At 42.1% G+C, this 144,179-nt stretch overlaps 1 protein-coding gene across 4 annotated transcripts; it reads left to right on the top strand.

Moving 5' to 3' along the window:
- The first annotated feature begins 28,011 nt into the window (after positions 1 to 28,011).
- On the top strand, positions 28,012 to 140,750 carry FLNB (filamin B). Of its 4 annotated transcripts, XM_048857360.2 has the most exons (47): positions 28,012 to 28,560; positions 71,908 to 72,156; positions 73,342 to 73,439; positions 74,969 to 75,116; positions 78,407 to 78,525; positions 79,868 to 79,945; positions 82,201 to 82,363; positions 84,468 to 84,665; positions 86,558 to 86,695; positions 88,178 to 88,304; positions 88,831 to 88,967; positions 89,317 to 89,510; positions 89,966 to 90,079; positions 90,659 to 90,802; positions 91,168 to 91,291; positions 91,596 to 91,756; positions 92,619 to 92,709; positions 93,018 to 93,187; positions 96,916 to 97,033; positions 98,960 to 99,222; positions 99,905 to 100,502; positions 100,746 to 100,919; positions 101,300 to 101,462; positions 101,940 to 102,100; positions 105,059 to 105,226; positions 106,844 to 106,936; positions 107,784 to 107,907; positions 108,464 to 108,620; positions 110,820 to 111,009; positions 113,015 to 113,262; positions 115,062 to 115,136; positions 115,880 to 115,982; positions 117,010 to 117,150; positions 118,088 to 118,216; positions 118,863 to 119,036; positions 119,754 to 119,912; positions 120,369 to 120,572; positions 121,411 to 121,563; positions 122,594 to 122,716; positions 124,825 to 125,091; positions 126,120 to 126,257; positions 126,354 to 126,469; positions 128,552 to 128,684; positions 130,123 to 130,299; positions 134,502 to 134,720; positions 136,212 to 136,415; positions 138,954 to 140,750. In XM_048857360.2, exons 1-47 carry the CDS (start codon positions 28,116 to 28,118, stop codon positions 139,139 to 139,141), a joined length of 8,058 nt encoding a protein of 2,685 aa, XP_048713317.1. In that variant the 5' UTR covers positions 28,012 to 28,115; the 3' UTR covers positions 139,142 to 140,750. The 4 variants fall into 4 exon arrangements, with proteins under 4 accessions (XP_048713317.1, XP_048713319.1, XP_048713318.1 ...); XM_048857362.2 differs by lacking the exon at positions 106,844 to 106,936; XM_048857361.2 differs by lacking the exon at positions 115,062 to 115,136.
- Positions 140,751 to 144,179: the final 3,429 nt, after the last annotated feature.

Below are 144,179 nucleotides of genomic sequence, written 5' to 3'. Positions count from 1 at the left end.
CTGCCCTCCCCAGAAACCTTTTGCAAAGGCTTTGGGAGTACATCCAGGAGAGCCGCGAATGCCAGGGCAAAGTAATCCTTTCACATGCTTGCTTTTAAACCATGTATAGTATTTTAAAAGGTACACTCACCGGAGGTCCCTTCTCCACCTGCCGGGTCCAGGAGGCAGCCTTGGGTGGGTTCAGGGGGTACTGGCTCCAGGTCCAGGGTGAGAAACAGTTCCTGGCTGTCGGGAAAACCGGTTTCTCCACTTGCTTGCTGTGAGCTATCTACAACCTCCTACTCATCATCATCATCTTCTTCATCCCCAAAACCTGCTTCCGTGTTGCCTCCATCTCCATTGAAGGAGTCAAACAACACGGCTGGGGTAGTGGTGGCTGAACGCCCTAAAATGGCATGCAGCTCATCATAGAAGCGGCATGTTTGGGGCTCTGACCCGGAGCCTCCGTTCGCCTCTCTGGTTTTCTGGTAGGCTTGCCTCAGCTCTTTAAGTTTCACGCGGCACTGCTTCGGATCCCTGTTATGGCCTCTGCCCTTCATGCCCTGGGAGATTTTGACAAAGGTTTTGGCATTTCGAAAACTGGAACGGAGTTCTGATAGCATGGATTCCTCTCCCCATACAGTGATCAGATCCCGTACCTCCCGTTCGGTCCATGCTGGAGCTCTTTTGTGATTCTGGAACTCCATCATGGTCACCTCTGCTGATGAGCTCTGCGTGGTCACCTGTAGCTTGCCACGCTGGCCAAACAGGAAATGAGATTCAAAAGTTCGTGGTTCTTTTCCTGTCTACCTGGCCAGTGCATCTGAGTTGAGAGTGCTGTCCAGAGCGGTCACAATGGAGCACTCTGGGATAGCTCCCAGAGGCCAATACCGTCGAATTGTGTCCACAGTACCCCAAATTCAACCCGGCAAGGACGATTTAAGCGCTAATCCACTTGTCAGGGGTGGAGTAAGAAAATCGATTTTAAGAGCCCTTTAAGTCGAAATAAAGGGCTTCATCGTGTGGACGGGTGCAGGTTTACATCGATTTAACGCTGCTAAATTTGACCTAAAGTCCTAGTGTAGACCAGGGCTCAGTCAGATTGGAGCAGAACTAGGATGAGATGGTGGGTTTTGTTCATTAAGAGTTTGATCCTATACCACTCAACTTAGTGGGAATTTTTCCATTGATTTGAATGGGAGCAGGATCAAGCCCTAATGGTCTTTATGGTACATGCTGCTTTTCCTGACTTTTCATAAAAGTTTAAAACATACACACATACACACTGTTTGTGTGTGTGTGTGTGGTATTACAGTACAGAGCAGTCTGCTGTTTCCTGTTTTTGTAAAGATCTTTTCCTTTTAGAAGTAGTAGTGAAAACAAACACAGTGGAAAACAATTGGAAAATTTTGTCTGCTTCCTGGAAGATTTTTTTTAAAACTACAGTCAAAAAGGAGCTACAAAAAAAAAAGTTAACGAAAGGGAATAGCTAATAAATTAATTAGGAAAATAAATGAAACCATAGAAACATGCAAGAGCATGCACAAAAAATTTGCCTTCCTGATTTCAGTCTTTGAATTTGTAGTTGAAAGCCTCTACATATAGTGAAGTCTGAAAACAGCATTGATAAAAGCCTATGCTGTAAATCTGTTATCAGTAATGAAAGGAGAGCCAACTTCACACTACAGAGAAACCCAAGAGCTGCAGCTGGGGGATCATGCAGCCGTCCTCAGTCATCACCTCGGTCTGAAACAATTCTTATACTGTAATAAAAAAGCTTTCTTTTTTGTATGGCTGAATGGTTCTTTCTCTAACTAGGCTATTTTTAAACATTCTAAAACATTTACAACAGATATACATTTTTGATTTAGGAAAGTGAAAAGAATTACTCTAATTGCAGTGATGAAAAAAATAGAAGAGGTAACAAAATAAGAATTCCTAAAAGGGGTAAAACTCACAACCACTGCAATAGGTAGCACAGATATATTATCCACTAGGATTCATAGATTAACAGTCCAGAAAGGACCACTGTGCTTATCTAGTTTGAACTCCTGTATAACACAGGCCATAGAACTTCCCTGAATTAATTCCTGTTGGAAGTAGAGCAGATCTTTTAGAAAAACATCCAACCTTGATTTAAACAGTTCCAGTGATGAAGAATCCACCACAGCCCGTGATATGTTGTTCCACAGGGTAATTACCCTCACTGTTAAAAACATGTACCTTATGTCACATCTGAATTTGTCTAGCTTCAGCTTCCAGCCACTGGATGTTGTTATACCTGTCTGCTAGATTGAAGCGCCCTCTATTATCTAATTTCTGTTCCCCATTTAGGTACTTACAGACTGTAATCCAGCCACTCCTGAACTTTCTCGTTGGTAAACTAAACAGATTGAGCTCCTTAAGTCTTTCATTATAAGGCATGTATTTAAATCTTTTAATCATACACGTGGCTCTTTTCTGAGCCCTGTTCAATTTTTGAACATCCTTTTTGAATTGTGAACACCAGAACAGGACATAGTATTCCAGTAGCAGTCTCACCAGTGACAAGTCTTTGAACACATATTTACACATGGAATTATTTTTGCCACTGGAAGGCTCCATATTCTTCTGTTAATAAAAGAAACTTACAGTAGAATCTGTATGAAAATCCATCCTCTTTAGGAAACTTCTCTTAAGAAAGACCACTTCCAAATCTCCCCAAACGAACAGAGCAAAAACTTTAATAAAAGACCATCTCTGTTAAGCAGCCAAATTTTGACACTGTCTTCTTGAGTAATCACTTAATCCAGTTCTCTGTATTTACATGTCTACAAAACTCACTTTTAATGCACCGTAGAGCTATTATGTGACTAAACCATGATTAATAAGTACAGTTGTTCAGAGAAACTTCAGTGGAACAATATTGCATCAGAATATGTGGTTCCATTGAAATCAAAATGCTTTGCAAAATTGGGTCAATTTCACTGTAATTTCATTTGAAGAAAATAGAAAATGTTCTGACAATGTCAACACAGAATTTCTGACATTTTCAAAACAAATCTTTTGATGTTTTTGTTTTGAAATTACTTTTCTTTGAATTTTTTTATTTTGTACCAGATGTAAAACTTAAAAAGTCAAAATCAAAATGAAATGTTTCAAACTACCCAAAACAAAACATGTTTTGGAATTTTCTTTCAGAGAGCTTTAAAACTTTCAATTTTTTGCTCTGATTTGGAACAAAGCCAAATTTTGAAATCACAAAATCCTTTGAAATAGAACTTCCATCCCTTGCACAGGTCTATTAATAAGAAAGCTAAACAAGGTACATTCCCTGGTTTATATTCAGTCCGATGATGTAGCCTTACATTCATGAGTATTATTGGTGACACTTTATAAGAACAGCATTGATTATTTCCCTGTAACATATACAAACAAATCAAATGTATGTTATAGGGCAGTTGTACTTGTCCTTAGTCAAGAGACCCAACTGCTCTAAGCAAACATGTTCTGGGTATTTGAATCTGGCAACAAACAGATCAATAAAGGGTGATTTAAACTTTCACAATTAAATTCTGAAACATAATTCTAATTCATAATTCTAAACTAGGGAATCCACTTTGTATGTGAAACTTCAGGAAAAATGTGTGTTATGCGGCATAATATTTTGCTTCTTTAACAGAAGAAATTTGATGTTTTTCATTAAATGTGGTGTTTTGGGATGATTAAAAATAATTATATATTGGAAAATGTAGTGCTTCATTTGATTTGGAGAGAATAAGACAGAAAGAACGTTATAAGGAAACTAATACAGCCCTTCTACAGGTTTTTAACTCTGTACTTTTGCAGAGCTTTTATCCACTAGGTTTCGGACTTTTGTTAACAAGTCAAGGTAGTTTACTGGTGTTAAATTAGAATGCATTCTGCTATGGTTTCCTGGAGGCAACTGATACACAGGATCTGAGCTGGCAAAGCTGTCAGAGCAAACGCAGAGTTATGAGCAGATCAGTACCATGCTGAGTTACATCAAAAGTGGCAATATGTCTGGACTGGTGCTCCCCTGTTTCAAATAGATAAGGGTTTAAAGAACAGTTTGTTCCCTAGTGCAAACTATGACATGTGTGAGGAATTCCCACAGATGCTGAGGGCTGCACAATATCTTCCACACCAGTTATGAGTGTGCCCAGTGAGGGAAGCAGGCCCATAGCTAGGGGAACAAAAGTAGGAAGGCTGTCAGGAGGCTTAAAAATTGAAGTGGGGTCTAGGAGGCATCCTGCACTTTCTGGCATTTTAAAATAATTTAGACAAAAACAAAAAAAATTGAGGGGTGAGGGTGGACCCAAACTGCTGTTATCTGGGATTCAAAAACAAATGGCAAATTAAATACTGACAAATGTGCACCAAAACCCTGGGCTCCAAAGCTCCAGCTGCCCGCCTCATTAGACACAAAAGCAATGTTTTCAAAATAGGGTTGATGTTGGGTCGATAGGGCTGGGATTTTTTTTCACACAGAGCAGGTGATCCCCTTCTTAGGTACTCAAGGGACCGACTCTGGACTGCTGCTCCTTGAAGCAACATCCCCACTTATCCCAGCTCCCTGGATGGCTCCTGTCCCCTCATTGCTTGGATGTCTATGTAATTGAGAGGGGAGCCCTTCTGACCCGGGGTGTCCCCTTCTGGAGGCTCAGCTAATCTATAGACTAGCCTATCATGTTCCCTGAGGCTCTCTCTGCCCTATGGGAGCAGGATGGGCAATCCAGTAATCTGCCTCAGTGAGCCTAGGTTGCTCAGCCAGGGCTCCCCTCCCCCTCACAGAGCTAGATGTGGAGGAGGCAGTGCTTCCTCTTGGTGCTGGGCTTACATGAAGGCAGGTGGAGTGGCTCATTATATAGAAGTGTCTCTATCCAGCAGTTCTCAAACGGTGGGTCGGGACCCCAAAGTGGATCGTGACCCTGTTTTAATGGGGTCGCCAGGGCTGGCATTAGACTTGCTGGGGTTCAGGGCCAAAGACTGAACCCCACTGCCCGGGACCAAAGCCCCAGGGCTTCAGCTTCAGCCCTGGGTAGTGGGGCTCAGATTACAGCCCCCCACGCCCTGGGCTGAAGCTGTTGAGGTTCGGTTTTGGTCTCCCCACCGGGGCGCCGGCAGGGCTCAGGCAGACTCAGGCTTCGGTTCCCCCTCCTGGGGTCTTGTAGTAATTTTTGTTGTCAGAAGGGGGTCACAGTGCTATGAAGTTTGAGAACCCCCTGCTCTATACCTACCCATGCCTACGGCCCCAGCTTCTGGAGTCATGGAATTACAGCAGAACCTCAACTTTCATGTTAACAACAGTAACTCTCTTGTCTCATGACTGTGAAGAAAATCCTGAAAATGTGACCTGAGAGTAACTGATGGGTGAATGTCTTCCTGAATCTGCAGGGATCCTGAAACAATAGTTAAGAGCAGTGAACTGCCCCAGGCATTTCAATGGGTGTTAATTCCAACAACCACTGCTTTGGAGGGCCCTGCCATTGCCACCTCAGCAAAGACCTCTGTGTGTGGCAAAAGAAGAGTGCAGCAGGTCTAGTCCACACCTGGGAGGAGAAGGTGACGTCATTAAGTTACCCTGCCTTTCTGGAAGAGAAGTGGGAGGTCCCCTGCTACTACCACTGTAAATGGCAGGGAGGGGTATTGAATGGAGCCATGGATACCCCTTATGTTGTATGCACAGGGTCCCAGATTGCCTTAATCCAGCTCTGCCTATGCATGCTGCTGTAGGAGTCTCCATGTGCACTACAAATGGTACCAAGGAGGCTAAGTGGATGGACAAGGAGAGAGGCCATATGATCCATGCTTATGTGACTTTAGTTATGTAGAACTGCATAGGGACGTAGAGGTACTATAGCGGCTCTGGAGGGGGCCGCACTATAACCCCACAGCCTGCCTGCCCCGAGTTTGGGAGAATGGGGTCTGGTCCCCCAACCCCAGTGAGTTCTCTGCAGTCAGATTTCTCAGTCAGGCAGGGTGTGAATTCATTCTGGTAAATGCAAGTTTTCTGGCAACTCTGGCTTTTGTATGTGTGTGTTTTGATTCTTCTTCCTTTTACTGAAAGTAACTTTTCTACATTTAATATATAAACATCCCCATAAGGAGGATACTGATATCTGCCAACATTTTGCTAGGATAGTCCCAAGGGAGCTGGTATCCTGGGACTGCTGGCTGGTCTGGAAACTTCCTGTTCCCTGAGAAATGATGCCGCTTGATCTCCTTCTCTTTCAGTACAAAAGCTCAGCGACCTGGCTTACTTAGGGGAGCCGTTAGTTGTTTCAATGGCAGTGAGGAGGAGCATAGCTTGGGTCGCTAGTTGTTACACTGAAGAACAGAGGGTTGCTGCTACAGACCCGAATCAGCGATTCTCACCGCACCTCAAACCAATCCCACCAACCCCATTTGGCCCTCCAAACCTAAAATAGCCCTTCCCCCAACTTCCCCAGACCATTTCCATCCACAGCAGGTGGCTGAGCTATGGCTATTTCACAAAATAGTCCCAGGAACATATTTTCAAGTGCTGGCAAATATGGATGCCTGTATGACTATAATTTTCTGTGCAATGCTAGGACATTTAAATGAGTACAACCCTTCCCTAAGGACTAATATATGAGTTGGGGTAAAGGTTGTACAGCATTTGAACATGTAAAGCACCATCAATTGGAAACAATAGTTGCAGCAGCAAGTTAAAAAAATAAATCAATCGGCCACTTCCTCCTCCCCAGGACATGAATCCATTCCTGGTGAAGTGTATCCTGTTTTTGCCTGTATAAAAGAATCCACTTCCTCTGATGGTCTAAAGATAAATGTCTAGCCTGCATAATTAACCAATAAATAGGCAGGATAAGAGGCCGCTGGGGGAATTCCCATTTCCTAAAGATTTTTACAAGTGGCAAAATATTTTTCTTCTTCAGAATCAGGGTGGTTTTAGCTGAGTAAATCCTCTTGGAAACCTGACTTCCTAGCTTCTTTAAATACAGTGGGCTTGAAACACTCATGTGAACAAAGGTACATCTACATGTACAGGAGGAGGGACTTGTACCCGAGGGGGTCTGACAGTGGTACTATTAGTGCTACCTTGTGCCAGAGGACAAGAGCTTTAAACTTTCAGAAAGGGCTCCCAAGGAACCTCACTGGCCACTCCCTTGCCCTGTCCAACATGACATGAGGTCCTATTGACTCGCATAGAGTATCCCTGGAATTTGTCATAATGAGTTTGCAAAATGCTGCCTTTCGTGTATTTCTTTCTCACCAATCAGGTATATTTCAGAATCATAAGCTGATATTGGGTGTGAACCTATAAGGTGCTGAGTAGCTTTACCTCTCATTGACTTCATAGTCAAGAGTAGTGATGTTGATGGTGAATAATGCCTTCTACAACTCATTGCTGTCAAGATTTTTTGATGATAGTACTATTTGAAATTGTTATTAAAATACTTTGCAACACCGATCCTGGATACTTGTAATAGTAATTATATGAGCTACCAAACCCCCAAATGCTTTTGTAAGTACTGCTGGAGAGTAAAGGAATGACACTCCCAAAATGCTGGTTATCTGGGTACTCTAACTGCTTATTAACATTAAAGACTGCAGTTAACTTTGAGACCCAATAACAGGCCATGAGAGCAAATGATACCCCTGTAACATTGTCAACAGCTGGAGATACTAGTCTGTAGTAGGAAGACAAGAGATGAGAACTGCTTCCAAGTGGCTGTCTCAGACAAGGGGACCAGTAGATGAATTAGACTAATTGAAGAGGTTGTGGGGTTAGGATAATATTTTGGTAATTACAAATAGACATCTGCAGTGGTTTCTCATGTGTGACCATTAGCCCCACCCAGTGTTATAAGAAACCTCAGTAGAATTGCAATCCAAAATTCATTAGCTAAAGGCTGAATGGTGATGGTATCACATTCGCTTTTCATTTTTGTGTGAGTGCATTGCCCTTGTTCTTAAACATGGTTGGCCACAGCTGATTCTGATTTTCCAATTTTAATATATTTTATTGTTTACTTATGGTTTACTGTAAAGTTTAGTTTGTCTTATTTATGAGTGACCATGAAGATATGGGATTTCATCCACTGGGTGATGACTCATTCATTGGGTTGGAATCTAACTCTTAATGCATGACATATTTTAGACTATCAGATGAAAAATGTGTATTTTAAAGCTCTAAATGAAACGCATGGAAATGGTTAGTTATTTGTTTTTCAAATCAGGTTTATAGCTGGGTTTTTCTGGCTTTGTGCTAGTTCCCTTCTATTCTATAGTTGTGCCCATGTACAGTATGCACCGTTATACACAAGATATGGGGTGTTAAAGAGAAATGTTTACCCAGCCCTGTCAAGAGTAACTTGGCCTCATTTCTCTCTTTTCAAGAGTACATATGGATCTCAGTAACATGCAATACTTTCTGTGAACTATAATGAAAGCAGCATTCTTCTGCTCTGAGCCAGGAAAGCAATGTTTTTTAAAAATCCGTAAGAAAAGAAGTAGCACTAATAAAAGATACTTCATCTTCTTTCTGCTGATGACAAAACTCCCCTGTTGGTAAGAGAAATTAAAATGGCGGGAAGCAGCAGTTTATAACAGTCTCCATAAATGCTATGGAGTCAGGGCAGTTTTTACTTTTGAATACAGGTGCACGACTGCCAGCGAAGTCAGTGGCAACTGTGCATGTAGACCTGACGATATTTGGCCTGTGTTCCTGACAGAGCTTAAGTACTGAACCCAGACTTGTTAAAACTTTAACCTAAACTTGACAACAGCTCCTGCCAGTGTAGCAGGTTCCCACGCCCTTCATTGTCATGTGAAAGGTCTCAATAGTCTATTGTTATGGGTTGCAGGTTTTCCCGGTAATGAGTCCTATCAGCAGTATTTTGCGCCTTAACTTCAGCTGTAACAATACTTCCCACTATTTATTGAGAACAGTGTTGTGCTTTCTCATGTCAGAATGGCAATGAGGCAATTACAGGGTGTGTGGGTTACTTACTGTGACACAACTGCATTCCTATAGCATTAGACAATATTCCCCAATCTGGAACAGCACCACATTCCCTTTCCTGCCTTCGTACCGCAGATTAAAGCAGATTATGCTGGTCAGCACTAAGAGAAGAAGTAAGCTCTTTCTTGCAGCAGGTTTAAGAGATGTTTTATTTTTCTGAAATTGCTGTTGGTTTGTGAGGGCTTGCGCCTAGTTACACTTCAGGGGATTTTACATTATGGTAATTCCATTATCTTCAGTGGAGTGACTCCTAGTGACGCAAAGGTAAGCATGATCAGAATCAGGTGTTGAGTTTGCCAGGGGCTGAGTATTTTTAAACTAGCATGAAGACACCCCAAATCACAATTTTTGCACTCTGTATTGCTAAACCCTCCCCTGTATATGCAGAATTTTAATCAGACTAAGTGGGTAGAGAAATAGGCACCAATTCGCCATTGCAAACCTCTGTAAACTGAGTAAGAGCAAATGAATAGCAGGCACGCTCTGTACAGGTGCAAATAAGTACATAGGCACAAAGCACTGGAGAAGCAGATCAGGAGTTTAATCTCAGGATTTTACAATTTAATGGTGCCCATGTTGGTCTTATTTATTGGCAGTAGGTGGCAGCATTGTAAAATACTTGTGCCTCTGCTTTTAGCTTCTTATCTTGGATTAATACAGATATTTGTTAGCATAAATTCAATACGGTTCTTGTATACAGTTTAAGAGCCTGCTCCTTTTTCCATTGAAGTCCGTGGCAGAATAGTGGAAATAGAATCAGGGCCTGTCTGCACAGTCAGGTTTCTTGTTTGTTTACGCAAGTATGAGTGGGTAGGTTTTTTCTCCTCTTGAAGTTTGGTGGGAGAGGCTTGGTGCTTCCTGATAACCATCAGCCCTGCTAGTACAGTTATTAATAGCAAAGAAATCCCATTATTTTGTCCCTACAGATATTTTGTTATTGCTTTTAGCCATTCTGATTGGCAGTGTATGCCCTATATGAACGGTAAAGAAGCAAACTGTGCACTCAATCAAGCTGTTATTGGAAGTGCTTAATTTGAATATCCCTTTATTCGCTAAGCTAGTAACTAACATATTTGTGTACAAACCGTTGTTTCTAGGAGTTGGCAGATGGCAAGGAATGTGCCTCTGGGGCAGGTGGGAGCTACCTCACCTGCCATGCAAACCTGCTCCACCTGCCATGAAACCTTTAATTTAGAGCACCAATGTTGGAATTTGATGTGTTTCACAGTTGCATTTCAGCAGTTTGTAGACATCTATACACCACATTCTGCTGCTGGAAACTTGCCACTGCCATTCGGTCCCTAGTCTGTAGCGGTGCATGGGATAATAATGGCTGGAGTAATTAGCTTGAGGATTCTGCCAGAGGAGGATAGCTTTAAGCTGCTGCCCAGGGTGTCCCAATAGTAGAGATTGCCCAGGAAATGTACTGGGCCAGTACATTCCCGCCCAGAGCACACTCTTTTCCCGGCCAGCATCCCACTCTTTTGGAGCTGAGTTGGCCAGCCACAGACTCCTAGAAGAAGAGGCTACAATCACCTCTGAGTAGTTCTCTTGTAGCCAGGCTCTCTGTGCCTTGGTGTCATGTCAGTAGTGGGCCAACTAGCCAGAGTTGAAGCCACAAAGGACCCATCCCCAAGTGACGTTGGGAAAACACTCTTACTTAAAAGTAAAAAGCAAGAGACTCAACAGAAACATTGCCTCAGCTGGGTATGGGCTCTCTGAAAATGGGAGTAAGAGAAGGAGAATCATCTAGTCCTCCCCATCCTTCAGGGAGGCCTGGACAGAGACTCACATTCACAGAGTGAGGCTTCCCTTTTTCCATAGAAATCCATTGTCCCACCAGCCAGCTGTAGTCTTAACCCTGTTTGCCCAGCTTCCTCCAGGGATATATACTGTATATCCCTGTGGTTAGGGCAGCTGTTCCTGAGGCCTGCCCTGTTTTTCTTCTGTTCACTCCTGATGATTAACTACAGTTGGAGGGCCTTGTCTTTAGACTTGACACTTCTGGTTGGGGCTGGTTTTTGTTCCTGTTCCAAAAGACTGACCATTTCCCCCTTTCTTGTACACAGGACATACCTGGTGTAATTTCAGGTTAAATGTAGTCCTTTGTCTATGTCCCTGGCGCTCACTAGTGCTTATCAAATTGTAACTGATATCCTGATGTGTCCTGTGCAACTGCACATGACATAATGTGGCCTAAACTCACCTGGCAATCTTGTGGATGTCAGACCACACTTATCCTGGCAGTCTGGGAGGTGTGTGCTCTATCAGCATGTCTTCTGTGGTGCCACATGAGTAAGGGTAAGGAGGATATGGTTGGGAAGGAAATTAGCATGTTATTCTGGAGGGAGCCCTTGAGCTGCTTCTACAAGCGGAGCCACAGAGTATTATTTTGCTGCATGGGAACTGTGTCTGTAACTTGAGTGTGACAGAGTCCATGGCACTTCCTCAAGTGGCTTCCAGACATCCCCAACTACAGGTGCCTGCAGCCCAGAATTTCAGCACACCCTTCCGCCTAGATCTCAGCAGAGCACAGTGCTGGTTCCTTACTTCACCATACTAATTTTAAAAAAATCTGATGCAGCTGCCTGTGTGTGAATAAAAGCAGAATTTGTCCCTTTATCAAATGTTTTGTCTACTCAATGCTGTTTTAAGAGTGGGTCCCAAACTTCTAGGGCATTTTACTAGGTTAAGGGCCAGGCAGACCCAGCTTCACCACTTCCATTCAGTGGTGTGCAAGGCTCCAGCCAGCAGTGGAGCATGGGCTGCTCCAAACTCCTGTCCTTACTGCACAACTGAACAGGAGGTGGAGAGCTGTGGGGCGGGGACCCATCATTAAGACAGGGAGGGGAAGCACAGTGAAATGCACCCTATGGACCACTGCTGACACATGAACCAGAGGTTGAGCGAACCACTGGTCTAATGAGATCGAAAACTTCCCTACTTGTGAATAGAGAAGAGAATATAAATTATTATCTGCATTATCGCCACGCAGACAGGCCCCACTTGAGATCAGAGCTGACAAATACATAGTAAGAGACAGTCCTTACCCTGAAGAGTTTACAATCTAACTAGACAAGAGATACAAAGAAAGTATGACTAGTCGCCCCGTTTTACAGATTGAGAACGGAGACTGAGCAGTTGAGAGCCAGGTTTTTGAAAGCTCTGCACTCAGCAGCTCCCATTGTTTGAGTTGAGGGGGGTGTCATCCTTACCAGGCTACCTGTGCTACTATCTCTTCTTGGGGTCTCAGAATGCACTTCTCTAGGTGTCAGGCCTCGGGCCTTTACCGCTCCTGGGGTGGAATTCTGCAATTCACTCGTGCTCAGACCAGACCTGGTTAAATGCCGGGCACCAGCCATGACTACTTCAGCAGGTCCAATTGTGGTTTGGACTCTCCAGGAGTTTCCCTTTGGGAGCCGGTGACAGTATACGTTTGCAATGCAACAGAGCCAGGTTCTTCAAAACAAAGCATAATTTATTCATTCCTCACATGTACAAAGCATAACAGTAAAAGGCCTACTAGGGTTGCCAACTTTCTAATCACACAAAACCGAACACCCTTGTCCCGCCCCTTCTGTAAAACCCCACTTCTGCCCTACCACTTCTCCAAGTCCCTGCCCTCGCTCACTCCATCCCTCTCCCTCTGTTGCTTGGTCTTCCCCACCCTCAGTCACTTTCACTGGACTTGGACAGGGGGTTGGAGTGCGGGAGGGGGTGAGAGCTCTAGCTGGGGGTGAGGGCTCTAGAGTGGGGCCAGAGATGAAGGGTTTGGGGTGCACAAGGGGACTCTGGGCTGGGGCTGAGGGGTTGGGGTGTGGGACAGGGTGCGGGCTTCAGCTGGGTGTGCGAGCTCTAGGGTTGGGCTGGGAATGAGGGGTTTGGGGTTCAGGAGGGAGCTCAGGGCAGGGACGGGGGTTGGGGTGTGGGAGTGGGTGAGGTGTGTGGGCTCTGGGAGGCAGTTAGGCTGTGGGAGGGGGTTCCAGCCTGCGGTGGGGGGTGAGGGCATGGGCTCAGGCTGGGCAGTACTTACTTCAGGTGGCTCCTGGAAGGGGCTGGCCTGTCTGGCTCCTAGGAGGAGGGTCCAGGGGGTTCTGCGTGTTGCCCTCATCGGCAGGCGCTGCCCCTGTACAGTCATCTAGTCCAACCCTCTGCTCAAAGCAGGACCAATCCCCAACTAAATCATCCCAGCCATGTCTTTGTCAAGCCTGACCTTAACAACCTCAAAGGAAGGAGATTCCACCACCTCTCTAGGTAACTCATTCCAGTGCTTCACCACCCTCCGGGTGAAAAAGTTTTTCCTAATATCCAACCTAAACCTCCCCCATTGCAACTTGAGACCATTACTCCTTGTTCTGTCATCTGCTTCTACTGAGAACAGTCTAGATCCAGCCTCTTCGGATCATTCCTCCAGCTGCTCACTGTTCGCTCTGGCCACTGTTGTTCATTGTGCCACCGTTTACTCCATCGCTCTGTTGCCAATGGCCCTGCACCACCTTCTGCTGCCACCTGCCACTGTGACCTCCGCAAGTTGGTCTCTTGAGGTTCCCCCCAGCTCTCAGTGATTTCAGCTGAGCTCTTAGTGGGGGAACCTCACTGCCAGTGCAGACTGGGTCGTCTCTTCCACAGATACACTGTCCCACAGCAGGCCTAAGCACTTAGATCTGATTATCAGTGACTTCAGCTGTAGTGGTCACTTAACAAAACAAAAGACTCTCTATGGAGCCTAATCAACTCTGTCTTTAAACAGTGGAGAGGGGCAGGTCAAATAGTACTTGTGACTCAGGCAGACCATCAAGCAAAACACCCGTCCCCACCCTCTCTCTTGATGCCCTCAATCAGCACAGGCTAAGTACAGTTCTACTGCCCTTTACTCAGACAATAAGAATAACAACATTTCATTACCTCCCTGCATTCAAGTGATTTGTAACCTAACCCCAGACAAAATCTATCATTTGGGCAAGACACCTCTGTTTGCTGGATACCTAGGTAGATTAGGTGTGAATGTAAATACGATCTGGTCCTGAAGCCTTTTCCCCCAGTCCCCAGCTCATCAGTAGCTGTCAGGGAGAGCTCATTTAGACTTCGCTTACAAATCATAATTTGAAATTATTAGGTTGGCTAACGTCACCAAAATGAATGCACTGACATTGTCATAAAAAACAACAGCTGTATAAGGAAGCTAGTCTATGTTCATACTTTTCAAATCTATTATACTTTTTCAGATACGCGTATTTTATCATACACTTAATATGCTTTTAAAGTGTGCACTAATGTTTCGGTTTCAATTCAAATTTCCAAACAATGACTAAATTGGCAACACTGCATGTAACTAGTTCACAAAACTGGGGGGGGAGGGGTGTTGGGGAAATTCAGGGGGGGTGTAGGGAAATCCCTGGTCTCCCTTACATTCATCACAATAATACAGATAGCTCCCAGTTCATCAATGGGGAATTCTCTATTGTTCTGAATGACAGCTGCTGGGTGCTGAGCTCTTTTGAAAATCTGGCCACAGCAAGAGAGATCAGAATCAAGCCCAATCAGTCTAGTCAGGTGTGCCAAGTCACACACTAGTCCTGACCTGTTTGTGGAAGGCGAGGTATAGGGAGGGGATAACCCCGAGTGCACTCCTCTAAGGCTCTCCAAGGCTGGCCACGTGATTGCCATCCATCAGCTTTAAAGGTATATACACATTATGAGGATTCTTTGTATTTCTAGTTTGTACTTCTGGCTGTGCATTCAGAGTGAACTTAATTCACCCCTGTACAAAGGGCCAGTCTAAGATTTAAGTCTTACTGAAGCCCTCAAAATAGGGTATTAAGTGACACACAGACTTTGTGCTGGAGTTGAATTTTGCTCTTAATGACTCTAAATTATAAGAGTTGGGCATTTTTCTTCTCTTCACAGCATGACTCCACATGCTTTTACCCGCAGGAAATATATAGTACATATTATTTATGAAGACAGTGTTCCTAATGGGGAGCAAGGTACCAGATGGTGAATGTGAAACTCTCTGCCAATCAATCCACACTGCTGAGCTGAATTCACTTTGGATCCAATTGAAATGGGACTATTTTTTATTTTTTGCTTGTGTAAATCAGATGAAATGTGACATGGGTTATTCTCTGGATTATCCTACATTGTTTCAGCTCTATGGGAGGCACACATTGAAATGGACAAATCTAGCATCTGCTTCCCATAACACCTGTATTCGCTTCTTCATTGCCTGATAGTATAACTTATATAGACCCATAGAACCTCACAATGGTAGGTAAGCATTATTATCCCCATTTCATAGATTGGTAAACAGAGGCACAAGGAGGTTGAGTCACTTTCCCAGTGTCACATTGTAAGACAATGGCTGAGCCAAGAACAGAACCAAGATCTCCTGATTCCCAATCTGGTGCCTAATTCACTAGACCAGCGTAACTCCTCTCTTATTATGTGTGCCCTCTCTCTGGGAAACACACAGAGAGGAAAATGAATCCCTTTACGGCCTTGTGACGGGGTAGCCTGCCCCTAATGGGCAGTACTGCCTACTGGTCAGTCCATCCCACCACCTGGCATAGCTCTGTCAGAGTTGAAAAGTTCGATTATACATTCAAGGACCTGGATCATATTGGGAGAGAGGAAGTAGTCCCGGGAGTAGAAACTGGTAGAAACTAATAGAGGTAAGGAGAGGGATAATGACTGCTTGAACTACCCAGCTCCAGGAGGAGGGCTAGGGCTCCTACCATCAGGACAGACAAAGACGGAGACCTAACCCTTAGGGGACCAGAAACTGAGCTTAGCGGGCAGGCTTCAGAGGAACCTTGAAAGCCTGAAGCAATGTTTGTTTGGGACTTTTTATCATGGATGAGGTTTTGTCATAAACAAGCCCCAAGGAGGGTATTACTAAGTCAAGCATCAAGAGTACCTGAAGTAGAGTTACTGGCTTCTTGAGAAGGAAAAGTGAGGCAGGGAGTACATACTGAGCCACACTAACTACCTACCCTACAGGGCAGGAACACCCTACGACAGGCCTACCCAGCAGTCCATGTGCAACCAAATCTCATTGACTTCACACAGACTGTAGCACTGGGGATGACCATTGATCCTCCACCATTCGAGGAAGTACAAAAGGTCATCCAAAAGTTATGGAATGGACAAGCTGCTGGACCTGACGGCATTCCACCTGAGCTGCTCAAGGGTGCTTTGAAACCAGTGAGCATCGGCCAACATCAGCTGTTCTTAAAAGTGTGGCAAAGTACCAGCAGAATGGAAAGATGGTATCACGTTGTCCCTGAACAAGGGCAAGGACCTCGCACTGACTGTGGCAACTATTGACCAATCTTATTGTTATCAGTCCCTGGAAGGTCTACATTCACATTCTGCTTGGTAGGATGCAGCCACTCCTTAACAGCCATTGTCATCCAGAGCAATGACACCAACTTGCTTGTAGAGAAGTCAGAGAATTCCAGCCCTGCCCTCCAAGGTATCCAAGATGCGGCCAGCACTATGGGCTGACTATCTCATGGCAGAAGTCCAAGGTCCAGAACTGCGGAGCTGGGTCACCAGAACCCCGCACAGGTGGAATCGAGTACCATGGAGAGCTTTTACAAGTTTATCTACCTAGGCTGCAGACAGAGTTCAAATGATTGTACCAAAATGGATGTTCTTCAGCAAATAGGTTTTGCTGCCTCCTGCGTGAAGTCCACATCTCACTTATGGATGCAAAAATGTTGTTGTGCTGAGACTAAGTTCAGGATCTAGCAAACCTGTGTACTACCTGTATTGCTATATGGGTCAGAAACCTGGACCCTCCCACCGGCAGACCAGGAGCAGCTAGAGGTATTCCATGTACACTGTCAGGACCAAATCCTGAGGATAAAGTGATTTGATTTTGTGCAAAATGTCACAGTCTCACAAAGATCTGGCTTCCCTTCAGTCACGCATCATATCCGAAAGCACCGTTAATGCTGTTAATGCTCTTTGCCAACGTCATCAGGATGGATAGAACAACACAGCATGCCACGCTCTCAAACTTTCCATCAACTTGCAAAGGAGTTCATGCCCTGACCCTACCTGGTGCCACGCACAGGGTCACCCCAGAAACTCATGGATTCATAGGACTGAGACAGACTTGGGAACTTTGCTAAGTGATGCCATCACCTGCGTTCATTCTGTTGGGCAAAACTGCCCTTAGCAGACTATGCGTATGTGTGTATTGGACCCTGAGTGTTTGATACTACAAGGTGCTGAGCACTCTGGACCCAGTCCAGCAAAGCATTTAAGTATGTGCTTAACTGTAAGCATTGAGTAATCCCATTGACTTCAGCGGGACTGGAGAGTCACTGCACATGTCATTGTTTCTGTAGGCCAAACATGTTGCAGATACCAGGGACTCCTTGCATTCTTCAGTGCCCCCACTCCCCAGCTTCATGTATGCCACTCTTCTATGTCCCTCTATTTCAGGGACTCCCTCCATCTCCCCCCCCCCCAAGCCAGGAACTTTGTGTCCCTCACCCCATTATCCCCTTTTCCCCTGTGTCAAATACTCCATGTGCCCCCCTATTATCCCCTTCTCCCCCATGCCAGCAGCTTTGCATATTCCCTCTTTCCCCTTTTGTCCCATCCCACGGTCATCTATTCTCACCACCTCATTCCAGGGGCTGTATGCAACCCCAAGATCACCTTCCCCGTTTCCCTGTTCCATTCTAGACTAGGGTCCCCTCTTTCCCCCCCTTTCCCCACACATGATCATGCACTGTTCTCTCCCCTTCCGCCAGGGGCTCTGCGTGTGAATCCCTATTCTCCCATCTCCCAGTTTTCTTTCTCATGATGTCAGCATTTTTAAGCTGTGTGGGGAGGAAGAGTGGGGCTGGGATGAGGGGCAGTGTTATGCTGGAATGTGTTAATGGCTATCATCAACCAACAATACCAAACAGAGAAATGCCACCAAATTGACTGTAAGACCTCCCAAGCTGGGCCAACTACTTGTGTACCTAAAGTTGCATATTTTTAAGTGGCTGGTGGAGTCAAGAGCAGAGGGCTCAACACATTTCAGGACTGAGCCCTAGAACCGTATTTTAGAATTGTGTTTTTGATGCTACAGCCAAGGTTTATCAGCTGTCCTGGAGGTCCATACAATGTCTTTAAAAATGAGCTATAAGACTTTGACTTCTCGTGCAAGTTTTCCATCTGGGAAAAATTTGTTTTGTGAGAAAGCTAAAAAATAAAAGATTTGGCTCCTTTTGAGTTACAAGATTGCAAATGCATTTCAAATGATCGTTTTTATTTATTCAACCACCATGAGAGCAATACAATGGAAGTGATAGTTATGAACAGTCAGCTGTGTCATGCCTTTCTGACTAAATAGCATGAATATGCTTACATGCAATCATTCCATCCATCTGCATTCTCCTCAAAACAGAAATCTGCATTCTAAAGCATGAGCTGCCAAGATAGCCTAATATTCTTTCCCTGTTGTTGCAGACTATTTATTTCACATAGAAGTCCTCTGGTTTTTGTTTTAAAAATGTATGATCTGTTCCACTGGAAGACATTCTCTTGTAAGGTTCATCCAGCTGTCCAGAGGAGGGGCTTGGCCAGCCCTCTGTACTCTAACACTATTCATTTCTGTCTCAGAGATTCACATGGCCCAGCAGAAATAATATATTTTGTTCTGAAAATATCACTTAAACACAGACAGACACCTCTCAGGGACTGAATTTCAAAACCTAGAAAAGCCCAAGGTCGCAGGCAAAAATGGATGAGCAATTGTATTCCTAAACTACCAGCAGTTATTGTGACTGCACATGCAAGCTGGTGGTGCGTGTGCAACTAGCCACTGCGATGTCGAATGAAAACGGCACACACAAATAACTGATTTGAATATGCAGTCACGAGTAGGTGTACAATGTGCTGCTTTCCTGCATGGCCCTGGCTTCTCAAAGCTTGATGTTTGACCCTGAATTAAGTTCTTCAAATCAATGTATTTATTTTAATTATATTTAAATTAATATTTTAAAGTTTTTATTTTATGAAATTAAATTTCATTTAAACCCCCATGGCCATACCCACAGTGGCAGTTGTTGCAGTCAGTTCTCAATGGGATTTTTTCCTGAGAACCGACTGCAGGCTCAGGGCCTATATGTCTGAACTACCAAATACCCTCTATGCATGGAAAAGAGCATTTACTTATTTATTTTGATTTCTGAAACAAAAAGGTGTCTACTTTAAGTTATGAGTCCTCTGCCATCACTTAAAAGCACATATAAAATTATGCAATGTAATGGAGCACCCCAATGAGCTGTACCCCAGTAAACCCCATTCCTCTTGAGACCCTCCCCAATTCCCTCTATACTGCTGTGCGCCCCAAAAGCCCAGGAAAACAGATGGGTCTTGCAGCACGTTCTGAACAGCAACAAATTCATGCTGTTTTGGATCAAGAAGTGGAGTGAATTCTGAAATTGAGAGGATCTCATGGTGAATGCCGTGCCAGCAGCTCCTCTCACAATGCTAGTGCCTCCACTGATCCCAACTATGGTGAGATGGCAGAGGGAGGGAGTTGTCTCAGAAGTAGGCAGGTCCCTCCCATGACATTTACAGCTTTTCAGGTAAACAAACCCCTTAAATTCCATCTGAAAGACTATCCGGAACCAGTGCAGATACCAGAGCAATAACAGCAACACAGGTTCACAGCAAAACATTCTGCTCTGCAAATGGGCAGCTACATTCTTTGCTAATTTCAGCTCCTGGATACATGTAAGATGTAGATCCACATTGCAGTAGGCTAATCTTGAAGTGACAAAGGCAAGGATGGAGAGAGCAAGACCTCTGCATATGAAAGGAAAGGCTGTACTCTTCTGACCAAGAATAGATGAAAAAAACCACACTGGCCACAGTTGCTACTTGATCATCTGAAAACAGATGTTGGTCTAACTGGGCTGCTCCCAAATTATGAATGTAAGTACCAAGGGCCACCACAATCTCCACAATAGCTTCTGGTTGTTTCTTCCAAACTACACATATCACCTCCATCTTATCTGGATTGCCTGTCTCAACCACATCACTCCCACCCATGCTGCTGTCTCAGCCTGACACTGGGTAATGGTCACAGAAGGCAAAGAAGTTGGATTAACCAGACTGTCTGCAACTCAAAACAAATCTGCTCAAAGTTTTGCAGCAGCTCTTGCAGAGGCTAGAGGCAAAGAACTCCTTTGCCTTCTGTCTAGCCACTGCATAAAATATCTCAAAAATTCTTTATGATGCAATCAATCAGATTCAATGCCAATTAGCTGTCTTTCCTTTTGCTTCAGTTGGTGCAGGGCACAGGTGAATCATAGTGACCTGTGAGTGCAAAGTTGTGGTAGGTTTCAGAGTAACAGCCGTGTTAGTCTGTATTTGCAAAAAGAAAAGGAGTACTTGTGGCACCTTAGAGACTAACCAATTTATTTGAGCATAAGCTACAGCTCACTTCATTGGAAGTTGTGGTAGTGGATGCTTAAGGGCCACTTCATCACAGTTTATGTAGTGCTTTGACTGTGTTAAATACTAAATTTTATTTTGTGGCATTTGTTGTACATGTATTTTGGTTGTATCATACAACACAGTACTGTGTTTGTATAAGCCTAGTACATGCTGAAGTCTTATAAATATTTTAAATCCACTGCTAATTTTCCAAAGAGAGCTGGGTCCCACAATCCTTGTCCCTTTTCGCTTTGTTTCAGAATCATTGTCCTGACAATTCCCAAGCCTCTACAATAGTGGTTCTCAACCAGGTGTACGTGTACCCCGGGGGTACGCAGAGGTCTTCCAGGGGGGTACATCAACTCATCAAGATATTGGCCTTGTTTTATAACAGGTTACACAAAAAGCACTAGTGAAGTCAGTACAAACTAAAATTTCATACAGACAAAATGAGAATGTAAGCAATTTCTCAGTAACTGTGCTGTGGCACGTTTGTATTGTTATGTCTGATTTTATAAGCAAATAATTTTTAAGTGAGGTTAGACTTGGGGTACGCAAGACAAATCAGACTCCTGAAAGGGGTACACTAGTCTGGAAAGGTTGAGATCCACAGCTCTACTACACGGAGGTATGAAACCCTCATGGTATGTTGTGTTTGAAAGAATATTGTTGGCTTTTCACAGCATATTGCTACTGAGAGGAGATACACCCTAGTTAAAGAAAGTATGTACCTAGCCATATCACATGTACTCCTATTCAGACTAGTTAATCACTCCCTATATGAGTTAATACTAGAGAGATCTTTTACATTTACATTTTCTGCCTGTGATGTGATATACAAAGAATAGCGGGCAAGTGGTATTGCAACCGTGTCAAAAAACAGAGAGCAATCTTTCCACCAATTGAAACAAAGTCCACTATATTTAGCTATAGTGACACCCACTTTCCCAAAACTCTGCATATGATCAATTAACGTTTGATATTTTCATTCTTTCCTCTCCTAAAATCAAGGCAATCAGTTACTATTGAATGCAAAAAAGTTTTGTAATGAAAGTATGCACTGTATCCAAGATGTCTGGGATCTATTTCATAAGCAATATATGATTCTGAGTGATCCAAGAACACAATCACATGAAACTATGATAAAGTTGGTTATTATGAAGCAAAACTTAGACTGCATTAGTCACCCACAATCATGTGCTTTCAGTTTAATAATATCAATGAATGCTAGCAACAGTGTCTTTTCCACACCCTCCCTCTGATGGAAATGAAGTTTAAAAAGACCACTCCTTAAAGAAACAAGGAGAGTTGAGAGCTGCTTTCCCTATCCCTAACACGAGTCTTCAGAAAAAACAAGCACAAGTATGTAACATAAAGTCCTTTTGCTGAGTTCTAGTTGGACAATTCTTTCTAGAAGGCATATGCCTTGTAATTTGGCGGTAATTTAAGGGATTCTGTGGGGAATGGAAGACTATATACAGCAATCTTTGCATGATACCTCAATCCCTAATTTGACCCCAATACTAATCAACACATATCTCCAAGATGTAATTTTCAGCTAGAACTCTTAAGTAGCACTTCATTTTAGTAGCTTAATGCTTTTGTCATGAGTGAGAACTAGGGATTCAGAAGCAAGTTGTACTCCTGTAGTTTGGGGTGTGAAGCATTATTTCCATTTTGTCTGATTTGGATTTGAAAGAGGATTTTCTAAAGGATAAAGTAGAATATCATTGGCTTTTCCCAGCATATTGCTACTGAGAGGAGATACATTCTTACACTAGAGAGTTCTTTTATATTTACATTTTCTTTCTGTGATGAGATATACAAAGAAATAGCAGAAATACGTTCCTCTACATATACACAGAAAAGAAATACGTTCCTCTACATATACACAGAGCTCCAGCAGGAGAGACAGAACTCAGATCCTCCTGCTCCAAGAATCCATCCTCTTCCAAAGGAGCCAAGAGAAAATGTCAGTTAATGAATAGCAGTACAGGTTCTCTGACATACATTTCAGCACTTCTGATTCCATCAACCAGATGGCAATGGCATAGGTATTAGCCAGTTCAGTACAGTATTAACATTTAAGGACACTTTGTTTCTGTGACATGTTTAGCACCAAGCTATGTATATCATATATAATTTGTGATGAGGCTATTTTCTGTCAGTGGAACTTTAGGCAAAACTCCCACAAAGGTCACGGGGGGTCAGACCCATTGTCAAGACTGGCAGACCCAAAGTTTCTTGTACCTTTTTGGTTTTGTAATTCCTAGTTGCAAAGTAATTCCATGTCAGTCTGAAAACTGGTATGTCACATTTTATTTCAAAACATAATTCAGTGTTGTTTTTTTACACATAAATTAAATGTCAGTAGCCCAGAATTATAATACATTACATTTCATGTGTTGTTATAGCACCTCTGATCCAAAATACTCTGAGCAGTCCCATAATAACAAACCAATGTGTATACTGCAACAGAAGAACACTGTTTTTAAAATAAAGGAGCACATTTTATTTTCAGGCTTTCATTGAACTATTATAAACAAACAGTGATAAAAAACTATGGAAGAAAACTACTGAAGGAGAAAATAATAGTGATGAAGTTCTCCCCTCTACATAGATGTGTAATTGTGCAATAGAAGGGCTGGTGAGGAAACATTGTAACTCAATAATTGCCAAGTAGAACAAATAAAAGAAACAGGATCTACTCTTGACTATTGTGTTGCAATATTTATGTGTATATGTATATAGTCATATAAACACACATTTACTAGTACAAATATATAGGTAAGGTATTTCTTCAATGCAAACATTAATATACTTGCAATAATATAGAGGATAGAGGATAGAGAAGTAAGGGAAAGATGTATAAAATGCAAAACAGTTTTAATTAAAATCCCCTGTTTGCACATGCTCAAAATGTTATGAAACACTCATCTTTTGGGTTGACATTTTCTGTGCTAAAGGTGAACTTTTTTGGAAAGTGTGAGCAAAATGCCTTTCACAATTTTTAAGTTACAGAAGAATGAAAAATATAACATTTTTTTCCATTGTAACTTTTGACACCATACTTTTTTGAGCAGGACTACAGCAAAAACTGCTGAAGTTAAAATGTTATAAACAATTGATAAATCCTGCTGTTGAAAGGGTTGCTATATGGCAAAGGGAAAACCTCCCCCAACCTGTGCTAAGGTCGATACACAATTAGGAATACAAATCATACGATGAAGTGCAGAGTAGCCTTTGAAACAGGCCCACCTCATAGCTTCTATCACATATTGTTCTGTGCTATATCAACTTGTGCCCATGGCACATGGGTAACATGGGCATGCAAACTACCGTTTGGCATAGTTCTCCCACTGTTTAGTTTTTCACTTAAAACACGAAGGCCCAGAGCCTCAAAGGCATTTAGGTGTTTAACTCCCATTGATTTCAGTGGGAATTAGGCATCTGAATAGCTCAGAGGAGCTGGGCCTAAGTAAATATTAGGCTAGAGCTGAACATTCTTACTCAGTGCTTAGTCAGTGTTTGAGCCAATCATATTTTTTAAAAAAAGGAAATAGGTGGTAGACCATAAAATATGACTCATTGAGCTCAGTTCATTTTAATTTTTGTTACATATTGATTACCTGTTATCTAGATCTGTTTTAAACTGTTTGCTACTCTCTTACCAAAAAGAATTGGGTTCAAATATTAGTTAATATCACTTTTATCTTTGCTTTGGGTGGTCTAATTCTATTTCCTAGCAGATATGTTTACATCAGAGAAATGATATTGTTTGAAAAAAACCTTTAGATTTCTCTATAGATAATCCAGAATACCCTTGCACTTCATTATAATAAAGGTCTTGTCATTAAAAAACTTTTAAAGAAATAATTGAGAATTGGTAAATAATTTAATAATTGGTATTTAATTGGTATTTAATTTTATGTCCAGAAGGCAGGACAGTTTTATAAAATTATATTTATGATGTTTTAATAGATTTGTTTCCTATGACACATTCTAGCATCTTCAAAGTCAGAGTCATGTAACAGGTATGAGTTTGTGTTTTAAAGAAAATAGTGTGTTGATATACTTATAAAACATATTAACAATGGGCCCGATGCTGCAAACACGTACAGATGTACTCAATTTGAAATCAGTGGAACTACTACTGTTAGTAAAGTTGAGTACATGTGTATATATTTGCAGGATCAGGGCTGTTCTTATCAAACTACTATACTTGGTAGATAAGGGTTTTTAATTAGGGGAGAAGGCTTATATAGAAAGCTGACTATACCCTTTAATGTCACATATTTGCAGTGAAAAATACCACTAAACTGGGGGAAATTATGATGTGACAACTCCAAATAAGGTAGTCCTATTGATTCTTTATTGTCATCAAATGAGTCAGAAACAAATCACAAGTTGTACTTTTGTGGAAGGGAGTGGTACGCCAATACATTAGTCAGAATAAATGGGTGAGAGCTCAAGCCCTGTTTGGTGTTTCTAAAAACACAGTGTTATCGTAGATGTCCTTTTAACAATTATTAATATTAGTAGTTGTCTGGTAGCACCTAGAAGTAACAAATGAAGATCAGGCCTCCATAGTGCTAAGCACTGTATAATCACATAGTAGGACACAGTCCCTCTTGTAAAGAGTTTACAGTCCAAATAGATAAGATAGACCAAGAGGCTAGGGAGGAAGAAAGTACCATCAATTATCATCATATCCATTTTACATATGGAGAAACTGAGATACAAGGAAAGGAGTACTTGTGGCACCTTAGAGACTAACAAATTTATTTGAGCATAAGCTTTCGTGAGCTACAGCTCACTTCATCGGATGCATTCAGGGGATCCCCTGAATGCATCTGATGAAGTGAGCTGTAGCTCACGAAAGCTTATGCTCAAATAAATTTGTTAGTCTCTAAGGTGATCCCCTGAATGCATCTGATGAAGTGAGCTGTAGCTCACGAAAGCTTATGCTCAAATAAATTGGTTAGTCTCTAAGGTGCCACAAGTACTCCTTTTCTTTTTGCAAATACAGACTAACACGTCCGCTACTCTGAAACCTGAGATATAAGGGTATGTCTACCCTGCAGTTGAACACCTGTGACTGACCCATGTCAGCTAACTCAGGCTTGGGCTGTGGGACTATAAAACTGCAGTGTAGACATCCAGGGTCAACAGACTCAGACGTCTACACTGCAGGTTTATAGCCCCATAGCCCAAGCCCCATGAGTCTGAGTCAGCTGACACAAGGCAGCCACGTGTGTTTAAGTGTTGTGTAGACATACCCCTTGTGACATTAAGGCCCCGAGCCTGCTTAGCTTTAACTAAACTACATGAACAGTCTCATTGACGTAAACACCAGTGCGTGTTTGCGAGATTAGGGCCTACATGACTCGTCCATGATCACACAGGAAGTCTGTGGCAGATGCAGGAATTGAAAGTTGGTCTTTTGAGTCCCACCCTTGTGTATTAACCACAAAACCATCTGCCCTGTCTGCCAGGCTTTTAATATGCCACTTAAAAATGTATGGTATTTACACATTTTTTTCTTTATGGGGATTAGATTTGGTTTTATCCAGTTTGAATATTTATATTAAGGTTCAGAGTTTGTTTATTAGGGTTTGAAATTTGCCTATTGGGGAAGGAATTCATGATCTGATTCAGGATTAGTTATAGGGATTTCACAAATTAAGGTTTCAATCATTATTTCTGAATGTACTGAGTATTACTGACACTGGAGGTGTAAAGTTATTTATTAATGATTATTTTTATTACAGTAGCTCTGGGAGGTCCCAGCTGAGATCGGGACCCCACTATGCTACACGGTGTAAAAACATAATAAAGGAGCCGGTCCCTGCCCCAAGTTAGAACTCCTATTCTTTAAATAGCACCATTGGGGTACATAGCATTTTACAGACATATAAGAAAACAAATCTCAGCTCCAAAGAGTTTAAAGTTGGAGGCCTTGTCTGCATTGGGGATTTGCCTAGATGACCACCAGTGGCGGCCAGCCCTAGTATGGCTGCAATGCTACAAAACGCTATTGTGGACAGCTAAAGCCTCTATTTTGACCTGCGGAGCTTACCCATGCTTGAAACTGGAGTAAACCGCATTATTGCAAATGATGGTTTGCAGCACTTAAACCTGTCTACACTAGGGGTTTTGCAAAGGCACAGCTATATGAGGGATGGCCGCCAAAGGCTGAAATTGTGGCAAATCCTCAGTGTGCATGATTTGGAATCCGCATCCTGCATCTTGTTCTGTGCAGCTGGACATGTGCACTCACATGCACGGAGCTCATTGCAGAATCAGTTCTATAAGCTATTGTTGCTGTTATGAGCACTGACACTCCCTTAAAAATAATGAAACAGCAATTGGGATGTACACAAAGGTATTGTACTCCTTACATTACATCTACTGGATTTTAATGGCGAGGTTATTTTACCACGTTTTATAACAAAGAATGTCACTGTTTTTAAGAATATAAGACAAGTAATCAAAACTTGCACCTATATGCTACTTTGTTTTTATTTACTGCTTCTCATGCAAAGATCACCAAGCACTTTACAAACATCAAAAGCTCATCTACACACTGTGCTTGTACCAATTTAACAGTCTTTATTTGGTTTACACCAGCATAAGTGCATCCACACTATTGGACGGTTACACTGAAAAAATCTGGTACAAAAACCACATGTAGACCAGCCCTAACGAATGAAGGCCAACAACACTCCCGGGATGTACAGCACTGTTATCCTCATTTAATGCATGGGGAAACTGAGGAACAGAATGGGTAAGTCCCCAGGGGTCTTAACCACATGGGCCTCCATGCCAATCTTGGCCCTGTATAACCGTATATCAAAGTTTCAGAGTAACAGCCCTGTTAGTCTGTATTCGCAAAAACAAAAGGAGGACTTGTGGCACCTTAGAGACTAACCAATGTATTTGAGCATAAGCTTTCCTGAGCTACAGCTCGCTTCATCGGATTAGTCTCTAAGGTGCCACAAGTACTCCTTTTCTTTTTGCGTATATCAAAGTGTTTGCAAGCTATCCCCACTAGTTAGCTACACACCCAACCTTTTCCCACGCCTCTTTAGATCACAAAATCCTGCACCACCCCTGGAGGGGCTGAGTTTATAGAACAATGCAGTAAAGTAATAATGCAAAGTGAGGGCGTTTCCCTCCTCGCTAGTTAGGAGAGTTGGCACCAGAAGGTCTCTCATCTCAGTGCTAGATGGTAACGAAGCAGCAGACGTTCTTCACGCAGCTGAAGGGGACAAAGATCCTGCTCCGGCGAGGGCGAGGTAGGAGGCGTTGACGACCCCGATTCCTAATGATATGATAAGGGGCTGCAATCACAGCTTGGGTTCTCTGACCTCGGCACAGCTGTGCTCACCTCTGGCCGCCTGCTGCTCCTCCCTCCGGGGCCCAAGCCCCGGACAGTATTTAAAGCCCGGGGAGCAGGCAGGTGCCTCACCCAGCTCGGAGTACGTACAGGTGGGGCCTCGGTATAGGGGAGGGGGAGCCCGGACCTTTCCTGCGGGGGATTGCTAACGCCGCTGCCCCTTTGCCCGCAGGTTTGTTGGCTGGCACTGAGCTCGCCGCCGCCTAGGAGGAGGGAGCGCGCCCGGGCGGAGCCTGCTCGCTCATCCCCCGGAGAGGGCGGGGCGGCCGCCCCAGCATGAGCAGCACGCAGGCGCGGGGCCAGGGCGCTCGCGGCAGAGGCTGGAGCAGCGGCGGCAGCCCGCGGAGCCAGACCCTGCAGTTTCGGCGGCTCGAGCAGCAGCAGCAGCCGCCGCCCGCGGGCCGCAGCGAGGCGGAGCAGCAGGCAGACATGCCGGTGACCGAGAAGGACCTGGCGGAGGACGCGCCCTGGAAGCGCATCCAGCAGAACACGTTCACCCGCTGGTGCAACGAGCACCTCCGCTGCGTGAACAAGCGCATCGGCAACCTGCAGAGCGACCTGAGCGACGGGCTGCGGCTCATCGCGCTGCTGGAGGTGCTGAGCCAGAAGCGCATGTACCGCAAGTACCACCAGCGCCCCACCTTCCGCCAGATGCAGCTGGAGAACGTCTCGGTGGCGCTCGAGTTCCTGGAGCGGGAGAGCATCAAGCTGGTCTCCATCGGTGAGTCCGGCCGGCCGGGGGAGGGAGCCCTCCCCCGGGACAGGCGCGCGCGCCCCGGCGTGGCGAGGGAGCAAGCCGGGCGACCGCGGGCTGGGACGGCGGGTCGGCCAGGGGGCTCGCCCCCCCCGGGCGTGGGGTGTGTCGCTCGCCCTAGCCGGGCGGCCCGCACCTCTGCGGCGGCTGGCGCGGCTCTCGGGCCGCTCGCTGGCTCCTGCTGCGGGCTAGGGCCGTGCGCTCACGGCCAGCAGAGGCCAGGGCGGTCGTGTGGCCGCCGGGCTGTGTCCGCCCCCTCGACCAGGCTCCCGCTGCCCGCAGGAGCCTGCACTGCTCCCCGGCGCTGCACTGCTCCCTCCTTCCTGGGCTGCCCGGTGTTGGAGGTGACCCTGGGCAGGGGAAGGGCTCCCTCTGGGTCGGGAGCCCGCGCTGGGGTGTGGTGGAGCCTGTCCCCGGTGGCTGGGCGGGCCCCCAAGGAGGAGCCGAGCTGACACTCGCAAGGCAGGTGTGTGGGGCTCGGCTGGTGGCTGCCAAACCAGCTCATCTGGCTGCTTTTTCCTAGTGCTGACTAGAGGCAGCTACCAAGGCAGGGGGCCTTTACCAGGGTCTCTAACAAATCTGTGCTGTGGCTCTCGGTGTGGGGGGAGTTCTGGCTAAATCCCAGGGTGCTCTGGCACAGTTGTGCTGCCTTATGTGACTCCATGAGACTTAAACCCCAACTTTGCCTACCCTAAGGGCTCCGGCCTGGCCAGAGGATGGCTAGGCCTATTCCTACCCATAGGGAAAGTGAAGACTGTCTGCCTTCTTCAGGAAGACAGGATTTGCTGTGCTGCATCTGTCCCTGCAGGTAGAGGCACTCTCTCAGCTGCTGTGATTTGAGTGCTTTGCAGGGGTTATGCTGTTAATGAAGGTCCCACTGCTGATTCCATTGAAAACAAGCTAAGGCCATCACTGATCTTTCATTTGCTTGCTATAGACAGTATTAACTGGCAAAACTACAGAGCAGACCTCTGGCCCTTTTGAAGTGAAGGCAAATGCTAGCAAAGGAACAGCTAGCTGCTCTTGGGTTGTGACTATAGTTTGGATGTTATGCTCACCCCTATAACAAAGGGTGCCTGGATAGGCAGTGTTGCTCAAGACTTGGAGTTGTGTGGCCTTAACACTAAGGTGTTATATTGAACAGCCTCGGACATACTCCCCCCTCGTCTCAAGGACTTGATGGATGCTCCAGATGCCAAAGTTGATTAGGCCTTAGCCAGTGGTCACTCTCCAGATGACATGGTTGTGGGCATGGAGTGCCTAATGGTTTCCTTGCAGCTCAACCCAAGAGTGGCCATATGGGGTCAGACCAGTGGTCCATCTAGCCCAGTGTGCCGTCTTCCATCAGTGGCCAATATCGGGTGCTTCAGAGGGAATGGGGGGGGGGAAGCAATCAAGTGATCCATCCCCTGTCATCCACTATCTGCTTCTGGCAATCTGAGGCTAGGGACTCCCAGAGCATGGGGTTGCATCCCTGATCGTCTTGGCTAATAGCCATTGATGGACCTATCCTTCATGAAATTATCTGATTTGTTTTGAATGGTTATAGTGTTTGGTCTTCACAACATCCCCTGGCAAGGAGTTCCAAAAGTTGACTATGTGGAGAAGTACTTCCTTTTGTGTTAAACTTTCTGCCTATTTATTTAATTGGGTGACTCCTGGTTCTTATGTGAAGGCGTAAATAACACTGCCTTATTCAAGTTTTCCACACCGTTCATGGTTTAATAGACCTCTTCCTATCCCCTCTCTCTTTCTCCAAACTGAAGTCCAATTTTTTAAAATTTTTCCTGTTATGGAATCTGTTCCGTTCCCTAAAGCATTTTTACTGCCCTTCTCTGTACTACTTCCAATTCTAATCTTTTTTGAGGTGGGGTGACCAGAACATGGGATATGTAGTATTCAGGATGTGAACATAAATAGGTTTATGTGGTGGCACTATTTTCTCTGTCCCTTTCCTAACATTGTTAGCTTTTTTGACTACACATTGAGCATACATTTTCAGAGACCTATCCACAGTGACGCCAAGATCTTTTCCGGGTGGTAACAGGTAACTTGGATCCAGATCATTTTGTATGTTGATATTTTCCAATATGCATTACTTTGCATTTATCAACATTGAATTTTATCTGCCATTTTATTGTCCAGACACCCAGTTTTGAGATCCATTGTAACTTTGCAGTCTGCTTTGGACTTACAAAATTACTCACTTCATTGTTTATACCTTTTTTGCAAATCGCTTATATTCAACAATACTGGTCCCAGTACAGATATCTGGGGAACCTTGCTATTTACGTCTTCCTAGTCTGAAAATGATCATTTATTCCTATCCTTTGTTTTGTGACTTTCAACCAGTTACTGATCCATGAGAGGACCTTCCCTCTTATCCTATGTTTGCTTACCTGGCTTAAGAGTCTTTGAGGGACCTTGATCGTAGACTTTCTGGAAAGCCTTTGACACTAGATCTACTGGATCACCCTTGTCTGTGTATTGACTCTCAAAGAATTCTGATAGGCAAGGCATGATTTCACTTTACAAAAACTGCTTACCTGACAAATGGTGCTCAGCTGTATGTCTGATTCTGTTCTTTATAGTTTCAATCAGTTTGCCTGCTTCTGAAATTAAGCTTACTGGCCTGTAACTGCCAGGATGACCTCTGGAGACTAGAGGGGTGGGAGTTGACCGACCAATGATCAGAAGGTTAAGTTTTATCAGCTGCTCAGCTCTTGAAAGAGAGGTCTCTTACCCTTGTGAACTATGGGTAGAGGACTTTTGTTTAGTGGTCTGCCTGAATGGGGGCAGGGAAGAGTTTGGAAAGAGGGAAGGGCTGGAGGGGCAGGGTGAGGGAAGAAACCTTATTTGTCTCCATTAAGCCTATCCCAAAGAGAAGGGAACTCCTCTCAGTGAAGCTTATTATGAAGGAGGAATAGGTGGAAGTTGCTGTGGTTGACCACTCCCCCTCATTATAGACCTTAATCTTCTGAAATCCCCAGTAGTTCTTTCTGGGGGCATAGCTGGAATCTTTCAAATGTGGCATAAAGCACATTTTTCTTAAACCTCTTAGGAGCTATACTTGGTGTTTAGCTGCTGTAGAGTTAACCAGCAATGCTTGGGCAGGGTGATCCTTCACTAGGAACAAAGGTGACTTAAATGCAAGTTCTAATGAATTAAGATCCTAAAGAAAACCACCATTTGCTTTCAGATGAGTTAGTGGTTGTTAATGGCTTTGTCACATGAAAGCAACTGCCTTGTCTTCTCTAGGATTTTAACTCTGCTTTCTTCCCTAGTGAAGACAAGGTCTTGAGTCTGACAGGTCTCAAGCTCACTAAATTGACAATTTTCAGAGTAACAGCCGTGTTAGTCTGTATTTGCAAAAAGAAAAGGAGTACTTGTGGCACCTTAGAGACTAATCAATTTATTTGAGCATGAGCTTTTGTGAACTACAGCTGATGAAGTGAGCTGTAGCTCACAAAAGCTCATGCTCAAATAAATTGGTTAGTCTCTAAGGTGCCACAAGTACTCCTTTTCTTTTTGCAAATTGACAATGTTGCTTCAAAAGTAATCAAACCAGATAATCTAAAATATCAGGCTGACACTTTATGACCAACATAAATTCCTCAACTGAACAAACTTTGAAGTCTTAATTCACTATTGTCTGGTAGTGATACTTCACTATCTTAAGTTGCAAATGAACATTGGAAAATTTCATGTTGCTAGCTATGGCATGGTAGATTAGACTTTTTTTTGAACAATGTGCTTGTTTATTTAAAGGCTTCATAGTTGTGCATGACTTTTATAGGAAACCTTGTCAATAAGACTCATGAGAGTAATGAACTCCATAACAAGGAACACAATGATAAGACAAAGGAAAGAAAAAGATTAATTACATGGGAGCTAGCATACACATTTGGTGACTCTGTAAAAATTATACAGCTTGCTTTAATTAGCATCATACTTGAGTGACTACATTATGAAGTGCCAGTTCATGGTCTAATATGTAGATTATACTGATGAAATCTGCATAGGATCTCAATTTGTTGGCATGCAACTAAAACATAACCCTTCAAGCAAGAGTGTAATACTCTTATGAAATGGGTAACTTCCAAACGGATAACAGTTCAGGCTTAGTCACAATACACACATCTGGAAACCAGTAGTTCATATGCCTATGATACTGCTGAAGAGGGATTAATCTAAAAATCCCCCACCATGTTCTAGCTTCAGTGAACTGTGGGTGAAGTAGGATGAATAAGGCATCTTGCACAAGGTAAACAATGCTTCTATACCTTTGTCTCTCAAAGGAGCAAGAAAATCTAACTTGACTTCTAAATATCAAACTCTCCTTGCACTTATGTAGTATTTGGACTCAATGCTGTTGCTCACTGTTCTAACAGGAAAGTCCATAGAACTAAAATTGAGTGTTAAAACTGGGTTGTATAGTGCCCTTATTATAAACTACTAGACATTATAGAAAAATACTCTAAGTCTAATGCCTGGTTGCATTTTTAATTGGAAACATAAGTTTTTATTTGGCACCATAGCTTACTAGGTAGGGGAAATGATTAAAGAAGCCATTAATTATTCACTCATGACTTTCTGGTAATTGTGCAAACCTAGCTGATGCTTGAACTTCACTTGTTGACAGATCATCTTTCCATCCTACTTTCCAGTGGCAGAGGGTTAAGAAACCTTACTGCAAACAGTTTATTTTGGCTACTGGCCTCCTCTAAAACTAGGCAAGCTACTTCCCTTCATTTTTGTAAATGTCATCCCTGTCCTATCAATATTATACCTATATTGTTTTTGCCCATAGGCGCTCCCTTGAACTATGCTAGCTTGGAGCAGCAATGTTCCAGTGAACTGACTAGTTTGCGCAGGCTCAGTTTTCATGTCTCCTTACTGATTGGAGCACTGTGCTGCAGCAACACAATCCATACTGCAAGGTTCTACCATGTTGAGCATCCTGTGCAGGTTACATAAAGACCTTAAGTCCCCAGAGCTGTCAAACTGTTCTACAGCTTAATGTTCTTAACAGATGAGACAAGGCAGTATATGCACAAGTTCAGAAAATGAACTTGGGCTGTGGACCCTCAATCTCTTTACCTGAACTTCATGGTCCATCCCCTTAAAGTAGTCTTCAAGCCAGACCTCACTTGTATAGAAGTGCTGCTGAACATTCTACCCTAGCTGAAGTGAGCAACTTTGACTATACCCTCTCCTAAAGAGAAGAAAAGGCCTACTTGTGGCACCTTAGAGACTAACCAATTTGAGCATAAGCTTTTGTGAGCTGTAGATCACTTCATCAGATGCATGCTGTAGCTCACAAAAGCTTATGCTCAAATTGGTTAGTCTCTAAGGTGCCACAAGTACACCTTTTCTTTTTGCGGATACAGACTAACACGGCTGCTACTCTGAAACCTGAAGAGAAGGACACTCCAAGCAGACATTGTGAGGTCTAAAGCAACTGAGCTGACAGAAGCATAATGTTGTCTATTCTAGAAAATTGGTAACCAACAAACTAATACCTACTAACTGAAGTCACTTTACTTCCAATAAGTGTCAAACCTCAGACAACCTACTAGTTGCACTGAAGTGAAAACTGCACTTGGGCAAATATTGGCCTTAAATTGCAAGCACAGATCTATGTAAATAGACTTCCTAAAGAACTCTAATGCTAAGATCTAAAGCACTGAGCTTGCAGAAATCAGATCAAGCTACTCAGGAAAACTATTGTGATATCTGCTACAAGCTGATCTCTGCTTGAGGATACTTTACCAAAGCTTTCTGACTAAACATTATCAGGAGGGTATCTGACATTTGTCTTCCAGACAACTCCTAAAACATGTCAGCAATTGTGTTGCTCAATATTCATTGTACCTCAACAACACTAAGGCTGTGTTGCCTTCTCAAATGCATGAGGTCACTTGTTTTGCTTAGAGTGCAATTTTGGAGTTTGGGGTGCATTCTGGTGTGTATTGGAGGTAGAAATGAAAGCCTGTTGGAGTAGCGGTTGAGGGTGTATTGACTGGATAACTTTATGATTTTATCCTAAAGTTGCAGGAGGATACAATCTGCCCAAAATGTTAACCGCTACTAAATGTAGTGATGCTTACTGTGCAGATGTAAGCAATTGTGCTGGGTGCCAATTACAAAATGCTGCATAGCAGGGACAAGGAGAGGGATTTCATTCAAGGCTTGGTGAGAGGCTGATTAGATTTAATCTATGGGACCAGAACTGCATTCAAACAAAAGCTTGAGCAAAAGTGTCTTATGGGCCAGTCTGCTGGGACTGGGTTTGTCAGTAATGACTGTTGGAAGCCTTCGCAGCACAGCAATAGATGCTGACAGAACAACTTTAGGAGAGGAAGACTCCATAAGTGAATTCCATTTAACAGGTTACATTAAAACTGATCAACTTGGTGTCAAGTTGCCAGGATTAGTGATGGTAACCACACTAAACTGTCCAACAGACTGGAGTTTATATACTAAAACTTAGGCTTTGTCTCCCTGCTTAAAAAGGAGCCTCTAGCACAGGATAAGGAACATAATCTTACTGGAGACTTAGCTGAGAGGCATAGTTGCCTCAAAGTGTAAACTTCAAGGAGGGGGCCTCCAAGATTTTACAGTGACTCTTTATTTTACTTAAGAGGGTTTTTTACAGTGAAGACACAGGCTTGGTGAAACAAAGCCAATACAATTTGGTTTTTAACACTGAAGTACTCTACAGCTACTGACATATGCAATTTGTAGCAAAAGCTTCCCATATTGCCTTGTCACCAGACTTCAACCCTAACCTGAAAGGTCCTCTAAAGTTTAAGGTGGCTTACTCTAGTGATTATCAACTTTTTAGGGCTTGAGCCATTCCCCCCAACATAGAATATATACTAAACAAGCACCCTGTGTGCCATAGTGGTGGTTCCTGTCCCACAAAACTGGCTGGGATCAGTTCCCTGCTTCCCATGTTGAGCTGCATGGAGTCACAGTACCACTCACTCCAACTGGGCTTGGCTGGCTCCCCATCATGACAAAAGGCAGCTGGACCAAACACAAGCAGCACTGTGACCCTGTGCAGCACCTGGAGCAGGCAGCTGAGCCCAACCAGCCCCATGGGACCAGAACTGCGGGAGCTACTACTGCAGGATTAGTGAGGGGCAGGACCCTTTGAAACACTTCAGTGACCCAATTTTAGGTCACACCCCATGGGTTGAGAAACCCTGGCTTAGTCTGTCCATGTAATCCTCTCCCTTGGGCAACAAGTTTCCTTCTGAAAGACAGGCTACTGTGCAATCCTTTTCCTTGTAGAAAACTCTTTCCTCACCGTTAACTGACAGTCAATGGCAACCTCCATTTGCTCAGTCTTGTATGTCCACCTGGTGTGGATGCTCCTCCTCAGTTGTTTATTTCAAACTTATGTTTTAGTGTCTATTGCTTGTCTCTGAATTATTTTCCCATCCAAAATAGACTTCACAAAGGTATACCATAGCTGGTTCCACACCCTCTGGAAACTACTCTGAAGTGCACTGCTAGCCTGGGATCAAAGGAACTCAAACAGTGGGAGGGAGAATCTCTGCTACTTGGCCCACAAATAAACTAAGCAGACACAGTGAACACTCAAATTTGCTTATTAGCATGTGTATTTGTAGCGTTATGGAGTCTTTGTTAGCCATAACTAAGTGGCCATGCACTTGTGTTGGAGGACATGTTTGTCCCATGCATGGAATGCTTCCCATTGTATGGTTACCCATGACTTCTCAGTTTGTGAGATGGTGGGTTTACAGAAGTGCTATCTAGGCACTGACAACAGGGCCCTCAAATCTGAGTTGCTTTTAAGGTACTTGAACAGAACAATCAGTGGACTTGTACAATTGAACTCCAGACAGAAGACACCAGATATGGGTCAGCTAGAGTTCAGTGCTAGTAGACATAGACATTGTATCTACAGGGTTAAACTTGCTGTACCCATGACTCCCAGTAAGATAACCAGAAAATTAAACAGATTTAAAGACTCCTCTTGGGCACAAGGAGAAGAGTAATACTTCTCAGCTTGTCTCCTGAGTGGTGTCAATCCCATTTCCTAGGGATGGGCTACAGCAAGGGTGGGAGGGGGGTGGAACTGGGACCACAGACAAAACTGCTTATGTTCCTTTTATGGCTTCAAGCATACCCATAGCTAGCCATGCAGTAGGTAAAAGTGGGGATGAGTCCCTGCTACTTCATATCCTCTTCCTATAAAAACTGGTTAGACTTCCATCAGGACAGAATATCTGATGGTACAAAGCCAAATGTGGGATGTTACATTATGCTATAAGTTGTTTAAAATCTTTTATGGGGGAAAAGAGCTGTCTAGATGAGCTTTGCTTACTGGATTGGAGGACTACTGTCTTCCAGTATAGAAGGAGCTGAGCTTCTCTTTCCTTCTACTTGTGACCATGGGGTTTTGGGGTGCTTTCCTGGGAGCAGTGGCCTAAGGCTGAAAGCTGTGACAAGACCATCTCTTAAAGGAGAGTTCACATTTAGGGCACCATTACTTTGTTAAGCCTGCAAATCTGAAGTGAATCAAGACACTGAAAAGTTTTCATGTACATAAAGTTTAAAGGAAACATCTTGCACCAATAGAAAATCTAGTAGCATTGAGTTGCTAGTTAAGCACCTGTTTCTTGTCACTAAGTGAACAAGGCTGTCAATTAAAACAGTGGCTGTTTAGTCATAGAAATGCTGGACTGGAAGGGACCTTGATAGATCTAGTCCAGTTCACTGCTGTGAAGCAAGACTGAATATTACCTAGATAGCCTCTGACAGGCTTGTCTAACCTGTTCTTAAACATCCAATGACATTGCCCAGCTTCCCTAGGTAATGTGTTCTCAACTACTGAAGACCAGATACATAGTAATGGACTTAAATTGCAGCAAGGGAGACTTAGGTTAGATGTTAGGAAAAACTTCCCAGCTGTAGGGGTAGCTAAACATAGGAACAACTTGTCACCCTTCTTGTAACAACCTTTTAATGTACTTGAAGACTTATGTCCCACCTCAGTCTTCTCTTCAGACTAAACAAATCCCATTCTTTTGATCTTTTCTCATAGGTCACATCTTCTAGACCTTGAATTTTTTGTTGCTCCAATATGTCCATCTTTAACAAAGTGTGGTGCCCAGAGCAGGACACAGTACTCCAGTTTTGAGGCCTGATAAATACAGTGGAAGAATTATTTGCATCTTGCTTACAATACTCCTGCTAATACATCCCAGAATGTTTGCTTTTTTGCAGCACTGTTACACTCACACATTTAGTGTGATCTGCTCTATTCCCCAGATCCTTTTCTGCTGTACCTTTTCTTCATAGTTAGGCAGTCATTTCCCACTTTGAATTTGTGCAATTGATTATTCCAAAACATAGTGCTTTGCATGTGATCTCACTGAATTTTCACTTGAGTCATCTGGTAACGCCTGCTGACCTAGTCTAAGCACTGTAAGTCTTGCTTCAGCTCCTTCTCAGGTGAAGTCTAATGGTTGCCATCAACTAAGAACTTCTCATTTAAAACTGCAACTCTAGGATTAGTATTATGAATCAAGACTAACAGCTGTGCTAGAGTAAGTCTCTCTCAAGCCTTGCTTGTATTGCTAGGATTTAATATGGAGACTTCTATAAGGTCTACACTTGGTTCCTTCACAAGCAAAAAATAGAGGACACTTCTCCACTCTTCCTGGCTTCTTACAAGCAAGAGCAGTTCCTCAAATCTACATACAAACCTCTTGGCATTACCCCTAGGGCTTAGGATACTTGAATGGGATTTTTGCATCTGCCACATTGTCCAGAAGGATTTCTAGTAGCTGACTGGGCAATGCTGTCATAGCCTAATGGCACTCTAAATTTTGACACCAAGGTCAACTATTTACACCTGGAGAATTGTTGCAGTTTTTCAACATCTACCCAACATGTAGGAATCTCCTCTTATAGTGCAGGAACTCTTATACAGAGAATTGGTCTCTTCTGACCACTATTTCTGATTTGACCTCTATTAGAGTAAGTGTACATATACAGTATATAATGAAGACTAACATGCTAGTTACTTAAATGCATGAATTGTTCATCTTGGCCAACTTATACATGCTAATATTGACTTCCAGTAGTCTCACATGCACAAGCACTGTCTCTAAATCTCCTAACGTGCTTTGGGAATGCAGATGTCTGCTTACTAGCAGACAAATTTTACTTGGTAAAATGTATTGTACTAAACATTGAGGAGCCCTGACCCCTTTTGAACAGCCCAGCAGGTATAGACTAGTGCAAAGGTGATGCAGAGACTTTCTCACCATAACACTACCTTTGGGGATCAAACACTAATAATCCTATTGCAGGGCTCTCAGGTCTCCATGTAAATGTAGCAGTTGAGGAAAGATTTAAGGTACGATGCAGTCCCACTTCAGTATTGTATCAAATCCTTTTGAAGACACCAGGGGATTAAAGAATATTCCTCCTCAATCTTCTAGGGGTGGTAGAGGAAGCAAGATAATTTTCCTGTACATGCAGGATCTGAATTTGCTATGGGCAGGCCTCCTCTACAGACTTGGAGCTGCACTGCTGTAGTGCATCTGGTGAAGGCTCTTTAAGCTGATAGTTCTTCCATTGGCTTCTTTCCAGCTCCACTAGAGATCAGCTACGTCACTAGGAGAAGCTCTCCCACTGATGTAGTGCTGCCTACACAGGGGGTTAAGGTTGGTATAACTGTCACTCAGGGGTATGAAAAATCACACCAAGTGACCTAGCATGTAGTCTAGACCAGGGGTGGCCAGCCTGAGAAGGAGGCAGAATTTATCCATGTACATGGCCAAAGAGCCACAGTAATGTTCTCTAGAACATTGGCTCTCAAACGTTTTTTACTGGTGACCCCTTTCACATAGCAAGCCACTGAGCACCCCCATATAAATTAAAAACACCTTTTTATATATTAACACCATTATAAATGCTGGAGGCAAAGCAGGGTTTGGGGTGGAGGCTGACAGCTTGCAACACCCCATGTAATAAACTTGCAACCCGCTAAGGGGTCCTGCCCCCCAGTTTGAGAACCCCTGGTCTAGACCAAGCATAAGTATCCAACAGCTCCGAATGAGAAGGAATTGATCTCTGTATAGAGCACTAGATCAAAATTCAAACTAGGCTAGTGATGAACAGTAAATTCATGACCTGAAGTAATTGAAGAACCATTTCTTACTTACCCAAGGAACTGCAAAGCTAAAACAACTTTTGCTGCATAACTTTATGGCTCAGTGGAGGTGGCAACAGGTTGGAGTGATTAAAGCAGGAAACTGACTTGCACTCAACCTCTTTAAGAAGATTTAACTTGGTTCTACTTTTTGCTAACTGGGGGTATACACTTGAGTTTGAAGTTCACCTTGCTACATTGCTCCAGGGTATAAAATTTACATCCCTGAGAGCTAGTGAAGCTGGCCTAATGCCTGGTATAAACATAGCTAGGTTGATGGAAGAATTCTTCTTAACTTACACTATGGCTGCTATTAAGATGCCTGGGTTGGTGACTGGCATTGTTACATTGCACAAACAGGGCTTAGTTACCTTAGCTTAAATATGCTGGCTTCTAAACTTGTGTAATGTCCTGCATTTAATGCTTTAAGTCTAAACTATACCTAGTGACCAGAAACAGTTCTGGTCACTAGTGTCCTTCAAGATTTGAGAACCAGTAGTTCTCATTCTGACACCTAGTTTCTAATCCTAGATTGGCAGTGGAAAATTGGTTTCTCTACTTTGAATGAAGAAGCAATTAAACTTGAATAATCAGAAATGACCACTATCTATGCTAGGGCTGTCAAAGGCTGGCTTCATGGTAACACTTCAGACTGGTTCCACATGCTTAGCCAGTGACTTACACCAGCTCAGTTGGACTTTACTGCTGGGATTTTGTATATCCTGCTTGAGTTTTAATTTAAACAATTTTAATAGATTATAGTTCAGGCCTTAATACAGGTTGTCAATTCATAATTTACATTGTTATGGTATTTAAAATTATGTAAAAAATAAATGTTTAACCACCCAGAATGGCAGTCCTTAAGGAACTCTTGACAACTGAGATCCTGGTGCGCACATGGGCTACAAAGGTCTCCATATAGTTATGGCACTCTCAGTGAACCATGGAGCTTCTGAGGGAAGCAGTGTAAATCCAGTTCTGTACTGAGAGCCTGTGTGACCTGAAGGGAGGTGGCAAGCTGGCTATCCCAGGTAATTAGCTCTACCTATTTCTTCACTTTCCTTTAGAAGTAGAACTAGGAAGCAAAAGCAGCTGGCTCTTAGCCCTCAGCTTTTGGGGACATGGCTTGTTCACTTATAGCAGTCAGCTCTGATGTCTAACAGTGGTGGTTTTTGTTGCTCCAAGGATGTTCCCAACTGCCTTTCAGCTGCATGCTGATTAGACAAGTGCCATTTAGACCATCTGAAGGAGCTAACCACTCTAGCTGTTTCTAGACCTCTACTGCTGTCTGTTTTTCCAGTACACAGCAGACAAGTAGAGCTCCTGTTGCCATGGGTGGATTACTTCTAAAAACCACTTCCTGTCATGCCCTTTGTCATTGAATAAACTGACTCAGTTGTGCCAAGAATGCACTGATAAGCTGCATTCCAGCATACACCTCCTGTGAACAAATAGAACAAATTCATCTAGGGCTGTAACTTTTGAGCTATATTTGGAAGCCGCTTCTAACATGTAACAGTTACACCCGATCAGTGGCCTACTATTGCAGACTGCATGTGCATGGGGTGGGGTGTTTGTGGTTTACCACAGACTGTCAGAACAGCTTCCAGCTCTCATTGCAGTAAAAAAACCTCAAGCTGTTCTGTTGAACCTGGGTGGAGTGGGAACACTTACTATTTAACTTTCGGGCTTTTATCAGCTATTTCTATAGCTGACAATGAAGCCACCCTCTTTGCTAATTTGTGACAAACATGTTTACACCCCATTTTTATATATACTGAGTTAGGTAGATATGGGTTAAATTAATTACCATCTACTCAGTGATTTGAGGTTCAAATATCAATCCATCTTAAGATCTTTTGTGCCATGTATGCATGGCATGAGCACTGACATTAGCAACTTAAATATGAAATATTTAATTTGACCAATTGGAAGCCTCAAAGTTAAGCTAAGGTAGAAGCTGACCTACTGCCAGTGAAGCTGGGACAGGATACACTGAGGGGTGTGTCTACACTGCAGATAGAACCCTGTGGTGGTCTCTGCCTGCCAACTCAGGCTAAGGGGCTATTTAATTGAAATGTAGACACTTGGGCTCAGGCTAGACCCTGTATTATGGGACCGGCCCACCTCACAGGGTCCTAGAGCTCAGGCCAAACATTTTGGCCTGAGCTCAAACATTTTCCATGCAATTAAACATCCATTTTAGCCTAAGCCCAAGTGGGCTAGCACTGTTTTTTTAATTGCAATGTAGATATACCTTGAGTGGCACAGGGTGTAGTATCTTGCTGTTTGTACTCTAGCACCCATGTTAAGAGCCCTAGTCAGACAACTTCAGATTAACCAGAACACTCAATCAGCTGCTCTTGCTTTGTAGCCTACTCCTAAAGGGACACCTAATGCTAGTGTTTCTAAGGCTATTTTTAAAGGGCACTGTCATGCTATAAACCAGGCTCAAGCTAATCTGATAGTGATGGAAACGGGTACAAAATCAAACCAACCACTTATCTTCAGGATAAAAATCAATAACTTGAGTTACTTCAAGTAACTTTTTTGGGAGAATAGGCTTGTGGGAAAGTAGCACACAGAACTTGGTTTTGTATAGCTGGCTATCCCATAGAAAGTGGTAGAAGCCAGGGAGCTCATGGAGTTGTGTTGCCATTTGAGAAGCACTTGACATGATCAAAACTCCCATCACCACAGCATTTCTGTACTTAGTCCTTCTCTCCCTTCTGTGCCTGATCCTAAGCCAAACTCCTCATAAATAGCAAACTCTGCTAGCTATAGACTAAACCTCTTCTAGGGAGAGGCAGTGGCAATTGCCAATCTTCATAAAAATCACATCTTGCCCTTTGACCAAACCTAGAGAGATCTAAAATGGAATGCCATATGGCTGGTACTAGTAGCCTTAAGGTGGTCACAAGGATAAGCTATTTCCAACAGGAGAGTGGGTTTGTGGGGGTGGTGGGGAGAACCTGGATTTGTGCTGGAAATGGCCCAACTTGATTATCATACACATTGTAAGGAGAGTGATCACTTTAGATATGCTATTACCAGCAGGAGAGTGGGATGTGTGGGGGAAAGAGAACCTTTTGTAGTGGTAAACACAATTTTTTTCATGGTTTGTGTGTATAAAAAGATGTGTACTCTCCACAGTATGCATCCTATGAAATGAGCTGTAGCTCACAAAAGCTTATGCTCAAATTGGTTAGTCTGTAAGGTGCCACAAGTACTCCTTTTCTTTTTGGGAAGACTCTGGAGCCCTACATTATCTGATAATTGATGGTCTAGCCAGCTCCTCTTCTGTAACTCTGCATCATAACTGGGTGCAGAGGAAACGCCATCACACCTGTAAGTTGATGAAATGGGGAAATCACAGCTATAGTTGCTCTGTGCTGATGAAATCTTAATGAACAGTAACTTAAAACATCATAACATGATGGCTTGAAAGTAAGCAAGGGAGTGCCAGCACAAGCCATTACTTTATGGCCTGCAGACACTTATCTCTAGAACTGGAATAGCTTGTACACATTACTTTACAGCAAAGCTTCAGGGCGTCTGTTGCAATATACAAATCTGGGTATGGACCATGTCCACTGTAGCTTATAAAGATGTTGACTCCTTGCTTCTTGAAGGCAGGCAGCTGCAATAAACCTATCCTCTAAATGCTTTTATAGTCTAGCCTATTCTGCTATTTGCACAGGGGAAGATACTAACTTAAATCCCCTGTTTCTGTTCACTCCCCAACCTTTAGTATATAGTAGTGGACAAACCTGACCTTGGTGCTGTCCTAACTAGATTAGTGTTACACAGGCTTTACTAAAGCTAATGACCTGCAGACATCTGCCATTCCACAGACAGGAGCACATGTGCCTCCTGAACTAGGATAGTTCTCATGAACTTTTACACTAACTCTGCTACCATGTCTTATTCACTTAGTGTGCCAAGCACACAATATGCAAGCTGAGGGAGATCCTGTTAAGACCACTGAGCAGGGTCCAGAGTTGCTTAAAAGCTACTGGCACAGACAGTGGCTTAGCACAGCAAATGAATGCCTAGGCTTTCAAGGCATTTTGGGAAGCTCATACATAAGTTTCCCTTTCATGTGCCTCGTCAGAGGGTGGTGGTGTGGTTTTTTAAGCACACTTCCCTCTCTGGCCCCACTTCCTTCTGAACTAATAATCAGTGGAATAAACTTCTTAGTTGCTACAGATTAGGTTAGACAAAGCACTTAATGCTTCAAGAGGCTGGACATATGGGTCCTTCAGAGCTTTTAGCAGAGTGTGAATACAAACCATCCACCTTATCCAGTTTAAATTGTCTGGACTGTACCTTAGCTAAGCTCTTAAGTACAATAAATGCAGGCCAACAAACCCTTCAGATTTGTTAAGCCTGAATAAGGAATCAACAGATGCTGCTAGTGAGCAGCCAGCCCTGCTGCCATCACACTATACCAGATATGGAATAAAATGGAGGACTTTTAAAAGGGGAGACTCCAACCTGGGTAGGTGCTCCTAAAATGGAGTGATGGCCCATGATATTGGATGGGATGTCTCCAGACTACTCCTATGGCTTTTACCTCTAGAGAAGATGGCTCAGGCCACTGATCAAATCCATGCACTGACTCTGGAATCTGTCTTCTGTGATACACCTGTTGCTTGCTTCCTAGTCATGGTCTGTAGATAAGGCACAAACTGTAGCTGCTAATAAGTAATCAATCTATGCTGAAGTTGGCTTTAGAAATTATCTGCATTGCATGTGCTCTGACAGGAAATGTGGTAAATTCAGTTCAGCAGGTCCCATAGATGGAAGGGTAAGTTGGCAACTGGTATATTCTAGCATTTGTAAACACCTGATAGCATCTGTACAACAGAACCAACTAATGCATGATTTAACTTGCACTGGATTTTAATGCTAGTCAATTTATTATGCAGTTCTGGACTCATTAAATTTTTCCTAAACTTGGCAAACAGGAGTTGTGCCCAAACATTATGGGGGTTCAATGTTTCAGATGTGCTCAGTTAATAGAGCAGAAAAAATTCTGTCAGCCCTGCAAACTAAAGATTAACTCAGTTGCAAGTCACATTCTCTTCTTGTATGTCTCAGATTGTTGGAGGATAGGATAAACTATCCCCTTGGTGATACCTGGCAACCCTACTACCTTAATAGAGGCTGAACAGGGTAATTAGCACTGGAACATAAAGAATTTGGTATATAAGAGGGAATAAGAACTAGCTTCCTTTTAGAAAAGGAGTACTTGTGGCACCTTAGACTACTCAATTTATTTGAGCATAAGCTTTTGAGCTACAGCTCAAGCTATTTGAGCATGAGCGTGAGCTGTAGCTCACGAAAGCTTATGCTCAAATTGGTTAGTCTCTAAGGTGCCACAAGTACTCCTTTTCTTTTTGCAGACACAGACTAACACGGCTGTTACTCTAAAACCAGCTTGCTTTTGTCATTATAGGTCCCACAGTGAGTTTAAACTTGAAGTTGGCAGACATGAATCAAGCAGCAGAACTGAGTTGGAAGCAGTGGTTTTTATTGTAATCTTAGCATTGATTTCAGTCTTCATTGAGATGCTCATACATGCACCTGTATGCTATTTATAGCATTTAATTTAAACTTCCACAGTATTTACTGAAAATACATTACCTGGAGTGGAGAGAAGCTTAAATTTAATTTTAATTAACCAGTTTATTACACAAATAGGCTTTAACAAGTTGTGGTACTTTTCATACTAGAGCTGTAGAGAAATCGCAAACTTCTGAAACTTACAATTGGACAAAGAAAGTATTCAGACTGAAACATATACCTAAGGCTAAAACAGACCACCCTGTTCATCAGCTAAAGAATATTTGCACCATATGTGGATAGTGTCTCCACCTAGCTAAATCTGCATGGCATGTGCAGGCAACAGTGGTGTTTTGTTTTGTCTGAATGCTTTCAAAAGTGTAGTCTCAAATTCTTTGTCAAAGTGGAGTAATCTTCACTTAACTGAGATGAAGTTTTAAAGTCTTTTCCAGCATGAGATGTACAGTCAAAGCTGGAACTTGTGGACTCCAAGGAAGTAGACTTGCCTGTGCAGACCAACACTAGCCTTGTTCATTCTTATGCAATTATGTAAAATTGCTTCTCCTGGGAGAAGCATTCACACCCTTAAACCAAATCTCCATTGATGCAGTGGTTAAATAACATGGATCCTTAGACAAATGCAAATTCCAGGGGCTAGATTTGAGTAAAACTCAGCTGAATTAAATGCATTATAAATGTGCATGACCATCCTTGAAATTCAGACTTAGTCTAGGAACACTCCTCGTATGTACACTCAATCTTTGAAGTTCTGAACCACCTTCCTTCCCTTTCATGATGAAACTTGCAGATCCAGAGCTGGATCACAAGTAATGTTAGGACCTTCTCTTTCCTGTAAGAGAACATTTTAAAACTTGAAATAGTATCCTACATCTATGCAACAAAGCATTGTACCAACTTAGCTAGCTTCCAAACTAAACAATGGCTCCTTGTGTTACTGTACTGTTGATGAGTTCTCATCCTAATTTGAATACAACAGCAAACAATCTATGAAACTGGCATACAGGCCAGTGGTTTTCAACCGGGGTCCTGGGCCCCTTGGGGGGCCTATGAGCAAGTTTCAGGGGGTCTTCCAAGCATGGTCAGCATTCAGCTTGCTGGGGCCCAGGGCATAAAGCTGAAGCCTCACCACCTGGGGCGCTGAGCCCAGTCAGCCAGGGCTGAAGCTAAAGCCTGAGCAATGTAACTTTGTGGGGAGCCCCCAGGCAATTTCCCTGCTTGTTACCCCCAATGCTGGCCCTGGCTTTTATATGCCAAAATAACTGGTTTTTGGCACATGTGGGCTATGGAGCTTTTATTGCATGTGGGGGAGGGGCCCTCAAAGGTTGAGAACTCCAATATAGGCTACCGGCTCCTTATTTTAAGGTGCCAAAATGAGCAGAGGAATACATAACTATAAAGTACATGCTTTGTGTAAAAGTAAACAGTCTGCTGTCTGCAGCTGAGATCTAGTCTGACTGCAATGTCTAGTGAATTATTGGCTGTAATGAATTGCATCCTAATCTTTTAATAAATGCAGTAATACTAGATTGGAGAAAGCAACTTGCTCAAATTCTAAGTACAGGACAAATGCAATAGTCCAGCCTCTAGTGCTGGAAGAATAGAGGATCTTTTTGATCCTGTCATGTGCTGGAGGGTGAAGGTGGCATTGCCTCTGGATTAATTCTAAATGTTTAGCTGTTGAATCCCTGTTCCACACTGGAGCAGGGCAACCCCCTGATCTCACTGTCCCTGAACAGTCACCATTAAGAGGCTCTTCTGCCTCATTACCACAGATTAAGTAATAAGCTGAAGACAAACTGACTGGCAGAGGAATGGCTTCTGAACACTAGACAGAATGCTCTGAAGGAATAGTGAAAGTTTGGCAAGACGAACAAATGCAGAAAAACTTCTGATCCAAATAAAATGGGCTACCTACTGTATAGGCAAAAACAAACCTAATGTAGCTGTCTAAAAACATTAACAAATGGAGTTGCTCACTGGCAGCTAGAGCTGGATGAGACTAATTTTATCAACTTTTTGCAAAAGTCACCTTTGAACCAGTTCTCCCCCAGCTTTTTTTAGAACTAGCTTAAGTTCACCATGTGCTCTATAAGAGATTTTTCTCTAGCAATATAAAATCCTGTATGTAATAGAAACTCATGTCTAAACTAAAATATATTCTGTGGCCATTTATCTTGCACATAAGCATTAAACAGCAGTGGCTCATGTGCCCAGAGTTATAATAATCCCATATGGCCCTTCTTAAGGTGCTGGGAGACCACCCATGCAGAATGTATTCTGTACAGATTCATCACTGCTATCCTTGTTTTTGGAAGCTTCTCAAAAGGGGATTCTGACAGTGGCCACCATGATCAGACAAGTTATCTGGGCTTCAAGCCAACATTCTTATTCCTTATGTTAGCAACTTCTAGTTGAAATTACATAAACATAAGTCATATGCAGTATGCTAAATATACAGATCTTAAATCTCAACTGTGCAATGGAGAATACCTGTATTTAACTTGGTGGGCTGATGGAAGTACTGCTGCTTCCTCTGGTGGTCTGCTTGCCCTGGTTAGTGTCAAGTGTACAGAACTATGCTTAAATGACTAAGTCTAATGGTGGAGGGGGAAATTTCTTTATACCTAAAGAACTGGAGAACACTTGTGGCTGACTCTTAATGAGGCAGAACACCTTAAAGGATGTGATACCAGAAGCTGCTTTTCTCAGTGACAGTTAGGATTATCAGTGTTCTGGGGGAACTCTCTAAACTGAATACTAGTTGGCTCAAACACAGGAAGTACCAAAGTCATAGTAGAAATAAACAACTTTCTAAGATTTGCAAAGAAGTTTGCACTCTGTTTAAAGTGAGAAATAGAAAGGAAGACCAGACAAAGACTTTGTGGGCTTGATTCACCAGCCATGGAGTCAGCAGTATGACTTTGATCTGTTAGACCTATGAGGTGTGCATTTTGCCTGCATCCAACTCACTTGGATGCTGTTGCAGTTGCTGTGCAGCTGGTCTGAATCTTTATTTGGAGGAGGGAGTGTTTATGCAAATTGGGCATCTCCATGACTGGAGTGGATGCAGCCATGGTGTACAATTGACTAGCTTCTACTTAAACTCTGCTGCAGTACTATCTTCTAGACCATGTGTTGCCTACCCAGATCAGAAACCCAGTATTATAGTAGATTACACTAGAATAGGGAGTTCAACTGCTGTTACAGGATCAACTAAGCCAACACCACTATGAGCACTTGTCAGCTTTGCCGGACAAGAGCAACTCCAAGTTGCAGTATGCATGCCCAAAGTTGACTAGGATCCTGCCATAGCTGAAGGTTAGGGGGGATTCTCTACTCTGCTCAGACGAGTAGCACTACAGAAATGAACTTCACAAAGCAACTAAAATGTTTACTTGCAGTATAAAACTGTAGGCTATTGATGTGACAACTTCACATTACATGAAACTTAAGTGTGTGTATAGGATGTCTGTCTCGATTAAATCTTGCCACTTGGCATCATACTAATTATACAAATTGCAGTATAAATCTATGAAGACCACAGTAGAAATTTGCTTAGGAATCCATGTATATATCTTAAGATAAAACATCAAGATCTTGGGTCTCTTCAGAATCCCTCAGATCGTTCACATGCACTTGAAATCTTTAAAATAGCTAACTGGTAACATGAAGATTTGATCATGCCAGATTACAAACACCAAAAGCTTTTTATCTCAAACTCATCTTGCTTCAAAACCTACTTCAGTATATAGAGCTTGGTTGAACTGTGCACTCCTGCATGAATGGGGATTTCTTCCTGCCCATCCTGTTAGTACAGTGACTCCAAATGGAAAAACTGAATCAAAGTGAACATTGTAGCCAAGGATTTCCCCAAACAGTAATCACTGATTATTTCCAATGTGTTGGTTTTGGCTTCAAAAATTCCATCCACTCTGGCTTTAGTATTTGGCATCTGCTGCAGAGAAGACATCAGACTGAACCAGATCTGAATAGGCTCACTTATCCCAGCAGTCCTCTACTTGCTGCCTCAGAACTATCTTGACCTACACATAGTGTGAGTAAACACTCCTTATTAAGCAATGTAGAGGTCACTCTGGCATCTGGGAACCTTTTAGCTTATTTGTTGCCATTTGGCATTCCTAATTCTTAGCTGAGGCATGCTGCGTGAGTGACATTCTCAGGGGAAACAACCAGTCACTAAGTTACCCTTTAAACTTTAAAGTGGGAAAACTGTAAAACAGGGATGTAACTTACTCTGTTCAAACTTTTCCAAGGAAGCCATGAAACAGCTATTTCCTGTGCTGGTCTATTGTAGCTCTGTAGGGAAGAGGCTACCCTGAAGTGCTGGGGACTGCTTCAGTTAATAGTCCACTCAACTGAGGCCTCTTGTGTTCCCTAGGGGTACTTTAAAGCCTCTTTGACCCAAGGTATCTAGCTGCCCCTTCTGGGAGGGGGAGAACACTTGCAGTCAGGCATACTTCTAGTTAAGGGATACTAACTTTACTATCTCTACTTCAATTTTAGGGGGTCCTGTCTCTTTTGAAACTTAAGGCAAAGTTGTTATAAAACTAACATACTACATCACATGAATGACTTATTCAACATCAGGTTATATATTTAGAAATTGGATTACCATTGCCTATCTAGTTGGAGGGCTCCCCAGTCAGCAAGCCAGAATCTTTAATCCTTTTACAGTTTTACAGCATCAAAAAGGGTGGAGGACAAGCAGCAAACTGAGATTCCACTCTGAGCTAATATGGGAATAGACTCCTCTCCCCACTCGGACCCTTCAGTTAAAGGTGATACCTTATCTAGAACTAGGGGAAGAAACCCACATTGAGTTTCTCATCACAGTGCTTCTAACATTCCACTGGAAATGGTGCCCTGCAATAAGAATCCTAATACCTGACAACTAGCACTAATCCCATGGTTGCCAACCCTTCAGGATTGTCCTGGAGTTGCCAGGAATTAAAGCACATCTTTTAATTAAAATTATGCCCTGTGATGAAGCCTCCAGAAATACATCAAGCCAAAACTGACAACCCTAACTAATCTTGAAGTCTCCAGTTTTCTGGATCTGTACTATCTTCCTGTAAAGAGATTCTTAAACTCCTGTTGGCACATTAAGCATGCTCCATTCACAAACTTGCATCTTTTGTAATCTTTAAACCTACACAAAGCAAAACCTGAGCATTGTTGAATCTTGCTAATGAGGTTCTTATCAGTAACTACCTCTAAATATAAACAAGGCATAAATTGCAAAGCAGCATACTTTTTAATTTTAAACTAGAATCACTTTTGCCTCAATTTCATCTGAGTTTCAGGCTTCTAGGACCCAGTATGTCACTAAACTTTGTCCAATATACAACTGTCTTTAAGCTAAGGTTTTATTGTCTATTCTTAAAGTTGCTACAGGTAGGTGAACTAGATTGAAAAGTTGCTGACTCAGAATATTCCCAGCCCAATCTGCCAGCATCAAAATCTATAAGATTTTTTCCACTACAAACATTCTGCCCTGCTACAGCAGGTCAGGGAGAGGGTGTGCATTACCTCATGCACATATGCCAGAATTCCAGTGTTAGGGGACCCAGAGAAGTGGAACTCTGTCATAAATGCTTTCTGGGAGGCTTTCTTGCCACCCACTTTCCAGTCATATTCACTGCTGTTGCTCCAAGTTTCCTGAGCAGGAGGCTTTGAGTGGAAGCAAAGGGAGGGGAAGGGATTGTCAATGACCAATGGATGCTCCAATTTTTCTTTAGCTGAGCATCCTTTTGGACTCATTGGATAGCATCTCTATTGGAGAAATACTCCAGTGTAAACTTGAGTTACAAGGGTGAACTGATGTTTCAACCAATAAGCAACTCAAGCAGAGTGTTTAGAGGGACACAGTGGGTGCAGTAATACCATTTTATTGGACCAGCTTCTGTTGAGAGACAGCTTCCAAGGTGTCAGACCTTGAGGTTCTTAAGGGACCTTTTAAAGTTACTTTATACTTAAAACAAAAAACCTGGTTTTGTGCCCTCTTGATAAAAGCTTGTTGTACTGACCTTAAAAAAAAAAAAAAAAAAGTGGAGCGCTACTGGAATTCTGATGTGAACTCCTGCACCTTTAACAAGAAGTCTGTCTCAAATGATCACTGGTCAATGAGGCCTTGTCACAAATCTGAAGTTTTAGTCACCATCCCTTCTCCCATAATCCAGTTTATGGCTTTTCACATGTTTATCTCAATTTCACTAGTGTTCCAGGTTAGATAGGACCTCAATTTTAAATCTAGAAAAGCTTTTTTGGCAAAAGCTTTGTCTAGTAAACCCAAAGGGCACAAGCCCAGTCCTGCCTCTGCCTATCACCTTATATTCAGACTCCAAGTAGGACTTAATGTCACAAGCAAGAAGCATTTTTTACCAAGTAGTACAGAAATTAGTCAATGTGAAAAGGCATTGGAGTAATATGAAACATTACTCTTCAAGCATCAAGAGGAAATTGGATACAGAATGAATGGATGTTATGAAAGCTAACTTGTGTATTAGTGCATAGTGGTAAAGTTAACAAGAAAATTTTGTAGAAATAAGGCTTGAAGTGTATCCAAAGCACTGTTTCAGTCAGGGCCTGTCCCATGCAGGAAAAAATTGTGATCTCATCATCCACTTCTGGGGGCTCTTAACACAGGAGCAAAGGTGACTTCACTAAACAGGAATGTACTTTAAGTATGAGGGGCCTGTGCTCATGGGGCCTATTGTCAGAATAAGCAGTTTGTCAATGATGTCATTTACCAAAGCATGCTGCAGCAGGCCTCAGACACAAGAAGGGGTCTGAAAGCTAGTTTCTCAATTAGTAATAAACAAATGTAGAGTTTCACAGGTGGGGTGTGGAGGAATTTATTAGAACAGGAAGCATTACTGTGTGCCTCCTGTTTCAGGCACAACTGCCAGACTAGCTTACAGTTTAACAACTAGAAGTTTCTAGTTCAAAATGTAGTGGTGGCAAACTTACTTGTATTGGCAGACTGCCCTGCAAAACTGGCAAGGGACAAAGTATCACTAACAAAGCAGCACTTATGAAAGCTTACTGGCGTATAAAGATTGAACATTCAAACTTCCTTTAAAGAAGGATCATGGGTATTCATGTGACTAAACGAATTGGGGGCTGCCTCCTAGCAGTACAGCTGCAAGAAGACTTGTTCACTGCCAGATGGATGATTCTTAAATGGTTAACTTGTATGGAGGCCATCAATTCAGGTTCAGTGCAACATTGCTTTCTGTGACTGGTGAAACTGGATAAGCAGTATTAAGCTATCTGGCCTTCTGAAAGATTCTTGATGCCCTCCTTGTACTTCTAGCACACCTCAATACCAAGGAGCATCTACATGGTACATGGCTTTTCTAATCTTCAAGTGCTCTACCAAATGATGGTGGGATATTATGCCATCATTTAAAGGTAGTTTTTTTTAATTCTAGTACTTTTCCTTACCAGGTTGTATAGCCTTGTCTGTCAGCTACCTAATTTTGCAATTATCTGGACCCCTGCTCTTCACCCAGCCACCCTTATGGAAGCAATTTGTGGTTCAATGGGCTAGTTTTAACCCACTTCTGTAGAAAGTGTGGTACTCTAGCATCTCCCCACATGTTGAGGGGGAGGAAGTTTCTTCCTGCTACCTGTCTTGCTCAGGTGAGTGTAGGGATTTCAAGAACTTGGTGTATGGGTGTGGTGGTGTCATTAAAAGCACTACTGAAATCTGAATCTATTCAGACTTATCTTTCAGTTACATTTGTTTTTTTGCTGAAACTACTCAGGGCCTCAAATCCCTTTTAAGACCCAGGGCAAAAATCTGAAACTGAGGGCCCACCCAGCCACCCCAAAAAATTACCACAGAGGGGGACCTGGGAGCAGGTTTATACCAATAAAAGTAAAAACTAGCAGGATCTTATTAAAGGGGAAAAGGCAAAATGCCACATGTATTGTGAATACAGAGAATCCTAGTAAGCAGTTATAGCTATAACATTCCATTCAATTTCATATTTATACACACATTCTGCAAGGTTGTTACCATAGTTACCAGCCTTAAAGTTGCTCATGCCAAGCCACTCCCCTGGACATGTGGAGGGAGCAGGGCCTTGTCTGATGCTCCTGGAAGTTAATTTGCAGAATCAGACCCCAAAGTTCTCACTTTCTAGAGTCCATTTTTATAGGAATTTCTTCCTATGCCAGTCTATGGGAATTGCTTCATCATGCTGTTGCTGAATCAATCAGCAGATAGCACATTCCTGACGGCTCCGTGCTGCCAGATGTTATCTTGTTCTTTGGTTCTCCCATTCTTGAGGCTGTTGGGTGGATTCCAGTCTGCCCTCCGGGGTCCTCTGGTTATTTCCACTTGACACTTTCTTCAGCCAATGGACACTGGATTCTTAGGCTGGCACCTCACTGATCATTCAGTTATTAGCCACACCAAGCATCCATCCACATACATCCCCTCTCTATCTTAATCACAATTTATAACAAAGCAAGATGAATACAACAAAAGGGCAGAGAGTCTCTGGGTGCTGTTTCTGTTGCTTTGAGTCTCTCTGAATAGTTTACAAAGAATTGCTTTGAGAACAGACTGTCTTAGAATGTACTAACACAATTAGCAGCTTGCAAGTTTCAGAGGGAGAGAAACAGTACCAAAAGCCAAGAGACCTCTTAATTAGTGATACCGTGGAATTTAAACTATGGGGAATCAAACTCATTTGTCATTTTAATACAGAACTTCTTTAATATGATCCAACAGTTGGCGAGCAAACCTATCCTGCACTCATCCTGTAAGTAGTGGCTTCTGTCACATGGGGACTGGGCCCTGCTCCAGGTGTCACAACATGGCACACTAAGCTGCAGCCCTACTCAGGTTTGGCCTCCATGATGATGGGGCTGCCAGGCCAAACCTGACTAGAGCTGCAACCTAGTGTGCCGGATTGCAACTTCACTTGATTGGGGGGCCAGGGTGGTGGTCCCTCTTGCTCCTCCTGGGTGGCCCCAAATCTAAACAGCAGGTTCTTACCAGACAGAAAACTATCACGAAAGCTGCAAAATGCATTTGACTTCTCACACAGTAGAAATCTCATCCTAAAGGTACCCTTCCCACTGTGCACTGTATGTACAGCTGGGTGAAATCTTTTTTTGGCCAAAACTTCTTCCCAAAAAAGCCACTTGAGAATGACTGAACCATTTAGCGAATTCAGGTTGAATTTGGTGAATTGATTTTTTTGGAATTCATTTCATTTTAATATCTTTGAGACCACTTCAATTTTTGACTCAACATGTTTTTGTTAAGTCTTAAAGGTTAAATCTAGAAAAGTCACTTGACCTGGACGTTTTGTTCAGCCACTGAACAAAAAAGTAATGGGCACAGATAATGCCAAATGCACATCAGCACTCCAATAAAACTGCTTCTGTAGATTGGCAGGCCAAAAAAGCGAGCACAATTCCCTCATTCCTGGCAGTACTCACTTGAATGCTCTCCCAAGTTTCTAGTCTGACAGCTTAGCCAGCCTCTCTTCAAATCGCCCACTTTTTCAAAAATCCACACCTTTGCAGCGAACAGCATGCATCAGAATACCTCAATTACCTCTCAAAATATAGGTGAACCCCCTGCATTCACTTGTTTAAGCTACTAGCTATCTGTGTAATGGTCACTCCTTTGTAACACTTTTTGACCCATAAAAAAATTAAGCTTAATTAGACATTGGGACCCATTGGTCACAAGACTTCAGTTTCTGAACAAACTGTAAATAGCACTGAAGCTGGGGACAGACTAGTCTGTCACAGACCTGTGGAGCTTGTTGGCATCATATGCTTATGAATCTAAAACTTTGGGATCACTGTAGAAGCAGACAAGCTGTTTCTTCCAGGCCCAGAAAAGTTGATAGGTAGGTCTAGACTGAAGAGCTATTGGAGGAAATAGTGGAAGTATGTTCTCAAGGCACACAGGAACCTGTCTAATTGATTTAGACACATTATCCCCATAGAGGATGTTGCTAATGGCTCTACCAGGCACAATAAGCTTATGGAATGAATGTACACAGTCCACTTCAGCAAAGAATTTCCTTTCCCAATTCACTCAACTTAGTGAGTCTCATCTGCAAAATCCTCATTTTATAGGACTTAAATCGGAGATTGAGCTGCTGGGGACAGTTGAAGTCTTGCTGCCTTCTCATAGTATTGTACTTCAGTGGGCAAAATATCCATAGCCAGTGTTATGGCTATGGATGGAAAGAACCTTTTTCCTGAACGCATGAGCCTTTCAGACACCACTCTCCTATCTAAATCCCTGGGATGTTACAGTGGGGCTGGCGAATGCCTTTGTAGTTGGACTGACAAGTATAATGAAGCAACCGCTATCTGGGCCTTGCCAGCATAGGTTAAATACACAACATCCTGCATTAGTGAATGAATAATGGGCAATACAAGTGTGGCTGGGAGACAAGCATGAATGTAGGTTTTAGAGTGGTAGCCATGTTAGTCTGTATCAGCAAAAAATAGAGTCCTTGTGGCACCTTAGACTAATTTATTTGGGCATAAGCTTTTGTGGGTTAGAACCCACTTCATCAGATGCATGGAGTGAAAATACAGGAGTAGGTATAAATGAAAGGATGGGGTGTGAGGGCAGTCTAACAAGATAGATAACAGCAGGATACCAAGGGAGGGAATAAATCTTTTGAAGTGGTAAGGGTGGCCCATTACAGACAGTTGACAAGGTGTGACTAACAGTAGGGAGAAATTAGTATTGGGGATATTAAGTTTGTTTTGTAATGACCCAACCACAAATGTAGCTGCTTTTTTTCCTTCAGATTGTGGTTTAGTGGCTGTCCTGACCAGAGGTGGAAATACTTCAGTAGAGCTTTATAACACCTTCATACAGTGCTTTGGGAGGGAAAGTGGTTTTGTAAACAAGATTACCTTTAATACAGCAGAGCAAAATACTTAACTATGTTAATGTACAGGTTGGATTGACATGCAGCTTGGCTGCTATTAACTTAGCTATTTGATGGCTTAGTCCAGTCCTCAACAAATGGAGGCCTTAGCATGAAGCTTATTTCTTATAGTTGGAATTAACAGGCAAATGGCTTTTGCCCATCTGCAGCACAAGATCTCTATGGTAGTAAGAATGTCAACTGATATCAGGAGATACATTAAGCTACATCTTTGATTATTCTATGGATGGAGTTAAACTTGCTCTCATCACACTTAAATGGCTAACTAAAAGCTAATGTAGTACACAAAATGCCTGAGTACCTATGGGTGTGCTTACTGAGTGTTAAACTAGTGGTGGTCCAGTAAGTTATACAGATCCTAAACATAAAAGATACTATTAATGACTTGAGAATGGCCAGGCACAAAGTCAACATCCCTGTAAATATTCAGGAAATACAAAGGAACATGGGGCAGTGTTGAAGGAATGGGGTGGGTGGAGGAAAGAGGGGACTCCTCTGATTGTGTGGTCACAATGCAAAGCAGTGCTCTTTTATATGTATATGATTACTTGATTTACTTATGAGAAATCAAACTGGAAAGAACTTGCAGTACATAATTTGAGATTTTTTGCAAATTTAGGGTGACTGACACTATTTAAGATATGTTCATCCTTCAAGATCTTCTTTCCTATAAGTGGAAGAACTGAAAATCCAGCCATTGGCCTTAAAGGGTTGGATGCCCAAAGTAAATCTTGTCTGGTTTACAGCAGCACCTCTACCTTTGGAGTGGGGGTGCTGAACAAACAAAGGGTAACTCTTAATGATCTCTGTAGAAGGCAGACTAAATCTTCATGGCAAGTTTCAGTTAGTTGACAGACTGAAAAGAGCAGATACTTCAATGTTTTTTCCAAAAGTGAATAATTAGCATTATTGGCCTCCCTACAGCTCAAAGGTGTAGACCACAACTGGTCTTCACAGGTTAGCTGGCATGAATAAAATGGAGTTAGTCAAAGCAGTATTACATCAAGAACTCTCTGTGGGTGAAGGGAAGCAATGCAAGCAACTGATTGCTATAAATGAACAATACAGTTTGTACTGGGAAGCAAACTCTGGGGGGAAAAAAGGCTGAACACTGCAGTACAAGAGGAACTTGTGGGCTTCTTAATTGGACAGAATGCTAGGCTCTTGTACATTGAGTTAGTGTAGTAACACTGTTTTTTAACTATTTAGTAGGACCAAATTGAAAGGGGGGGCTGAAGTAGTCTAAATCTGATCTTGATTGTCTGAGGTGCTCCTAAGAACCTAGGTTGGAAACTCAGTTTGCGCACACCTTCTGGAGCCTCTAATGTGCATATGCTTCAAAAATCTTCTGTACTCATGATCTTGTCCCCTTCAATTGTTTCACAGGGCCAAACAGTAAAATGTAAAGTTGCTGTGTTTAGCAATGAAGCTGACTCAAGGTCTGCTGCAATATCTCATCTTGCTTCCACAAATTGTCCAAAGACTTGCAGCTCTACTGCGGAGCAAAATTCAAGAAGTATTTGATGCAGTTTGTCTAACACTAGTTCTTTCCATGTTTCTTTATCTGAAGAATAACTTTAAACCATCATGAACAAAAGATGCTAGTAACTTAGTTTCTGTGAATCACATCCTTGGGTTGCTGTGGGATTCATGTTCCACACCCAGCTAATCTTACTGAAACTTCTTGCTCTCTAGTCTTCTTTTTTAAGAAAAGCTGTAGCCACAACTACTATGCATGGAAACCAAAAGCCAAGTGAAGAAAAGTTTAGCTGTCCCTATCTGGGTAGTACGTACTTCCTGTAAAATAATCCATTAGGAATGCCTTAAAGCTCCAGCTTGTGGAGTCCTGTGACTATAAATTGGCTTTAATTGAAAGCTAGAAACTTTTTTGTGGCAGCAGGAAAGCCTGAAAACATGGCTTAAGTCAGGGGTTCTCAAACTCAGGGTTGTGACCCCTGAGGGGGCTGCAAGGTTACTACTGGTGGGAGGTTGCAAGCCATCTGCCTCCACCTCCCCAGCCCCCCTTTTCCCCAACATTGAAATAGTTTTTAAATTTATAAGGGGGTTTGCACTCAAAGGCTTGCTGTGTGAAAAGGGTCAGTGCAAAAATTTGAGAACCCAAAAGGCTCAAAGGCAGAATTTGATCTTGTGACTCTTATTTGAGCCTAGCATGATCCTTTGACCCTGAGATCTAGCAAAGAGGGGCCAGACTGGCAATTGCACAAACCAATCCTCCAATATGACCTAAACTGATGGAGAGGTTAAGGCTCCAGGCTCAAAATCCATGGCCAGCTTTCAAAATTCTGGCATGTATCCCCTACCTTGACAGGCACAAATCTGAAATGCAGAGCCCTGCATGACCATGTGAACTTAACTCACCACCTACCTTGTTGCAGGTTGGTGACAGACCTGTTACAGCATGCAATAAAAATACTTGTTCCCCATCTTACTCTAAGGGCTTGTCTACACTTACTGTATGATCGATGCATTGGCAGATTTAGCAGGTTTAGTGAAGACCTGCTAAATCAATGCCAATCCATCTTCCATTGACTCCTGTACTCAACCTGATCAAGAAGAGTAAGGGGAGTCAACAGAAGAGCATCTCCCGTTGACCTCATGTAGTGTGGACCCCACACTAAGTAGATCTAAGCTAAGTCTATTTGAATTATGCTATTAACTCAAATGGAGTCGCTTAGATCAGCTTTCCCTTTAGCATAGACTAGGCCTAGGTCAAGCAGCTAAAGACTCCCATGGGAGCCAAAACACTGCCTATAACTAGAATAGCACTACTAAGTTACTGTAGACTCTACAGTGTCCCCTCCAATAGGGTAACCATCTTTAACAGGCAATCAAATAAAGCAGAAATTATTGATTGGCTTAGTTCAAACATTGTTCCTGTTTGGGACTTCAAAATGGTGTATATTGCATGCTTTATGACACACCATAATCCATTGTTTTGGCAAGCTGCCACTTAAATAGGATAATAAAAGTACAAGAATTTCAATCTAGGTTCTTAGAAGTATGGTGGGAGGAAACTCAGAGTTTAATCTTCCTCTTTATTGCTACCTCATAATCACTTTATTTTAGTTCTGAAATGGAGTACTTGTACATCAGTAACCAATGTCTACAGCAGAGTTTCTCAAATCTGGGTCCCAACCCAAAAGCAGGTTGCAAGCCTATTGTAGGGGATTCATGAAATTGCCACCCTTATTTCTGCACTGCTGTCAGAGCTCAGTGGACAGAGCATTCGCTGCTGGCTAGGTGCCCAGCTGTGAAGGCAGCGCTGCCACCAGCAGCAGCCCAAAGTAAGGGTGGCTCAATGGGGGATGAGATCATCACAGCCAGACATACTTTCAGAGGAAATCCTAGCTAAAAGTTTGAGAACCCATGGTCTAATCACTGATGGGGCTTTCAGATAGCCAGTTAATGCTACACCAGCGTGGCTCTTGCTTGTAGAGACTACTCAGTGGGTCTGCTCTCACTAGCTTATGTATAGGGCCCTGCAAAACTTACAGCCCTGAAAAATGCATCATGGACTGTGAAATCTGGTCTCCACCATGAAATCTGGTCTTGTGCTTTTACCCTATACTATATAGATTTCATGGGGAAGGCCAGCATTTCTCAAATTGGGGGTCCTGGCCCAAAAAGAGGTTTGGGGGGGAAGAGGGGTCACAAGATATTGTAGAGGGGTTGTGGGTATTGCCACCTTACTTCTGCACTGCTGCTGATGGCAGTGCTGCCTTCAGAGCTGGGCGCCTGGCCAGCAGCCAACATCTGGCCACCCAGCTCTGAAGGCAGCACCAAAGTAAGGGTGGCAATATCACGAATCCCCTACAGTTTTGCAACCCCCCTGAAGCTGCCTTTGGGTCAAGACCCCCACAGTTACAATACAATGAAATTTCATATTTAAAGATCTGAAATCATGACAACTTACAATTTTTCAAATCCTAGGACTGAAATTGACCAAAAATTGACTGAATTTGGTAGGACACTACTTATATTGAAGCTGACTTGCAAGTCCTAGTCTATATGTAACTGAGGTACAGACTAAACAATTATAGTTCAGGAGCAAAGGTTGCTAATAGAAATCCTAAACTGCATGACTTATACTTGCTTAAATTCCACTCCTTGCTTGTGTGGGATGTTCTCCCTATCTGTGACTCCTACCACATTGGGCTATTGATCAGTTTGTGTATTAGACCAGAGGTTCTCAACCAGGGGTACATGTACCCCTGGGGGTTCACAGTGGTCTTCTGGGGGTACATCAACTCATAAAACTAAAATATATAACAGGTTAAATAAAAAGTACTATTGGAAGTCCATATGGTCTAAATTCATACAGGCAAAATGAGAATAAGCAGTTTTTCAGTAATCGTGTGTTGTGGCACTTCTGTATTTTTCTGATTTTGTAAGCAAGTAATTTGTCAGGTGGAACTCAGAGTATACAAGACAAATCAGACTCCTGAAAGGAGTTCAGTAGTCTGGAAAGATGGAGAACCACTGTATTGGACTGAGGTCCCCAAGGGGCCACAGGTACCCGACTAGTCACATACAAATGCCACTGAAGTCCATTGGATATGCAACTGACAGGATGAGTAGGACCAGGAAAATTCTTGTAAATGCAAAATGGCAAATTCTAATTGTAGTTAGAACCTAGTCTGCTGCTAGGGGCTTGTCTACATGGTCCTGCAGTTCAGGCTACAGGAATGTGACTCTGCAATCACAGACTAAAAGGTACCTAATCAGGATTAAGTAGTCCACTAGGTAACTTCTAGTTCATGCTCATAAGGTCTAAATATAGCAGTTGCAGGGCAGCATGTGGATCACAGTTCTTGGCTCCTTGTTGGGACATCCTGCATTCAGCTCTGGCAACTTACCTCCTTAACTGGCTAAGAGAAGGGCTGGCAGTAGAGCACTGTTGCTCTGAGTGCCACATAGCACATTGACCAAGAGCTCTTAGGTCACTAATCCACTCCAATAAAATGCCCCTCCTGGAAGAATCAGTCATGTGGCGCAGTATCTGCTTACCTACAAAGCTGATGCTTCCTGAGTAAGTGTTCACAATGGGTACAATTCTTGAGGGGATGGTATAGTGACAGATTGTGTTTTCCTGCAATATCCACAAGGAACCTTATTGCATTAAAGTATCTTAAGAGTCTGTATTAAAAATGGGTTTCAGAGTAACAGCCGTGTTAGTCTGTATTCGCAAAAAGAAAAGGAGTACTTTAGAGACAAACCAATTTGCTTGAGCATAAGCTTTCGTGAGCTGTAGCTTATGCTCAAATTGGTTAGTCTCCAAGGTGCCACAAGTACTCCTTTTCTTTTGTATTAAAAATGCAAATGTTTGTACTGTGGGATTGTATGTAGTCAGATCCCCGCAGTGTTAATCTAAATCTAGTGAAGTGTCATGGATTTAAAAGGACTATTTGAACCAATATGCTAGACAAGAAGGAACTTCTGGGACAAACTAAGTTGTGGGTTTCTCAAACTCTAGAGGGAGGTATATGCAAATATGTCTTTGTAGCTGTAAATCTGTCTGATCACCTGTTACATGTAGACAAGATCAGAGGCCAAAACAGTATAAAGTAGCAACTTGTTGATGCATGTGCTTGTTTTGAGCTAACAGCTATTGTGACCACAGGAAAAAACCATTTGGGAAAGGACTGATCTGCCAGAGCCCTTGTTTCAGTTTGAAGTGATCCCTGGTAAACTGATTAGCATTGGAGGTTTTTTGTGGTCATCTTAGCTGTAGTTTCAGTTTAATGGGCTTGCTGAGAGTGCACTGTGGTGACTAAAACTGTGGGCAATTACAATGCTTTCTCTCCAGAGGACTATAAACAAAGTAGGCTGGCTAGGGAACAAAACTTGTGGGGAACTGAAGATAGGCAGGGAACTCTGCAGCCTGGAAATAATACCTTGATCAGGAGCAGGGGAGAGATGCTGGCTTCTCTCCAGCAGAAATGGCTGCTTTGGAGCTAGGAGCCTAGACATAGTGCCCTTGCTGGACTATTGGAGAGCAGATAAACATGCGGTTGTCCTGAACTGTGAAAAGTAGATTTCTGAGCTGTGATTTGATAAATGAGTATCTCTAGGCACACCAGTGACACTTAGAGCTGCTAACTTGTGCAGTGATTTAAATGTATGAGGGCACATGCTGACTTTAAAAATGAACAATATACAACTCCTGAGTTTCAATTATATGGAAAGTCACATTCAAGCTGCCTGGGCTAATAGGGCCAAAACAACCTTCAGTCACTTATCTCCTGACACAACTTCTCTCAGCTTGCAATCATAAGGACAAATGTGTTAGCTGTTGACCTGGGACTGTGGAGCTTGCAAGTTGTCATGCAAGAGATGAATATACAGGGGTGGGGAAACAGCTAATAGGATACAAACATCTTCCAAGCTGGGGTGGACAGACATCAGGCTTACTGCTAGAGTGCTGCTCCTCTAGGGGCTTCTCTCTGTCTGTGGTCGAGTTTGTAGAATGAACACCACTCATTCCCTTCTGGCTTCTGTATGTTGCTTTTATTCAAAGCAATCTTGTTTAGCCTTTCCTGTGGCTTCCCTGCAACATTCCCTTCAGGATCTTGCTGTATCTATGTTGCTCCTATTTCAAGAGCCAAAAGTAAAGCTGACAATTCCTCCTGCTTTTACTTCAGGGCCCATGCTGCCCATGGTAACTTACTCATTTCCAACTGACCGTTATTTGAATAAGGATGCTGAAAGCTTGAAAAGTACTTTTAACTAGGCTTCCATGTCTTGTACTTGGCCAGCTGGCTGAGTATGGTGAACTTTCAATGTGTCTGTCGCTAACGATGGATAAGACAGTCTGGGTCTCCAGCATTGAAACATAAAGCCTCATTAGGCATATTCATAATTACAAACAAGCAGTTTAATCCTTTCCAAAACTTGTCTTCTGTGGTGCTGCTTGAACTTTTGTGCAGAACTAAAAGTGAGCCACTTGTGTTGGCATATCCCAGAATAAGCTGTCAACAGGTTGAACTCAAAGCATCATGTTGATTGCTAATAGAAATGCAAGTTAAAGCATTACAGTACAATTGCATGCCCAACTTGAAATAACATCTAAAGCAGGGGTGGGCGAACTTTCACTTGAGGGCCACATCTGGGAATATAAATTGTATGGCAGGCCATGAATGCACCCAAAACTGGGGTTGGGGTGCAGGAGGGGGCAAGGGCTCTGGTTGGGGTGCAGGCTCTGGGGTAGGGATGGGGATGAGTTTGGGGTGTAGGAAGGGGCTCCAAGCCCAGACTGAGGGGTTCAGAGGGAAAGAGGGGCTTTGGAGGAGAAGGGGGGATAAGGGCTGGGGCAGAGGGTTAGGATGTGGGGAGAGGCAATGGGATGCAGGCTCTGGGCAGAGTTTACCTCAAGCAGCTCCCAGAAGCAGCATGTCCCTTCTCTGGTTCATATGCAGAGGCACAGCCAGGTGGTTCTGCATGCTGCCCTGTCTGCAGGCACCACCCCAGCAGCTCCCATTGGCTGCAGTTCCTGGACAATGGGAGCTGTGGGGGCAGCACTTGGGGCAGGTGCAGTGTACAGAGCAGACCCCCCCCCCAGCTGCCCCTACATGTAGGAACCAGAGGGGGACCATGCAGTTACTTCTGGTAGCTGTGTGGAGCACCGCCCTGCCAATCCTGCTCCCTGGCCATAGTACCAGACTGGGGCAAGCCCTAAACCCTGCTTCCCAGTGGGAGCTCAATGGCTGGCAGGCCAGATGCAGGCTGTAGTTTGCCCACCCCAATCTCGAGCAACAGCTGTATACAAATCTAAACTGACTCTAAGATCTAGAAAAACTTAGCTTGGAAGGCTTCATCAACACAATTCTGCATATCCCCAAATATCAGACCACATGTCCTGGATAGTAGGTAAGGCAAAAGGAACATGCCTATTCTTCCTAGATGGGAACTCTAATTGTGTCAAGCTCTGGTGCTTGCTTGGCTCTAGCTGTGGTAACACACTTCAGCATTTCCTCCCAAGCAAGAGGTTATATAGCTAACAAGCATTTTGTCATCTCAGTTTTTGAAGTGTGACTTGGGTTTTTGGGACACTTTTGGCCTGGGAATAGCCTTAGGGGGCCTGGACACTCAAGTTTTGCTATTTGGATTAATTATGGAGTGATACATAATCAGCATCTGGTCATTATGCAGTGATTACAAGAAGATACTAGTTCATCTTGCTGGTATTTGTATTACAAGCAATTGAGACTGGAGAACTGGTCAAGGCAGCAAAATAGACTGCTAAACTGTAATGTTAAAAGTAGTATAGTAAGTTTTAAAACTTGTGCCGGACACTTTCACTAGAGCTGGATGGAGAGTTTAAAAACTAATTTGCATGTTTTCTGGAACTTTTGATCAGTTCTATTAAACTTTTTTCCTCATTCACCAACAAGACTGAGCTAATCAGTGTAGCAATATGGCTTAATGTAAGCTGGATAAGTCTGTATATTTAAAGACCAATCAACCATGTTGAAACCAAAATGGAGATTGCAGAGATTGGTGAATGTTCTTAAAGGGATAGAAACTAGCACAAGAGGCTATTTATGGAACAAAACCTCTCACTGATGCCTGTCAAGCTTTAACAGCCTTGTTTTCCTATTTTATTTCTCACCACTTCCTGTAAAAGACCCACAAATGGGGCCAACTTTCAAATGCACAAGTAAAATTGGAAATTGTAATCTCCAAAGTTACCTTGGTGCAACAGCTAAGGCTACAATCCTTCCATGGAGGTTGCAGGAGTCACGGAATCCATGACTTCAGGCCCCCTGTCGCCCCCAAGCTGCATAGTTGCTGGGGGCAGTATGGGGACCCTGTAGCTGAGCTCCCTATTTTGTCCCAAATTTTCAGTAAAAGTCAAACAGGTCATGGGCTTCTGAGGTATTTTCTTGCTAGTGACCAGTCTGACTTTTCCTAAAAATATTCATGACACAAATTTTAGCCTTAACCGTACTCTAAAAGTAGATGTGACTGTCGAATTGACAGTTCCTAGTATTTGTACCAAATATACCCCCACCTGATAACTTGATGCAGTTTTAATGCTGGTCATAGTATCTGAATGTCCTGTGGCTTTGCTTGGGTTAGGGGACTCTCTAATAGACAGCTTTTGGCTATGACCAAATAAGTTACCACTGCCTAGTAGTGGTCAAGTGAGCAAATTGAGTTGATAGAGGATATCTCTTTAATCTAGTCCAAATTGCAGAGGGAGATTGGTCCTGTTCATATCAGACTTTCTTCCAGATCAGTGTCTATTGAATTCTCCTCAGTTGTCCTGTCTGTCTATATATCAGTCAGTTTGCCCCAAAATAAGACTTCAGAAACTGTTCTTTTAAATTGCCTTTTGTTTTTGTCAGGGACTGTTGCTGAGCCCCACCCAAGGAAATGGTGGGGATCAAGCACTACAGGAAGATGATTCAGGCCACTAAACTCTATTGCTGCTCGCTGCAGTCAATTATCAGTCTTAAACTCTCTGTAGATTTGCAGTTGTGCCATAACTGCAAAATAGATATTTTTAGTGATGTGCTTCAACTTGGGGAAGCCACACCTTGTCATAGCTGAGCAGTATTTCACATACAGCAACTTGGTTAGTGTGAATTGATCTGACTGGTTCACCTGCCTGGTAATGCTGGATGGGTATTTCTGACTCAAACTTATATCATTGCTATTTTTAAAAAAATTAAAAACTAGTCCTAACTAGAACATAAGTCATTGCTTTGCCTGTTCACTGAATCAAGGGTAACACTAAAATGCCAATGGCCAGTACGAATTCTGAAACCAAAGCACTGAGAAACTTCTGGCTTAGGGCATGGCTACACTGGAAACTTCAAAGCGCTGTTGCAGGAGCACTCCCACAGCAGCGCTTTGAAGTGCGAGTGTGGTCACACACAAGTGCTGGGGGAGAGCTCTCCCAGTGCTCCTCATAATCCACCTCCACAAGGGGATTAGCTCAGAGTGCTAGGAGCCACATTCCCAGCACTCAGCCTGTGTACACTAGTACTTTAAAGCATGTTGACTTGCTGTGCTCAGGGGGGTGACTTTTCACACCCCTGAGCCAGCAAGTTAGAGCACTATAAAATAAGTGTAGCCGAGTCCTGAGTGATGTAATAACTGGGAACCCAGCTATAACATAATTCACACCATGAAATGGTAGGATCTTGGTCTGATACATGAATGCTCGCTCGCTCATAAAGCAGCAGTGCAAAATACAAAATGAAGAAGCATGATAGAATAGCTTACAAAATAGGAAGCAAATAGTTATATTGTGAAGATAATCTGCCATTTCCTAAACTCAGTACATTCTAGCTTCCAGGCTTCGATATAAGCTTCCTAGTCAGTGTTTCCTTGAAGCCATAAGTAAGACTCTTGTGATCATACAAATCCTACTTCAGGGCAGGGGTGCTCTGATAGGCTACAAGTTCTCCCTCTCATGAATATTCCCTACTTAAGTGAAACTAGGGTAAAGAACCTGGCTGAATACATGATCAGTATAAAGGACTGGCTGTTTAATTGGTGCTAGAATACAAAACAACTTGCATTGTGTGAGCTTTCTCTTGAAACTCCCACAAGTGCCAACAGCCTGCAGTCTGGTTTTATTAACAGTACTTCACGCCAAAGCAGACATATCTTCTACATGTATTTAAACAGTCTCAACTCAGCTAGGTATTTCTGAACCTGGCTTCCAAGAACAGTCTGCTCAAACTAGCCTCCTAGAATGAGTGATAGACAAATCGGGATATTATTCAGTTCTGTACAGAACATACTGTTGTCAAAATGTGTATTTACATACCTCTGCTGTACATTAACTTGCAGCTAACATTCTTATATTGTAATTGCATACAGTGAGCTATAATCTTAAACTTGGCTGTCGTGTTTAACTTTATTTTGGTAATAGGCTAAAAGGAGCCAAAATGAAAGCTCTTGACACTGGTGTCAGGTTGCTACTGCAGTGTAGCAATGTGTGTAAGGGGACTGTTGCCCCCTTACTAACATTCAGTGGGTGTTTTGGTTGGCTAGCTCCCAGTACTAAAAGGGGAGTATCTATTGGAAACCAAGACCCTGAGACTGATGGTCCACAGGAACAATAGGGAGAGGCCAATGCTCCAGGTCAGCCTGAATGACAGGGCAGGCAGGCTAATTAGGGGGTCAGGAGGCCAGGGAGGTCCTGTCCTCTGTGTGAGCTGGATTTGCCTGGGTCAGACAGTGGGGCCGGGCTAAGGAGAAAGCAGCGGCCTGAGCTGAGCTGGGGAGCAGAGCTGTGCCAGATGCAGAGGGGCCAGAAAAGCAGCCCAGAGAGAGCAGACCTATCCTGGGAGTAGAGCTGCAGCAACCAGAGCCAGAGGGGCCAGAAAGACAGTCCACAAAGCAGGTCTGTGCTGGGAGCAGAGTCACAGAAGCAGCCTGCAGAGCAGACCTGTCCTGGGAGCAGAGCTGCAGCAACCAGAGCCAGAGGGGCCAAAGAAGCAGCCCAGGGAGCTGGAGGCAGAGCAGCAGCAGTGCAGAGACAGTGGTGGAGCTGGGTGCAGTGAGCAGCTGGGAAGACCGAGGGGGACCCTGGGCAGCAGGCCCAGCACAGGGAGACGTCTCAGCCAAGGGGCTCTGCAGGCCAGGCTTGGATCATAACCCCAACAGGGCAGGGGCGACACTGGGAAGAAGGTTCTACCACTTAGAGCCTGAGAGCATGTGGCCACCACCAGAGCAAGTGTCCAACCTGCAGCAAAGCCAGGACCTGACCTGCAGCAAAGAAGGAGGCCTGGGACTTACAAGGAACAGACTGTGACCTGCCCAGACATTCCAGAGACTGTTTGTGATGTTTCCTTTAACCTTTCCCATTTTCCCTTATTCTTTTTAGAATTAATTGTTGATTAAATAACTTGTATGTAATGGTCAGAAGTGCCCAGTGCAGAGAGTACCCCAGAGTGGGGACACCCTAGCCCCTGTCCTAGGTGACCACAGCAGGGTTGGGGGTCAAGCCCCCAGGAATCCTGGGCCCAGCCTTGCTGGGGTTACGAGGACTCTACCAGACAGAGTGGAAGGGGAGCCCTCAAGGGCAGGGAGGCCACTGGGTAAAGGAAGTGGGAGCGAGGACTCGGATCCTTTCGCTAACCTACTTCACCAGGGTAGTGCAGAAGCCAGGAAAGTTCCCCACAATAGCAGGACTATTCCCCCTGTTTACATGTGCGTAGCAGTAACTGGGCATCATAAGGTGGGACTTTGAGGACTTTCAGTCCTCAATGTCCTGGTCTCCGAGCCAGCACTCACTTTAGAGGGCAGAACCACATGGGTTATGTTTCTTTGAGCCATCAACCTGTTGGCTAAGAGTTGCTCTAAGACCATTGTGTACAAAGCTGCCAGTAGTAGCAAAATGACTGTCAAGCAGGCTTTCCAAGATAGCTAGAGTCTCCAAGACCCTTACCTTCTCGCTTCTATATTTTACTTGAGACCAAGATAAATGAGAACCAGAAATGTCTGCAGTATAAGTCTTAGTAGACTTGAAGCATCTGGGTATGTTAAAAGGATAGTTGTCAAATATACACTGTTGTATTATAGGGATCCCTCATGCATGTCTGAGCTTCAGCAAAAAGAAATTAGAATACTTGTTGGCAAAACCATCCGCATAGCAGTTGCGGACAGTTAAAAGGCAGGTACCAAGTCATCTTCTGGTGACTCTTTAAAACCAAAGCATATTGCAAGGGTTGTCAACATATTGAAATCTAAGATGTCAGTAATAGCCTTATTTCTCAGTGGTAGTTTGGCCTAACAGGAATGTGCCTGAAGAGGGTCATCTTAATGCACTGGTGATGGTCACAAATTAAGTTTGTAATCTGATACAGGTATTTCAACTTCTGTGACTGAATGGAGTAATGGTTGAGAGCTGGGCAAAACTTTTGGCAGTTTTTGTTTACCCTGAACTATTCATTCACAAAATAGCTTTGATCAAAATGTCAAAACCCTTCATTTTGATATTTGGGTTTTTGGCAAAAACCAAGGACTAGATCAGTGGTTCTAAACTAGAGTACATGTACCCTGGGCAGATACAGAGGTCTTCAGGGGGTAGGTGTATCAAGTTAGCTAGATACATAGCCTGGTTTTACAACAGGCTATATAAGAAGCACTAGCAAAGTCAATACAAACTATAAAATCATACAATGTACTTGTTTATAGTGCAATTTGTACTATACACTGAAATAGAAATATTTATATTCCAATCAATTTGTTATGGTAAAAATGAGAGAGTAAGCAATTTCTCAGTGTGCTTTGACACTTTCTATTTTAAACTTGCTTATAGAAATCGGCCTTAAGTGAGGTGCAACTTGGGGTATGCAAGACAAATTCAGACTCTTGAAAGCCATAGAGTAGCCTGGAAAGGCTGAGAACCATTGGACTAATTAACAAAACAGCAGTGGCCTCCATCTTCCTTTGCCCTCCTTTAACCCAGTGGATAGGTAACTAACCTAAGCTGTGGGGACCCAGGTTCAGTTCCCCTTCAGCAGGTTGTGGAGAAGAGATTTGAATTCACCTCTTGTACATTGCAGGAGAGTACCCTTGCCGCTGGCCTATGGAACATTCTGGTATGGTGTTTATCTCTCCTGTCAAAGCTATTCCACTTAAGATCAATATTTAACAATTATTGGGGCAGGGAATTGAACTGATGGTCTGCTAACCGCCATTGCTTGTTCTGTATCATAACAGATAGCCATTGGGCCAGGGAAAGAGTGAGGGTCCTGATTTGCCAAAATTTGGTTCAACCAGAAATAGTCTCCCCTTCCCAGGATTCCCAATAAACAAAAATCCATTATTAGACCAGCTGTAGTCTTACTCTCTGGGCCACCACATGAGACCAACTCATTTGGCAAAAAGTCATTCACAGTATCACATGTCAGGATTTTAACATGCTGGCCTAAGACCTAGAGGAAAGGGGAGGATGAACTGTTTTAAAGAACTTTAAAACATCTTATCAAGAAGTGGCCTCTGTTACCCAGCACTCCATTTTCTCTACCAGTTTTAGTTAAGGCTAGCTTTGAGCATTTAACATCTGCAGAACTGGGTTCAAATTCTTAAATCAGTTGATGTTGGTGACAAAGTGTGACTTAGGTTCAAGACCACTAGACTGGGGTTTGGACAACCTGCCTCCTATTTCTGGTTCTGACAGTCTTCCTGTATTATCTTGCAGTCACTTAAACTGTTACTGGTGAGACACAACTTCATGCTGTGGGGATCAACCCCATGTTGGGAATACTTGCCCACTACAGCTGTGGGAGTCCCTAACTTGTATAGAATTGGTCCTTGCAGGGAGTAGCTGCCCCTTCCCTACTTCTGATAAAGACAGAGCTCCAAGCCTTGTGTTCGGCAACCTGGTAACTTTGCCAGACTGACCTGATTGCTCTAAGGAGCTGTTGGGCATTTGGCATCAGATGCCAGCTCTGCCATAGGCTCCTGTAGAAGTATTTCATGGCTGGGCCATGCAGAGTACAGAGGATCCACTGAGACTCTGCTTTGCTTGTTTCCTGGATTTAAAATTGGTCCTACATGTAATTAGTAATCCACTTCCCACACTCTTCAGTTTCACTATTCTACTTGGTCAAGTGGCATATCCAACCATCAGGCATGCAGTGTCTGAGCTTGGGAGGGGGTGGGGAGTGGGCAGGCATGGTTTCATACTGCATATCAAACTGTTGCTTTGGTGTGCACTGGAATGTCCTACATTTGCTTCTCCTATACTTGCCTTATGAAACCTGGTTTTGGGTGTGCATTGTCTCAAAAGACAAATGTCTCTAAACATGGCTTCCACACCAGTTCTCCTCTAAACTGAACCTAAATGAGTCTTTAAACTGAGTTGCAGAGCTTGGGCTCTAGCATGAGCCCAGGCATCTATGTTGATATTTTATAGCCTCATGGCCTGAACCCTCATGAGCCTAAGTTGGGCAACACAGCCCCACCAAGGGTGTCTTACTGCAGTACAGACCCACCCTAAGGCTTTCAAATGCTGCCTTAGAAACAGGGAGTGTCTCTCCTATTGGAACTCTAGTCAACAGACTTGTCCTGCAACGTAAAAATCCCTGCAGAACAAGTGGCATTCTAAAATGGCAGGGCCCCAAATCAGCAGCTCCTTAAACAGCTGTAAAAGGGGACCTTAAACAACTTAGGGACAGCACACCTTAAATTAAGGAAAAGGAATACTCTGAAGCAATAAATATTGTGTGAGACTTGCTGCCCAAAGAGAATTGAGGCCAAGAGCTTAGCCTGAGTCAAAAGGTTATCCACTCTCAGGGATCATGAAACAACATCTGTTTTCTAGATAATGTGCTCCAGGTCATAAACACTTTTACTTATGGGGCTTGAATGTTCACCACCCCTCTGAGCAGACTATTCCAAAACTGCCTTCAGGAGTGCTGCTTGCTTCTCTGAACCAGTAGGTACTGGGCAGAGGATCAGATGGGTACACTGGACCACTGGAATCAGTCTGGTAATTCCTGTGCTTAATTTAAATGTGTGGTGTGAGCTCTTTCATTTACCAATTTAAGGCTTAACCAGATTTCTCTTGTCTTGCAGATAGCAAAGCAATTGTTGATGGGAACTTAAAACTGATCCTTGGCCTAGTATGGACCCTTATCCTCCATTATTCCATCTCAATGCCAGTATGGGAGGATGAAGGAGATGACGATGCCAAGAAACAGACCCCTAAGCAGAGACTGCTGGGTTGGATTCAGAACAAAATTCCTTACTTGCCAATCACAAACTTCAATCAAAACTGGCAGGATGGCAAAGCACTGGGTGCCCTGGTTGATAGCTGTGCTCCAGGTAAGCATTCTCTTTGTAGATCCGTGTCTTTCCTCCCTCTTTTTGTTCCTTGTGGCAGTGTTGAGCTAATGGTCTAAATTTAGCAATAAGATTAGACATCTAATGCCCCTCTAGATGAGACTACAGTTTTTTTTATAAAACAGCCCACAAAACAGTTGTGGAAGCAAGCTTTAAATGACTTGGCTAAAGGTCCAGCCCTCACTGGAAATATCAGCATAAAGATGAAAATCTAGTTTGGTTTACTACAGCCCCCACTACAGTTGTCTGTCCTAACCTACTGGATCAACACAAGGTATGAAGGAGCAAACATTGGCTCCTAAACTGAAACGAACTTGTTGTTTGGGCTGAACATGAACATCTTTCATTAAGATCATAGCAGGAGGTTCTGCATGAAGGCTTTTAAAACCCTTACACTGGGCACAGAATGCAGGAGTTACAGGAAGCTGTATACCTCCAAAACTCTAAATCTTCACCTTTATTTGTGTATTTCTCTACTAGAGCAAGAATAACATGAAGGGGAGAGCAGCACAAGTACCTTTTCTTGCCATGAAATGATGGTGTTGTAAACATAATTACTTGAGCTAATCTAGTGCAATTCTGACAGTTTCTCCTAATGCTGTACAATCTTCACAGTATAGACTGTCAGCTCTGCACAAGAATCCACAGGGACTGTCATTTAAATCTTATTGTGCTTTAAGTCCAAAAGAGACCTCATTCCTCAGGCTAAATCTAAAACCTCCCAATCAAATGGCTGAGTGGGAGTCTTTCCTGACTGGCATCTTGGTTCATAGGCTAGCTTGGAAGTTCTTGGTGTCACTGAAGACTGCACTGTATCCTGCAGCATGCACACCCTTGGCAGTCATAAGTGACACACATCCTACTTCATGCCACCTTCCTTGGAAGTATGGTGGCTGCAACCAATAAGTGCAGTTCTAGAACTGTGGGGAAGGTAGCCTTCTACCATAGTAAGTGTGTTGCTTTCAGATTAGAACTTCCTATTTAGATATCCTTCCCTGAGAGCCAGTTGCTTTTTGGACTCTAAAAGCAGTCCTATGCACAGATTTGGAAAGTATTACCCAGAATAAGCACTGTTGCATGTGATGGTCTCAAGTTTTTAAAAAAAACACCTCTAGCAAATAAACAGTCAATGTGAAAGTTCTGAATGCATAACTTGCTTATTCTTAGGTCTCTGCCCTGACTGGGAGACCTGGGACCCTAAGAAACCAGTTGACAATGCTCGTGAAGCCATGCAGCAAGCTGATGACTGGCTGGGTGTGCCTCAGGTAAGGCAGACTGAAAGCAAAAATGCCTGGAGCAGAGAGGATGCTGAGTCAGTGCTGTTATCACTAACTTAAATTTAACAGGACTTGGCTGTCAGAATTATGTGAGCTTCTCTTCAATAGTAGCCCTTCAGACATCTTTAGAGTGTGGAGCTAGAAATCTGCAGTCTGTCTTCAGTAACTTGAATCCCTGTTCTGACTCTAAGGGCCTGTCTACACTTAAAGCAGCTGTAGCGCTTAGTGCAGAAGCTACCTATGCTGACCAGATTGCTGCTTCTCATTGGCATATGTACTCCACTTTCCAGAAGCCCTCCTGTCAACATCATGCAGTGTACAATGGAGGTTTGGTTGATATAACTGCAGCAGGTGTAGGGGTGTGTTAAATGGGCATGAGTTTGCAGTGTAGACCAGGGCTTACATGCTAGCTCTATGGAGGAGAGCACAGCTCTTATGCAAGAGAGGAAGATAGTGTACACCAACTAATGGTGTTCAAGGGGAAATGCTTCAAGGCCAGGATGACTTTCCTGTTCTAACCTTGAGACTTACTTCTATTTCTGGTTATTTGCCCACTTGCAGCTTCTTTCTGTTGGATGAGTGAACAGTTGAAGTGACTCAGGCCCTTAAAATTGCTCTGACTTAATCAGAAGCAGTTTCATCAAGTCTTTAAGTAGATTTGATTTCAACAGCAGTGCACACCCAGAACTCTTCTATACAATCTTCTCCTTTCAAAATAAAACTAACCTTTGTTATAAAGATATGGCTGGGTATTGGAACACATCGTTCTTTTGAGTGGGGGTGTGGGGGAGAACTCTCTTCTTTCTTCATTACTAAGTGTACTTGCTTGAACGGGGTCCTTGGGGTTAACCTGTTCATTTAGTTTGCCACCTGATGTCTTAAGTACTTTTGTAAGAAAGTAGCTTTCTTTTGCATTGATGATCTCACTTGAACAGGAGCCCATGGATCTTCAAACCAGATTTTCATGCTCATAGCATAACAAGCAATATGTTAAATCTGTAAAGCTCTCTGAGCAGTAACTATGCTCATGGCATTAGAACAAACTGAGATGGACATGACAGCATCACAGCTGTCAGTGTGCATTTCCGTTTCACTTTTGCTGCTGTTCATCTAGCATCCTTCACTGAAGGAATATCCCCAAGTTGCTTTCCCAGAAGGGCAACTTGAATGGTCTCTGCTTCGAAAGTAAAGAATTCAACAGAAGTGCATTAGTTATTGAAGCAAACAGGCAGTGGTGGTCTCCATCTTTGTTTCCATAAAACTGCATAAGTAGACTAGCTTTACAAACTTCCTAATGCAGACTTCTTTACTACTAACTCAACCCATGATACGGCATTAAATACTTTCAAACTGAATTGCATATTGTAAATCCTTCCAGTTAACCCTAGGAAACTATGTAAGGGGAGCTAATGGAATGTATAGAATTCCCATGTACCTGAATTGTACTGCTCTTGAAGTCTAATGTTGGTTGATGGTAGACTAAATACGTGTCAAACACTAACCTGTGTATGTTCCAGGTGATTACTCCTGAAGAAATTATTCACCCTAGTGTGGATGAACACTCGGTAATGACTTACCTGTCGCAGTTTCCCAAAGCCAAGCTTAAACCAGGAGCTCCTCTAAAACCCAAACTGAATCCAAAGAAGGCAAGGGCCTATGGCAGAGGTAAGGAAGAACACTTAGGTTGACGTTTCAGAAAAACAAGTTGCTGCTTGATTGTGTTGTCCACAGTAGGCCTGGAGTCCAAGCTGGATTTGTGTACTTCTCTTGTGGTGCTTTGGCTCAGAAATATGTGGAGACAGTCCAAAAAACACTCCTATTTCTAAAATGCAACTCCCCACAAACCACCCCTTCTGAGCATGTTTAGGAAGCCTGCTGCCTTGCATATATGTAACAACCCACCACTGGGAAAAGTGGGATGGCAGACCAGGAAACCTTTTAACAAAATGTACAGGATCAGTGTCTCAAACAATACTCAGACAGTGTGCACCACCCCATTTGCATATTACCATATAGCATGTACTCTTTTAAAAAAGCCCAGAAACCAAAGTGCAGCTAAGAAGTAAGTAAAAGATTTATTGCATGTATGCAGATATTCCTGCCCTAGAAGACTAGCTGCCTCTGCAGGGGGTGGGTGGGTCAATACATATGACACTAGAATAGTCATAGTGAAACTTACTGAGATTCCAAGTTATTCATCTACAATAACATGAGGCTCACAGTTGCTGCCCAGAATAGCCAAACTATTAATCGGGAATCAACAATGCAAGGTTTTCATTGCAGCCCATACACTATCTTGTTTTAGTGCAAACATGGACAGTGCTTAGTGGTGAGAAGCCATGTGAGCTTTCTGGCAGAGGAGACCCTTTTATTGGATGAGGGTAACTAGCTGGTAACCATCTTGGTCCAAATCTTAAACTTTCTGGGAGTTGTGACTTTGAAAAAAGTCCAACAGGAGGTTTACCAGCAACCTAAAGTTGAATACTAGGAAAACCTCTTGTTACCATATCCATTCATGGTGTGTGCGTGTAAGTAAAACAAGATGGTATCTTATTGTATTCCAAGCTAACGCAACCTTTCTTTACTGCAAGGACAACTGTTCTCAATTGAGAGGATGCGGTTACAGTTTGTGTATAGAACTGCACTAATGACTCCCTGAAGAGTGTTTGCAGTAACCTTTATCATAGGCAAAATAAGGCCCTTTAGGGGCAGCATGATCTGGAGGGCTAACAGGATTGAGAAGTGGTAAGTTCTGACTTCAGCTCCACCTTCAAGAAAGTAGCTTTACCTCATTGTCTTGCTTTCCTTGCCCAAGGGAAGGGGAAACAGCCTTCTGAGGTGCTGCCTCCATGCTGGTACAGTACCTGAACATTAACAGCTTATGTGCAAAACATGCATTTCACTCTTGATGACTTTGATGCATTTAACACCTAATGTGTGACTAGGAATAATCATGTTACTGTTGCATTTCTCTAGAGATAAATTGGTTCAGAAATTCTGCTGTTCACAGCCACTTTTTGGATAAGCAATCAGACACTGCATTTTCTACTAACTGTACAAATGGCTGTGGAGAAACCAAGATTTAATAAAACTAGAGGCACTGGCTCATGAGAAGCAATTTCTCGGACATATGATGTATATACTTGGACTAGCATAGAACAAGCAACTTTGGGAAACTCCTCCACCCATTCAGTCAACAGCATGACAGGTGTAATAGCTCAAGGCTAAGTGTAAAAAATCAAGTAACTAAGTTGCAGTAACTGCATGCTGTGACAAGTCTTGTGCTAAGATAAGTACAGAGCCTTTTCACTTTGGGGGGGGCGGGAACTTAGTTAAGCTAAAAGTCCAGTCTTGCAGGGCACAGACCTTCACTTAAGCTATATTAGCTGTGTAAGCTTAGTTTTTTGGCAAGATGTTTTGAATGACTTGCATGGGAGAAATTAGGGAGGGATGTGGATGTTCACCAGCAGATAAAGCACAACAGTGTCAGTTACATGTAGTGAAAGTAGAATGCCTATGAACTACAAACTAAACTTTTGGCCACAATAACCAATACTGACTGGCTTATCTTTTTACAAATATCTTATCGAATTGCTGTTCAGAACTTCTCTACCGCTTTAACATTGTGGCTTCTCTGTAATACTTTCAACATTCCCAATTCTATGAACTAGTAACACCAACATCGTTCTTGTAACTAGAATGAAACAATCCTTGCTACCCTATGGAAGCTGCGTCATGGGACACTGCTTCTAACTTTTGGTGGCTCTTCTGAACAATCAGAACTCCATCTCGGAGAATCTGGCAGCCTATCCTGAGACTTAAAGCCAAGTGGCATTCAGAATTCCTGACTTCATTCTGGGATCAGCCTGCTGTGACCTTGTGTTAACCATTAAAACGCTTAAAGGTGCCTGTATTGTAGGAAGTGCAGGTTGTGACACTAATATCCTGAACAAAACTTAATTCCATAAGAGAACTTATTCAATAAAGCTCAACATTAGTAACTCACACTGCCACAACTGCATTTATAGTACAATGTACCCAATAGGGATTGAATGTGCCCTTTTCTAGTAGGGAGGGGGAATGCTAATGGACTTCTGTTGTCAACCTTTGAAGCCACCCCTAGGGGAGAAACTCATAGACTAGTTCAAATTGGATTTTTCCAAAGACCAAGAGAAGACTTCTGGGTAAAAGCCTGAGTTTTTTAACTGACTCAGGGCCTTCTTCCTGATCCAGCAAATGGACAAGACCATTGGTACATGGAGGGCCCAAATCCCTATAGCAGGATCAGAGGGATTTGGTCTACTGAGGTCCCATAAGATGGAGTGCTTGTTCTGAGCTGAATTTGTGGTAATTGGCTAACCATAAGGAATCCCCCATGGGTGGAGGCATTCAATGACTTTTAATCTGCTAGAATCCATGTTAAGATTGGGCTTCCTGATAAGCTTATTGGCATGTGTGAGATGTAGCTTTTCATTGGGTTTCGCTAATGCTTTGTGCCTTTAAGAATAAGGTAGGCTTGCCTCGACCTGTGGTAATTACCTGACAGTCACTATTAGCAGTCTCTGAAGAGACCCCAAGCAGGTCCTTTGGGCACCCTGTCTGTGCTGGCATAAAGGCTGGGAACTGTGCAGTCTGGGAATACCCCAGTTAGAAGGGAGAAAGATGCAGGTCTTCATCCCAGAGGCAACAGCTGAAGAGCTGGAAGCCTCAGTGGGTGCCCTTGCTGGAGCAATAAGGGGAAAGACAGGTGTAGCTACCCTGAGTTGTGATGCCAGTTGTCTAACACCACTGGTCTTTTGGTAAGCAAGCAGGCCTGAGAAACTGTTAGAACTTAATGTCTCACAACTGGGGCCATATCAGAACTTGTATTAGGTGGCTTGTGTGATTGTCATAAACAACCTTAGTTTTGAAACAACCACCTAAATGTGCCATTTTGTGTCCTATCCCCTTAACAGGAGTTGAGCCTCATGGAAACATGGTGAAGCAACCTGCCATCTTTACAGTAGATACTATCAGTGCTGGGCAGGGAGATGTAATGGTCTTCATAGAAGATCCAGAGGGCAACAGAGAAGAGGTCTGTATGCTAAACATATTTTGCATGAAAATTGGTAGGGAAAAATAGCTTAAATGATTACTAACTACTGTATCTCAGTGTAGTAAACTGTATTTAATGCACAATACTTAAGTAGTTTCTCTGATCATAAATAGAATATATGAATATTTTAAAATTCCAAAAATAACTGACAACAGTTTGCTAAGAATTAGTGTACATGGTTCTTAAGTAATTGAAAGTTTTCTATTACAACTGATCAGGTGGGACAGGAGCATGTTTTATTTGTCAAGTTGTCCTATTAGGCAGTTTTGCTTTCTAGCATGAAAATTGAAAACTATCACACTCTGGACTTGAATCTGAAGTGGTATTCAAGGCCTTGACCTTGCCAGGGAGATAGTGTTCCTGAGAATCTTTTCTAGGCTCTTACACAAATCATAAACAAGCCAGCTAGAAAAAGGGGTTCCTTAGCTAGGATCCAGTTGGACAATTACCATGCGCAGTGTGACTGCAGAAGCAACTCTGAAATCTTTCCATAGCTGGTTTTCCCTAAGCAATGTTCTAGTAGTGAAGAAAACATTTTAAAATAGTCTTACCAGACTCAAAGCCCTACTGTCTTCAAGCCCTCCTCCTGATTGTTCACCACTTGGAAAAGTGTGATTTATCAATTAACTTGACCAATTACAACCAACACAGTTCAAATGTTGAATCACTAGAAGTAAATTCTTGCAGTGAACTGTACTTGACCAATCAAAGGGAAAAATCAAATGACAGTACATTGTACCAGATAGAATTAAATCATGATAGCCCTGGTCATTCTGCAAGAGCAATGACTAAAGTTGTAGAATATCTGCTGCTAATTACTTAGTACTTGGTACATTAGAACAATCTTGGGAGTATAACCAATGCTGTTTGGTTAGAGGAATTCCACTAATGTGATAAAGTTTTTGGTTACTTTAATCAAGTGAGAATTTGAATTAAGACATTCCAGACAAGTCCAATTATACACTGTAGTTGATACTGATTAACCGTGTTGGTCAGCCTCCAGTTTAGTTGTGTGTGTTAGTAAAGGAACAGAATAGGTCACCCAGTTTATACTAAGTGGGTTCATGTGTTCCTAGAAATGTCAGTGGCTTTTGCACAAATAACAGGGAACAGATAGCTAGCAAGTATACTTGCTGCCATGGCAACTATATCTAAAGCATTGCTGTGGGTCCTAAAGAGATGATCATTCTCCTCTTTTGACTAGTTTCAGCATCAGTCTACCAACTAAAGATTTAATGTCACTTGTGAAAAGTCCTAATTTAGCAGATAGTCAAGTGTAGACTCAATGTTTCTGGGACAAATGCTTTGCCTTCCTTTCTAGGCAAAAGTGACACCTGACAATGACAAGAACAAAACCTACTCTGTGCAGTATGTGCCAAAAGTTACTGGACCTCACAAGGTGAGTTTTTTGGTGTTCAGGATGTTCAACGTGCTTAAGTTAGTATTGCACTATTCATGGGCGTGTTAACCTTGCATGTTTACTGGTGATATAACTACCCAGAAACCCTGGTGTAAATAACCTGTTTCCATCTTCTGTTCAAGTCTCCACAGTTTGGGGCCAATGGACTATTCTTTCCCTTCCCCTAAGAGATGGGTGTGTTCATCCCTTTCTCCAGGTTGAGAGAGAATATGGTCTTGTGGTCAGTACTTCTATTTGATGTGATGTGCAAGGATAACATGACATGCTGATCAAAAGGATGTCTGTCCTCTCCAAAAGGGGTTGGGGGAGTATTCACTCTGTGCCACTGGGCTCATCCTCTCTGCTGTTTTCTTCACACTGGTGTCAGACTCCTTCAGAGCATGAGCAGAGCCTTTTGGTCTCCATGAGCTTTTAGTACCAGGAGTAAGGCCTGTGACTCAGCCTGATTTGGGGGCCCACCAGGAGGGTAACTACAGTGGACCACCTACCACACTCAAGAAGAGGCTGGCAAGAATGAATTGGAGGGATGGGCTCCATTCAGCTCCTCCTGCTGCCTCAGTGCTGCAGTTTATCTCAAGTTTTATTCCGCTCTAAGCCACAGGGTTGAAAGGGCTTCGCTACAATACATCATTCTCCAGTACCCTCTATTTCCCAAGCTCAAGCATTAGGAAAAACTAGCAGCCTTCTAGGGTGGTTCTAAAATGCTGGTCCTGGGCTCCTGGAATCTTTATGCAGACAACTTGGCGGTGGGGAGGGCCCAAAGTAAATGCACTAGAGTGGTCAGGCCAGTCCTTTGCACTGTCCCAGTTAGATCTAGTGGGGAAACTATGACTAAGCCAAACACCTGGATCATTCTGTTAGTCTTCACACCTGCCCCATACCTTGAGAACTTCCTTTCAAAACTCTCCCCTAGCTGTACAGCTGGGTACACTTTAGCCCCCTATATTCTAGATTGCTAGCTTAGTGGTTCCACCAGGCAAGGTATGAAACCTGACCCTTGCAGAGTCTCTGCATTTCTCATCAGTTGCTCCAGCTCTGCAGTCTGCCACCTTGGCTAGCTTTCTTTTCAATCTCCAGCAGGTCCTCATCCTATGCCTGCGAGTTCTGCTGGAAGAACTAGACCTAGAATCTATCGCCAATAGCTCTAAACTTTGTTCCAATCTTGTTCTCTTTGCCACCACTGTGACTGGCAACCAACTAGGGCCTGTTCCAGAGCCAACGACAATGAGTTCAGTCCTCAAAGTGTCATTTTTCTCTGGATATACTGGGAGTGAAGCATGTAGGAAGGACAGTGAGAAGCAAACATCTCTACCTTAGTTGCCTTGAGTCAGGTTGCTTCATTGTAACAGAGTATCCATGGCCAAAGCAGTCAGGGACTTTGTGTAACTTAGTGTGCCATATCTGCTTGCTTGATCTGTGTATTTTCCAGGCACACTAGGTGAAGTGGCCCTTGGATTTTGTATTTAGAGCTGTATTCAGCTTCATAGTCCAAGATGTGTACTTAATCCTCATAACTAGCTATTGTCCTTGGTGGACAAACTGATCACTAGTTTGAGTCCATTAATTCTGATCCAGGGAAGACAAAGATGCATTTCTGTAGTGCAAAAAATAAGCAGAAACTAGTAAAATGGTGGTGCAGGCTCACTGCCCAAATAAATGTATTCTCCAAAGGGTGCCACATCCTGGCCTAAAGAGTCTAAATGCCAAAAGCATGATGGAGCACAACTTCACAATGGACAGGCTTTCAGTTTAGCTGATCAAACCCCCTTCCCTCCAAATCTTGAAAATGAGCTTGTTCACTCTTATACCCTTCCCTCCCCACACCCTCAGTCTTGTCTGCCTACAACAGTCTGTACAGTGCAAAGTACAATGGGGCCCATCCTCTGTCCCTGTGCACTAGTATAACGATTGTTGCAAGTAGCCGTTGGGCCTCCAGCAGTGGAGTACGGTTATCTTCTGGAGACATTAAGACTTAAATCTAATTGAGGGCCCGTATTTCCCAGGTCTTTCTAAGTGTGGTAAGCAGCTATGGTACCTCCAGTTGCCTCAAAGTGAGGGAGTTAACATTAGTTTCTCCACAGGACCTCTTAACTTAGCCATGAACCTTAAGAGTTCAAGCACTTAATCTTGTGATTTCAAATAGTAAGTTCTGCCAGGCCTGAACATAATTGCAAGGTGGCCTCTTAATTCTAATCTTACTTCCACAGTGTTAATGTCTGATTTGATTTTTTTAGGTTACAGTTTTATTTGCTGGACAGCATATTTCTAAGAGTCCATTTGATGTAAATGTTGACAAAGCCCAGGGTGATGCCAGCAAAGTAACAGCAAAAGGACCAGGCTTGGAGGCAATTGGAAACATTGCCAATAAACCTACCTACTTTGAAATTTACACAGCAGGTAAGCATGCTTAAATGAATGTTATAGATCCCTAGTAAAGCAGTTACACAATTATATACCCTACAGTAGCTCTTGCAGCTTGACTTGGTTTTGGTCAGTACTGACAGTCTTCCCTCCACTACTTGCTAAAATGGGGCATGATATATCTGCCTCCTAGAGAAACTGAAGATTAACTGTAAATATAAACACTCCAAATGCTTAACATATTCTGTATCTAACTTCAGCAAAAGAATCCAGCCAGTTACTATTTGAGTTCTGTCTTAAGTGATGAACCAGTCAGTCTACTAAAATGACTAGTGAGCTTGTAAGTTACCATTTCTTCATAGACCATTTACTTCACAGCATTTTGTGGCCATAATACTATATTCCACAAGAATGTGTGTTTAACGTATTGCAAATGCTGATGCAGAACTTCACTCTAAAAGAAAATAGGGCAATTACTTAAAGTATTTAAACACTTTAACCCAGTGTTTAGTGTATTAAACTGCTTTCTGCCTGAGGCTCCTAAAATCTTGGCTGCAGCTGTCTGATTTAGGGGACTTGCCACACTACTCTAGCAAAACATTGTTTCTAATTGGGAGATATAGTAATCTGCTTCATGTAAAGACATGTCTGGACTAAAAGTCATGGATGTTGAAAAAGCACCTTGATTGCTTATTCAGCAATACAAGATAGTTGAATAACAGGTGTCTTCGGTGGTGGTGAAAAAAACGAACTTAGACACCCTTGTCTAGAGTAGGATGTTGGCTTAGAATAGGGGTTCTCAAACTGGGGGTCAGGACCCCTCAGGGTCCTGAAGTTGTTGTGGGGGGAAGAAAGGGGGTCATGAGCTGCCAGCCTCCACCCCAAACCCTGCTTTGCCTACAGCATTTATAATGGTGTTAAATGGATAGTTAATTTATAAAAGGGGTCACCCTCAGAGGCTTGCTATGTGAAAGAGGTCACCAGTACAAAAGTTTGAGAACCACTGGTGTAGAAGCTCTAATCTTAAATTTTAATTTTATTCTATTCTTTAGAACTAGTTTTTCCCCTGAGTTGTTCCAATTCACCATTTTGGAATCAGTCCTGGTTAATGTCCAGGAACTCCTTACTTTATATTGGCAACTTGCTCTATTTGAAAGTTTGAGAGAATTTGATTATCTTCTGCTGGGGGCTGTGGAATCCTATTTAGTGTGTGTGTGGAGCACAGGATTGTCCTCTACCAACTCCCTGGAAAATTGAGTGGCATTTCAACTTGTGTATCAGGTTGGAACACCTCACTTATGTTTGGCCCACCCTCCCCTGCATGAAGGTGGGCCAAACTTGAATGTTGTAGGAACCCTGCAGGTCAGGTCACAATGACCCTCACTCAGGCTTGACCCAGTTGTCCCTCTGTCACAAGATGATAGCATTGCAACCTAGCACATGGGGTTGTGGCCAACTCAAACTTGGTGTGGCTAAAAAGCAGTTGAGTTGGGTGCATCCCCTTTCACCCCAAGCTCCATAGCCTATGGCTTCTGCAGCTGCATGCACAGACTGAATTGTGAAAGGGTTTTGTGGGGAGGAAAAGCCAAACAGTATAGTTTGTCTAAAGTTGCCTATGTAGTGCCAAGAGTGGTGAATAATCCTTGTTGTGAAACCATTCTGGAGGCAGTGACAGATTCCCTGCCACTGCTGCTCCCTCACCTTAGGGAGCTGCCAGCCTTCACTTACTAGCAAACAGGATCTGGCCCTTTTTGCCATAAGACTGCAAACCAGGGGGGAGGCAAGAAGGTAAAAGTAAACACTGAGGTAGGATTTAATTATTCTGCTACTCGGGTGTCTCCTGAACATAAGTGGTGTAAGGACAAATGGGTCTAATGCTTTGAGTAGAGGCTGCTATCAGTGTTCCAGACCACCTTAATGTGTCACTTATGCCCTTACAGTAGTGTGGCTGGGCCATAGCAAAACATTCCAAAGTTGGCTTCCATAGGGCTGATCCCTTCACACAGTCTGCCAACCCAAAACAGTACCTTAATCTTGGATCTTAGCAGAGTCAGACTTGGAAGGGTCTTGCTTCCAGCGAAGTGCAAACTTGCAATGTCGGAGTTAAAAGGCTGAACTAAACTTGTTTTCATGTGGGTAGGTGCTGGTGTGGGTGATGTTAATGTGGAAGTGGAGGATCCTCAAGGAAAGAATATAGTGGAGCTTATGACAGAAGACAGAGGGAGCCAAGTCTACCGTTGCACCTACAAACCTACTCAAGCTGGTCCTCATACTGTCAGAGTGACATTTGCTGGAGAGACTATTCCAAAAAGTCCTTGCATTGTTTCTGTTGGAGAAGGTATGTACTGGGATGATGGCTGCACCAAAGTATTTCTGTAAATATGGACTGTTTTCATCCATATTGATGGATTTGATTACAGGATATGCACATCCTTACCTTGTGTATGACAATCTTTTCCTTTAAACCATTGCTTTAATATTTGATCTTGCATATCCACTTAATTCAATATTCGTAATATGGCTCTAGGTGCTAGTCTATCAATGGGCTATAACTTGAGCTTGCCCTTTCTCTTGGAAGAGGCTGTCTTAAATTCCATTTCAGTGTCTAACCTTTCTTCAGCTCTGATTCAGTCTACTATATTTACTTTCTCAGTTTTTCCTCCTTAACTGATGCTTGGCTTTCTGTTCCATCCTCACCTGCCTCTACGCTCTCAACCTCTGCTCACCTCTCCTGAGCTACCCTCCACTTGTGGAATTTTGGACTTCACTGCTAATGGCTTCCTAGTTGAGCAAGCTATGTCGGTAAGAAGCACAGGGTGACACTTTCTTCATGGTTTGCTGTCTTTCAGCTTCTAGCCTGCAGGTTGTTTGACTATCAACAGCTTTCCCCCTTGCTTCCTTGGCAGAACAAAAGGTGCAAGCAGAATACAAAGCACTTGCCAATTAGGGCAACAAGATTTGCCTTGCAATAAGTCAAGTTGGTGTAACTACTTAACCACAAATTAACTGCTTAACTGACTTGCATAAGGGCATGTGGCTTTTTCCTACTTGAATTTAGCTTTGCTGTGAGCTCTCCAAAGCTAGTAGGTAGCATGTGATTTAAAACTTTGATCTTGTTTATACAGCCTGGATTATGAGTTGGATTTACTAGATGACAATTGGAACAACTATCTCCAAGCTATTGGTATGACAAGCAGAATGAACTGCTTGTCAGACTCTCCAGAGATGCTGTACACTACACTTCTACTATAAACAATGCACGTGCATAATATAAAAATGCATGCTGGGATTAAACTGGGAACCTATAATAATGAGTGAGCTACGTCTCTAGAATGTTACTGGACTGAAGGCTACCTGATAGCTGGAATTACATTTATGTAAGGCCAGTTATTCAGAATTACCCAATAGCTTATTTTGTAGAAATAGTTCGTACTTAAACTTTGCTCAGGGATGGGAAAACACTTTGCTGTGGACAGCTACACTTATGCAAACTCTCAAGTTTAAGAATCTGCCGCCTACTCTGCTTCTGTAGCCTATTGCTCTGATCTGACTAACTGTACAATGTGGCATTGCTCAGTCTCTGCATGTGTCAATGCTGAGCATAGCTCAATGCTGAGCATATCTTGCATTATTCTATGAACCTGCAGCAAAGCAAGAGTTTCCATTTCCAGTCTTCCAAGGTACTAGTTGTCTGAAGCCAGTTATAACTTTAGATATTACCACCGCTGCCCTACTCCTGAAGGAGTAGCCCAGTAGATTACTATGGCACACTCATAAAGTGAAACTCTATACACTACATGCAGTTTGGCTCAAATGTAAAAATGACCTTGAGAAAAGCAAAGTTATACTGCAGATGATGGGCTTACTTTTATAGTAACATGCTCCAGTTAATGTTTGGTATTAAAGTTCTACATAGCAATTGGTCTTCGCTATGTAAATGTCAAAGGCTTTTTAGTCTGTCTGTAAGAACAGCTGATGTAAATGTACATGACTCAGAACACTTGAGAAATAACTTAGTACTACAGTCTAAAAGCCTAAAGGCCATATGTAGAATGGCTAGATTCCATACTGATCCCCTTGAGACTAGTGTGATTCAGATTTTTCATTTTCAAAAGCTAAAATATTCTCCCCTGAGTCAACATGCTAAGTAAAAGATGGGTGTAAGCTGCCTTGGCTTGAAAATCTACTTGAGAATCAAAGGCTATACTGATGTCTAAAATGCATTTGCAGCATGCAGTCCAAGTGCTTGTCGTGCAAGTGGTAGAGGCCTACAACCTAAAGGAGTCCGGATCCGAGAAACTGCAGACTTCAAGGTTGACACTAAAGCAGCAGGGAGTGGGGATATCAATGTGTCCATAAAAGGACCAAGTAAGTGTTAATGCTTTGAAGTTGTCTGCAGTACTGTATTGTGGGAAAAGGAGAGAAGCCTCAAATGTGGACTAGTCAAGGAATTGCAACTTTGAGTGATATTCACAGTATGGGGCTTCAGTATTTTGATAGGGGGAGGAAAAATAATTAAGATGGCTCTTCATTTTTCATATGTAAAATGAACATATATTCATGGGTGTAGTGATGAAGCCAGCCACTCTTCAGTTGTTCCATATCATGGCTTGGTGTCTTTTTTTATAGCCTGTCCTCTGAAATGACTTCCACTCTGCTTCTACTGTAGTGGGCTGGGAAACTTCAACTCTAATCCACATCTGCTTTATAGCAGATGCTACAGTAGTTGTCTTAAGTGATGCACAGGATCATTGTAGCTACTGAAGAATGTTAGACAAGAATACTCTAATCATAGCATTGGTTATTGAGCCTCCAGCAGCAAGACTCCAGGGGTTCAATGCCTGGTGTCCACCATGAACTTCCATTGTCTATGAAATCATTGGGCTAGATACTAAAGATTCTGCATGATTAACTTAAAATTGAGTGTGTACACACAATGTGCCAGTTGAACACTGAATGCTAGAGGTTGGAGTCTTTTTTTTTCAATTTAATCAGTTAAATTCAAAATTGGGAAAGCTTTCATGTCTCATCTCTACAGCTATGAAATTAGAAATGCTGTGAAGCTACTCAAAGGAAGTAAACTCTGTAGAGCATTCTAGAGCTTAAGTTGAGTGTCTGGGTGTGGCTTAACTCCTTCATTCAGTTATGTAACTTTTCAGCCTGAAACTCAAGCTTGCTTCTCCCATCACCCACTTCTAAACTCTACTTTCCTTTAATGTCAGTTTGTGTAAAGACTTGGGTAAGCAACTAGCCTATTCAACCACACAAGTGCTTTGGGAGTGGCTGGCTTGTCTTCGCCTGTCTTAATTTGGCAGGGCTGACCAGTGATGCCCGCTCTTGTTCTTTAACTGTTCCTAGTTTGAAGTAAACCCTCAAGGAAATATCCAAGTATCCTGCACACCCTTAATGTTTCATGAGAAAGTGGTATTCCAGCTGGCTGTGGCTTAATGTAGTATGGAGAGAGAAGTGATGGACTTTTATCAGTGTAAATTTCATTATACTAAGCTGTTCTGAAATGTATCTTGCAGAAAACTAAAAGTAGGTATTCCTTAAATATTTGTAGTCAAAACCTGACAAACGTTAATCAGCAGAGTGATCCATGTCCTCTTAAAACAAAAGAGCGTAGGATAAAACATAAGGGAACCTGTTAGGTCTGGTGACTTCAAACATTCTCTCATTTATGCCATCTGTCTTAGGAAACCAAGATAGTTCCAGTTGCCCTCTAACTGCTTTCTGGTGGGAAAACTTTATTCTCAAGAGGCTAAGTAAAATCTAGAAAACATACTTGCCTGAATAACTTAAGGTGTTGGCTGGAAGCTATTGAGTAACACTGACTTGATCTCCCAACAGAGGGCTTGGATGAGTTTGTGAAACAAAAGGACTCTGTGGATGGCATATATGCATTTGAATACTACCCAGTTAGCCCAGGGAAATACATTGTCACTATTTCATGGGGTGGACACAATATCCCCAAGAGGTGAGTTGCATTTTTAATAGATCATGTGGGTAGGAACCAATGCTAACAGGAATCTACTGGGCTGAACTTGCTTTCTAAGCTGCTCTGGCAAGAATTGTTTTAATTGCGCTAACTTGTATATTCATTCCTGCTCCTGGGCCAGCATAGCTTGCCTTAGAAGGTTTGTAAAAGGGGGCTAGCATAGGTCTCTTTCCAGTCTCTCCAATCTGCCTCTTGTGATCCACAGCTTGTATTAAACTGCATGGCCATGGGGGAGGACTTTCATTGAGCTTTAGTAGGGTCCATGAAATCTCATGGTGGAGGACTCCAGCAGACATTAAGTCTAGTTAATTGACTTATTCATTGTTTCAGTGGCATGACTGATCTAGATGACATAACTCAATCTGAAAGATTGCTCCATAGGCTGGTGGGCTGGGCTCTTCAATGCACATTGTATAATGTCACTTATTAATGAAGCTACAGACAGGAGTGGGTGCTATTTCTGCTGCTCCTAATACTGAATTTTGACCTTTCCCCCATTTAATAGCCCCTTTGAAGTTCAAGTAGGTCCTGAAGCAGGTCCTCAGACAGTGAGAGCTTGGGGACCAGGACTTCATGAAGGGATTGCTGGTAAATCTGCTGACTTCGTTGTAGAATCCATTGGCACAGAAGTTGGCTCTCTTGGTAAGTCAGCCTGGTTGTCCTGGGTAGGATTTTCAGGTGCTTTAATGTTGAGCTGCTTGATGACAATAGTCTTTCTGACAAGTATGGTGATCCCATCAGACTCACCCAGTCACTAACTAAACATTAAGCTTACATAAATCTGACTACACTTGCATAGGAAATGATTTTCTAGCTTTCTAGAATGTGGGGTATATTGGGTCTGAGGGGAGACAACACCATTGAGTACCTACTCCATAGGAAAGGTGTAGTAGAGCAGTGAACAAGGAAAAGGTCTGGCAACTGGGAGGCAGGCTTGAGCAAGCCTTTAAAACCCACCATGCCCACTTTGGGAGACATTTGTTTCCTTTAGGCTTTGCCATTGAAGGCCCATCTCAAGCAAAAATAGAATGTGATGATCAGAATGATGGCTCGTGTGATGTGAAGTATTGGCCCAAAGAACCTGGTGAATATGCGGTTCACATTATGTGTGATGATGAAGACATAAAAGATAGTCCATACATGGCTTTCATCCAACCAGCTTCTGGAGACTTCAACCCAGATAAGGCAAGATAGCTGAATTCTTCTGTATATCAATAGCCGTTGATATGGCTGTTTTAAAAGCTACTTGTAATTTCTTTCATTTTCATGCATGTTCTACAATCTTTAGCCATGGATTGGTTGGCAGGCACAATGCTGGTCCTTTTTCTTAAATGTGTCTAAATGAAGCTATTGCTTGGCCCCTACTATATTGAGCATAAGAGCTGTTGCAAGAATGTGACTATAGTGGCCTTTCAGGTAACATGGCAGGGTACTACTCAAGAGGCCAAAATTCTAAACTCAAGCCTCTTTAGGCTTGGCCTTCATGAAGTTGTTTTTAACACATGATCTCCTCAGTCCACAAATATGAAGGCCTGTGATAGGGTTTTGGGTCACCTTTTAGAAATACTAGCTTTAGCTATGAGCTTTGCTTTCTTTGGCTGTAGAATCCATGTAAAACTTGTGCACTTTACCTTTTTTAGGTAAAGACTTATGGTCCAGGGTTGGAGAAAACTGGCTGCATTGTAAACAACCCTGCTGAGTTTACAGTTGAGACCAAGCAAGCTGGGAATGCACCTTTGAAGATATATGCACAGGTAAAAACCTACATTAACTATCTGGAAGTACTATCAATAGTCACAGGTCTCTCCTTTGAAACAGGTACCTAGCACATTCTGGCTAATTAGTTAGCCACTCCCCTAAGAATATCCATGTAGATTCTGAGCATCCTGTTCTAAGTCTGTCTGCGGCTGTGAGACTTGATCTGCATCTTGGTCCTTCATTGCATTTCTGCATAGTAATCCTTTAATCTAAAAGGTGTTTGGGATTATGCAAGCCTAACTCCAGTACGGATTTAAAGCCCTTTTTATTAAGGCCTGTGACTTGTCCCTGGTCTTGCACCTATTGAGACTTCTTGAAGTGGTCTCCCATAAATTGTCGTGTTGTCAGTCTACTAGACTTCTACAGTTTGGTATGTGTGGCCAAGGAGAGATGAGCAGTTTAAATTTGTGGTAAGATGGTTAAAATTTCTTAATTCCAAGCAGCTCTGCTGTAGCTGCTGCTCTTGATCATTAACTTTTTTGATAGCCCCACATCTTAAAACTACTTGTACCTTGTCTCTGCACACCTTTGTATGTAGTCAGTCATCTAATTCTCAGTTAAACACTTGCTTTCAGGATGCAGAAGGAAGCCCTATTGATATTCAAGTGAAGAGCAATCCTGATGGAATCTGTGCCTGTTCTTATATGCCAGTTAAACCAATCAAACATACTATTGCTGTTGTCTGGGGAGGAGTTAATGTACCCAATAGTCCATATAGGGTAAGTACAAACACCTACAAAATTACTTTGCAGGGACTGGTGGTACATCTTGTAAAACAAGAAAACATTAGGATAGTTTTGTGTTTGTCCTTGCTAATGCTAGTGAGTACAAGTCAATAGAGCTACTCATGATGCTTGCTGCATCAGTCTTGCTGAAGGTTGCCTGTCCCATTCTGCAGGCTAGCATGTCAAAGGGCTCTGAAACCAGTGAGCACAGCATAAACATAGGGAAGTCGGAAACTTTATTTTCTCTTTAAGCAAGAACAATAGTTAAGAAGTCAGGGCATTTTGTCAGGTGCTAAACTTAATAAATCAATGTGACCCAAGTATAGGGTAACTCTGAACACTTTTGTGAACCTGTCTAGGTTCTCATAGGACAAGGCAGTCATCCACAGAAAGTGAAAGTGGTTGGACCTGGGGTGGAGAGAGCTGGTCTGAAAGCTAATGAGCCTACTCACTTCACAGTTGACTGCACAGAAGCAGGAGAAGGTAAAAGATTGTAGATAATGTATTGCTATCTTGTATCAAAACTAATTCTATAAACACTCCCTGTTTGAACAGGAATCTGATCTCCTCAATTAATAAACTCTTGATTCAAGCTTTTTGCTTCAGAAGGGAAATCTGAAGCTAAAATCCTGTTACAAAGATTACGTGGAATGATTCATACAAGTACTTGACAAACTATCATATCCAAGGACTTAAAAGCAAGATGTGACTTGTTTCGTTGCTTAGTACTATAGCTACTTGGATACTAAACCAATTCCTGATCTTGTGGCACACTGTTTGCTCCTAGGTGATGTCAGTGTTGGCATTAAATGTGATGCTCATGTTATAAGTGAGGAAGAGGAAGACATAGCTTTTGACATCATACACAATGCTAATGATACATTTACAGTGAAGTATGCACCACCTGCAGCTGGACGTTACACTATCAAAGTGCTTTTTGCAGGAGAGGTTTGTATCTTTTTTATTTGCGACTAGAAATGTTAGCAAAAAGAAAAGGAGTACTTGTGGCACCTTGGAGACTAACAAATTTATTTGAGCATCAGCTTTCATGAGCTACAGCTCACTTCATCAGATGTATTCAATGAAGTGAGCTGTAGCTCATGAAAGCTTATGCTCAAATTTGTTAGTCTCTAAAGTGCCACAAGTATTTTGTTTTGCAAATACAGACTAACACGGCTGCTACTCTGAAACCTGTCATTAGAAATGTTAGCTATGCAGAAGGCTTTGAATCCTAATGTAAATTACTATTCAATGTGCATTACTCAAAAGGGGTCATTGTTAAGTTTGTAAAAGTTCTTCATAGTTTGGGCCGAACTCCAAGAAAAATGTTTCTATAATCTTTTTTGAGTCTCTCTCCATTGTAACACCAAAAGTACCCATGCAGCAAATGTTATGCTGGTACTTGAAAAGGCAAAGGCTAGTTGACTTCACTCTTTGTCCAAGCTGTGAAATGTAAAGTTAACTGAAATGTTCTAGAACATTTCAGACATCGGGAGGAGGGGGCTTTTAATGTGACTATGCATTTTAGTAGTTTCAGTGGTGGTCAGAGGGAAGGCAAAAATACATACAGAAGATTGCTAGCTGTTCCTGTGCAAAGCTGAAGTAATCATATGGGATGTATTAGAATAGGTTTATTTGGCAGGGTACAACTTTCAGGAAAGCTGTGACTATCTAATCTGAGACAGTGCCTGATTTCAAACTTAAACAGTAGTCCTTTCACTGGAAGGCAGATGCTAGGTCAAGCTCAGCAGACAAAGCTTACAACTGGGTATAACTCTGTCCTATTAAAGTAGCATGTTTTATATTGAAGGAAATTCCTGCCAGCCCTTTCAGAGTTAAAGTGGACCCATCGCATGATGCCACCAAGGTGAAAACTGAAGGACCTGGATTAAGCAAAACTGGTGAGATTCCTTTTCTTTATGCCAAGTGATATATTGACATGAGCATGGGGTAGTTCGAGAGCATAAACTCATGATGTAGACAAACAGCCATGTCCCAACTTTCCCACTAGGGATTTGGAATGGGATTACTCTATGCCAAACATCAAATCTGGGGGCATCAAGATTAAAAATTATCTCTGTATTGTCTTTGAACTTACTTGACCAAGTTGAAATTGCTCAATTTTCATATGGACTATGAACTTAAACATACAGCGCAGATAGCACAAGAAACAAGCATATTCTAACTTTCAAATTTACTTTCTGTTAAGGTATGGAAAATGGAAAACCAACACACTTCACTGTATTCACCAAGGGTGCTGGGAAAGCACCACTGGATGTGCAGTTCAGTGGACCTGTACCAGGAGATGCTGTGAAAGACATGGATGTTATTGACAACTGTGACTATTCCCACACCGTTAAATACACTCCAGTACAGCAGGTAGGTCTGACACTTCTGAAGAAATGGGAGTGTTAGGCTCCTTGAAATGACAATTAACAGCAAAAATAAAACTGAAAATATGTGAGTGAATTAACATAAAGTCTTGTCTGACTGAATTTTTCTGATCAAAGGAAAACCATGGCAATGGAATGCTTTCTTCCCAAGAGCTGCCCAAAAGCAGACAGTAAGGGGTCATGAGTGTCTACAATCACTAGTACAAATAAAGCTGTAGGCTACATGTTGGGAATGGCCTGTCCAGAGAGCAATTTAAACAAAGATGCATAGAAAATCTGACTGGAGAATGAGTGCAGATTTTGGTGGCATGAGAACTAGTCACTGAAACTGATCCTGCTGTACTAACAGTGTAACTTTGTCAGTCTAACTGATAAAGGCAGGCAGAAGCAAGTGCACCCTACAGGTGCCCAAACAGAGGCCCTACCCCTGCACTGCCTCCCTCCCTCACCAAGCTCCTGCTTGCTGTCCTCCACCCACCCCCCATTGCTCACCCTTAAGGTGAGTACAAAGTCAGAGGGCATAGCCTTCCTGCTTTTAAAAGTGATTGGGCTCATGGCCCCCTGCCTTCCCCTCCTGCCACCTTATTCCAGCACCCCTCACTGGGTAACAAACTAGCAGACAGTTTACTAGCTAATATGAATGGCCCTGGTCCAGATGTTTAGGACTTTCAAATCACCCCAGATTTTTGCAAGCTGTAGTTTTCTATGGCTGGGCTGCAGGTAGTGAAACTGAATTGTCCTCAGTCGAATGAGCTGTAATGTTAACAGGAGTGTAGACCATAGCTACAGCCCCTGCATGCATACAAAATTTGTATCTGCAGATTTGTAGTGCTCAAACAATAGTGCACAACTCCTATTTCATGGTGAAATGCATTTCCAGAGTAACTCTTCAGCTAGCTTGTTTGCTTTTAGGACTCAACACACAATTTATGCAGAATATAGAACAGCATTTTCAGTTGAGATCCGTTCTTTTGCACAATGGCTTAGGTGTTGCTTAACGTTTGCCTATAGGAGGAAGGAACCCAGATAGGGAACTTTCATGTTAATAGTGGATGCAGCTTTCCTAGTTTACAACAGGGAAGAGCTGGAAGTCTTTACTTACAGGGAAAGCATATTTTCCCTTTTTGTCGGCAGCTTTTTGTGTACTTCTGAATGTGCATAATACCCCAGATTTCTATTAATTGTCATGGCAAAGTAATGTCCTCTTAAGAGCTGCAGTAGCTTCTTGGATACCAAGTTGCCTAGACTATATAGAGTAACAATAGAAGAACAGTAATGGAAGGAGTAAAAGCAAGTCATGTTTTTTAAGGGGACTTTCCCAGTAAGCTTGCTTATATTGCCATAGTCAGGAATGACTAATCCCATTTTTAAGGAATTTAGTACTATCAAACTGAAATGGTCTGACAAACTTCAGTTATCACTTGAGATCTAACTGGTCTGACTTTGATCTACCATAAAATTGGCATGCACTTGGGACGTGGCAAGTTCATGACCAAAGAATGTCAGTAGCTTCAACTAATATATTTGGAGAGGTATTACTGATCTCTGAGCTTGGCTGCTTTGTATATCAATGGGACTGGATTTTAGTTCTGGCTCATCTGTTTCCTGGAGTGTCTTAAGCAGTAAGGAACACTGCTTACTTATAGTATACTTGTAGCTCTGATAGTTGTACATCCCCTTTCTAGCACTGTTAAAAGTGTACCTCTAAGGTTCCTAATGTCTTTGCTGTTGCATGTAAAAGTGGCAGCAAAACCAACCAAAGATTGCCACCTCCAAATAGCACAAACAGATTCTTGGCTTCTCCGAAAGACTGGGTAACACCACATCTGCTTTCTTAACGGAGTCTGCCAGACTTAGGAAACCCCCCTTGCATAGGGTGTACTCAGAATCGCTGCTACTGCCAAACCCATAACCTTCCTGGCAGCCAGTGTTGTCATTAGGGTGGAGAAATTTTAACCAATAAATGGGTTTTGGATTTTAGTAACTAGAAGACCTGGCTAGTCTTCAAAGCTTTCCCAGGTATGTATAATAGGGTGGCTGCTAATGCTAGTGGGATGTCTAACACTGTTTGTTTATAGGCTATCAATCTACCTTGCCCTGAAGGCTTCCAGCTAGATAAAGGAAGCTGAATAATTCACTATGGGTAAAGGAGAGCACAGTGCCAGCTGTCAGACATAAAAATACAGTGGGTGGTGTAACTCGTTTGACCAGTGCAGCATACATTTGTATGTTCCTCTGTTTTTCCACAGGTTAAGACTAGGAGGGAAGGAAAAGGACTGACTAAAAGCTTTCACAGAAGAAATTGTGACACATCTGTAAATACAGCAATGACTAATGCCACTTACCAAACATTTCCCAGCCCTGTAAAAATACTACATTTTCAAACCTATTCAAAGGATTAAACCAACTGGATTCTCCCTAATCAGCTGAACCTCTAGTATTTAGAGTCTTTAATTATGTGACTTGGAAAGTATCCAGTCCCATGCTATCCTTTTACTGCTTCTGAGGTTTCTAGAAGCTCTGTAGAGAACACAAGAGGCTGGCAATATTAATCTTGTACCCATTCTTCAGCACTGTAGAGAACTGAATGATGGCTACTGAGCAATAAACATTCAGGTCTTGGCACCCAAGTAAGCTGCTGTACAAAAGCTAGGGGAAATTATAGGTGTACAAACAGTGGTGATCATGAGGTTTCAAGCTGCATCTGGGAGAATGACTTGGGGGCAGGGGCAGCTGTGAAGTAACAAGACCCACTCAACAGGAGCAAAACAGTGTACATATAGGAGGAGTGGAGGAAACTGCCAGCCTGGCGGAAAAGGGAAAACATTGTGGCTATTGGGCATTGACTTTTTTTAAAGTGGTGTCCATATTTTGGTCTCTGTGCAGTAGCTTGTCTCCATGCAGAGCTCACTGGAGTGTGTAGACCCTATAAAATCTTTACAGGGATGAGGGACTTACTAGGCAGTTAAATTCCTATGGGACAGCATGAACAGAAATCTCAGTATAATACTCTTAACCAGATATAGATAAGGTTGAGTAATTGTCAACTGAATAACCTACAGTTAGCCTTCCTGATTTCACCCAGTGCTGCTATAGCTGTTTGCTGGCTTATGTGAAACATTCACTTGGGAGCTGAGCCAGCCAAGAATGAAAAGTAAGCAAACGGTGATTATAGCTGAAATATGGACTGTGGTAGGAGAGCATAAAAGGAGCACACATCTTGGGCTGAATCTGGCCATGACTCTGGCATTCCAGCCAAAGCACACAGGAGCATTAATCTGTTTCTGATTTATACATCTTAACTTTGGTATTTCAAATGCTATTAAAAAATATAACCCCTTTGTGGGCCTGGACTTGGCATGCTGTCTGTACGGTGGAATAGGATACCTGGTCTCAAGTTGGGTCATTCATTCAGCTGTCATGCCTGAGCTCTGGGAGGGTGGGAATCAACCTGGGGCCTGAATTTCTTCCAGGCAATCAAAATAGTACTGCAGTGTTGGCAGGAGAGCAAGCTTTCTCCCTCTGTCAAATGAAAAGGGTTCAAAACTCAAAAGCTGGAGTGGGAAGTTGGGGCAGGGAGCTCACACAACACTTGGAGCCTGGTCACTGTCTGCCATTATACCTTGAGTCATAAACTAGTATATAGTGTCCAACTAGTAAAGCACAAGCATGAAATGGCTGAAGACCTAACTTACAATATTAATCTTTTGGCAGGGTCCCATGAAGGTTTCTGTAACCTATGGTGGTGATCCTATCCCCAAAAGCCCTTTCACTGTGGGGGTTGCTGCTCCACTGGATCTCAGCAAAATTAAAGTCAATGGACTTGAAAACAGTAAGTACACTTGCAAATGAGCTATGCAGTGCATAGTCTAGTTTACTGTAAATTTTTTTAAGGTCTGATCACTGAGTAACTTGGCTAGAATGAGTGAAAACCAATACAAAAACTCCTGCTGTTTTTACAATAACTTGGTATTCTAGCCCAAACACTGTAATTTTGTAACTGTAACACCACTTGAATATAAGCGACTACTCTTAGAAGTTTGTTTCAATCTGATATTTTTTTAAGGCTGTGCAGCTATCTGAACATCTAGTACAACTACCAACAGGATTATGGCGTATGTGTAGCTTGTGAAGTATACTGAAGGATAGCAAACTTTAAAATGAGTTCCTTAATTAATCTTATTCCTGGTCATAAATACAGGCAGTTTACATTCTCTGCTCCAGTTAGATTAGAAGTTGGTTCTGAATCCAGTTTGCATCTAACTTCAAGTTTTTGATTTTGTAGTAAATATTGTGGCGTCTCTACCTTTTAAAGGTTTTGGTAACTTTTTATTGCTAGGAGGTAACACTTCATAGAAGTTGCACTGAAAGAATCGTTTTAAGGCTAAATTGCACCACAAATACCTGGAAATGGACATGAGTCTACCACTTCAGACTCCAATGTCATTTGTCAGTGGACACTAATCCAGTGAGAGACCCAGTTAATTATTGAATCAATGTGCCCAGCTTTAAACCTGAGCTTGGTGCCCAACAGGCTTCCAATAAGGATTAACGAGGTTTTTGTCCTCTAAACCTCTGTTCTACTTAAATCCCATGGATTAGTCTCCTATATAGTTATGGCAATACAAGCTTCCCTCTACAGTCTGTTTCTTGTGCTCCCACAAGAACAAGATTGTAAAGTAGCTTGCTTTGTATGCTCATTCAGACCTTTGAGACTGCTCTCAGATAGAGCTGTGGACACTATTTTTATTGGCTGACTTCTAGAAACTGGGTTATGCCAATGACTGGGTGGTGCCTGACTGAAATGAAATAACCCAGGGGCCAGACTTTTTTATAGGCTGGTGGGCAATTCAAGGACCAAGTAAGCACTTAAGTGTTCAGTGGGATTCAAGTGCTTAGCTCCCACTTTAATGCAGTTAGGAGTCTAACTCCCATTGGAGACCTTTAAAACTCTGGCTCTGGAGTTAGAAACACATTGCTAGAATAACCTGAACAGTAATGTCTAGCACACTACTGTTCCATGGAACATTCAAAATTTAAACTTTATAGTATGCCTTGTTGCAGAGACGCTGGTGTGATGTGGGTGGGTCTAGAAAACCCTTCATGTTAAAATGTCCTAGATAAAAGATCCAGACACTTTGTTAGCTCCAAATGCTGTACTTTGACACACATACCATAAACTAGCTCTCAAAAGATCTTTTTTTCTATGAAGTGCCTTGCTGGACAACGGCTTCTAGCGAAAGTGGAGGATGGTGGCACTCCTCCATCCCACTACTTCTGAGCTGCTGCTTCTTCACAAGGCTCAGCTGCAGTAACCTAGTGGAGTACTGTTCTGCAAGCCTCATTTACCAACAGAAAAAATTGAGCAAATATACAAAATTATTGAAAGGGCTTAAATTGCATATTACCTTCTACCTGTAAATTGGCAGGGAGGTGGGACACAAGGCTGCAACATAGTGGTAAACTCCTGGATGAGCATTATGTATTTCAGATGTGTTGAGAGGCTGTATAAACAAGTCAAAAGCAATCTTGCTTGCCTTTGACCCTTTGCAGTTTCCAATTAACCCATTGTCTCTGCTTCTGCTTGTCATGACAGGCTTCTGCAGCTAAAGAAATGTTTTTAGTTGATAAAAATCCTTGTAAAACATTCTCTCAATGCTTTGTGGCTGAGGTATTTCGGAGTATGTCCAACTATAGGATTTAAGAAATCTAACCAGACCATTAATCCTGAAATACTAATATGGGCTTTCTCTTTAAGGAGTGGAAGTAGGGAAGGATCAGGAATTCATAATTGACACACGAGGAGCTGGTGGACAGGGTAAACTGGACATTAGTATTTCTAGCCCTACAAGGAAAGCTGTGCCATGTGTGGTGGAGCCAGCTCTTGGCAAAGAGTGCAGCACTGCAAAGTATATCCCAAGAGAAGAAGGACTTTACATGGTTGATGTAAGTTATGATGGCAATCCAATTCCAGGAAGTCCTTATACTGTGGAAGCTACTCTACCTCCAGATCCTACCAAGGTAAATGCATAGGAAATGCTTCAGCGGTTGACATACAGGAAATATTTGCTAGCCACAAACTGAATTACACTCACATAAGAGCATAAACTTTCACATCTTGTTTGACCTGTTAGGATTATGGAGCAAGTACATCAATTTAATTAAGAGCTACTTAAAGATTAAATTGTTTGCTTCACAATCATAACTAATGACTTTATTCTTCAAACAGCAGCTTTGAAAAGCTCAATACTGAAAACGAAGTCCAGGTATTTTAAGCAATATGAAGTCAAGTGTGACTCCATATTAATCTAATGAGACTCACTTGAGATTTCACCCTCGAAGAATGTATGCTGTAATACAGTTGGCTAGTAACACCATATAAACACCGCTTAATGTTGCTACCTTTTAGTTTAATGGGTGTACAAAGACAGCCAAGCTTAAGTCTGTAAGCATGGAAACTTTAGCAGACTTCATATTGTCTAATGTAACTTGACATTAAGATTTTCTTCCATCAAAGGAAAGAAGCCTATTCCTTGCTGTAATGTGTCTATGTAACTTGAGTTTTTTGCAGACTTTAACAAGACTTACCAAATGAATTAGTCTGAAATTCTTTGTGGAACTGCTTTATTTTACTTTGCCAGGCAACTGCCAGGTGAGAATTTGTGTAAATGTAATGGCATCTAACTGAATATTTTTATCCTAGGTAAAAGCCCATGGTCCAGGCCTTCAAGGAGGTCTTGTTGGAAGACCAGCAGAATTTACAATAGATACCAAAGGAGCAGGAACTGGAGGTTTAGGTTTGACAGTAGAGGGCCCATGTGAAGCTAAAATTGAATGCTCAGACAATGGTGATGGGACATGCTCAGTCTCTTACCTGCCTACTAAACCTGGAGAGTACTATGTAAATATTCTGTTTGAAGAGGTTCACATTCCTGGTTCTCCATTTAAAGCAGATATTGAAATGCCATTTGATGTATCTAAAGTGATTGCTACAGGCCCAGGTCTTGAACATGGTAAAGTGGGTGAAGCAGGATTGCTCAATGTTGACTGTTCAGAAGCTGGACCTGGGGAACTGGGTGTAGAAGCTGTATCAGATTCTGGCTCTAAAGCTGAAGTCAAAGTTCACAATAACAAAGATGGAACTTATGCAGTTACATATATGCCACTCTCTGCTGGAATGTATACACTTATGTTGAAATATGGAGGAGAGCAAGTGCCAAAATTTCCTGCCCATGTCAAAGTAGATCCAGCTGTGGACACAAGCAAAATTCAAGTGTTTGGACCAGGAATAGAAGGGAAAGGTAAGCAGACTTAAGCATATAAGTTGCTTCTGCCTGTTCAAGCACAGAATATTTTAAGGAGCGGAAAGGCTATAGTTGATATGTCTACATACAGTATTACAACTAGTGATTTTTGCAAGAGAATATCTTTGACACCTTTATCAGTCATTCATAGTTGTCATAAATGTCTAAATCAAGGATTTTTCATAGACTAAAATATTAGGCCCATCTAAATAGAATGGCTTCTCAAATTGTGTTCTGCAGATGTCTTCCGTGAAGCTACAACAGATTTCACTGTAAATGCCCAGCCCTTAACAAAGACTGGAGGAGACCATATCCAAGCACAAATCACAAATCCCTCAGGAGCTTCCACAGACTGCCTCATCAAAGACAATGCTGATGGAACATATGCAGTAGAGTTTACACCATTTGAAAAAGGTAATCTGTTGTCTGACTACCCTGTGTGGGAAGGGGAAGACTAACTAACTAAAAAATATCCTGTTAATGGGCTTATCAGTACTAATGCTAGTATTTAAATGTTAGCATCCAGGTACAAGATTCTTTGACTGAAGAGCAGTTTCTGTAGGAGATGAATAGTATAGAGTTATATGTTCATCTTTCTAAGTATAGCTTCAGCAGAACAGGCTATTTTAAAGAACCTAGAATTAAAGGGTAATTCTGAGGCCATGCTAAACACCATTTTTGAGTAGATGAGGAGCACTGCCTGTTGTAGTCAGTCTCCAGTATCTTGAATGAATGGCTCCTTGAAGGTGGTGGTTAATCATTGAACCTAAAGATGATGGGTTTTCACTTAACAGGTCCACACACAGTTGAAGTGACTTATGATGATGTACCTGTTCCAAACAGTCCTTTTAAAGTGGATGTCACTGAAGGCTGCCATCCATCACGTGTAAAAGCCCAAGGAGCTGGACTCAAGGAAGCAATCACCAATAAACCAAATGAATTTACTGTTGTCACAAGGTAACCAAGTCACATGATCAGTAGAAGACGACAACATAACAAGTAATTTCAGGACAACTTGACATAGGATGCTAAATCCAATAATACTACAAGGGCTGAACTTCAGTAATCTAATGTCTTGAGTCACAGGTTGTTACTTCCATCAAATTCAGTGCACCTTTGGTAATGTTCCTCCAGAAAGTAGCTATCACAAACCTGTTTTGGTGGTCTTGTATCAAATCCCTTGTGCAACTAAAGTTCACACCCAATCCATACCTGGCATTTCAAAGCATTTTCACAAACTGTTCCTGAACTGTTTGATTCACAACTGAAATGTAGCCACCTCTGGGGTAAAATGCAGCAAAGCTACACTCTATCCATGCTAGCATTACTACACACTCTGAAATGCAAGTGGGACATCAGATGTTTGCTGTACATTATTCACAAAAATGAAAGCATACTAATGTGCTGCGTTTTTTTGGGGGGGGTTTTGCGTAGAGGGGCAGGAATTGGTGGACTTGGAATAACTGTTGAAGGACCTTCTGAATCAAAGATAAGCTGTAAAGATAACAAAGATGGCAGCTGCAGTGCTGAATATATCCCTTATGCTACAGGAGATTATGATGTCAACATCACATATGGGGGAGAACACATACCTGGTAAGAATTCTTCCATTAGAAGATGCCCTAAAACTAATAATGGGTTGAAAGTAAGATTGTAAAATCAGTTTTAGCATCCAAGTAGAAGGTCTTCAGATATTAATGTTGTGTATTGTAGCTAAGTAGTGGCTGAGGTGACACTAAGAATGCAGTCATCCTGGTTTAGAGATTTGTAGAGCTTCCTCAGAAAGAGCTGGCAGACAATCTTGCAGTTCCCTACTTGTAGACGCTCTGCTGCTTGAGCTAATATTTGGGAGCATTGGGCAGGCTTTTGAAATTACTCAGGATTTTTAGAAATAAACTCAGTTTAAACATCAACTTGCAAAATAGCTGAAGCCAGACCACTCTTAACCTTGGCTGCTATTGCAAGCTAGTATGAAGCGATGGATAGGTGCCCAATACAAACAAATAAAATGTAAAGCCCTTTTTGTATTCACCCTGGGTACTTCTGAGAATTTGAGAGTGGTTTTCAGTCTTCTCTGACTGATATAAGATGTAGCAATCTATCTTGGTGCATAGTCTGCTCTTGCATCATGAGGTGGTATTAGCATCTTATCTAAATCTAGCCCAATGGAATATTGGGACATGACCTAAACTAAGACTAGTGTGGGAACTTGCTTTCTAAAAGTGCAGTCTGCCAGTTTAGGAAACAAATTGCACAATGATGTTTGACAGGGCCAGACTAAGACAGCCCTTCCAGGGTGTGAACATTAAAACCATGGCTTGCAGTAAAATGATGCAATGATAATGTGGTCTTCTGGGATTATATCATGCACTGCAAACTTTTGTCACTTGAAAAAGCATTTTAGTGCTATCATTTCCATGAAAACGAACAGGCGCCTGTTTATCTCAAAGGTGCACTGGCTCTCCAGCTGACAGTGTAGTAACACATGAACGGTGTTCCAAGTGTTTGGCAGCAACTAACTTGCATTTTAGCTAAGGTGGTTTTGCAGTGTACCAAGGATTAAATGTCTTAATTTCTGCTGAAATAGTTCTGAACAATGTGCATTTTCTAGGACTTCATGGAACTGACTCTACCCCCACCAATCGCATTTATCAATGTACTGTAACTTGGTAAATTGCCAAGGAACTGGATGCTTGCATGCTCCTTCATTTGGGCTTCTGCCTTGTCCTCTGCCCGTACTCTGTTCCTTCCTCATTGTGACAAGCAAATGGTTCACAGCTAAACATCCAGCTTACAGGAGCAGGGTGCCGGCAGGTCACTTTCAACAGTGAAACTTGTGTTTTTTAGCTAGCACTCTGGGTCCAGCCAGTTATGGCAGATAGCCCAGATATTTCCAGTTGCTGTCTGCAGGCCCTTCAAATGTTTCTTTGGCTCTTTATCCCCCCTCCTTTTTTTTAAAGCAACAAGACTTTATTTCCTGCAGTTAAATCTATATAGTGTAGCCTTCTCTCTTGATTTACTGCTTAATACATCTCTGCTTTTGGAACACTCTACTTCTGCACAGCTTGATAGCATTTTGCTAACACATGGTCAAACTTGTGAAAACACAGCATGGAAATTCAAAGGGAATACTGACATGTAATTTAACTTATTCTATCTGGATACTGCATGTTTTATACTGCACAATAGGCATAGAAGTGTAATAGCCTACAGAATTGGATCTGTGTGAAGCCCTTAATTTATGAGCAAATAAACAATTAAGCTGTCACTTTCAGCTGCCATAAATGAGCAGGATACTAGCAGGGTAAAATGAACAGTGATACTAATTTTCTTGCCCCATACAGAAAGCTAGGTAAGTAACTAGAACTATCCACCTAGTAGCAGAGCGTCAGTGGATGGGCACAACAATTAGGCTTGATAGCTGGCTCTCACGGAAGTACAAAAGACTCAGTGAGTGTGGTAACTAACTTCACTAGGCTTTTAAAAGTGCCCCTCCCCTTAAAGATTGAGGAATAGTAAGGTAACACCAGGAAGCCTGTACTGTACCTGTGGTATGAAAAATCGAGCATATAGTTTTCAGCATTACTAGGAACACACGAAATGAGAAGGCTAAAACTTTCCTGTGGCTGTAACTTGAAGCTTTAGTGACTTCAAGTGCTTATTTATTCCTGTCCATAACACCATACTTTTGGACAGGTTGCTATCTGGTTGGAGGTGGGAGCCACTAATGTAAAACCTATTGAATGCTGCAAAAGCACAAAGCCAATGTCCTAAATCTTAAATTAGGCTATTCACTGCTGTGGCTGGCAATGTTGGAAGACTCTCTGCCTCTAGTGGGGAGTAGATAACTTGCTTCAAACGTTTTCTTACTGATGCAGACCTTGAAAGAAATCAAGGTACAAAAGTGAACTGGCTTCCATTGAAACTAACATGTGGCTAAGTTAGCCTCTCAAATATTAGACTTCTAATTCTCTTGAGGTGTTAAGCATCCTTAGCTTATACTAACTTTCTCAAGTGGCATCTGTACCCAATGGCCTTAGAAACAACCTCTCAATTATAGAGCCTTGAAACCTGACTTAATCACCTTTTTAAGAGACTTTTTGGAGCACTTGACCTAAATACTTTGCTTGATCAAAAGTGACCAGAACTTCAAAATGCTCCACCCCAAATCTGATTATCCTCCAATTCAGAACTGGTTTCAAAGATAGTTCCCTTATCATAGTCACAAATGCATAGAAATGTAGGGAAGGTGAAAGGTCTATTATTCCAGCCCCTGTGCTTAGGCAGGACCACATAAACCTAGACAATCATGGACAGATTTGTCCAGTCTGTCATTAACCTCTAATGATGGGAATTCCACAACAGCCCTTGGAAGCCTTTGTCAAACTGAAGTGCATATTGCTTTTTATTTTCAGGTGTAGCAAAAAACTCTACCCTTAATAGTAGAAGGAAATACTGTAGGATACAGGGGGTGCAAAAGATGGTGGCAGGAGGCTACAGTGAGCTTGCATTTACTACTTAAACTGCCAATTTTCTACACTTCTATTTTACAGGCAGTCCATTTAAAGTTCCTGTGAAAGATGTTGTTGACCCAAGCAAGGTAAAGGTTGCAGGTCCAGGTCTAGGAACAGCAGTTCGAGCCAAAATCCCACAGTCCTTTACTGTGGACACCAGTAAGGCTGGAATAGCACCTCTTGAAGTTATGGTGGCAGGACCCAGAGGTAAGGACCTTAGAATTATCCTACTTTGATATGCCTACTTTTGTAGCTTGCAGGCAGTGCTGAATTAAAGAATTGTGGGGTCTTGTTCATTATGGGGGGGGGGGGGGGCAAGATGGGACGGTGCCTGCACTCAAATTTGGCCTGGCTGCTGTTAGAGGGAGTGTCAGACCAAACCTGAACAGTGCTGTGACCTGCTCTAGCTCTGTTCCAGCTGCTGCTAGCCCTATGCAGCATAAATGGGAGCTAGTCAGCAAAGCACTTCTACCCCATGTATACTCCACCAGCCTCATTTATCCTGACAGCACTGCTGGGATGTGCATGGGGGCACAGACATCCTGCTTGCCCAGGGCCTTCCTAGTTACTTGCCAATGCCCCCAACTCACCATTCCTATCACCCATCCTGCTTTCGTGTGGCACAGGCCAAATTTGAGTGAGCAGCATTGCTGCACCTCAGTGCTGCACAGATTTGGCCTGCCATAACACCACTCGCCCAAATCTGGGGGGAGCTTGAGATGGGGGGTGCTGTGAAAGTGCAGAGTACATGCTGGTTAATCTGGCCCTATGAGTAATGACTAGCCCCATTGACAGACTAGTTCCATAAATACTAGAATTGTGCTCTCCTGGGTACTTTTAGCAGTAAATTAGCTTTAAATAGATCTTCAGTCTTAAACTTTGGAAGAAACTGAGGGGCTACAATGAACAGGGGCTTCCTCTTGGAAGAGTTGACATTTCAAGAGGTAAATAAGAAGGGGGTGAGATTCAGACCTATTTTAAAAAAAAAAAAAGCAGTGCATCAATCTTCCCTGCCTTTGAGGGGTGAGACATGCATCTTTGTTCCCATAAAGCCCCAACCTAAGTTGTACTGCACATTAGCTTCATGAACAATCAAATTGGTGAAGTGAGAGGCAAAGATACTAATCAGTCCCCTGATCTATGTAACATTAGGACTGTGTTTTCTTGTTGCCTTTACTAGACAAATACTGTCTGCCAAATAAGTCCACAGACAGAACACACATGCCACTTCAATATAAAATAAAAGATAAAAGCTCTGTCTTGAACTATGCAATCTCAAGTACCAGTAGCTAAATCTATGGGGTGGTAGTTCATTTCTCCCCCACCCTGTAGGATTACTCCTCTTTGGTCAAAAAAAAAGACAAGCATGCTGGGCATACCAAACTCCCCTTTTTAAAATGGAAGGTGGCTCTTTCAGTAGGAAGCTTCCTGAGAAGTCGGCAGAGTACATTTTTGAAGGCCTGCACAACTTGACTAGGTACAGCTATGACCCACATGTTAGTAATAGTGTCTGCTTTTCAGTAACTCATAGCGCTTAAGTCAAATGTATCCATATACAGGATTCATGGTGCTAAGACAAAAAGAAAAGGAGGACTTGTGGCACCTTAAAGACTAACCAATTTATTTGAGCATGAGCTTTCGTGAGCTACAGCTCACAGGCAACAAACTAAGTGCTAGAAGAATTTGACTGGGGGGATATTTTGTTTGACCTCTGGCCTGATCTCTGCTGACCACACAAGCCTCTAATCTCCTCTTTCATAAGGAAAGATGAGCCATAATTCTGTAAACATGAGTGCCCTTCAAATAACCATTATCTAATTCTAGCTGATGAAACGGATTCCCAGTCATGGCGCAGTCCACTGAAAGCGATTTCAGAGTTCTTTAAAGGTGACCCAAAGGGGGAAGCTAATAAGACAGGTTTGCATTTTTCACTAACTGCTGACAGCATATGTGCACCAATCCATCTGCCAAGAGCAAAAATCAGTTGTAAATATAACTTGCTTCATAGGCTTTGCATGGCAACTAAACTTCTCTAATAGCTGCTGAATTACTAAATTTACATTAAAGCATTACTGCAATTATAAATATAGCTTGTCTTGAAATGTGTGATTTGAACTGATTAACTGCATGCTAAGAAATTTGCTGTAACTGCAGTAGAATCTTAAGATTTCCTGTAGCTTAAAAAGAAGCTGCTTCAGACCACCTGGTTTCCTTAAACATTCAGTTTTACTGTAACTGATCTCTGTTGGGCAGTAAAACTTTTTCCAGATACGCTGAGGGAGCATGAGACTAAAATCACTGTCTTGTACTAACATGCTTTAGAGCTGAACTCTGCTTGCACTGTATTGCAGTGATCGTGTGTAATCTTATCAATGACTGACAGTTGAGACAGCTATCACCTTTCCCTTTTTGTAAAGCTCTTCAGATACACTTGAGTAATGTGGTCTAATTGCCCTTAGCCTGCCTTTCAAGACCATTCCGGCTTTCTCCAAAAGTGTGCTATTGCCAGTGTAGTCAGCAAAAAGCCTGAAGGGCGAGTGGTGATGGATGCTGCTTATCTCTGATCTATGGCTCATAAACATAAGTGGAAACTATCTCCTAATACCTGCACAGTGCACTCATTCTCAGAGGCTTATATGTGAGATCTAGTGTAAGGCTTTAAATCAACAGCACTTGAAGCGACAAAACTGCTAATGCAATTCTGCTGTTCGAATAGGATGGATTTGACTAGTGCTGTTGAACAAATAGCCTGTTTCTGTTTCAGGAACGGTGGAGCCTGTTAATGTAGTCAACAATGGAGATGGCACTCACACAGTAACATACACACCTACGCAGGAGGGCCCATGTGCAATCTCTGTCAAATATGGAGATGAAGAGATTCCTCGCAGGTAAACTAACAAAGCCTCCATTTTTCCAGAACAAGCTACCTACCTAAATAGCACTTCACCTCAGAGTCCATGTTCTGAATAGTCACAGCCTTTGTAACTTTGACTGCTTTCAATGCCTGTTTCCTCCTTAGTCAGTGTAGTTAAAAAGGGGGTTTTCTGGATGTTGATCCCAAGAGCCAGTCTGCATTTTTAAACTTTAGAGTTGGACTTGAGAAGTGATGTCTACTTCCCAGACTATAACACAATGTTCTGAGGTGGCCTCTGGTTAATCTTGTATAGTTGGATTCCTCTTGTCTCCTAGTACTTGGGAGAAATGGAAAGGAAGATTATGCAGTGGCATGTGCATGCCAAGATAAAAGTGAACCCTTAGACTACAGCATCTCCATTTAATGCTTACCTTCAAACTAGTATCTAGATTAGTCTTGGTTCCCAATTCAGGAAAGTATATTGGTTAGTGGGATTTAAGCACATGCTTAAGTGTTGTCCTGAATAGTGATAGTACCTACTATAAAGCCTGACAAATGACTTAACACCACATTTGTTCCCCTGTCACAAGTCCTTTCAAGGTAAAAGTGCTTCCTACATATGATGCCAGTAAAGTGACTGCAAGTGGACCAGGTCTCAGCTCATATGGAGTTCCAGCCAGTTTACCTGTGGCGTTTGCTGTTGATGCTAAAGATGCAGGAGAGGGGCTTCTGTCCATACAGATAACGGTAAATTGTTTGTTTTTTTATTTGTCCAAACACACTGTTCCTGAGTGGGAGTAGGTTTAAAATCTATTCAAATCTTATCAGTTGCCACACCCTGAAATACCTGGAGTCTTTGAAGGGTGTGCTCTGGCTAAAACACAAACTCAAATTCAGATATTGCTTGGGAAGATATACTTCAGGGTGTTAATCCCTAAACGTCAAACAACTGAAACGTAAGGCTGGTCAAGCATTAAATGACTAGTTGTGTTGTAGTCCAAACGTCTAGATTTTCTGATCTTTCTCCAAAGATCAAACATGCTGATGCTGAAAGGGGGGGGAATCGAGCTTCCTGTTAGAGACTATAATTTTTAAATTTTAAAAGTTAATACCTTCCTACTTATCTGATCCAGCAAGGCCACAGTCTTGTACTTCTGCTGTTGTAGTTATGTTGGAGGATAAACTAATCAAATGATCCTCTCTCCAGGCTGCTAAATTTACAAGCTCTTTAAACTGATACAACTGGATCTTGTTGTTGCTATAAATACTTTGTTCCCCCAAATACCTGATAAGGTAGGGGAGGGGTTGTGGCAAGACTACTGTGGCTTGGGCAAAATTGCCCCTTGTGCAGTGAGCTAGTAAAGCTTACTGATCCAGACTCAAGTTAATAGTTTTAGAAGCAGGGTAGTTTTTCTCCCTTTTGCATTCTCTATCCCTATCCTCCATTTCATGGTCTTTGCAGGATTTAGGTATCCAGAAGTCATATTACGTAATGAAGTTGCTTGGTCTGCAATTCTGCTTTTAACAGTATCAGTAACATGTAGTAAATACATAACTTCCCGATTTGCAGTAACCTGCCAGATAAAATTCTCTAGCCTATGCAATGTCAGCAACACTTAATGGTTAGTCTTGTAGAAGGTGGTTGTGTACTCAGTTACTCTTCTCATAAACCTCCTTTGAACACTCTCCAATATGACTTTTGGGTGTTCTACTTCCATTTGCTCCCCCGATACAGCCTAAAGGAGCAAGGCATAACTCCTTGTACCTTTAAGATGTCAGAGTGCATTAAAATATGAACCATTTAGGTCACAAACTTAGATGAGATCTGCAACTTTAGTATGAAGGGGTCCAGGTGGACTTTTTTGGAAGCTCACTTCATGCTTTGTAGCTGTTTGGAACTGTTACAGAACAGCTTTGTTAGAAGCAATCTTGTGCAGTGTTGACCTTGGTATTAGATGTGAAACTTAAGCATGCCTCAGCTTCAATACTATTCTGACCAGCAAGTCCAAGCAGCTCCTCGGTTCTTGTAACGCTTTTTGAATATCCATTGTAGTAATGGCAGTTGGACTAGACTAATATAAACTTTTCGGTTTTCCCCATGCCCAGCTCAAAAACATTACAAGACCAGTCTCTTCAGATGAAAGCTTAAGTAGGCTCAATGCTTTTGCCTGACATTGCTAATCTTTCAGTAGGCAACTGGTAGCAAAACTTGTGTAACACAAAGTATGTGTAAATTTATTTGAACCCTGCCCATCTTCAGACCTACAGAAATGGATATTGAGAAGTCAGACTAAATTAACCATTGTCTAGACAGATGCTGGAAATGAGATGCTTCCTGAAGTATCTGGTTGAATTACATTGCAATTTGCATTAATATATCCTTGTATCTTGTAACCATAAGGTGATATGCTGAGTGTATAAGCATTTTGAAAATAAGATGTTGCAGAACTGGTTTTCACAACATTTGAATTGACTCCCCTTTTTTTGTATGTAGGGGGTAATGTGTGTTAGGATTATTATGGTATGCTGAAAAATCTGGAAAGGACCTGAAGGGGTGTATTGGAAATTGCTTTGGGTGGGGCTGGATTAGGAGCTGGAGTGCTGGATGCTACTAACAGGTGTTGGCAAATACTTATCTGCAAATAAAGACAAAGTTGTGCAGTGTAGCTTCTGATACCTGTTTAATTTTTCCACTTAAAATGGCATGTTTTAGTGCTAGTCCTTTGATCTGTATAATCAGTTTAGGTAATGAACTCTTCCAGAGTTTAAGAACATGCGGTCATATTTCTAAATGTAGCTGACAAGATTCACTATCCTGTTAGATGTGTCATCAGGCCACAAATTTTACAAGACTAAACACTTCTATCCATCTTCCAAAGAGAACCTTATGTTAAATGTGTAACTAGTGAGAGGACACTTTCTTAATATTTCACTTGTGCCCCTCAGGACCAAGAAGGCAAACCAAAGAGAGCTGATGTTCATGACAACAAGGATGGCACTTATGCAGTAACATATGTCCCAGACAAGACGGGCCGTTATATGATTGGTGTTAAATATGGTGGGGATGACATCCCATCTTCCCCCTACCGAATCCGTGCATCGCCAGCAGGGGATGCAAGCAAGTGTTTGGCCACAGGTACGTGGCCAGTCTGTGTTCTGAAATACTTGGTGTATTCCTACCCTTTTTTTCACATGAGTATTTCTAGCTAAGCTACAAAAGGCTTTTTCTGTGACCTTGCCTGAAAAGACTGCAAAAGTAAAAATGAAGTAACTGCCTTCATAGTGGGTGCAGTTACCTGCAGGTCCCAAAATAGCTTCTCATAGAACAGCATTCTAACAGAATTGACTTCCCTAAGATCATCTTTTGGGGATGATTCCTTTTTGTGGGTTAGGAAGAAACTCTTGCCGGGGTAAGCCAGATATCAACTGCAGCCCTTCTTTGACTGTAGAAAAGTCAGACAGTTGAAGTTTGACACTTGCATTGGCATAGATGAGTCTCACTGAACTTAAACATCTATGCAGGGTAAGAGGGTGTGATTAAAACCTCACTTCTGCACATGCTGAGTTAGCATGCAAGTTCTAGCAGAGCCAAATGTACAGAAACCAGCTTCAGTCGAAGTGAGAAGACAACTTGTACTACTAGGTAACAGCTGTGACCCCCGCCCCTCCACATATTACAGTAACACCCAAAGCTGCTCATGTTAGGTCCTGGACAGAGATGTAGTCCTTTCCCTCAATTCAATCTGTAGAACTGAATGTAGTGATTGGAGGCATCCAAACATCCAGTTTATAGGACTTAAATTCCTGTAGTGAACATGCACAGCAGAGCTCTACTCCAGGTTTTGATGACAGTTACAGGAAAAGCATAGAATCTTGAACTTGGATGTTGGCTGGTAAGTAAAAACTAACTTCATCTCTGAATTTAATGTAAATCTAACCTACATCTACACACCCATAAGGACTTTTAGATAATGTTTTCACTTAAACTGGCACTAACAAAGTTTTTTTATGAAGTTTAACTGTCACTTTCTAAAGTTAGTTTTTTTGACAGTTGAGATGTTTTCAAGCTTCTAAAATAACTATAGATTCCAATCACAAATAAAGAAATAGCACCGCAGTGATCTTAAATCAACATTAGGGAGAGAACATTTGGCTTAATGTCCTCATACTACTTTCTGATCCAGTGAATTATTCAGCATTGTTGAGAGCAGCACTAACTGCTGAAGCCTTGAATTGAAAGTTTCTCAAGTTCCTTGTCCGCTTAAATCACTTTCCTTAAAATAAACTATTCCTTAAAATAAATTTTGTTGCTTATCTGTGGCATCCATAGAAACACTCAAATGCTGCTGATCTATATTAAATGACCAAAGCTGTGACCATTTTGATACTTAAATGTGAACAAATTGCTTTCTTCAGTGATGAATGCCATTGTTTTCATTCCAAAGCAGATGTCCTAAATGTACTGTAAATCTTACACTTGATTTTTAAGTCTGAGAAATATGATGTCTTGTGCTTGATTGCTATGTATTCATGGGGGTTTCTCAAACAGATGCAGCTAATACAGAAAGGGTTTCAATATACCTTTTTAAGAGCCCCTTCTTGGCAGAGTCAGAAGGGGAAACATGGTCAATTGTCATGGCTAGAATATCTTGCCTTAGCCCATACCAAGGAACTGAATCTTATTTCGCTCAGGGCATCTAGTTAAGTGACTAGGTTAAGTAGTACAAAGAGAGGCAAAGTGCCAGTTGGTTCCATATGTGAAGCAGTCTCCTGATAAAGGATTAAGTGATAGGTTGCTTTCTTAAATGTAAGTGTCCATCAGCTTTCTCCCTCAGAAGCTTTATTTTATTTTATCCTCGCCCAGCCTACTTGACTGAGCTGCAGAAGAATAAGATTAAAAACTGGCTCTTGCCGCTGAAATTCCTGAAACACATGAATATGTAAGCAAAAAACATTTGTACCAGAACCACAGCTTGTACCACACCATAAACCTGGTCCTGTGACCATGTTACTGTTTCTCATATAGCCTTAATGTCTTCACAGGCGGCATGTCTGTTTAGTTATGATTAAAGCAAATCATCCTCTCGGGGAAAAAAATGACTGGTAAAACTTAACAATCTGTAACCAAAACTGCTTTCTAGGTCCTGGAATTGCATCCACTGTGAAGACTGGTGAGGAAGTTGGGTTTGTAGTCGATGCTAAATCTGCAGGAAAAGGTAAAGTGACATGCACAGTCCTGACTCCAGATGGGACAGAAGCTGAGGCAGATGTTGTTGAAAATGAGGATGGGACTTATGACATCTTCTACACTGCTGCTAAACCAGGAACTTATGTGATTTATGTCCGCTTTGGTGGAGTGGATATTCCAAACAGCCCCTTCACTGTAATGGTAAGGTTTGTTTTTTTTATAACTTCCCTCTGTCATACTTCAGATTTTATTTGGTAGTTCTCGAATAGTCTGGCAGAAAAATTTGGACACATTACTTGTGCATATACAAATATTGCCATTTTGCAGTACAATTGGGTGCATGATACCATGGTGATGAACATGGTACAAGAATGGTCTTTTGGACAAAGATTTTATCTTCACTTCCAGAGCTTTCATCTCTACTTTAGATGTTAAGAATTCATATCAGTGGCCATAGCCTCTAGTTTAAAAGTCCCCATTACCGTAGCTGTGCACTTAGCTACATGTGCATCATGTCTGACTTGTCAGTAATTTGTAACTTCATCCCAAATCCTAAAGATCCTTTTAAATAACCTGGAGTAGAACATGCTGTGCTTACTCTTCCAAACACACTTTTTGCAGAACTGCCCGCTAAATGACTTCTCTAATCTGAAGTCACTCTTTTCTGGCAACTACCCATTTATACATGAGCATGCTATGCCTTATTTTGCCTGTTATGTAAGGAGGTCTCGGACACATTTGAGACAGGCCTTGTTGTAATTACCCAAAGAAGCCCTTGGCAGTAGATAGCTTAAACAACAAATGCTGAGTACAAAGCTTGGCTTGAAAAAACAGCTCTGCACACAGCATGATCTTACGTCTGCTTAACCAATCTAAAGACAAGGTGAAGTGAAGGAGGCTCTTTACTACACTAAAGTATCAGAGGGGCAGCTGTTAGTCTGTATCTACAAAAATGAGGAGTCCGGTGGCACCTTAAAGACTAACAGATGTATTTGGGCATAAGCTTTCATGGTAAAAACCCACTTCTTCAGATGCCTAACTATGCTATTTTTGAGTGCCTAAATACTGGTGGTGTGGTGTTCCTATACTGTAGATCAGAACATGACTCAACACTACTTCCCAGTATTATGAAAAACAAGTCTTGTTACAGCAACGTATGTTGTCAGACTCCCCTCATCACTAAACAACTCCGTGGTGTTGGGCTGAAAGGCTTAGACTCCATCAATAGTGATTGTACCTATAGCCAGCCATTTTTAACCCAGTTGCACCCCTGTGTCTTGACTTCACAGCATGATTTATTGGTGTTGCCCTTTGGTGACTTATACTAGCTAACTCTCGGCAGATAGTTACTGTAGCCCCAGAAGACACTTCCTTGAAGTGACTCCCTTCACAGCCATGCAAAAATTGCACCAGAAGCATCTCTTGAGGTCAATGAGCCTGTTCCAATGGCAGTCAGTTTGCTACTTCCTAATGTACTGATGCATTTGAGTCTGGGGGTTTTGGTGTTCTCAATACAAAAGAGCAATGGCTGTTTCTCTAAATAGACCTTTGTTTCAGTGTAAATTCCCAGTGTGTTGCTTCACTTAAGGGCTCTGCAATGAAGTAAACGGGCAAAGCAAGAGCAGTGGCATAACGGCAACTGAAGTGTTGTGGCCTAATGTCACACTCTGGATTTCTGTTGCTTCAAGTAGGAATGACTTGAGTCTGCCAGTCATCCTGTCTGCATATGTGGGAAGGGAGACTGCTCTGGAAAAGAACCAGATTGGGTGTCATGAATGTGCATCAGGAGAATCCATTAACTAAGCACTATCATTAGTCAAGGATGCTCAGTCAGTTCCTGCAGTTGAATGTGTCCTGGTGAAGTGCCACTAGAGAACTGGGAGGAAATTTTTAGGGTGGGAAATGCCTATAAAGTGAAACCCTTAAGTGTTATGTACTCTCTAAAAGTATTAATTCCTCCACACTTGATATCCAATTAACCTGCGTTTGCCACTAACCAGGCTATGGATGCAGACGAAGTTGCAGTCATGTCGCAGGAGCCAGTAAGCGCATGTCCCCCTGGATTCCATCCCTGGGTACACAATTTTTTACTCTTCCTTCACATTCTATTTCAGAAATGACAGCCTGCTGCTTGGGACTGCTTGGTCTTTCTGGTCATTTGTTCACCGCTTTCCAGCTGATCAAATGTATTTTGGGATTCAGACTTCATGTGCAGATCTGTTTTCTTTGCTGCTTAAAGGGACTCTCCAAACTCTCAAACATGAAGAGGAACAGTGTCCATTTATTGCTCCTATTTCTGTAACTTAACAAATTCAACCTTGCAGTGTAACTTTAAGCAAAGTTTTCCCAGTAAAATGGCAAACAGTGTTGTCTAAAACTGCATTGTGAAACTTGAATTTCTTCAGGCAAAAATTTGCTGCTGCTTATGCTGCAATCATTCTACCATTCTAAAAAAAAACCCTTTGTTTCAGGCCTTGAGCAACTAAAACTCAGATGGAGCCATTTTGCGTCTTGTGTGTGCTAAATTTTCTTTTTCTTCACTGGCGTTCAATTTTTATCTTTAGTGTGCTGAAAATCTTATTTTTGACTATTTGGCAGTTGGGTCAATATTAAGCTAAGGGACATCAAGGGATGTTTAACTGGGCAGCTGTCTAGTTGGGCAAAATTCTGCAGTTGATCTCCACAGTACTTAGTGCAAACTTTGTGGACTGCACCAAACTGCACACAGATCAAATTCTCCTCTTTGTACTCTAAGCAAACACCAGCTGTTCTGTACTTGCTCTGTCCCCATAAAATGACAGCGCTTTGTTTCCTTTAGGTCACAGAAGAACCTTATGTTCCTGTTGGTGACATGAATGGTGTGGGATTTAAGCCCTTTGATCTCGTTATTCCTTGGGCTGTAAGAAAGGGAGAAATAACAGGTAACCACTTCATAGTATGACAAGCTGCACGGAGCTGCCTTGCTTTTGACAGCACACTTAAGCATTTAACACTAAATGTGGTATGGAAAATGGCATTGACTATCTTGACATATTAAGTACTATGTAACTTAAGAGTTTTTTACTTGCATACAGGAGGCATAAGCAACACAATAAAATATGCACATGTGAAATGTGTTAAATTCAAAAAGGCAACTCCTGGCACTGCCACCAATCCCCTTAGTCCTAAATGGAGACATTACCTATCCCATTCAGGGGCTCTGGATGCTTCTTTCTGGAGCACCTGTATATTGCTCCTGAGACTATAATGCAATTTATCAAGTGAACTCCTCCAGCATAGATGCTGCAGATTATCCTAGTCCATAGCTGCTGACTCTTCTTCCAGACCTTGTGTACAGCCTCGGTAGCTGACATCCTATTAGCTGCTAGAAGTGACACCAAGCCACATCCTCAAACCCATAATTTAAGGGGGCTGCCACAATCTAGAAGATTTTCTACTGGGATGGTGGCTAAAGTAATATGAAGTGCCCCATCTCACTGTTCCCCACCCCAAATGCACTGTAAGCCAGGTATCTGCATTTATTAGAATTGAGTTTTCTTCAAGAACATGCCCACTTGTCCTTCAGCTCAGTATTTGGCTGTTGCCCAAGTGGGTTCCTTTACGGTGCTCATAATCACTTTTAAAGGATTGGGGGGAACCCCTTACAGAAGTGAGGTAACTAATCAATGATCATACATCCTACTAACCTTTCATTTTGCCAATATAATCTTGTGCTACATTGCCAGGCTGTTCACCATATGTCTGCTATACACATACAATATAGAAGCAAGAAGCAAGAGTAGAAATATTTGGGATTCTCATTAGTCTTCTATTTGTACTTGTGGACAAGTAACTTAACCATCTGAAATGCTGGGGTTTAAAAATGTCTGCTTGACCATTCAAAGGAGTGTGGGTGGGGGAGAGAACACATCCACTATTCCAGTTTAACTCTTAAACTGCCTTCTGTAGGCGAAGTTCATATGCCCTCAGGGAAAACTGCTACACCCGATATTGTGGATAACAAAGATGGTACGGTAACGGTTGGCTATTCTCCTACTGAGGTTGGGCTGCATGAAATGCACATAAAATACATTGGAAACCATATTCCAGGTGAGTGTCCAGCTGAGCCTTTTTTGCATTGGGACACAAATTGTCAGTGTAAAACTGGGGATGTTCTGTTTGCTCCCAAATACCTTTGGCAATTTAGTTGTAACTGGCAGGTTGCATAACTCAGATTAAGAGGTATTCTCAGATACTAAGGTTAGAAGAGACCATTATGGTCATCTCGTCCAACCTCCTGCACAATGCAGGCCACAGAATCTCACCCACCCACTCCTGCAAAAAACGTCTCACCTATGTCTGAGCTATTGAAGTCCTCAAATCGTGGCTTAAAGACTTCAAGGTGCAGAGAATCCTCCAGCAAGTGACCCATGCCCCATACTACAGAGGAAGGCAAAAAACCTCCAGGGCCTCTTCCAATCTGCCCTTGAGGAAAATTCCTTCCCGACCCCAAATATGGCGATCAGCTAAACCCTGAGCGTATGGGCAAGATTCACCAGCCAGATACCTAGGAAAGAATTCTCATTCACTTCACGATTGGAGTAGAAATTCCCTGAAAAGCATTTACTATTGAAATGGCTTTGCTCGTTTCAATAGACAAGGAAACGAGTGAAAGCAAGTGGAGGCAAGGGAGCTTTCAGTGCAGTTCAGCAGCACAAGACTGACTTAATGGATTTGGTTTTTGGGAACTAGATGTTGTGGCATTTGTGACTTGCTAACACGTCTCCCATTGTGGCCCAGAATGAGCTGATATGTTTAAGGAACTGGGAAGACTGGCATGTTTGTTGCAATTCCTTCATTTTTAGAAGAATCTCAGATATTTATGTAATGATGAAAGGAAGGTTCCAAGGAATTATGTATGCCAAACATAACACTAGAAAGGCTAAGATCTTGTAAACCATTGAATAAACATCCAATGCTTCTAACCCCCCAATGTGATTTTTGTACATATTTTCATTGTCTGGTTTAACTCTTAAATCCTCCATAGAGAGCCCACTACAGTTCTATGTAAACTATCCAAACAGTGGAAATGTGTCTGCCTATGGACCTGGTCTCATTTATGGTATAGCAAACAAACCAGCGACTTTTACCATTGTTACAGAAGATGCTGGAGAGGGTGAGTTCTTCTAAGAGGGATGGTAAATATTGTTTTAACCAAACTTTAATTCTATACAAACAAGCCTAAAGCAATTTCAAACTTCAGATGTAATCTGGAGGTGTAGTTGAACTTAAGAAATAAACTAATAGTGATCTAACTTACTGGAAATAACCTTTGAATAACCTTTTTCTTTAGTTTTCCCTTATAAAATCCCAGCTAACAAGTTAAAGTTAAATGCTGACATGAGTGGACTGTCAGACTCCTTTTTCTGAATTTTAACTTGCGCGCACACAGCAGAGTGTAAACTCTAACATTTCCTGTACACAGTAGTATTTCAGACTGTTTCCTGGAATAATAAACTTGGCTTAATTGTGGGGGGGGGGCAGGGGAATTCATTAGTCAGTAAATTGACTCTGAAAAGTCCGTATTCCATGTTGTAGATTGAATCCTGCTCTGTCAAGGCCGCCTTGGCACACTTCTAGCTGCCTGAAGCAAATGGCTCTCCTACTTAAAATTTTTTCTGACAGGATAAAACTGAACAGTAAACATCCAACTTGAATACTAAGCGATAAATTTATTAGTAATGGATGCCTTCCTTACAGCTACCTTGCCTCTTTAAATTTTATTTTAAGTTTCTCAGTTAGAACACTACTTTCTATAACAGGTGGACTGGACTTGGCTATTGAAGGACCTTCAAAAGCAGAAATTAGCTGCATTGATAACAAAGATGGCACTTGCACAGTCACGTACTTGCCAACCCTACCTGGAGATTACAGCATACTGGTGAAGTACAATGACAAACACATCCCAGGCAGCCCCTTCACTGCCAGGATCACAGGTGTGAAGAAGACTGTGTTTTGACCCAATAATTAACTGTTCTAATCAACAGATGGTCAGATTCCAGAGTGCAAGCTGCCCAACTGCCTCTTCAGTGTATAACTGTAAAATTGGGAAGTTACTTTCTGGCCTGCAGTCTGGGTGAGGCAGCCAACTTTGTTGAGTCAGTGAAGTCTACACATTAGCCTTGTGAATTAACCTGTAAGGCTAGTAACTTAATCTCCTACGTTACTAAATATAGCAAAACTGCCATTCTTGTGCTAGCTAAACTGCTGTAATGGTAAATGCATGGGATGAGAGGAGGGCCTGGAGGTCATCCATCTAGCCTCATACTGGCTCAGAATGCCTTTGGATGAGGTCTGCAGCTGTTCTAAGTGGAAACAGAGCTCTGTGTTTCTGGACACAGCAAGCTTGTGACACTGACCAGCCCACTTAAGAGTTACCAAGCTGGACTGAAAGAATAATGCTGAAGTGTCTTCCTAACATGATCTTGTTCCATATTTATCTTTTCATGGGATAGAATTCCAGATCTTATCAGAGACCACCATAGTAGGACACAATAAAAAGTGCTTTATCAGTTGATAAAGCAAACAAAGCAGAGTTGGCTCAGACTGACCATCTGACAGAGCTAGGAACAGGATGTGGGCTTCCCAGCTCAGCCTGCATTATAAAGCTAGTCATGCATAATTCTAACTGGAATCTGCTCTTATTTTTTTAGATGATGGCAGAAGAAGATCCCAAGTTAAGCTTGGTTCTGCTGCTGACTTCTTGCTGGACATTAACGAGTCTGATCTCAGCCTCTTAACAGCCAGTATTAGAGCCCCATCTGGTCGTGATGAGCCTTGTCTTCTGAAAAGATTACCCAATAACCACATTGGTAAGCTCAGCCTCTTCCCAAGAAAGGAAACTAAAATGCTGTCTTGCAGTTGTTACTAGCTGGTCATTCACTAGCTTGTGGAACGGGTTAACATCTTTCCAGTGTCCTCCAAACCTCACCTGGCAAGAGTGTTGGCTGGGAACAGAATGGGTATGGAGACTGAATGCTTGGCTTGCCCTTGATGTAATACTCCATGCTGGGGTTGAGGCACATGTCTAGGTGCTCTGGTGCTGCTACCCAGGATGAATCAACTTGGATTAACAATTTTCTAGAGCCTGGTATTCCCTACTGGCCCCTTAAACGAGTACTGCATCTGTACAGCAAAATTAAAAGGCTTAATTGCTCTGTCAGTGTAGTGCTTCATGATTCGTGTGACAAAGGTTTGAATCCAGACAGCATGTATGCAAACCTATAAGCCAGCCTGTCTTATTCCTGCTGTGATTGTCTGCCCTGTAGGTATCTCATTCATTCCACGAGAAGTAGGCGAACACCTTGTCAGCATTAAGAAAAATGGAAGTCATGTGCCAAACAGCCCAGTATCTATCATGGTGGTTCAGTCAGAGATTGGAGATGCCAGCAGAGCAAAAGTTTCGGGCCGCGGCTTGATAGAAGGACGCACGTTTGAGATGTGTGATTTCATTGTAGATACAAGAGATGCAGGTTAGTGCTTATGGGAAGGCTCCATTTTGGAACAGTGCTTCAGCACTTTTTTTTTCTGAAGGAGGCCTGCGTTATGTTGTCTAGTGCAAAGTGTGAATTAGTTGCTGGCCCCAAACATTCTTGCATACTAAGTATTCGTGCTACTACATTTTAATGCTATTCAAGTTGTTTACAAGTGTAAAGCCTTTCAGAGACACTCTGCCTGTTAGCTTAGTCTTACGTGTTACTTCTAACAGATTCAAGAAGCCTATTTGATATTTTGTGTATAGTAGCTTTCCTGGGTTTTTGTTTTTTCCCATGTAGTGATAGCTATTTATATATATATAACTTTTTTTCTTTATGGGCCGCTTTTGCAACAGGGGAAGGTGCACTTACACAATCAGGAAAATGTGGGTGTAAAACTGCCAGTTTCTGACAGGGCATCCAAGGATAGTACCTGAAACTTCTTCCCCTGTCTGAAACTAATTGAGTACTGACAACATAACAATCTAAGTGTAAAAACAAGTTATACCTGACTGTGTGGGTGGGTTTTTAACAAAAAAGCTCAAAGGCTTCTCTCACCAACAGATGTTGGTCCAATAAGATATTACCTCACCTACCTTGTCTCTGGTTATACAATGGTAGCCAGAAAGTACTGCAATAAAAATAGCATTAGACTATCTTTATTCAAGGCTTCATGTGACCAGTTCATCCATACACTGAAATGACTGGCTTACTTGCTTCAGAATCAGTTGCCAAGCTTGCATTTGAACCATGTTTGACTTCAAATCATTTGTTCGTAACTTGATTTTTTTTTTTTACTGTATGTGGGGCTAAACTAACATGTTGCAACTTGTAGGTTATGGTGGGATCTCACTGGCAGTTGAAGGACCTAGCAAGGTAGATATTCAAACAGAAGACCTAGAAGATGGAACCTGTCTAGTATCATATTTTCCAACTGTACCTGGTGTGTACATAGTGTCCACTAAATTTGCAGATGAGCATGTTCCAGGTAAGAAGGAATGGCTTACAGCTTGCTGTACCAGACTCAGGGAGTTAATACCTCCTAGCTGCTATACTGGATCCATTGTTTTATATTTGTTGCCTTGGCTGTGACCTGTTTGATGCTGATGTTAAGATGTGCTTGTTTTGAAACAGCAGGTCTTTAAGGGAGCACTGAGGTAACATCAAGGGAAGATGTGTACTGCATCTCTAATACCAATCTATTAGCCGATTAAGTGATGCTCAAAAGATAAAATGGTGGTATGAATGCGGTGGGGAGGGGCAGGTGTTTAGTGGGTTACATGCTCTAGTTTACCTCTCCCAGAGTAACTGCTTTAGGGAGGGAAAAGACCAAGAATATTGGCAGGACCATGCCTCAGATTGAGTAGGGGGAAAGGATACAAGAAGGCCCTACTTTCTGAACGAATCTCTCTCCACTACTGAATTCACACTACATACCAATGCAGGAGAGTAAAGGAATCTAAAATCCTGACTTGCGTAATACTTTCTGCAGGTGCGCAGACACCAGGATTAGTCATACTCTTCTGCAAGCATGTTGAGAGCAGGGGGAGCCCAGTACCATAACTTGGGTGTGGGAGGAGAGTGGATTTCTCCCTTCAGTGTCTGCATGCGCGCGCACATTCTCTGAAGAAATGTGCAGTAGTGGTGGCCTTTATTGGAGAGGCATCAAAAGGTACTTAAAGAGAGTAGCTGGTCCATTAATCTTGCTAGTTCTTCAGTTGCTGCATGGGATTATGCATAGTCCATAGGCTGTACACAAGGTCTGGAAGAAGTCAGTAGCTATGGACTATCTGCTGCATGGGAAATGGTACCAATATCAGACTCTTGAACCTTTGGGTTTTTCACTACTCAGCACTAGGAGTAAGTGTTCCAAATTCCTTAGCTGTGTAGATTGTATCTATTGACTGGCTTCTATTTCTCATCACTAATTAGAAAAAACTGTAGGATTTTTCATTAAAGATTGAAACACTTCACTAGCTTTCACATATTTCCGAGCTGAAGTGTTGTGCTTCTTACAGGTAGTCCGTTTACTGTGAAAATAAGTGGTGAAGGAAGAGTGAAGGAGAGTATCACACGTGCAAGAGGAGCTCCCTCTGTTGCAACGGTTGGAAGCATGTGTGACCTTAACCTGAAAATTCCAGGTAACACTTCCTGACTGGCTGTTACACTGCACAAGGTTTAACTTGTTTTACATCCATGCCTCACTTCCCACAGAAAACCTCGTGGGAACATGGAACCTGCAAATGATTGCTTGTTTAGCATGCTGTTAGCTAAAATGCTAAGTGTCTTAACGAGACCTGAAACTTAGAGTGCATTTATATTTTAATTCAGATGCATTGGTTAAGCTGTTAAAAAGTAGGATGTAACAATGTTTAACAAATGGAGGAATAACTTGCTGAATAAATAAAATCAAACCACATCTAGTGATGTGGAAAGTAGAGCTATACAACAGTTACTGTATTAACTTAACCTAGAGACCACTTCTGTGGAACTCTTGTTTGTATTTCTACTTGGCAAACTTGAGAGAAAACATAGGCTTTTGAACAATATAATCTTCTTTAAATCCACTATCACATCCTTAGTGTGGTGTGAATATTTCAAAATGCTTATGAAAAATTTTCAGTGAAGTTTTTTTCATTCAGCAAATGGTATTTAGATGTCCATAATATAAACTAGTTATCTATATATCCTAAGGTGAGAACTTGTGTAACTCAGATATAGTACCTGAGCCACTTACTGTTTCTAGTGGAAGAATTTTATAGCTGTATTTTGACAATATTTCTCAACTTCTATTACAATGACTGTCCCAGCTATTCTTGCATCTTCCCCTCCTTTTATTTAATTTCCTTACTGCCGCCTTAGTGACTCTGTTCCAAATGGCTGTGTCTCTGTAGGAACTCCCTCATTTCTCTTGTTAATTTAATCTGTTTTTGTCTGCTGAGCTGAAGGACAATTGCCCGACTCAGTTGAGAGAACCTGTCATATTTTCATGGCTGGATGAGCTATTGTAAAGAGCCAGACTTTCCAGTCTGCCTTTTGGGTCCACAGCAGTGCAAAGTGCTCAGTGGAGGCTATGGAGGGTACATTTTTAGCACCAGGCACATGGAGTCCAAGAGTGGCAGTGTGCTCACATTTAATTACCCAGCCTGACTTGCATAAAATCCCATTCTTACTGAGCATGGTGTTAAAAAGTGAATATCTGTGGGCAGAAATTTAGTGCATTTAAGGGAGGGAATTTTAAAGAATTAAGTGAAGTTCAATAAGCAAGCAAATCTCATATTAGCCCCCTTAAAAACAATCAGAAAAGTGATTTGTAGCTACTTCCATAATGTAGAGGTGTGAGTCCTAACTATCCTGAAGTGGTGACATACCCAATCTGAAAGACTTTTAACCACCATATTTATTACTTTCTGGATTAGGTAAATTACCTTATCATGGTGAACAAATACCTTATTTTCAAGAATACTGCTGAGTTAAAACACAATATTCTGAAACTATTTCCATGATATTGGTGACTGTTTTTATAAATGTCACCATCAGTATGCTCCTTTATATCTTGAATAATTGTGCAGGCATTTCATGCTTTAATGGCTGGCTGATATTTTGCCTTTTTCCTAAAACTACCTGGATACTGCTGGCTAGGGTAAATGACTCCACTGTGAAGACAGTGGAAATCCATGGATACTAGCTCTTGACCATCTTCTATTAACCATGTCCATGGTGCTCCCGCAAGCATGATCATAAATCCATAACATTTTGTCTCTTAAAACAAGAAAGAATAGACCAACTAAACAAGCAACAGACCATATATGGGTCTTGCTCAGCCATGCCAGGCAGTCAGATGTACGTTCTCGGGCTTAATGCCTTCCATACTAGGAGGGTAGAACTACAGAAATGGTGTATTCTGCCCTTGTGGCAGGGCACTCTGGATTGCCCTATTGGACTTGGAAGTAGTTTTGATAAACTGTAAAACTCCTTGCCCAGAGACTTAGTTACCATGCCAGATAAACGATTTGGGTCTGGGATAGCCTTGGCAGGACCAAGCATGGATGCACAGATTTATTTAAAAATTAAGTGAAAAAGCTAAATTCATTATTTAATCTAGCCCATAATAGATTTGCCCATGTCTGTTTAGGTGGGATATTTTTACAAGTACCTAAGGGAGTTGGCCCTACAAAGTCCATTGTCTCAAATCTCAACCTTAATCATTTTGTTCCATTAGTGACTGCTAACCTCTCTTTCTGTCCAGAAATTGATAGTGGTGATATGACAGCCCAGGTAACTAGCCCCTCTGGAAGAACAGCAGACGCAGAAATAAATGAAGCCGGAAAAAACACATACTGTGTCCGCTTTGTGCCACAAGAAATGGGGGTCCACACTGTGGATGTCAAATACAGAGGACAGCATGTCCCAGGCAGTCCTTTCCAATTCACTGTGGGGCCACTTGGTGAAGGCGGGGCTAATAAAGTAAGAGCTGGAGGTCCAGGACTTGAGAGAGCAGAAGCCGGCATCCCAGGTGAGAATTCCTTGACTTCACTACCAGACTCCTGTAGCTTGGAATACAATACACCAGACCCTCACTAGAACGCAGGATTTGGGATCCATGCATGGTACTGCGTTAATATGAATTGTAATTAAATTTGGGATCCATGGCTGTCACCACATTATATGCAAATTCGCGCTATATAGATGCACATTCTAGCGAGGTTCCGGTGTACTACATGATTGTCTTTAGAGCAGCAAGTCAGGTAGTACACTACAGTCAACTGCTGTAAACAGGACTCTGTACAGCTTGGTGGCTCAGCTAGAGCTTAGTTGTAATGGTGCATCACTTCAAGCTGTGTAGTATGCTGTTGAAATACAGGCCAAGAAAAATAACATACAGCTGCATTGAATGGGTGGTGAAGGTCTTGTATAACAATCTTCAGCTTCTTAAATTCAAGTGTCCAATGACATGCTATATTGATAGGACCGTGGTAACCCTAGATTGTCTTGACAGGTGTCGGTTCCTAGTCTACTTTTTTAGCTAAGAGCACAAACCCCTAGTAGGCACTGCAAAACACTGATGCAACTTGCCTGGGTCTACCTTAGCCTAATGCCGGTGCAGCACATCTACACTAGGGATTTGCATCTGTGTTGCTAAATCAGTGCAAAAAGTGTAGATGGGGCCTAAAATGTAACTTTTAATGTTTGTTCTGACTTAATAGAGAACTCTCACCAGGTTGGGTGTTAAGACTCAGACAACTGTAGTAAACCTGAATGATACAATGAATAGAGGCAGAATTATATGTTGAAGGCGCATGTACCTTCAGCCTGTCAGTGGCCAGTAACACTACCTGAGAATGAATTAAGTTACTATTTTTTTCTAAATCTAAATGGTAAAACTGTCAGTCTTCGTCGATGGCTTTCACGTGGTAGAAGTCATCACCATGGTATATCAGTATTCAAACCATTGCATAGGGAATATACTTCTTGACAAGAAGGACTCAATCTTCACTAGCAGTTCTCTCCAGTGAGAACTCTGCCTGTATGCTTTGTCAACAGCTGAATTCAGTATATGGACAAGAGAAGCTGGAGCTGGAGGGCTTTCTATTGCAGTAGAAGGCCCAAGTAAAGCAGAAATTGCCTTTGAAGACCATAAAGATGGCTCTTGTGGTGTATCCTACATTGCTCAAGAACCTGGTATGTAATGAAACCAAATACTACTGAAATAACTACAGAAATTTCCAGTGCAGTCATTTTTGGAGCTTTCTTATGAACTACTTCCTTGTCTTTCAGGTAACTATGAGGTGTCCATAAAGTTCAACGATGAGCATATTCCAGAAAGCCCCTACCTAGTTCCTGTCATCGAACCTTCAGATGATGCTCGTAGACTCACTGTTACTAGCCTTCAGGTGAGACATAAGGAAGCATCTTCATAATTTACCACATGCTGACTGATTTTTGTCCTTGTTCTCAGAGGCTGTAATAATTCTAAGTTTATTAGGTGATCAGTTTTAAATAGATGCATATGTCCACATCCAAATGAAACTTTTAGCAAGAAAAAACTTTAAGCAACTGAAAGCCCTTTGGCAATCAAGGGAGATATAACTAGTCTAGAGGAGATTCTTAAAGGTCAACCTCTAAACAACCCGTATTTAAAACACATTTGCCATGCTTCAGTTGCTAACACTAGGAGATTTGGGAATTCAAATAAGAAAGAGGGGGGGAACAGTGGTCTTGTAAAACTTGGGATTGCTCCAACTAGCTGGCAGTTACCTATAAGTTGAATGAACCTATAGCTTCTAAATGTAGCCTAGAGCTCCTTATCCCTGAAACCTCTCTTGTAATGTGAACAGTCACTGTGTTTACTCAAGTAGTGCTGAGTTGACTTGTAAGGGTGCACTTTTTTTAGCCACAGCTTTAAACCCAAACAAAACAGTGTACACTAATGTAATCAAGCATTTACTTCAGACTTGTTCTGGGAATCCATGTGGGCAAATAGATGAATACAAGGCAGTAATTCACTTATGTGCCAAAGTCCTAAAACCACAGACTTGAACCCTTTGAGTTCATAAACAGCAGCAAATGTGAGTGAATTCCAGCTTTCTACTCATTCTGGACTCCTCTGGTACACTTAACCACAAAAAATCATGAGTTGCTTCTTGTATTTTAATATAAGTAGCATTAAAAGTGTGGCTTAAACCTAAAAAGTCACTGGAAAGTGAAACTGCACCCATGGTAAGTTAGTATGTTGTGCCTAGATCTTGCTGCACTTAAACCATTCAAGTGGCTCTTGCTAGAGTTCTTGTTCTAGGTTGGTGAGATCACTCTCTTCCTCATCTTTAACACAACCTGATTTAAACAGTTTCAATTTTTTCAGTTTAAAATTAAAGTTGACATTTAACATGGGAGAGTAATTCTTTTGAGAGCCTAAAAAAGGAGTTGCATGGACCTTAATTAGTCACTGTGGTATTGATGATTTTCTTGTGTTTCATTTAAAGACTTTTGACAGGATTGTTCTTAACTAATTTCTCTGCAGAGGGAGATAAAGCTGAATATTCTGTATGACCTGTCCAAAAACCTGCACCATCAGTTAAATTTTTTATAGGTGCATTTTAATCTAACTGGAATTCTACTCAGTTACATTTATTTCCCTCTTCAGGATATAGGTGCAAATGGGATCAGGTAAAGTATGTTCCTATTACAAAGCATTATAGTCAACATGGCTAAAGCATAACCAAATGTAACCATTCCTCTGATAAGGACCCTATCAATTGCATGAATAACTATGAAATACACTTGTTGGGACTGATTACTTGTTGAAGTCAAATGCAAAACATTGATCTCTTTATATAGCATAGCAACATCTGTTTTCATGTTAATCTTTAGTTTGTCATTTGTCCGTTGTGATGACACTAAATATAGCATGTTGCAGGAAATGTAAAATGCGTTTAGAGCCTCTGACAGCTGCATTGATAGACTTGTCTTCCTTCTGAATTAACGTTGGAATGAATCAGCAGACTGGAAGCAGAACTATAGCTAATATGTAACTAAAATCTCAAACCTCTGAAAACTGACTCCCCCTGCACTGACAGTGGGTGACCAATATTGAACATTATTGGTGATTGCATCATGACAGAGTAGGAGTATGAAACTATTGATGGAATGTCCAATTCTTAGCCATAAGTAAACAAGCCTTGTTGGGTAGCTGTAGAAAGCGTGATAATCCCAGTTAATCATTGACTGACAGATCTACTGTTTAATGTCTACTGGACACAAGTCTGCCATTTTTAAAACAGCAAACAGTGAAGATAATGCAGAGAGCTTATGGTCAGGATAACTTAACTCTCAAATACTCAACTATGCCTTTATTTCCTAGCACGGATTTTTTTTGGTAACTAAACCTAGTGTCCTTGTAAATATTCTGTTAACAATGTCTGTCTGAAACCACTGGAAAAACTAAATTTGGCAATCTAAATATATTGCTTTCTTAGGAATCTGGATTAAAAGTTAACCAGCCAGCATCTTTTGCTATAAGGCTTAATGGAGCTAAGGGCAAGATTGATGCTAAAGTTCATAGCCCCTCTGGAGCTGTAGAAGAATGTCATGTTTCTGAACTGGAGCCTGGTAAGAACTTGTATGAATGAAAGCCTACTGTATTTCAAACACAGATTTCCATATCTTAGATATAAATAGTTGATAACTTCGTAAGTACAGTGGTTGAATATCATGTTCACACTAGCTGACTATTATCTTTGCACCACCAATGTAGCTGGCAACTCAAATCATTCTGACTTGCTCATAACAAACCAGAAAAGTGAGCAACTAGTGTGGAAACCTGCCTTTTGGAACTCTTCCAACTAGAATTGTCCAATCAGATTGTGCTGCATTTTCTTGCCTAGTCTCTCAAATCCACTCAGTGTAAACTTTTTCTAAATATTAGAGGGAAAATGTTTGATCACTTGAATAATACCTTACTTCAGGAGGCTAGAATTACTTCGTTACCTGTCTTGCTCAGTATAAATTCATGAGTTCCAAGTACTCCCTATTCACTGATAGTGCTGTTACTGAAACTTTTCATTCTGGGTGCTGCAAAGTACTTGTTCTGTAACAGTCAGTACAGAACCTGATTCTTCCAAAAGGTCAATACATTTTATTCAAAGCTACATTTTCAATTGGTGCTGGTTGGCTGACATGGATTTTTTAGATTGCTACAAAAATAGAAACCATAAATGTGTTTAAATTTTCTTGTGTAAAGAGTCAATTTCCCATTTCAATTACTGTTTTCCTTTTACAGACTTCAGTACAGCAGTTCATTTCAAAGTCTAAATGACTATGGGAAAGACTTGCTGTTGGATTTCAAAAGCAGTTAGCACAGTTCTGCCATTAATGTTGGGTGTGCTGTTCGCCTCTGGCACAGTGTTTCTGATGCCTGGAAACAGAACTTAAGTGAAATTCAGACTCTGAAGTCAATGGGACTTTCCCACAAATGTCAGTGGGAGTTGCTCAAAGACTCAGCCTTTTTTCTTTGGGTTAATGTGTGAAGCCAAAAATGCTAAACACTACTGTATGGTCAAGTGACTCTCAAATGTGGAACCCCAAGTGACGTAGCAATCATCCCAGAGTTGCATATTCCCCTTTCTATTTTGAGAGTAGATTTGGCTTGGCTTGATCCATATACTGAATGGATAACAGGTTGTGCTTTAAGCTATAATAATGAGCCCAAGGACAGCAGAGCTTTCCTCTAAGTCTCTCAAATGTAGCTGGTGATCTTAACTGATGCATGAGGCAAATGGCTCTATTAGCAGATCTATCTAAAGCTATACTGGTTTTTTGGTACAGTTAAGATCACTCGTTACTAAACAAGATGGGAAAGGGAAGAGTTTGTCAAACTATTAACGGCACCATATTGACCAAAGTCCTACTTCAGATTGAAAGCAGGACAACTTGTGCAACCCAACTTGCCTATTCTGGGTCCTCAAATTTTACTGAATGTTAGGGAGTTTGAGTTTTTACATCTTCACTGGCAATATTACTGAAATATTTCACTGTGCTTGTCTTACAGATAAGTATGCTGTTCGTTTCATCCCACATGAAAATGGTATTCACTCCATTGATGTGAAGTTTAATGGAAGCCATGTGGTAGGCAGCCCATTTAAAGTCAGAGTTGGGGAACCAGGGCAGGCAGGCAATCCAGCACTTGTTACTGCATATGGACCTGGCCTAGAGAGTGGTATCACAGGTAACTTCCCTCTTAAGTCTGAAATCAGACTGAAAATACTGTTTAGCCCAATGGAAATTCCCCTCTCTAATGCTTCCAAAGAGCTGTTTTTCAGACTGATTTTTATACAACTGTAAATGTTTACTTTCTCCTTGCCAAGGCAGCTAAACTAACAAGCATTTGTTCTTCCGCCTTTATTTTCTTGTACACATTCTTATTCTGCCTTGTTATAAAGCTTACTAGGGTTGTAAAACCAGCAGCTTGCAGGATTAAAGACTGCAAATTCTGGTGGCTGAAACAAAGATTTCACTTGTATTGGTGAAAAACTTGGCTAAGCAAATCAGTGTCAGTTAGCTCAACTCAACTTAGGTGGTCCCTTGGAGCTCAGGAAATACTTTGGCTTTATTCCCACATGGGAAGCTCTAACACATGAGATATGCAGAAGAAGATGGAGGTTTTTTTTTAAATAAAGGCATTTTAAACTCCTTGTCCAAAGAGCTTTGGATCAGAATTGATAGTGCAGCTTGAAAATTATTCAAGCCCAGATCCACAAAGGGACTTTGGTGTTGCAATGCTGAGCATCAGGGGGACTAACTTTTAGGTGCCTAGAAGATCAAACACACACACAGAATACTGCAGTCAAAGGCTGAGTGAGGTGCCTAATGAATGTGGGAGAGAAGTGCCTTGGAATGCAATCCAGAAAAGCCAGGACATGAGGCAGGGAGCTGCCTAAACTGACCAATGGGAGATGTTGACAGGGAGGGATGGAGCCAAGGGATGCACCCCTCCTTGAGAGAGGTCACTGTCTGCTTAGTGATCCACAAACAGGAACCAGTCTCTTGGAGTCAGGTGGTTTAGGTGCCTAAGTGTCTTCTTGTGTGAGTTAGATGCCTGCCTTGCTCCACATAACCACTTTTAGCACACTTGCTTGATATGTGAGAGATGGAGGTTTGATTTCCTCTGCCTAGCAGAAGGGGAGAAAGGTGGGAGACTCCTGTTCAAATCCTCTTGGGAGTGCTGTGACCACTGAGCTATAGGGTATTCTGAGCCTCACTGACTCTCCGTTGAAGCTGTTCTGCTGTGGATAAATGAGGGTTTGGAGCAGGGGCACTGGAGTCTCTGGGTCTCACTTTGCAGATGGGTGCCCTAACTACTGGACTAAGTTAGTTCCACTCTGGTTCAGTGACTTAATATTTATCCACAGTGGATAATCTTCAACAGATTGATAGAGCTCCACATCACAATATCACATACCCAGTGCTTAGAGCACTTTGAGAGGTAGGAGACCCCTGTTCAATACTAGTTTCTCTCTGGCAAAGGGGGGGGAGATGGAACCTGGGTCTCCCACATCCCAGGTGAGCAATGCAACCTCGTGGTTAGAAGTTAAGGTGGGAGGCACCTTTGAGGTGTTTTTTTTAAAATGGATCCAATCATAGACATTCGTCCACATATCTTGCCCAGTTTGTGAATTGCTCTGGGCCTTGGGGTGGGAAATAAGTGTTTTGGTGCTTAGAGGGACAGCACTGTGTGTACATACCCCCCCGGGGGGGGGGGGGCGGGCAGAACTTAAGTGCCGAGTGAGTTTAGGCACCTACAGTGTTCACCAGGAGTTCTGTGGATCGCAGTGGAGTTTATACCTGGGACTTATGCTCCTAAGTACCTTTGGATTGGGGTCTCCGCAAGCAAAGGTGCAGATCTTCTCTACATTTCCCAGCTTAAATTATATTGCTATATAACACTTGAAAGCTGACTAGATACTTGTTACTTCTTGTTAGCACTTAGCAATTTTAGAAGTTTAAGGGGGGTCTTTAAATGGCAGCCAAAGCTTAAATTGAAAGAGAAATTGCATCTCTCGATTGTGTATTAGGAACTGTGTAGAGAAAGTTGGTTTAAAATCTTGCTTAAATATTGCTCTTGTTGGAAGTCTGGAATCTCCATTATTTCAGCTCTTCTGCCTGCAAATAGTCTGCCAGTTTCTTTAAACATTCAAACAAATATAACTTAATTTTACCCTTTGTAATCAAATACAAAGACATTCTTGTGCTCATATTATGGACAGTTTAAATTATGCCAAACACTGTAGCCAACTAAGACTTAAGCTTTCACATTTTGATGGGTAGTGATGTCACCCACAGCTAGCATGGTTTCCCTGCTTCGTTTCCTTTTCCCCTGCTGTGGACTCTTTGCAGTACTTCTATTCTCAAAAGGTAGAATGTAGATCCCTAGCAATCCCTGTGTAAAACTGTTCCTGGCAGTGTAACCAGTGGGGTGCAGAAAAGCAGTGATGGCTATAAAATATCCCCACCCTTTTTTACCTGAGGGAAACTAAAGTCCCCACTGACACATTTCCAGTTGAATCTTTTAAATCCATAAAACATGTTGCTCAGTAATTTTGCACTGAGACACACCAGTATTAACTCCCATAAGGGACCACTGACCACATTCTGAAACTAAGAGTTCATGTTAACATGGGAACCGCTGGAGGCAACATGGCAGGACTCCTGAACAATAGACCAATCTGAAGGACTCTAGGTTTTGGTAGCCAATAGCTAGGAACACTTGAAACCATCTTTCCCTCCTAATCCCTTAAATCTGCAGAAAAGGGCAGTTGCTTGTAAACAGACACTGGTGGAAGTCACTGCTATGGGAGGTCAAGTTGAACATTAACACACTCAGAGGGTATGTCTACACATGGATAAACCACAGCTGACCACGGTCAGCTAGCTCAGGCTTGGGCTCCAGCTCTGGGGGCTGAAAAATTGCTGTGTAGATGTTTGGGCTAAGGTTGGAACGCAAGCTCTGGGATCCTGCAAGAGTGGAGGGTCCCAGAGCTCAGGCTGCATTCAGAGCCCAAACGCAGCCTGGGCCAGCCAGGGATGTGCCACAGGTCTCTTGTCCCTGTGTAGTCATACCCATAGCTGCATAAGCAGATAAAGGGAATAGATTCCTATACTGCATGGTGTAAACTGATCACTTACAGAGGTAAGGAAAGAATGCTCTTCCAATAAACATTGAGTTGGAGTAAAAGAGAATCTCCTTCCCAAAGACCCTGAGTACTGGCTAATGCTAGAGAAGATGCCATATTATGTGGATTCCAGTCTGATACAGGATTGCACATCTATATTCCTCCATTCCCCATGGTAGCAGGAATTCTACTAAACAGTTCCTGCTTTCCACTGGTGAGAAAACAGGAATTAGCAACTTCTGTTCCATCTGATACCACATTTAAAGACTTAAACTAGACTAGGAATAATAAACCTTGGAAAGGGAATGTTAAATTAAGCTTAATTGTAGTGTTTGGTCATCTGTGCACAGCTGACCTGCTTCGAGATATGACAGTTGACTGAGACTGAAAGCCTTGCTTAAAGCTTTCTTTGTAATGTTGATAGCATTGTGCTGTTACTGCAACACAAATCAGTACTTACTGATTCTATAACTGAAACAAAGCTTTGTTTCTACTCCAGCAGAATGCTTGGAGTGCTACCCAAGGCAATCTGAATAACTAACTGTTTTGCAAGAGCTGTAGCCAAAGATTTATCCTGGCCAAGTGTCGCTGGTGTGATCTATTGACAACTCTTAAGGGGGCCTTCAGTGATGAGTGGCTATAATCCTGCAGGGAGATGGGGATCTTACCTGGGTTTAGGATTGGAGAAGACCTGCATCAGTGTAGGCTGCAAAGGGGACTGAAAGGTTTACCTTAAGAGTTTAATTGCCTTTAAATTAGCCTCTCATGCATAAAAGATCCTCCCCAATTCCTGTTAAACTCCTGAAGGGCTTTTCTCCTGTTTCTGATGCCCAAGAAATGGGTAAAAGCATTTGATTAAGAATAGCCAATAATGGCTTCATATAGGTAAAACATGCATACTAGAGGCAAAATTCTGCTTTTATACAAGTGTAAAGCTGAAGTAACCCCACTGAAATCACTAGTTTCATTGGCATGAGGCCAGAATAAGTGAGCAGAACTGGGCCAAAGAGCTTGACCTACTGTATTTAATTATCTGTTTCAAAGCATCAGCATCGCTTAGACTACTCATGGCCGTCTTGCTGTTCCATACACTGTAAAGGTGACCAAGCTTTTAAGTACCATATTCTTGCCTTACTTTACTAACTGCTTTGCACATTGATCTTGTGTAACAGTACATGCTGGTGATTGCATACATAGGTAAGCATTACTACTTTTCCTACACCCTTGGTTTTTATTCTTATGCTAAACCTCTTTCCAGGATTGCAATCGGAGTTTCACATAAACACAACCAAAGCTGGTCCAGGAACACTCTCCGTTACAATTGAAGGGCCCTCAAAGGTGAAAATGGACTGCCAGGAAACTCCTGAGGGTTATGATGTCATGTATACACCAATGGCTCCAGGGAACTATCTTATTGGAATTAAATATGGTGGACCTACCCATATAGTGGGCAGCCCTTTCAAGGCAAAAGTCACAGGTAAAAATACTAACCAGTGATGGCATAAACTAAAGACTACTAATTTAGTTCTCTGTAGCATATCTCTGTGCAATACCGCAAAGGGATTTATTGGCAGCAGTGTTGAAGACTACGAAGGGCAGAGCATTCCCCCCACCTCAGAGGATCTTCTAGATAATGAGATCCTATTTCAGAACTAGTTGAGACAAGCACCACTGAGGTGCCTGCTATTGAAAGCTTGTCCGTGGCTGAACAAAAACTTCCCTAGAACATACTGAAAATCCAGCAGCTCCAGCACACTGCATTAGAGGCGAAACATAGCTCACTTTTCCCAGTGACAACTACAAAACTTGTCTCTTGCTGTGGTATAAAAGGCAAATTTACTGGATGCAGTCTAGTCTTTGACTCTTCCTTAAAGAGGTTCCCTTCCTTTAAGGACAAGGACATGCGTATCGACAGATAATTGTATCTTCTGAACAGCTTTCTTAAGAAAATACAGGAAAACTCAGTGGACTTCCACTGTCTGCGAATACTGTGCTCAAAGCATGGAATGGAGTTCAGTTTCTAAAACTGCCAGTGGCCTTGATGTGCTAAAGATCACAGGACACAATTTGTCTTAGCTGTCCCATCTGTAAAATGCCACCACACTCGTGCAAAGTCCTGGGCAGACTGTTTTCAGAGTTTTCTACAAAGTTGCACCCACTCTGTTCTGCCAACTCAAGTGTATAAAGTCTCACTGACCTTTAGCAACTCAAGCACAATTCTCCTTTCTTTCAGCCAGTTTTTCACTTCATGAAATCTGAAGTCCCTGTTGGCTTTCAAGCACTGCAGCTGTCTTGGTGTTGGCTTAAAAGCACTGGGGTTGCTATTGCTTCCAGAAATAACGCATGTTCATTCAAATCCTCTATCCTAGTAGGAGCCAATCTGCAAAAACATGATGAACAAATCCATCTTTAAATATTGCCCAACACTTAATCACGGTTCACGTACTACTCTTAAACTGTTTGCAAGCATAACCAGCACCTGGTTTGTAAATCGAAATGTTCAAGAAATAGAAAAATCTTGATTACTTGCTCTGCGAAGTCTGCAGTGTGCCTATTACCATGCTAGATACAAACCGAATACTTTGTATTCGCCTCTGTACTGCTGAAGTGAAAATCCGGCTTGAGTGGAAGAGGGCTAGTACTGTTCTCTAACCTCTTTATGCCTATCACAGTCCTGGGAGCGCGTTTCTTCCCGATGAGAAATCAGGTTCACCACAAATTTAGTGGGCAGTGAACAGAAGAGAACTGAATTACCAGAAGTCTGTTTTCTAGAGCATGGATGTGCCATGTTTGTATAGGGTCAGTATTAAATCCTTGTTCCTGACAGAACCTCCAGGTGCTACTGCAGGGAAGTGATTAAGATCAAAATATTAGCCCAGCCTATTGACATAACTTTCTCTGACTTCCCAGAATTCCTTCTAAATGTACTGAGAACCCTGCCTATTGCAAATCTGCTTTCCTTTTCTAGGCCAGCGACTGGTTAGCCCAGGCAGCGCAAATGAAACGAGCTCAATCATGGTGGAATCGGTGACGCGGTCATCAACAGAAACTTGCTACAGTGCCATTCCTAAGTCTACATCTGATGCCAGCAGAGTGACCTCTAGAGGTGCAGGACTCTCAAAGGCTTTTGTGGGTCAAAAAAGCAGCTTTACTGTAGACTGCAGCAAAGCAGGTATGGGTTTAAGGATTTGATCTCAAAGCAATACATATCTGCAACTGTTTAATTTATGGCCTTCAGGGTCCAGTGGGAGACCAGGATGAAAAACTTAAGCTCTTGGATCCCAGGGAGGTAAACTGCCAGCTAACTGAATTCATCTCTAGAGTACAGGAATGTGACTGCTTTTGAGCTGCCTATTGTTAGCCATTAATCAGAACTGAATGAGTGGCACTTGACTGATGAATCAGTCATAAACTAGCATAATGACAGGAAGGGGAAAAATCAGTTGTGTTGAAATCCATGCAGTGAAAGGAGAGGTTTGTCTTGCAACTGTTACCTTTGCTCTAATGGAAGACTGTGCATAGCACCATGCATGTGAGGCCAAATAAACTGGTGATTGAGTAGATAACAGACCCTGCCTGAACTCTGAGCCAGGGACTCTATAAAGTAAATCTAAGGGCAGGTCTTCACTTCCTGCTGGATTGGCAGGTAGTGATTGATCTATTGGGGATAGGTTTATTACGTCTTGTCTAGATGCAATAAATCGATCCCCGAATGCGCTCCCTGTCAATGGGGGAGCGGCAGTGGTTGACTCACTGCTGTCCTCAAGGCCTGGTAAGTCTGCCTCAAATACACAACTTCAGCTACACGAATAGCATAGCTGAAGTCAGCGTATCTTAGGTCGACTCCTCCCGGCCCCCAGTGTGGAGCAGGGTTAACAGATGCAAGTGAAGTATTCAGGGTAATCAGCAGTTACTATTAATCTTTTAATGACACCCTGTAAATCCCAACAATTAATGAGCCAACTTTCATAGGTGTCACAGGATTATTTTATAGTGGAAAAGATAGCACAGCCTTCATCCAAACTCTTATAACCTACAAATATCTTAAAGCAAAAATTGTACACTTTTTTGCAGTACTTGGCCCTCTTTCTTGTGCTGTAAATTCTGGTTCTGGTTGCTCTGTTCTTATTTTCAGTTTATGGTTAACATTGATAACCAAATTTAAAAAATGAATTCTGTAAAAGCATTGACCCCTTGAGGGTTAACTAACAAAGTTAAGCATGCCAGATGATGGCTACTGCCCAAAGAGTGTCAGCTTTGCAACCTTGAATTCAAGATTTGGATGGACGGAATTTTTTAAAAGCCAATTTATTTTACATGTTCTACTTTAAGAGGTATTTTTTAAAAATTTTTTGCAGCCCCTTGCTAAGTTGTAAACAGTTATGCAAGACCAAATAAATATTTTAAACTCGTTTGGCATAGCTAAGCCCCTTTGAACTTTTCCTAAAATGGCTTTACACTCTAGAAGTTTCTTTTGTAAACTGCAAGTTACAAGCAGATAACACATTTAAGTTGCTTTTTTACTATTTTGCCTTTTACAACTTTTACAGTCCTCCCTCAAGGTGGCACATTTTGTTAGTGTTAGTTGTCAAAAATAATCCTTGTGAAACTGCTGCTTTGATTTGGGTTCCCTTTGCCTTAAGGATAACTAGACATTGTCTTTTCCATTGCTGCCAAGGGGTTCTATTCTTTGAAAATTTCATTGGCATTTAACAGACCTTCACTGTGCTTTGCCAAGCATTTTTCTCCAATACCTTGCTCTGGAGTTTCTTTTGCACCCAGTCCCACTTTCCCTCTAGTTCTCTGGGGAATTCATTGGGTCCACCCTTCTATTTGACCCACTTCTCCAGTGTGGTACAATCTTCCTCAGATTTAAGCCCTTACAAAGGCTTGTGATCCTTGACCTACAAGTGTAATAAGCTATACTGCTACCTGCTCCAGATGAATGGAATGAGTCAGGGCACAACTATGTTGGGGAGGTGCCCCAAAAACCCATTCGACTCCAGTCTTCTCCCTCAAGTTCCTTTTTATTTGGCACACATCAAAGCTGTGCTAGTTGATCAGATGGAAGCATAGGGGGTGGATATAGGGTGTACCACACATCAAAAATTACACCGCAAACTTGTACGTTGTTGCATTTACTATACATTGCATCATGTGTTTTGGGATTGTCTTGGTCCCTTTATAGGAAAGTCCCTGTATATCAGTCATTGTCCATGCATGACTTATTCTTTCTCTTACATAATATTCCAGGGTTATCTTGTCCTCTGTAAAATGGTTCCTTGGGTATTCCTCATTTTAGCTAGTACAGACATTGTTTCCAGCCTGCTGATCCATTTACCTCCCTAATCCTGTCTCCAAGACATAAGGCCCCACCCATGTCCACTTACTCATGTCAACCCAGGCCAATGATGGTAGCAACACCTTGTATGCAGGTCAGACACCATACCTGCAGATTAAATGTTAGCTTAATGAGGGGTACTTCCAAAGATGTAAATACAAAATCCTTCTAGGTTCTAAAATGGCTTAACCAAGCCTAGACTATTGCTAGATAAACAAATCACTACAGTAATGGCCCAAAACACACAACAAGATGGTAAGCGCTTTGGGTTGGTAGACCATTTTTTGGGGTGGTACAGCAACAAAGACTTAAGTCCCCTGTTACCTAGTCATAACTATAAAAGCTAATGGTCTCTCATTTGTACCACAGGTTCAAATATGCTGTTAGTTGGTGTCCATGGACCCACAACACCATGCGAAGAAGTTTCTGTGAAACACTTGGGAAACCACCAATACAATGTAACTTATGTGGTCAAAGAGAAGGGTGACTATACTCTGGCAGTGAAGTGGGGCGAAACGCACATTCCTGGAAGTCCATTCCATGTCACTGTTCCTTAAGTTCTTCTACGATCTATAATCTTTGCATCTGCAATTCAGATTTTTAAAACTGTTTGCAGTTCTGTTGTGACTAGATACATGCAGCTCACATTTCAGTACATCCAAAAGTAAATTCTATAACTGTTTTTAGAAGTGTTCCAACTTTTTACCTAAATAGAATACTATGTAATGTAAATCTATTTAATATCCTTTTTAAAATTGTAACTTTACTGTCAGTGGGTAACTATCAACATTAATCGTGGATAACTAAGACACTAATTTCCTTTGTGGATGTTAAAGACTTAAGGTATTAATTGAAAACTGGAATTTGTCTTTTGTAATTGGGTATCTTAAACTACTGATTTGTTTTTTTGACTAGAGACTTTACATTAAGTTGTGGAATATGACTTGGGCTGTCCCCAATTCAGATTTTTTTCTGTAAAGAAGTGAGGTAAAACTGGTACTAAATACGTGCCTTTGTATACTTGACCAATTTTAATACTTAACATTATGAAAAGCTATTCAAGTGGCATACCACTCAAGAGAATATTTTACAAAATGCTTTGCTAATTGTTTACACTTAAGAAAAGAGTGCTTAATTTTGCTATAGCAACCCTTAAGCTACCAGGAAGTAACTTTCAGTCTGCTTTCAGCCCTTCTGCATTTAATGCCTTGTAAAAATATATTGTTAGCTTTTTTCCATGATGCTTGTAATGGTGGCTTTAATTAGCTTGGGCTTCTAGCGAAACTTACTATAGATGCTTGCTCCACAGATTGCCAGTGTGTGATCAATCATTACTTTGGTCATAACTTCCCAAAAGTCTTTGCTTCTAAGCACAAACTCCAGTCAGTTGGTTTAAATCAAGTTATCCAAGCCAGGTGTGACTCCATACAGCTCAGAAGCCTCTCATAAAAGGAAACGATCAAAAGGTTAGCTTCACGTTTGGGGTATTCACCTGCTCCAAACTTTAACTTTGAAAACTAGCTCTGCACAATAGCATGTCTAATAGTGCTCTGAATCCACAAGGTAACCGTAGTAGGCACAAGCTACTTGATCACATCCTAATCCTTTTATGGGAACTGCAATCCAAAGACTTCAGTAAAGCACCTTCATCTCCTGAAATTGCTTTCATGCTGCAAAGTTTCTAAAATGCACAAGGGCTCATCCATCCTTCTTATGAGTAAGGAATGAACGTTTAGTTCTAACTTTCATGATTGTGACATTTTTTCCTCCATAACAAATACATTTCAAATGCTGAACTGAAGTTTACTGCCAACTGCTGTGTTTTACATGTACATGAGCACAAGTTTTGGCTAAATAGCTTTAACTTTGTATGATTAGGAAGGATTTGTTGGAAATATGTTGATGCTTACCTCCTATCCCTAGTGAGAGGTTCCTACATACAGCTGTTCTGTAGGAGTTGTATGTCAATGCACTACTTTTTGAGCACAGTTTCTTGGGGAAATTGACTTTTTTTACTGTGCTTTGTGCCTTAATGTGAAATGCTTACTACATTGTAAACTAGGACGTAAAAACAAATAAAACTGGAATAAAATGCAGGATTGTAAAATTGTATCTTAACTTATTAAAACAATGTTGGCTACATTAAAATGTGCATGTTAAAAACCACCTCAGATTGTCTTCTATTTGAAGAAACGGTAGTTTTAGCTTGGTTTAATATAATATAGTATCATGCTTGTGTGGCTTCATGTCTAACTTCCAGCCACATGTACTGTTACTGTGTACATCTCCTGGCCCTAAAACTAGTCACCAACGATAATCCTTAAAACAGTCATGTTTGACCCTACTTTAGACTTGACAAGTGTTCTCATAATGAAACTATTTGGCTATGTCTAAAACATTCCTGACTCTCTTGCTGCTAAAACGACTGGGCAGTATATGATATTAAATCTAGGCAAAACCATCATACTGCACTGAGACACTTCACAGTTCACATGACTCAGAGTGAACTAGCAGCGCTATGTGGTCTGCCTTTTGATACAATTTTTAAGACAAATAGTGACTTACAGATACACAGTAGAAATGAATAAGGCGCATACACTATACTGTCTCCACTCCTCAATTACTGTCCTCCTCACCACTGGTATTGCTAATGTTCAGTTCATGCTCAACCACACCTGCTTCAATTAAATTAGCTGTTTATAAGCTGCAATTGTGTGGCCGATGTGTAGTAAACATTGGACTGTGCTTGGCTCAAAAGATGAGGCACTTGATGATAAATGTTTGGTTTACCAACTCCAAAGGCAGTAGGTGGACTGAACGGCTTGCAGATGGGTAAAAAGATAGAGGCTGTGGGTCCCATCCATGTTGGGTCTCTAGTAATGAACATCTGGATGTTCAGTGAGATTTTTGTTTAAAGGAGTTGAAGGCTTCAGTCCAGTTCCCAGGAGAGTAGTGTCCAGGCCTGGCCCAGCACCTTGCTGGTGGTCTCAGCCAAGGACTGCATGTGGCAACTGAAGTGTGTTCTGCATGAAGCACAGGCTTTCAAAGCTGCTACTGTTCCTGCTGGGTCTGTTGTGCTTCAGTCTGGATGGCTAATACATCAGCACTTATTTGGTCAGTCATTAAATTCATTAGTTTTGATGGTCCAAAACTCCCTTCTAGGCTAGGGGCTTTCCTTTGATAACTGAAAGGCAGAACCTGCATTTACGAAATCAGAAAAGGTGGGTGGCTTCCACCTGCTTATTACACGCTTATCTCCTTAGGTTTAACTCAGCAATATGTTGCCATAGAAACAAGCAGATGTTTCTCTAAACATAGCACTCCCACTCCAAATAATAGCTGGGAAACCAGAAACTGTTTGCAGGCTACTGCTGCCAAGGAGGTTCTGATATTGCATTTATCTGTCTTTCCTAGTTACAATTGACCTAGCACAAAGCTAATGAAGCCAGGGAAAGGCTGACCTCTGAAACTATCCCACCCATTGCAGCAAACAAGAGTTGAGAAAATGGGTGTGGCTGTCCTGCTAACTCACACTACCAAAGGGTTGCGTACTGGCAGAAGTTTTCTTTTGCCTGCTACCATTTAATCCTTCTCTGCCTTATCCTGTAGCTGACCCAAAGAATTGTCCTCACAGTCCTTCATCCAGATTATTTTTATGCAAGACTCTGAATGCTGATTCTGTGCCACATTGCTATTTATGCTATAGAATGTAGGCAATTCTACTGGTATATACAAGGGCTGGTGTGACTTAGTATAAAAATCCAAGTGACTTATCCACAAAATTGAACTACCTAAACGTATTGCTACCAAATGCTGGATTTAGTGTAATAACCCTCAAGTTTCATGTAACCTTTATCACTCTGACTGTTTTTGTCTCCGCTCTGGGAGCAAAGTTTGCCCTATTGGAATCAAAACTTCAGCACTACAACCATAAAGCTTGAATTTTAGACATGTTAGAATAATTTAACTCTGGGTTCCCTTCTCTGCTACACAAACCCATTACCCACTATAGTTCCAGTAACAGTAGTGGGATTGCACACAAGGCTCTTTTAATGGGTCTCAATCCATATCTTGGAATATGGCCACCACTAGAATTTTACAAATAAAGATTATGCATAAATGTGGCTACTTGGCTAACTTCCCAAAAATCCTTTGTGTGAATAGTGCCTCATTTATTTCTGAACTGGGGGAAGGATGAGGATGAAGGAGCTGAGACCATTCAGATTTGAAATACCAGCTTTTTGAAAGCCATCCCCCAAAAGCTAGCTGTCCCTTTGAAGCTTGCATCAGCTGGGAGCCATGTCCTTTCAGACTTCTGTGAAAACAGTTCAAAAGACTACTTTTATAATCTCACATATGCCTTACCTTTTTTTACTCTTGGAGTAAGGAACAGAAGCAGCTGAATGAGTACTATCTTGCTCACTAGTGGACATCTGCTGAGCCAGACAGAAGGTGGCTGGCTGGCTTCACTTGCAGATGACCACTTGCAATACTGCTGACTTTGGGAGGCAAAATTGTGTGCGTGTATTAGGAGGGAGAGGCAAAATGTTGGGGAGGGGAATGTTTTGGGAGGGCAATTTATGATGATCTGAGCAGTTCCTGGGCGAAGCAACTGATGATCTCAAATAGTACACATGAGAACTTGGGAGTGAGGGGAATTGAACTCTTTTGGCTCTGAGGGTAAGTGGCTTAATTATCTTTATTTTGTGGTGAGCACCTAGAATATTGGACAGGTGCTGTGCTTTGATATAAATTCAAAGCAATGGCTTCATCCAAGTGACTTTCTCAAAATGCACACACAACTACTCACCTGATATAAGACAACTAGGTGTGGTTCTTAATTATATGAGAGCAGGTGAGTACAAACGTACTGAAAGCTAACCCAACCTCATGCTAGGCCCTTGCACACTCACTATGGAAACAAGCATTACAAGGTGGGGAATCTACTTGAAGAAAAATGTTCTAATCTGAGTTCCATTTAGTTCACTTTGGTTTTTAGTGCTGTGTTTGGGGGCATGCACCCCAAATGTGGCCATCCAAGATGTAACCAATGGTCCACACAGAAAAAAGTCAAGTATTCTGTGATGATGCACTCCATATAATTTTATGAAAATATGCTAATGAGTGAATATTTAACTGGAATACGCTTCATGCAAAAGGTCTCTTGTAAGGTATCATTACAAATCTTATCTACTGAGTGTGGTCATCCTATTTGTATAAATGTATCATTCTTGTTTCTGAAACAAGAAATACGAAATGTAACTGAAGTCCTATTGTAATTATGCAAAGTGTGGGCCATTAATGGTGGCTTGGAATCTTCATGGCTCCCATTAACCAGGACAATTGAATGTAGATGGCTCTGTTTACTTGCAAGCCTTCCTGTGAGTCAGGCTGGGAAGAATGAAGGCTTGGGGTCTCACAGGACGTGTGACCATGTCACCTGGTACTGAAATCCATCTTAAACCTGGGACTTTTCCATTTAGGAGGAGGGGTGAGGACCCAAAGAAACACAATTCCCGCCTTGTGCCAAAGGTGTATAAGGGGGTAGAACAGAATAAAGGGGGCTGCAGTCCTGAGAAATCCCCTAGCTACTAC

The sequence above is a fragment of the Caretta caretta genome, chromosome 7 (assembly GCF_965140235.1).
Source record: "Caretta caretta isolate rCarCar2 chromosome 7, rCarCar1.hap1, whole genome shotgun sequence".
NCBI classification, from domain to species: domain Eukaryota; kingdom Metazoa; phylum Chordata; order Testudines; family Cheloniidae; genus Caretta; species Caretta caretta.
Note: the sequence above shows the minus strand (reverse complement) of the source record. Positions and strands in the feature narration are given on the sequence as shown.

Coding starts and splice junctions, on each gene's coding strand:
- FLNB (XM_048857360.2), top strand. CDS start 28,116: ATGAGCAGCACGCAGGCGCGGGGCCAGGGCGCTCGCGGCAGAGGCTGG. Junction 88,968..89,316: donor CACAGAAGTTGGCTCTCTTG/GTAAGTCAGCCT, acceptor TGTTTCCTTTAG/GCTTTGCCATTGAAGGCCCA. Junction 119,913..120,368: donor ATTACCCAATAACCACATTG/GTAAGCTCAGCC, acceptor TCTGCCCTGTAG/GTATCTCATTCATTCCACGA.